Consider the following 122,601-nt stretch of genomic DNA (forward strand, 5'->3'; position numbering starts at 1 on the left):
GTATTGGTTTTCACAAATTTGCCATGCATGGTTAGGCATAATTAGCATTAGCAGGTCACAGGAGGCCCAGGTAACAGGTAAGCACAGCCCCAGAATGGGGTTTTTCTCCTGAGAGTCCCTGTGAAGGTCAGGTTGGAGCAGGCGGCAGTTCAGCTTCACAAATCCGCCCACCCATGCACCTCACTCCGCTGTGGTTACGGGGAAAGCAAGTGCAATTCCCCCACTGCTTCCCAGAGGCACAAACACCTCAGTGCAGTGAAAAATTAGGATCCCTAATGAGAAATTATTCCTGTGGCTCTTGCTAATTTTGCCTTCTTATTATTACTGCCCGTTATTTCTACCCTGTCTGCATGCAGGACCCCCCCATACAGTGACAGACACTCTGCAGACAATGGACAAGAGTGACAGTCCCTCCTTTAAGACTAGAATAATGCCTTGAGCCTGTTAAATCTGGGATGTTAATCTGTGAAGTTTTAGGCTACTACTTTTTGATTGTATCCAGCAGGACTGGTACAGTCCTTTTCAGAGTTAGGAAACCCCTCCCCTTCACTTGTACTACTGAAAAACAGAAGATTTAATTCATTTGAAAGAGTGTGTTTCTCAGCATTTAAAAATGCATTGGCTTGAATTTGTAATATTAACTTGAGCTCTCCCTGAAACAAAAAAAATAGTGTTCGTCTGTGAATTTGGCTGTAAGTTACAGAATACAACTTGCACGATAAAGAACTGTAAAGCAAGATGAAGCATCCCCAGCCCCTTTGCCTTTAAAATGCCATGGAAGCACAAAGGCTCTCGGCAGAACACCTTATCTGCTCTCGAAAGCTGTGACTCTTCATCCTTTCATTATGAAGACCCAGGGGATTGCTTACTTAGCATACACCAGAGGCAATGGATAGGGTGAGCAGCCACTGCAGCGAGAAACCCCCAGTACAGAGCACAGGCAATTCCCCTCCACATGCAGAGACTTTGGAGCTGAATTGTGCTGAATAGAGAGCCCTCCGGCTGAGCGAGCCATGTGTGCCCGGGAGGAGCAGCCACTTTCGCTCCGCTGAAAAGCAATGCAGTAAGTGACTGGGATATTGCAGTAGGCACCCGTTCCCTGGGCTAATCAGGAGCTGAAACCTTGCAGCTTCTGCTGGGAGAGAGACAACCTCCAGTCTGGGAGCAGTGTCAGAGCTGCATGATTTTTTGTTGTTGTTTTTAATGAAGTGAAGGGATCGAGTGGGTATGCAGTGACATGGACTGTATGGTTTGCTTTGTGTGGATGTGTGGGTGTTGCAGGGGAGTACTTGCTTGTGTGTCCTGTGCTGAACTAATACTTCTTGCTTTGTAGGTTTTTTCTTATAGTCATGTTTGACAATGTTTGAACAGAGATGCTTAATAACTTAATGTCAGCAGACATTTGTGTTCTCCTTCTGAATCATGCAGCATGCTTCCTGTGCTTGGGTGCAAACTATTTTCTGTACTGGTACTCTAATGCTGGATTTACAGGGGCTGTGCCTTTGGATAATGATAAATTGTACATTGAAACTATGTGTAGGACTGCCTTGATGATGGATAATACTTTTATTTCACTTCAGCAGATATGGCTAAATTTCTAGTTTGTGGTAAATTCTTCACTGTGGTCTGAAATTGCAGATGCTTTTTTGTAGAGAAATGTTTGTAAGCAGTACTTTATCATAGCATAGCTGTGGCATTCTTCAGATTCAATGTTCTGTTTCCGTGCTCTGCAGTAGCAGCTTTCTGTTTGTATTGAGTGGGAGAGGAAAAGCATGATTTAAAGTTCCGTTTATATGAAGAGGGATTTTTATATAGTTTGAAAGTGCTTGCAAAATTAGCATTTAAGCAGTAATTGCAGGCCTTTGGAAGAAACTATACAACATTTAAAGCAAATTTAACCATGCAGGTTTTGTTCTGTTATTTAGGGACTAATACCCAGCTTCATTCCTCTGATTTCTTGATACAGCTTCCTCAGTGACTTATGAGGCTCTGGCTTTAGGATAACTGCCTACCTTGAGCCTCACTGCCATTTTGGGCTTCAGACATATTTAACTCTTTAAAGCAATGTATACTGAATTTTTTAAGAGAGCAGCACATGGAGTTGCCAAAAGTTAGGGATTCTTTTCTTGCTGTTCAGTTAAATGCCGATATTAAATAGCCATCAGTCTCTTGTAGGAGCACCAATGAAAGCAGTCTTTGATTTTCCAACTCAATTTTTGTTTAAAAGTTGGGGTTGATTTAGTTATTGTAAACTATTGGGAAACATATAGAAAGTCAACATAATAAAGAAAAAGAAATTCCTCTGATTTATCTATCATTTTAATTTTGAGCAATATTTGTACTGTCACTATATTTGAAGAGGTAATTCTCAGCAATTAGACAAATGAAGTTCAGTTTCTACTGAAAGATTTTTTGCAGTGATGTTGCTGAAAACGTGTATAACATTTAGACCCAGGCACAGATAATAACACAGGAAACACCTGGAAGTTATGGCACCTTCTCACTCCCATGCAACATGCGTGTCTTGGAGACTTTTCTCCTTGAGACTGATGCTCAGGCACTGCTAAGAGCTGTTTCCTCTGACACTACAGTCAAAGAGAATTTTCTTCTTTTTGCCTTGTGACATATGGTGCTATCGAGTTGCAATTGTTAAGATAATGAGCAACTAATAAGCAATGATTATTCTTCATTAGCTGTACAACTTAGAAGATGGACAAATCTACAATGAGTGTGAATCACATCTGAATCTGATCTGCTCCCCTCTTCCTTTTCTCTCCCATCTCGACTTCTCCCTGTCTGTTTGTGGGCACTTAGTAGGTGTTATAGTTGCTCTCATTTAAGGACCTGAACCTAAGATTGGTGCACTTCTTCCAGTCACAGGCTCACAACCCGTGTGTGTCTCTCTGTCCCTGTTTTCTCCATCTAGATACCCAGCAAAGCCAGTAATGAATCTGGAACATACAAGGATTTATTATATCTCTGACTGAGCAGTACAAACATGTTGGTTTATCTGTCATAAGGAAAGAGCAGGGATTTTACCTATAACTGGTGTGCTCAGAACACGCAGTTTTGATGACAATATCATCAGATATTTTCAGGTAAACTAATTCTGGTAATTTGACAAGCTACTGTTTTCAAATTATTTTCTCTGAGGCACAAAACGGGGGAGGAAAAGAAATGGAAATCAGAGTTGGATGTTGGAAAGACATTGGATTTATAATGAGAATCACCAGACAAAAAGATTATGGCTGGTTTAATGCCTTCATGCAATTCTGAACCTCTAATCAAAATGTGTTTCCTGAACTGGAACCTCAGATTTATTTGCCAAATATTATTGTTCATGTCAAATGTAAAATGGAGCACATTAGGAATAAAAATCTAATTTCTCAGTCTAGAATAAGCATATTAGTAAACAAACGTTTTCACTTCTTCATCTTCTCTGTAAGTTACACTGGCAGGAGGCTTTCCTTGGAAGTCAAGTTTACTGCATTGCAACCTTTGAGAAATACACACAAAGGAAAGCTTACTAATTTTATCCTACATTGCCACTAATGAGTTGCAAGTCAGTTCAATTAATGAACAGCAGTTGCTTAACATTTTAGTCACTTAAACTACTTTAATTTGCATCATTGTATTTCTACCAGTTTTTGACGTGTAGAAGAACTGACAAAGTTCCCTGACAGTATGAAATACGACTGCACCTTCATGTCATTCAAGGACCAGAGACAAAACTTCCAGTGCAAAACTGTGTAAAAGAATATATAGTGAGTGGATAAACATGCTGCATAATTTCAAAGCACAGTGAAAATGTGTGTCGTAGTTGCACCAGGAGCCAACAGCACAGACCATGTTACATTAGAAGATACTACATTCAGCACATTCTCAAAGAGATAAGTTTAGCTGTATTTGTACAAGAGTGGGCAATTTTTGTACCATCCTTAGTAGAGCTGTCCTGTTTATAAAGAAATATATCTTACAGCTCGTGATGACCAGAATGTGCCACATACATAGTCAAGACTTTTTGACTACAAAAGGACATTTTCTTCCTTTCTTGTTATTCAAGGGTAGACTTTTTGATGGTGTTGACTACTTAGATATGCTGCATAATAATTATTTTATTCTCATGTGTCTCTTAAAACTTTCATTATACTTATCTGCTGTGAGCATCAAGATTGAATTTAATTGAGATTTTCAGATATATGGTTACACAGTCCATTTTCAACAAGAAAATGAATATGTTATTATTTTCTACTATCACTTCTTACCAAGGGCAATTGCTTAATACTCTGTAATAGCTACAGCTGAGGATATTTCTTTTGCCACAACGAATCAGTTCACTTTGCACACCCACACAAACCCAGAGCCTATTGTGAGTAAAACAGTAGTGCAGTAGTATTCAAGGAGGATTAAAGGACTAATATGGAGTACTTCCTAAAGCCTGCTACCTGAACCATTGTTTTTAAAAGGAATGAAAAATAATGCTCCTGCCTTTTTCAAGTGTTGTTCAAAACGTATAGATATGCACCCAAAACCCCATGCAGAATTAGAAAGATCACACCCTATGATTTGGAAGGTACGTTCAAAGTGCACCTGGTAAGGCAGGTGAACCTCCAGAAAATGCAGAACTGGTCCATGGTTCCACCACCTTCTATATTTGTTTCTTAAAGCTTTAGGCAAGAATTCTGATATCTGGCTTTATGAAGGATAATTCAATACAATAAACTTTAAAATAAGACAATGAAAGCATGTATGCTAACAAACTTGATCATCAATGACTAACAGCAAATCTGATATCTCATTTTCACTGAAACATCTGGAAGAAATTCCATGTGCCCAGCTCTGAATCTTCATGAGTTAGTTCATGGAATATTTAATAATCTTTTCATTCCTTTGGAACACAAATACAAAGGAAACAGCATGTGAACTAAGCAAGAGTGTGCTTGAACAATGGCTGCAGACACACACCTTTGCTCAGCATTATTTTGGCATTTGAGTTTCAAATCTGTTTTTTTCCAGCTCTGGGGAGACAAAACCTTGGGGGTCCTGTCCATGCATACTCTCAATTCACAGTAGTCAGCCAGTGAGACTCCTACACAGGAAGAGCATCCTATCCCCAGTGCCAGTCAGTACTTGGTTCAGAGGGAAAAATGAGGAAATGAGACAGAAGGTTGCTGAAAACACAGATGCTCACATTTTTTCTGCTAGAAACACAGAATTAGTTATTTCTTTTTATCATAAATCACAGGTTTTCCTTCAAAGCTTTACTTTAGACTTTCAATCAGCACTGATGGCTCTAAAGAACCACACGCTAAAGCAAATTCAAACTATCTAGTGGAAAAGTCTCTCATTTCTCTTCCTGCCCCGTCTGATTGATTTCATGATTGCTGGAGAAATTGCTGCATCATACATTTAGTTTGTATTATAAAGTAGTCCAAAGTAGCTGATGTCACCCACCCAATTTTTTTTCCATATTCAAATTCAAGCTCCCACTCCCTCTGTTAGCACCATGAATATATTTCTGACTTCTTACCATTTCACACCATATATTACAGAATTGTACTGAATTTTCACCAGTTTGGTTTAGAATTCAGCCCTCAGTCTGAACATCATTCAGTTATGAGATCAATCACTGAATCACAGAATGGTTTGGGATGGAAGGGGCCTTAATCCCCCTTCCTGCCACAGGCAGGGTCACCTCCCCTAGACCAAGTTGCTCAAAGCCCTATCCAACCTGGCCTTGAACACTTTCAGGGAAGGGATTTCTCAAAATCTGGGTGAGAACCAGGAGCCAGAAGCCACATCATAGACTACAAAAGGCAGTGGGACTGAAAAGAGGAGTAAATCTTAGCTCTCAGCACAGAAGGAGCCAATTTTTGTCAGCAAGATTTATCAGGAAAGCATCTCCCGTTACTGGAAGTCCAAATAATGACAAATCATAACTACTCAAAGTCATGAAACTCAAATAAACCAAATCAAAAAGAGTGAACTCTGGAAAACAAAAAACAAAAAACAAAAAAAATCCCCAAACAAACAAACAAAAAAACCTCCCAAAACATTGCATTCATCTTGTCTTCTACTTGGGGGAATTCTTTAGGATTTGTGCTTCAAAAGTTTCATCTAGAAGCATTTGAGAACATTTTGGAAAAAAGAATTTTACATCTCTGCACAGTAACCTCACCAGAGCTTCAAAAGCATCACTGCTTAGATAACACCCTATATTTAGAATCATAATTTTACAAAGTATTGCTTTCTTTTTTTGTTTGTTTACAATTTTACATGCCAATCTTTGTCTCTTACAGCCAGTGGAAATGTTTCCTAGGAAGAAAAATTGAGAGATTTTCTACCATTCGCATCAGAAAACCACCAGAAAATAGTATTTTCTGCATTTTATTCTGCCTCTGAGTTCACTGTATCACCACTGCAGTTTTGCAAGTTGCAAAAGCAAAAGGCAGCCAGGAAGGAAACACCCAAGTAAAGCTGATCCAGTCCTTGTTTAGCTGCAAAAGTATTCAGAAAGACCTCTGCCTGCTCTTTTCACGTGCTGTCTTTGGTCAGCACACAGAAGATGACTCGCATTTTATTCTCTCCCATTCAGTCTCTGTCACACCATTACAGCATTTACAGTTCTCATCTCCATGTTCACTATGGGTATTTTCTGGGAAGAAGCAGATTCTCATGTCTGAAAACACCTGCTTTTGCTTCATATCATTTTCCTTCTGCCAGATCTTAATAATGAGCTCTTTTAAGAATTGCCTGGAGAATGGGAACAGGTTGGTAATAGCAAATAAAAAGAAAAAGAACCCATAATTGCATCTGTAAAGGAGTTTTTCCCCAGCTGCCTTCTGCTTTCTGTCTTGATCCCAAATCCATGGAAGGCAATGAGAAGACTCCCACTGACTTTGCATCAGAACCTAAGAGACTTCTATGGAAGGTTTATTGAGAGTATTTTTTGTAATCTACAGCCACTTGCATTTGCAAATGTTCCACAGCTCATCCTGCAGGGAAAAAGAAGTGCAGGAGATCGCTGACCTTGCAAACCCTGGGCATGGTGAGCAGGCCCTCCTGTGCAAGCACCCAGATCTCCTCAGGGTCTTTGTTTGCCCAAGTCCTTGCACATACATTAAAGATTCATAATGGGACTGTTGTAGGCAATAAAGTTATGTACCATCTTGTTGTTTTCTAAGAGTGTTCTGCTTTAAATTATGTGTAGAATAAAATGAAATTATATTTTAGAAGAGGAATAAAAGCATAATACAGGCACAAATAAAATTTAGTTACAGATGGAATTGAAGTAGATGGAATAACTTTTCTTATGAACAAATACTGTGCCTAGGGAGGGTGTTCTGTATAGTACTCCATAGCTGGGGATTTAATTTAAAGAGCCCTTTAGACATTCTTAGATCTCAAAACGTGGAGAAAACCATCAAGGGAATGTGTCCTTTTTTTTTTTCTTAAAGCACTTCCTTCATATAATCCCTGTAAACCCAAGATTTTGGTGAGAAATAATACATGCATACAAATGAATCAGATTCTCTGAAAGAAGTAAAATGCAAAAGCCCCCCCAGGCCAAGATTTGAAAGGAAAAATGCAAGCAGCATATATTGCACATGAAAGTTCCTTAAACCGTATTTAGTGCTAAAGTATTTTTGGTCTTTTATCTAAGAGAAAAGCAGAGTGGCACCTGAATGAGTCCCAGATGAATACACCTGTCTGGCTTGTTGAAGCAGCTGAGCAATTCAACAAGCAGCCAAGGGAAGGGCAATGTTCATACACAGCTTCATTTCGAGCCTCCTGGACAGACTTGTGCAGCAACCAGTCAGGGAATGGCTGATATCAGTATCCATCTCCAAAACCACCCCATGACACCACAGCTGATTTAAAAGGACACTCTCTGGTTATTAGGAAGCACAATTCATACAGACACCTTCACTGAAGAGTAAGAGGCTGAATAACAGTAAAATACAGAGAGGGTATTGAATATATAGTTGTGTGCATGTAAATACAGAAGCAAACATTAGGGTTCATCCTTGGGGTTTCCACCACCTGCCCACTAAGCAGGCTACTAAGGACTTGAAAGCCGCTGCAGCCCACAGACTACACAATTTTTTTTGGTGGCATTTGTCCACATAATGAAAGGAATAGACTGTTCATCATGAAAGAACACTCAGAGCTTTTCTATTCCTTGTTTTTGGTTTTAACACTCTGAGCTTCCTTCCTTGCATTTGTAGACCTGAAGCAATAAGACCTTATGACCAGTGCTCCCTCCTCCTGCCCGCGGGCAAGGAAAGCACAAATTAAATGCAGCAGGGATTGCACTCAAACCTGCTATCTGACTCAACAGAACAGCTTTCTTCAGGTTCCCCTGCAGCTGGTATCTTGCTTTAAAAGTGGTGTAATATTTACAGGTGGTGTTTAAGTAGTCACCTTTCATAAGAAAACATCTCAACTGCCTGCTAGGCTTTTTTTTTCTTGTAGTTAATACTGAAGTGTCCATGTATAACCTGTCCTGTGATACTTCCCTGGGTTTCCAATGTCTGGACATGCTGTATGTGTGGTAGGTGAAACTCATCAGCCTCCACATCACTTGCAAGGATGAAGGATCAGGCTCACCATTTATCTGCACTAGAGGTACCATTGCTATCATAGCAACGTGGCCCCATGTATTTAAGTGTGTATGTAAACACGCCACCCTCAAACCCATTTCTATATGCTCCAGTGACTTCACTGGGCAGTTTGGCAACAGAGAACCACACTGAATTCTTCTTAGTTAAAATCACAGGAATTAGTTTAAAACTGAATGTGACAGACTGGCTGTGTAAGGGAACCACAGGTGCAACCAACCTTGGCTGAGCTTTTTTATGAACTCTGTGATTTAGTGATTTAAACTTATTTGGTTTTCTGAGATGGAATGAGAGCTCATAAGCAGTCTATTACTATGTCTCAGCTGACAAGAGGTAACTTCTAAAGATACACAACTTTGGTTGCTTACTGTCTTGAAAACATAACCCTAGCAAACTGGAAATAATACTAATAAAAAGTTCCCTATCCTATCTGCAGTTATGGCCATGTTATGTGTTATGCAGTAGTAATAACTGAAACACATCAACATGAACTTTGCTGGAAATGGCTCTAACACAGCTTTGAAAGCCACTTTTCCAGGTGAATGAAGTAAAGAGAAACTTTTTATCTCCAGGAAACATGATCCTTTCCAGTGCACTTCAAAGCTTGGCCAGCTGGAAGCAAGTGCTGTAGCAAACTGCTGTGGAGTCTGTTGGGAAGTCAAGTCCAGCACAGGAATTGAAATAAATGACTTTGGCATCTAAAAGGAGGTTTTGTGGAGTCAATGCTTTCTAAGCAGAGGACAGGGAGAGATTTGGCAAGGTCGGTGCATACATTATTGACATTTTAATGTCACAGGGGGGTAATCCCAGGTCTAACTGAGCCAGCTGAACTTGTAGTGGTCTTGAAGCCCACCCTTCTCAGGTGTAGGGCTTAAGTGGAACTTAAGTGGTGCTTAAATGACAGCCCATGTGGGTAAGGAAGTGTTAGAGGCTGTCAGAAAACACACACATGCAAAAAATTCACCCCACCATTTTTGTACTAACTTGTGTTTTTCTACATGCCATAATACTCACCCACCAAAGATAAAGGTTTTATGTGGGTAGTTGTCAGAGAATGAGCATGGGAATGTTGAGAAAGGGAATAATTTTTGCCTGGTTTTTGTTGTTCAAATTGAAACACTTTTTTTAAGGAATCATTCTGAAATGGAAATCAATGATGGTTGGCATCATTCTCAGAACATTGCCTTGGGACACTGAAGTGTAGAAATGCTTTGCTGATATTTTGGACACAGTGCATAAGAATTTTCCAAGTGATTTTCCATCTCCCAGGAAGAAAATATTGTATTTTCTTAATTACATGTGGACAACTATTTATATCCTAAGCATGCATTTGCAAAACATTCATTCCTGCAGCAGTTTTTAAAAATTACTATCAGAGAAGGAAGTAACTCTGGCACTTCAGCAGAATTTTATCTGTTGGATTTGGTAAAATTGGGATAGTCTGTGTAAAGAAAGTCTTGTTTCCCTATTTGTGTAAGGATCAGAACCGTTGTCTTTAGCTTTCTTTTCTCCTGACAATTTGTTCCTGTAATCTCTTTATGTTCCTACATTAAAACCTTTGGCTAAATTGAGAGGTAACTTAACTGACAATTTAAGCTACACAATAGTAAACACAACATGAGGCAATGGAGCGAGGCACCCTTCAAAGAGAGAAAAAACAATAAACAACGGGAATCTGTGCTGCCTCACCAACTACTTTTTATTCCTTTTTGAAAGATCCTGTTTCTTTCAACACCTTCTTTCTTCCTCCACTCGCAAGTTACCTCTGCTCATACTACATTCATGATACATAAAATACTTTACACCACTGTTAGGCCTGTTCTAAGTTGATCCTGGACATGAATCAGTGGCAAGCATGGGAACTGCATGTCTGGAGGATGCAGAGTCTGTGCATGTCCAGGGCAGTGAAGCCAAAAGATTTGAGATGGGCCAAGTGGCCCTGTCTGGGGGCACAGAGAGCTCCTCAAAATGGCTCAGCATCAGCTTAAAGCATCTTTTCAAGTGCAAGGGAGACTATGTTACAAAACCCTAACTGAAAAATCACACAACAGGTAATTCCATGTTAACTCCCTCTCAGAAATGGGGGGGGGGGGGGGGAGTGGGAAGAGGCAAAGAAGCTTCAGGAACCTCCCAAAGGACTTTGCCATCTCTCTTTCTTTGTGCAAAGATCATGGCCAGTAACCAAGTACAGTTGATATGGTATTTCAAATATGTTTTCTTCAAGAAAACCAGGATGGCCTCACCCTGGAGTTAGAGCAGCGCCACCAAAGTGTCCTGTTCCTCAGGGAGGAAGGGGCTTTCTTGGAAGGAATTCTTCTACAGCACAAAATTAGAGTCCTAGCTCCTTGGTTACAACATTTTCCTTGTTCTTTCCCTTCTTCATCATGTGGTTCAATCTCACTTATTGAATGTCTGGAAAATGTGAGAAGACTGATCGGGAAAAGAAAAATTTCTTCCCCAGCTCTATTAAATCCACTGGGTGTCCTGAGAGAAGAGCATCTTTGGACAGCAGCAGGATATACGATTGCAAGCAGACATTCATTTTATTACGCAACTGCCCAATAGCACTTTTCTGAAATATTTGGAAGTTCTATAGCATAGAGAAAGTCAGCATTTTTTAGAGCACGTTAAGCCATAAAACAGAGTACTAACCAACAGGGGGAAATAAGAATGGTTATTCCTTCAGAATTTTTGAGTGATTAATTTTCAACCTTTCCTGTGCATGATCTATTATTTAAACTCCCACCTTAATTCATAGCAGCAAACAACAGCTTTCTATTCTAAACTTTTGTTTTCCCTACATTATTAAAGTATTTCTGTCTAAAATAATAGATTTTTGCAAAATGCTGCTGTAAGAGAGATGAGAAAGAAGGAGCAGCTGCAAACAAGGCCTCAGATGGCTGTGCCATCCTCCAAAGTGCCTGTCAGTGCCATGTCACTGCTGCTGTTTTGAGCATGTTCCTCACCTTGAAAGCCAAATCAAAGAGAATTTTAAAATAAGGAATAAAATTAGAAGACCAAACATGTAGGGGTGAGGAAAGCAAGGTCTGACCCACTACTTGCTAACATAAGTGGAATCAGATCTGAGCTTTCCTAAACAGGAACTCCCATATTTGTATTATCATGAAATAAAAAAAAAAAATCAGTAAATGCTGTAACTTCAGCTTATGCCAGGGTAAAAAGGAGCAGGACGGTCAAGTTTCTACAATATTTTTACTTTCCTCATATAACCTGGGCTAACTATTGCTTCTTCTGTTTGTTCCCCCCCCCCCCCCCGCACCTGATCTCGTCGTAAGATTATCTTAGTGAGTTTGCCCTGATTTGAAGAACTAAATCCAAAGCATAAATTCTATTTCTAAACAGATTTTCTTGGCAAAAAATCCTGATTTGTATTCTTACAGTTTCTTCTGGTTGTATTAGCACTTCTTTTTTCCTTGTAAAAAACACATTAGGGAGGTGACAATGTGTTTGAATGAGTAACAACAACATCAAAATAGCAAAGATAATTCTCTCTATATATTTCTTAATATATTTTTAGATTTCAGTTACTTCCTGAGAAGCTATGTTTAAAACACTAGCATGGGCAGAAAACTTGGAGTCATTTACTTTCTATCCTTCTCAAAAATATGCTGCATTTGCTTGTACAGCAGAACTACAGGGACATTGAAAGGGTGCTGTGAAAATCACTGCTCCATAAAGTCCTTGCTGGCTGGTGTTTAGAAAAGGAATTTGTGAAGGAATAAAAGCACTTTTTCATGAGGTAACAAAAAAAGAGGATGAAGAAATTATTCAGTTGCTGGAACTAAAAAAGGCAAGGAAGTGCAAGTGCATGCAAAGAGGGAAAACCACAATTCTCCTTTGCAAAGGGGAAGGAATGATGAACAAAGGACAACCAAGAAAATACTTCTACACCAGCCACAGGAAAGATTTGTATACAATCAACTTCTGTTTGCTGCATAGCAGTTGCTGACATATTTCCATACAAGCTGATGTTGTTTTCCCTGCTTGAGTGGCATAGCAATAATAAATACATTTATTATTCATTACATGATATCAAAGTATTTTACTTTGTCTCAGCATTTCCAAAGCATTCAAATTGTAGCAGTACAACACTTTGCTCCCCTAATTTGCTGCATTAGCAGGTAAATATTATAGTCTGTAGTCAAGTTTCTGAGTGTGCATTTCCAGACAGACTGGAGAATCACTTAGGTACTAAGAGTCAAGATTTTCCTCTTAAACCACTCTCCCCCTCCCACCAGAAATAAAAAACACAAAAATGACATTATATACAGCTCAGTTCTCCCATATTTTGAAACAGGATTCATAAAATTCACCATCCTCAGAGGGTGTCAAATGAGGAAAAGGATGTTTTTAAGGTAAAGGCAGATCAATAGATAGATGCTGTACTATGTGTGTGTGTTGTTTTGTGTAATTTGGTTTGTTTGGGGTTCTTTTTCATATACACAGAAAAAAATTAAGAAAGGATGGAGGAATCATGGTTTATTCCTGTGGGTTTCTTTGCTTACTGTTTGGAAGCAAGTCTTCATACTGCTGGCTTAACTGGCCACAGGGTCCCAGCCTACATTTGCATGATGGAGAGCTCTGCATAGCATTTTCCTGAGTGCCACTCCATGCCAAAGCAGATGGAAGGTGATTTATGGACTTAGTTGTTTATGGGGATAAATGAGGACAGAATTATGCCTAGATCACCGTGTCCCAAATAATTCTTTGAGGTTATCAAGTTTGCCATAGCCCTGTCTTAAATTAAGTTTATGCCAGAAAAAAAAAATAAATCAAAATAATGGGAAGTGAACCACTGAAGCAGAACACCCAGGGAATGTACCAAGGCACACAGTGCTTATGTATCTACAGCTGAACCACATCAGCCAGGGAGAAGTTTTACTCCCAGTTACTGCTCAGTGCTTCCAGTGAAACACTCCCAGATTGTATTATTGTCACCAAGTCCAGCATTTGGTGAACTATAACTACAACTAGAGTCCTGTGACCATTTAGAGTACAAGCGAATGAATTTGAAAGCTAAATAGCTCTTAAGAGATTAGCACTCGAAACACCTAACAGCAGTTCTCAATGTTGTCTCCTGTTAAATACACAGAGAAATCATTCATTGACCTAAGAGCAGCCTGTGATAGAATGAGCAATAAAAGCAACCTGGAGGTGAGTGCTACCATTCTTAAAAAGGGTTCAGAGACACTAGACACGATCCTACATGATTGAAACTGGCAGTAACATCTCACCAAGATGCAAAATAAGGCTGAAAATGAAAATGCAAGTCCATTGGTATTGATGTTATTTACTGCATGTCTTCCAAAATAAGAATATGGAGCTCCAGGTACACAGAGGATGTTTCCCAGAGGCCTGGCCTGTGCTGTGTTCTTGTTCTGACAGTGACAGAACTGCTGTTCATGAACTTCAGCACATTCCAGGAGCTAAGGCTGGTTTTATCATTTACTAACATCACTGCAATTTGAAACTTAAAATGGAACTTGTTACAACTCTGACTAAAGGCTCGTCACAGGGAGTTCTCTTTTTGGTACATGAACTGTGGCTTTCATAATAATAAGCTCAGGCATTGACAGACAGGCTCTTGTTTAGGGCAAATACTACAGAAGGTGTTATATGAGGCTGTGGTTTCAGTCACTGTGGGATAGGATTTACCACTCAGTTCCAAAATGGAAAAGTTCAGTTAAATGCTCTTGAAAAGGTCCTGTGCTAGGAAGAAAAGCCTTTCAAAATAGATTTCTATCAACTTGGTCCATGTCCACAATTCTTTAATGTTTCTGTGAGCAACAATGGTTTTGTCCTGGAAGACAAATACCCATTGATTTGAGTCTCTAATGACTGCTAGGTCAGGTTTGCTATATATTTGCTTAATTAATTCCTCTGACCTTCCTTCCATTTAATAGTCAGGATGACAAACTTCCATTGTACCAGCTGTGTGGATGTTAGTCTGAAGCACCTATGATGTCAAAGGCTTTGTATTCATTTACTAAGCAAGTTATTTTAAGCCTTTTTTTTTTAATATGCCTGGTCAGCATAAATTTATGATTTTTTTTTCCAGCTCAATCCCATATCATTTATCACATGGATTTAGATTAATTCATACACATTGACCTACAGGAAAGACAGTTACTGTTTCTTGAGATATCAGGAAGCAATCTGAATTCCAAGGAGGATTTCAGGTAAATGCACTACTTTTTAGAGTTTAAAAGTTCCTTCCTACTTGTAATTAGCAATGCTTCAATTTTCTGCCTTTACACTCAATAATAGAGGTGGAGACTGGGAGGAGAAGTAGCATATCTAGTTCAGAGACTGCAGTGTCCAGGCTATTCTATCCAGTAAACCAAGCACATACTTAGAGCACAAATTGATATCTGACAGCATTAGCTGGACTTAGGTTAAAATTCAAAGGTATAGGAATGGATTGGTTCTTCAGCCCTTCCTAGGAACTCCTGTTCTTATTCAAGTCAATGAGAATTTAGGAACCTAAATGCAATTATATATTTTGTCCTTAGTGCGTTGTTCTCAGGGCTGCCCTAAGGACCTAAGTCAGGCATGTGCTTAAATCCTTATGTGAAAATTGCATTTAGATAAGCGATCTAAAATTAAAATATCAGCCTGGCTCTTGTATATTTGCAAATCAAATTTGTTTTGACAACAGGTTAACATAAGACACAGCTGAGACAGCCCAGAGCCAGATGGGTTGTGTGATTTAAGGCTCTGCAATTATCAGACAAAACCCAGAGATGCTCCCTTTTCAAATGTGAGTGTTCAAGTTCTGCCAGGACTCTACTGTCTGCATGAGTGCCAGTGAACTGGAGCAGTTGCCATGTTACTTCATGAAAAATTATTAAGTCAGTGACTTATTTAGTCTGTTTAAAGAAGGTGGGATAAAACTCTGAGCTGGTATTGCCATGGTGATTATGCTGTTATTAATTTTTTTTAATTCATATTGAGCAACCTGTACTGCAGCCAACTTCAAGACACTTCAAAAGTGCACTCCTCATTCTCTGGCTGGAGAACAAAAGCCTTCATTCTAGACAAGGGTAGGATAAGTAATGTTTTCATTCTGGGACTCTACAGAAAACTCCTTTTCCTAGTATCTTCCATGCACAGAGGGAGAAAAGAGACTCTTGATCTTCCTATCTCATCTTACAAGGAAAATACCTTTTTTTACCCCATCTCTGAGACATGAATTATAAACCCAGAACAGATGGAGTCCCAGGTCTGAAGATCCCACAGAGCAGAAACTCAATTCCCATCTTGCCACTCTTCTATAATTCAGTGTGCTATTTACCAGGACAGACAGACATGGTCACCCTCATCCCTGAGGATAAGTGATTATTTCCACCTGTCCATCCCAAACCATCCATCCCTTTCCTGCAGTTTGCTGGTGTGGCTGACCCTGTGCCCACTCCCAGACCTGCTCTGGGTTATCAAGGGGGAAGTCTCTTAACACTTTTTACCAAGATGAACCAACACAGATTTTCATACTAGAGATTTGGGATTGGGATAGAGGGAAAGAAATACAGAAAAGAGCAGCACAACATTCCCAGCTTGGCATATCTGACCTGTAACCTCTGCTTCTTTCTAGCAGCTGAACTTTAACCACTAGAAAAGGCTCCATCAGCTCACATGGGGGCCAGCAGTGTTTTGGTGCTGGTATATTGCAATGGCCCTGCTACTGAGGTCAGTGGGACAGAGGGAGGTGACTGTCAGTACCAAGTGATACTATCTGAATTGTGTAAAACCATGTTAATTCAAAGCTGCCTGACCGAGAGAAGAGACGCATAGTTAACTGCAAATCCATCCTGATGCAATGGTATAACACCATGTTGCATTAAATCCATAACAGAACAGCCTTCAAAAGCTATTTTAATCAATTGAACAGTTGGACCCTTTAGCACATAGTTACCATCGTCTAGTCATTATGTACTTAAAATGCAATTATAGACAGGAAAATAACGTTCGTTTTCTATTGACCTCGTTTTACACGAGTGAATTCCGTCTACTTCTCATCTGCATTTACAGTTCCAGCTGCTTCCTGACTGAAACAGATCCTGTAGGCTTTTTATATCCAGTAGCAATGCAGCAACACCATATGTAAGGCCAAGGTGTGTGGGGAAGCTTGGATGTCTCCTGGCTCCTGAATTATTAGGCTGTTCCAAGTTCCAGTGCGGAATCATTCCCAGGATGGTGATTCATGAGGTAGAAAAGAATGTCGATCCAGTTCCCAGGCTGTTTTTAGGGTTAGAAAAGCAATGTTGTTTGAAAAAAAAAATAATAGAGTCCCTGTCTGTAACAGAGCATATCTCTGGGACTATTGGTTATCCAACAGACTAGTGGTAAAGTAAAAATGGTGACTATATAATGAATGAGTTTTCCCAAACATATGTAAATAGCAAACCATCACACTTTCACTGGAAGCAGCAAAATTTGCAGGTAGGACAAATTAAGTTAATGCTTTGAAATTACGTATGAAGACATTCCAGTCACTGAAGTCAGGTGCATTTCAGCAACAGGAAAACTGCATCTGAAATTCAGGACAATGCACAAGAACTCCCAAACCCTTAAACGTTCGTGTTCCCTGAATGTCCTTGATGCAAGTCACTTGCTACCATAATTAGCTCTGTCAAAAGATCTGAAATAGAAGAGAATGGTGGGGAGTCCCTGCAGCATAAACTGGCAGGTCCATGTACCAGAGTGATAAGTAGTAAGGATGCCCCCAGTTTCCCTAAAGCAGATCTGCACTTATTCCTAACCATGGCACTTACAGTGTCATTTGATGGACAGATATGCATAGGCTGGCTACATTTCATGGTCAGATTGCTAATATAGTTTCAAGGTCATATTCACAAGAAACCTGGCAAATTCTTTATGTGGTATCCAGTGCAGTAGGTAAAGAAAAACACAAACCAACCCACCCCAGTACAGCATTCAGGAAACTACTTCATAAGCTTAAGAGAAGTTTTGAGTTAGGACAAGAAGTCTATCAGGATTTAAGACTACTGGAAGACTTACTTTAAATTATACCTACAGAAGATGCCAAAGGAATAATTTGCACACCATTCTTTGTGGTCAAGTGTAGGTTTTTATGCTGCTACTATAATTTTTAAACATTTCCTATTAAATATTGCATATCAAAGAAGTGGCCATATCAAACACCAGGTAATTTCTGGCACTTATTTTTCAAAGTCAAAACTATGCTTGGACTTCCCTTTGAGAAAATTAGGGGTTTATTAGCTGGCAGAGAAGGGGAGGTGATGCCAAGGGCAATTTGGCTTGGGAATGCAGTGTTCCCGTCAGAGCATCCTTTCTGGCAGTAAGGTTTTCCTCAGAGAGAAAGTTCAGCAGGATTTCCTGAGACTGTTTATCACTCAGACCTGATTTTATGGAGGTCTTGGAAGATGTTGGTGTGGTACCTTTAGATAATGGACCCACCCAGCAACGCACAAACTCCACTGTCTTTTTCTCTGCATAGTCAGTAGTGACTCAGTGTGTGGAATAAAAAAAGTTGAGGGGGAGGAGGGCCAAAGTTTGTGCTTCTCACATCACTGCACAATATGGGAAATGCCAAGTGTAGGCTGCCAGTCTATACAGCCCACTGATTTCATATAGATATCTTGAAGCACAAACCTTACTCACTCTGTGAGACATTTGGTCTCCCTCTCCTCAGCGCTCACCCACCAAATGTCCATGTGAATAATGCTGTCCTTGATTTTCCTGCTCATGGGGGATATTTACCACAGAGATGATGACGTTCTTGTTTTGGTTAGCCCCAAAACACTGGGTTAAGGCAAAGCAATCAGAAAATTCTTGCAGCCCGCAGTCTGCCTGCTTGCAGTCAATGCAATTTTTATGAGGCATTTTATTATTAAAATAATTTCTCTAGAAATCAACCCTCCCACTGCCAGTCCAATGTTTACAAAACTAATTTAGTTCAAGGGTGCTCGCAGTCAAGTAAATACAAGCCAGACATTATTCTCTGCTAGGGAAAAGTCATTCAAAGAGAGCTACTCAGCCATGGGCAGACTGTATTTTAGCATGCTCATGAAGTGCTATTTTTCACCTTAGTGCTGTACATCTCACTGCTTTCCAGTGGTTTGCAGTTGCAATGTTCATTCAGCCCAGGAAGGGTGCCTGAGGCAGCTCTCCCACACAAGCCCCATTATTTACTGCGGGTGTCACCACAGGGTTGCTGACCTTGGTAACATGGCATGCATCAGGCTGTTTGTGAGCAGGCTCTCCAGCCTCCTTCCCACACTCCATCTTCATTAGCCACCAGCTAATGCATGTCCTTCGGACTCTGAGGCTTGGCATATTTACAAGAACTAAATTTTCTAGCAGTCTCAGGCTACTTTCCATTGCTGCCCCCTGTCAGAGCTGCAGATGCAGTCACTGTACATGGATAGAGATCTTGAAGAAATCTCCGTTTGCAAAGTTTAGTTTGTAGAGCAGACAAAGAGAAGGCACAGCACTGTCGGTCACAGAGCTGACTTAGGACTGTGAGGCAGTGTGGAGGTTTCTGCTGGTGAAGGAGCTTTCCTTGTATCTTTTCTTTATGTATTACTCTTTGTTAATTAGTTTCAGCTTGTTCAGAATAATAGGTCATATGATTTTATTTGCCTTCCTATGAAAGTGTTAACTCTTAAACTCAGCTAAAATTGAGGTCTGTGCTTGGCTGTTATAGGTAACTTGAACAATCCTGCTCTAAATAGCCAACTTGAAGTAAAACATGACTCCTTGCCTTGTCCTGCCAGACATTCCCTGTGACCTGTGTTAGCTCCAACTGCACAAAACCTGAGCATCTCACACACCTGTGCAACCCAGGCTGTACCTACATAGACATCTCAACCCAAAAGAAAAACTTTGGGTTTTTTTCAGAGGGAATCATTTTCCCCTAGCCACTGAAACCAGTGGTGGAGAGATCAGAGATTTTGCTTTTTCTATGAATCAGGAACACTGCAGAACTAGTGAAAATCAGTTGTCCTTGTCTGCCTTCTAAAAGAAGGCATATGTTTAACCACAATGGAAATATAAATCTCCTTCTGCCACCTCACTATCCCTCTCCTCCATCAAAACCCTGTTTTAAGAAGTCTGACTGTTGTTGGCACAAGAGCAGGAACAGCTTCTGAGCACAGCAATGATGGAACAGCACTAGGCAGAACTGCAGCTGAGCAGCAGAAAGCAAGGTCTGATTTGAGCTGAGTGTCCTGTCCTTCCAGATGCTCCAGACTCAGCTCCAGCACATTGAACCTGTGGGAGATCTGGAGTCTTTCCGTACCATGAGGCTCAGCACTAGGCCCGTCAAGACCTTGCAGAGAAAACAGTTCAAGGGGAAAGAAAGAACACTTATTAAAAAAAAAAAAAAAGGCAAAAAACCCGAAACAGTTTCAGATCTGCATTTGGGCATATATAAAAATCTGCCTTAGACAGGCTAATTCTGTATTGAAGCATGACTGCAGACCTGTTAGTTCCTATCCTCATATAAAACTTAACACAGAAATACACCAAGTAAGGCAGGAAAATTTAGTTAGTCCTAATGGTATCATCATATCTTCCTCCCTGCATTATTGTCTGGATGATCTGTACCGAGTTACATGTCTGGAGAGATGGTGCTCAAAGGTAATTCTCTCTTGTTCAGCACACACAGATTTGGGGATGTAATTTCTATCTGTTTGATGTGTATTTGTTTCTGGTCCAAAGTCAAGTGTGCTGCAAGACAGCTCTCCATCACCTGCATTTGCAATTAACTAAACCTCCAAGAGCATGAACATAAAATGAGCCTGTGACAATAAAGGAATACCAGTCAGGGGGCAGGCAGAGACCCACTGGGACACTATTCCCCTTATTATTCATGGGACTGAGCTGTTTGAGTTTAGTTTCCTTTCATGCATGAAAAAGCTTTTGAGCAATCTCATTATTGTACTGAATATAAATATATTCAGTAAATATAAAGAGACAGTGTTAAACTAGAAGCAAAGATCAGTGCCTGGTTTTAAAAGTATTAGAGCTGTATTATTTACAGATACAAATAGAGATTGAAGCTGAAATTGGATCAGACCTTAAATATCTTTTCTTAAGGAGAGTTTCCAGGAGCTGGTTGGAAAGCCACAGCAATCCAAGAAATAAGAATTTATGAAACCTGTTGTTGGGTCAGATAAGTGGTCTGTCCATCCCAGCACTGCCAAGGGGGGATGCTTATTAGGGGCACTATGTAAGCCTGGCCACTTCTGGCAGCCCATCCTTCAACATTCACAACTGCTGTATCAGGGAAGTTATAGGGAAGACCTCTCTATAGTGCTTTCAGGGTCTATGTATGGACCTGTTGTCCATAACTCACCCAACTCAAAGAACCTGCTGGGACTGCCTCCGGTCCCCTGTGGCAGTAAGTTTTGGAAAGTCACTATCTGCTGAATAAAGAAGTACTTTCTTCTAGTACAAGTTGATCATCTAATAGTTCCATTGAATGCTCCCAGTTTACCTATTTTGGAAACTGGTGAATTTTTTTTTAAAACTGGGAGGAATGGATTTTGCCATTCACCTGATCTGTGATTCTGTGTAGCTCAAACATTATTCCTCAGCCACCTTTTTTCCAAACTGAAGAATCCTATCCTCTTCAGACACATATAAAGGGACTAAGAATTCCTTTGATCATTTTAGTTACTCCAAAGAGAATTCCCTATTCCTCAGCACGTTGACCTGCTTTCAACCACAGTGATCCCAGTCTGTCAGAAACCAAACTAATAAGGGTGGCTACAAGGGGGAAAACAGCATTGAGGATTAGAATCATAGAATCGATTGGGTTGGAAAAGACCTCCAAGATCATCGAGTCCAACCCTTGGTCCAACTCTAGTTCATTTACTAGATCATGGCACCCAGCGCCACGTCCAATCTGTGTTTAAAAATCTCTAGGGATGGGGACATCTGAGCACATTCAGAAGTCAGTGTGATCCCTGCAGGGTAGAAAAGACCTTCCAAACTGCTGAGTCAGTCCAGGCAAGCCCTCGTTGCTCCCTGTACTTTAGGTTCACTTAAAAATGTTCCTGGTGGCTAATGGTGCATTAATAAGGTATTGGCTGTCTGGGACTGTCGGGTGCTGTGCCAAAAACAGACTTTTATAAATTGAACATGTATAGAGGTTCTGGCAGTCTGATTCCCAATGACCCACTGACAAGCTACTGATCTAGCTGAAGATGTGGAGATGGAATGTAATTGCACACAATCTTTTTAATCAAGGACTACACTTCCAATAATCTGCTGCAGTGACAAAGAAAACAACACCACGCTGTAATACATGTCTGGAATCAAAGCTCTTCTCAGTACAGTCTTAATTAAAGAGTGTTTCTGACTACAAGTTTTATAGAAAAGTCAATGAGCTTCCAGCTGAGGAAAGGACCTTTCTTGATGTGATGAAAAGGCTCTACATGTACTTAGAGCATGATCAGAAAAAAACCAAAACCCTCATGTACAAACACAGGTAACACTCAGGCTGTAGGTTATACTTGTTAATACCATTAATACAGGCTGGGATTTGGGGAAGGAGGGAATGAAAAGTCATTAATCACTCCCAAAATCTCAAGCACAAGAAAAGCCATGGCCAAAGCCATCACTAGCACCGATCAGAGCTGCTGCAGGGATGCTGCATTACATACAGCCTGGCCTGCAGCAGCCCCCGAAGGCATGGGTGCCTGAGAACTTCACCTAAAGGAGATCCAGGGAGCATGACCCAGAAAGGAGAATGACAACCAGGGTAAGAATCATTGTGTGGCTCTTCACTTGGATAGTCCTCAATGTCAGGCTGTGCTGGTGGTCATTAAACCTGTGTTCTCCCCATCTCATTCCACCCATGCCCAGGAAGAAAGTGGCCCATTGCTTCACCATTCTCAGAGATCATATTAGAGCGTTCCCTGTCTTTGATTAAACACAAACTATATTTTACACCCATCCATCTGGCACTTCTCATAAATACACTCTGCAGCTAAAAGATACTCAAATTTACAAGTTTAATTTGTCATCCCTCTATATAAACCACATTATAATGTAACAACCAGTCACAGAGGTAAAGCTTAACAGCATTTTATAGACGAACAGAATGGTTTGAGTTGGAAGAGGTCTTGAAGATTATCTAGTTCCAACTCCTTGCAGTGAGTCAGGACATCTTTAACTAAATCAAGTTGCTCAGAGCCTCATCCAACCTGACATTGATTGTTTCCAGGGACAGGGCATCCACCACCTCTCTGGGTAACCTGTGCCAGTGTTTCACCACTCCCATTGAAAAAAAATTCTTCCTTATATCTAATCCAAATCACCCTTGTTTTAGTTTAAAACCATTATCCTTTGTCTTATCACAATGCACCCCGCTAAAAAAAGGTTTGTCCCCATTAGCATGGGCTGTTCTTTACCAGCCAGTCTTCATGCCAAAAAGCAGTCTTGGACACATTTGATTTACTACAATTGATATTGACCACATATCCTGGGAAAGAAAAGAGACAGAGACTGTGAACAGATGGGACTCAGACTCAAGATCCTGACTGATCCTCACTCGTCTGAGCAATAGGCTATTTATCCTTTCACCCAGCCTTGCTCAGTGACACACTGAATTTGGAGGCTGCTGTATTTGTTACCTACCTACAGAGCTATAGACTAGAGTTCAATTATCCTTAAATTCTTATCAGGATCCTTCACTCCAGCCAATGCTGTCATGGAAAATGTAATGCATGTCCTGACTCAAGGTTTTGGTTCATTTGTAATAAAAATAATCTGTCCTCTCTCTGAAGGAAGATACAATCCATCCCTGCTGGGAGACAGTGGAAAACCGTTTATGTGGGTGCCAAGTGGATCCTCATCAGAAAGAAGCTTTTGTGCTGTATTCACATGCAGAGCTGTGCAGAGCTGTACAGGGAGGGAGTTGGGGTGGTCTGAAAATGGGAAGATTTTCTGTGATGTTGAACTGTTTGGCTGCTTGCACTGGTTCCAGATGGTGCTGGAGGCACTCAGTGTCTCTGAAAACAGGCCAATTTTCTTTCTCCCACTTCTTTTAGTAGCAAGAGAAAAACTGTTCTCTTGAGAAAAGAAAACAGGGAAAAACTAGTAATGATATTTCTACTTCTCTTGTTGGCAAATTATAACCAAAATTAGCTAATATGCTGCAACAATTCTGGGTTTCCAGCTGGAGAGGGTGAGAAGCTGCGAGCTTCTCTGGGTGTCTCACACAGCACAAAGCAGCCCTAATCCAAACTCATTCAGATCACCTGGGGCTCCGACCTTTTAATTTCAGATCTTCAATTATCTTTCCTTCCAATTCCTCATACCAGTGAGGAGAGAAGTCTGTTTAAGTAGGGCTGGTTTTGCCAGTGTTTTCTAAGGGTTTCTCATTCTTACCCAACAGTATTTCTGGTGTCTGGGGCTGTTCCTTCTGCAGGTCCATTTTTGCCCCGTGACCTGGCAACTGATGCTGACAGCGTTTAGCATCACACCCTGCTTTGCAGTCAGGTCCATATTCCTACTACATCTCAGAGCTTATTCGTTTGGTCTTTAAGACTCCTCTAAGATTTTTTTCAGTGTAAGATAGGATGCAGTTCAGCTGCATCACACCTCTGATTAGATCACCACAGACAATCAGAGCAATAGCACAGTAAGTTACATGCATGAGCACAAGCTACAAACATCCATTCTCCCTTTTGCACTAAGCTGGTTTGGAAAAGGAAAAGACATAAGCAGTGCCTTTGATGGGAGCCCTGTGTAAAAACCTGGGTCAGATTGTTTTGAACAAAAACACACTTTGAGCTTTACTTTTGCTTATGTTTAATTGATCAAATACCTCTCCCCACGAATTTCTGAAATACCTGAGAAAAGTCTGTATTAAAAAAATGTATGAATTAGTTATCAGTATGGATTGATGAGTACCTGCATGCACAAAATCTACAACTACTGCAACAGTAAAGCCACCTGGCACCTTTTATTTTTTTCCGTTTTGCCGTAAAATTATTTATTTAATACCTTCTTGACTAGGACTTTTCATCATTAGTGTAAATATAAATTTTAATGTTAAATAAGTGATTTGGAAATGAAGCAGGGTTATGTGATTTCTTCATGCCAATGTTTTTGGCAGTTCTACAGGTGTAACCCCACTATTTTGGTAATATTTCATCCAGAAAAACTTTTTCTCAGAAGTCAGAACATTGATTCAGCCTTAATCTGATCCAGGCATTCATATTTTTTAAAGATGAAAGGGCAAAAAACACGTTTCTGAGAAGTATCCTGCAAGTGAGAGAATACTGGACATCACCACCAGCAGGTAGATATATTAACGCAAAAAAAAAGTTGCTGTTCTACCTCAAAGTGGACCTTTTGTTTTTGTAAAAAATAATAAAATTTTCAGAACTGCAGTGAAAAAAGTGTTTTTCTTTTTTCCTCTCAGTCAGCTTTGCTGCAGTAAAAGTTTCTTCATTGCTCTGCTAAAAGTTCTCCTGGCTAACAGCCCTGGTTTAATTTATAAAATAACTGATAGGAACAACAGGCATGTTTGTCTCCTTCCAGAGGATTTAAACAGCAGAGAGTTTAAAAAGCAGATACTCCATTGAAATGAGTTTATATCATATCCATTACGACCTGACAAGCCTTGGCTTAAAATACAAATCCATTTGTTTCTCTAAGACTCCTTTACATTTGCCACTCACTATGATGAAAGGGGATGCACACACTGTGCGTCACAGCAGCGATAAGGAAAGCAGCTTCAGCCCCCTTATCAAAATAAGCCTTCAATGAAGGATGCTCCTGCTGCAGACAGATGTTCCTTTTCAAGCTCATCTAAACTTTGCATATCACAGGTATTGCTTTGCCTTTTGCTGGCATTATCTATTAAAGGATAAAACAATGGTCCAAACAGCCCCTGAGTGAAAGCCAATATGACAAGGAGGACGGGTTGAAGCACATTTAAAAAAACCCTGCAGCTCTCACACCACAGCAGAAACATACAGGGAACTGAAAGACTGTTCCGGCAGCGTGCCCAAGAGACACGGAGCTTCTTTCCCAAGGGATGAACTGGGCTATTGGCCCATCCACTGCTCAGATCCTGGCCAGCCAAGGACAGTAGTGGGGAAGTGTATAAAACCCCTAAGCCAGGGGCTGAGGGAGCACTGGATGGCCTTTCTTCTCCTGCTCCCCTATGGATTGCAGGGCAACCAGTACGAAGACAAGGTCACAAGTCCTTCCTGGCTAACCTGCCCTTGTTTAGCTAATACATGTTACTTAATTCCTAGCACTTCCCACCATTGTGTCCAGCAACTCCGTAAGGTCCATCACTGATCCTTACCCCATTTTTTTATAATTTCCAATCTCTGAGAAAGATTCCTAGGATGCTCTCAGGCTCTCACTTCAGCAAAATTTAATCAAGGATTATCCACAAAAGGTGAATTTTGCGAGACTGGAGGCACTTTTCACTCCAGATTAGAACTGTCCATCAGTTTGCTCGATAGCTCTAAACAGCAACGTGCTCCCAAGCACAACCATCTATTTTTCTTATCTTTTGTTAACAAGTGATTTCACATACTCCTTAAGTGAATGAGAAATGATTATTTGATTTAGGATGCTCTCAAATTATAAGCAGCCCACAGTTATTTTAAGTGTATGTCACATCTTTTTGTCAAGGAAGATTAATGTTATTCTTGCCACGGGGCTATGTAAGAAGGAAACATTTGTGCAACAGTAATTTTTAAAACTTTCCCCAGACTGATTTATGTGTTTATTTGTTTTCAACTTTTTGAGCACTCGGAAATGATCTCTTTAGTCTTCTGAGGGAATACTGACATCCAGTGATTTACAACTCGCTAAAAGCAAGTTTGTGAAGGGAAGATTATTTGTCTCTTGACCATAACAGAGAGGCCTAGACTGAATAAAGGAGTTTGCATAAATTAAACTGAACATAAAGATTTAAACTCAATATGTAGAGCAAGGGAAAAAAGAAAAAAAAAACAACAATCAAAACAAAGAAGCAAACAGTGGGTTAAAAACAAAGATTAAACCTGCCTGTGTGATATTGTGAAACAGGTACACAGAAGTCATGCTCAGAGGAAGACAGGGTTACTGAAATGAAGTATTGATTTTCTGCTGAGAGAATTGTAAGTATGAAAGGACAATTAGTTTTTAGACTAAGATAACGGTCAAATTATTGCTCTCTGGATGTAGCAAGAAGCTCATCTGTCTATATCTATCTACAGCATTTGACTCTTTTGCTCAGAGGCAGTGAGTTTTTAATCGAAACTAGATTGTTAAGAATATTAGAGTATGATTAAGTGTCTGGGCTATTCCTTTATAGATTTGAACTTCAAATTGAAGGTGACTTCATCTGACAAATACATAGAATTCTGACCTGAAGCAGCACTTCACCTTCCTACTTGGCCATTCATGTTAACTCCCTCGCCTGAGCAACACTCTGTCCTGCTGAGTCCTCTCACAAGGGATTTGGGGTCATCATTTGGCTTGTTCTTCTCAGCCTTCTCATCCTGCATCTTAGAACTCCTTTTCACACCAATGTGGAAAAAAAAAAAGAGGTTTGTCATCCAGCAAGTTTCAAGAGTTTTTCTGATTTAAATTATTTTGTATGCATGTAAAAAAAGACTATTATCCCAAACTAGACTTAAAAAAATGTAAATAATTAAGTTTTGAAGTTCTGGTGTATCAGTTCATATAAAGCAAGTAGTTTTGTTTAAGCAACTAAAATATTTCACTTAAATTCTTGCCATGTTTAAAAAAAAAAGAAAACTAAAAGGAAAAAATATAAGAAATCCAAAATTTAACTAAATATGCAGACTCCTGAGTGGTATCAATTCAGACCTGGTCAATCTCTTACTATGAATTAAAAATGGGATTTTTGCTTGTTTGAGAAGAAATATTGATATGACTTTGGGCTTGTACATTGCTCTTTGTATCACAAGTGTTGTTCTGGGGAATGTCTGATAAACAAATCCATCCTGTGGATGACTGTATCCGATTGCCTCAGGCTGTCGCTGGAGCGATTCCCAGCCGCTTAACGAACCCGTTCCGCCCACATCCTGCGTGATGAGCAATTGTCAATTATTATTTTTTTTTCAGAGCACACCGGTGAGAACTGCTTCCAGGTCTGGGTGGGGGCGAACCTGAGTGGAGCCCGAGTGCTGTGAAAGCCCCAGTGACTAACAAAAACTTCTGAAATATGACTACAGTGAGGATTTTATCTCCACAATGCTGCTATGCTGGGATGTGACAGGCTTCCTACCCAGGTCTGGAAGGTAGGGATCTGCTTGCATACATGAAATCACATCATTTCCCTTCACTTCCCTCCCCTCCCTGTAAATCTCTTGTTTTGGGAAAAGAGTATAGAAGGAAAAAAGAAATGTTTATTCATATGTCCTATGGATTGAGATGAAATGTCATTAACCAGCATAGGACCCAGTTCTCTGCAATGTATGTGGCACATAATTACTTTATATTTAAAGTGACAGTGCCAACACTGTCAGGTCTGAAAAAAAATAAAACCATATCTTTTAAAGTATCTTGCACACGTAAGACTGATTGTAAAATTCAGGCACACTGATGAGCACAAGCTTTACAGAGAGTCTGTAACAGAGCAGGTCCACTAAAGAGGATGACAACATCTGCCTGCTTGTGTACATAAGGTCATAAAAATGGAATATATCCTCTCTTCTGTGACAATCCTTCATGAAAAGAGCACTGAGAAACAAGCAAACAGCAAAGGCCAAATGCTCAGGATGGATTCTTCATTGAGATACCAAAGTTCTTGATCCCCAGGCAACATCCCTGACCCAGACTGCAAAATCTCCTGACTTCAAAAATGTTCAAACAAAAATGAGCCAGGGGGACCAGAGCATCAAAACTAGATGATGCCAGCCTTTCTGAAGAGACACAACTGCTTCCTGGCCCTGGCCCTCTGCAACCCACAAGGATGAAGTGGTCAGAGTAATTTTTGGCACTGAATTCCATGACCACCACAAGCCAGCACAGCTCCATTCCTGGGTGAGCCTGCCTGTGTCACCCATCTGTTTTCAGACGAGTTAGAGGGTGGAGGAGGCTGCACTGAAACACCCCAGGGTTTACAGCAGAATACACATTCAGCACTGCTAAACTGCCTAACAGTTTGAACCAGGGATTGTCCTTCTTCATCTCTTGGCTTTGTTTAGACTAAATTATATTTTTAACAAACCTGAAGAAATTAAAGAAAATACAATTCTACAGCTCGGTGCTGTCAAGCTGGAAAAAAAGTAATTTTCTACAATTCAGCTATTCATAGAAGCTTGATCATTCAAGTGTGAAACGTTATAATTGTTTCTGCTGATTTCTTTTTTCTTTCCCCACATACACAATGTTGTCAACATCAACCATGCTAGTCAACAAGATCAAAACATGAAGCCAAACAGTCTGTAGTTGGAGTGAGAGTTAATTTCAACAGGACTGATGGATTTTACAAGTAAGATTGAGAAAAACTGACAGCAAAACCATTCTGCTCACCTCCACAGCACATCCCCTAAGGCTGAGACTGTGTGATGTCATTTTGAAGAGAAAAATCTCCAAGGGATGGATCTCTACTTGAAACCTCTGATCATTTTCCAAGTAAATTATTCACCCTTTCAAAGAAAGTACATTTGATTGAAAATACAGTTTCCCCTCAAAGATTGGTATTGATGGAAATTATCAGGTAGTTCTGATATTCTGCAGGAGGTAACTTAGAATGAAGTAACCCCACATGGTACAATATCCAGAATGTCAGAAGGGAAAAAAAATCAAATCCATCCTTGCTGGACCTTCACAAGAGCATTGCAGGAAAGGACTGGGCTGCATTGGTAGTTTTGGTAACAATTTTTCTTTTGTATTCATGAAATATTCAAGCCTTGCTGATGAACCCTTTTCTCATCAAATGAAGTTATAAACTGCAGTGTAAGATTTCCTGGCTGGTGAAATAAGTGATAACAGAGTATTCTGAGAATATTAGACCTCTGATCAGGCCCAGTGAGTATTACAAGCCTGACCCCACTCCTCAGTGATTTCTTTATGAACTCCTAAGGATGTGACTGGCAAATACAGAAGATCATGGGATGTCTGCTTGGTTTCATTCACTTTGTGTCATCAGCTTCTTTTATCTCCCTGCTGCAGGACTGGCTGTCACAGTAATTTCTATGCTTTCAAGAAATTCAAAAAATCTGACATTCTTGTCCTTAAAATAGACTCAAGAGCTCAGCTGATTAATACTTGCCTTGTGGGATCCAAGAGGTTGTGAGGCTGGAAACAACTTGAAAAGGAGTAAATTGTGAGAGAGGGAAAGAACTGTGAATTTTTATTCTGAAAGGTCTTCAGTTCACCCTGAGGAAGATTTGCAGGGCCCAGGAATTCAGGAGTCACTGGGACACCCCCTGGCAGCTGGCACTGGACAATGCTGCAGGAACACCATGCTCCAGGCAGATGTGAACCACTGCTGCAATAGCCCTGCCAGCAGCATCAGCTCATTGAAACATAACCAGGCAAACTTGACTGCGTAGATAAAACCTGTGCCTGGGATTTCCTCACAGCATTAATGTCATAATGGCAGAGAGCAACTGGGCCATTTGATACCCAAGTTTAATCCAATCCTTCATATGACTCAATATTTTCTCATTCCAATCTCTTGTCTCCAAATGAAGAAGGAACTGGTTCTCAGATAGATTATTGCATTTGATGTGAGCGACTTTGTTGTTTTGTTTGCTTTTAAGAGGCATTCCATATTCCTCATTTTCTTCATTGTAACCCTGGACACTTCTACCTCCCACTGTGGCCAAAGGTGAATGTCAGGGAAAGTCTCTCCCATTGCTGGCCACCAACTGAATTCCGTAAGTCACATCAATTCCCTTCGTTCAGCACCACCCTGCAAAGCAATATATGTTACCAGCTAATGAACTATCTGGAAGAAAACTTGCAGAGGCAGAAGGGTCTCAACCACAGCTGAAGCCATTTTAGTTACGGATTCAGGTGAGGAGGCAAGAAGAGCCTCAGCTATGCAGACATCTGCATGAATAAGATAATCCTTGTTCTAATCACCTGTCCCTCTCTGGGTGATAAAACATCCTCTTAAAAATTATATTGCTCCTAAAAAATTTTCTACTGCCTGAAGAACCTGTAAGTACTGGAAATTAAAAGATTATGGAAAATGAGTATGCATAATTTTCACTTTGCTTTGTGCCAGTAAGAGACAGAGAATGTTTGGACAGAGAGGAAAATTGGGATAGAAACAGTCTGCTGTGCCATTTGTCTGATCTTTCACACTAGCAGAGGAATGGAAATATTTTTATGATTAGAAAATGCTGAGACAAGAGCAGTGTCTGTGCCTCTTTTAAGAGATGATATTTCAAGTGGATAGTGTTTATTCACCACTGCTTCTCTTTCCTTTGTTAACATCTCATTTTAGTGTCTAATATTTTAGCAAGAAGCATTTGTGTGCTAAATTAACATGGAGATGAGGTTTCTTCTCCTCACAGCCTTCATACTTTAGCTATAACATTTCCAGTGGATTTATTTCACTGCGAATAATGTAATTTCCCTGGAAAAAATATAATATTATCTATTTTATAATCAATATTATCTACCTAAATTACATAATATATCAGAGAGGTTTTCTGTTTCCAGTTCTACCCACAGGTTTCCCCATATCCAGGGGCAGCAACCACTTGTGCCTGATACCATGTTTGTTTTGCAGGTGGTTGATGATGTTAGGAGTAAATATAAACCCAGATGAAGAGCGGCACAAGCAATGGAGGGACCAACCCCAGAGCCCGTGTATGTTGACGTGGACAAGGGACTGACATTAGCATGTTTTGTCTTCCTCTGTCTCTTCCTGATTGTGATGATTATTCGCTGTGCAAAAGTCATCATGGACCCTTACAGTGCCATCCCAACATCCACATGGGAGGAGCAGCATCTGGATGACTGAAAGGACTTCACCAGGCAGAGCCATAAAATGCTGTGGGTCCAGGAAGCTTTTTCCCATTGGGAAGGCTAACACACAAATAGCCATTTTAAGATATGCAGGACAGTGACAATATCTCTAAGAGCACATAGTGTAAATGATTTTTGCTCAACAGGTCAAGATATCAGCAAGCCATTCTGGCAGCACAGTTTACTACTATGCAGCAACCCTTATTTTACAGTTATCATTGTAAGTCAAGTAGCACAAGATTCTCCAGACTTTTACTAATATAACTCTTGGTCTAGCACAGTTTGTCCCACCCTCAGTATCACCCACAAATCCAGGGTAACCACCAATACCATGAAAAGAAACAAGAACATTTTGTCTTTTCTTTGAAATAGATTTCTTCAAATATTTTCCTCAGTCACTAGAGCTGTGTTTCAGAAAACGCTCAAATTTTACAATTTTGCGTGCCAGAGCATCACTTGGTAGAAGTGCTGAAGAACCCCTAGTCAAGCAGGGTTATAGGAATAGATTTATTCTTCACTTACTTGGTTCTGCACAGACTCCCTACCCCACTTCAGCCATATTTCCAGTAATCAGAATGCAGGAGCACTCAGAACAAGGGGGTACTGGACTAATGCAGACCCTGTAGCACTACCTTGCACTATCCTACTCATGCAAAAACTAGGCATATCCTCTGCCATGATCCATGGATTAGTCAGATCATTTACTATGAGCTTGGTAGCCACAAGAAGTCCATGGAGCAGAGCTTTGACACTGCTGGTACCAACTACATAGAACTCATGATTTTCAAAGAGTGATTCCACATGCAACTGCATCCATATTTTTTTCAGGTGTATTTCAGTGGGATGAAACAAGACTAGAATGACAAGGACATTAATTGATACATTGCTCGTGGCTTTGTTGTTCAGACTGCTCAGCATAACATTTACAATAACACACAATAATATGCATTCTACCTCGAAGAAATTGAGCACCGTCAACAGAAGATTTTTCCCACAAATTTGTAAGGCACATTTCCTTCTCTCACTTCTTTAAGAAAACCATTATGCAAGAAGTCATAAGTGAACACAGTCAGCTCTGGAAATTTATTATTTACCTTTGAAAAGTGGGGACTGCAAGAATCCCATGTCCTCTGTTCCTCAAATTCTAAGGTTTCCTCACAGCTGCGTTTTTTTAGTGATTACATGTTCAGCTGTTGGATTGAAAGGAAGTGATACATGGCAGGTACTGCAACCACAGCAAGCATCGTGAACAGACAAGACTGGAAAACACAAAATGGCAGGAAGGGCATTTCACTGTTTCTCTTCTTCCTTACCACCCTACCTGACCTCCAGGTTCTTCCCACGAGGCAACACGCAGTGGGTGAGAAAGGTGGAAGCAAAGGTTGTGGCAAGGAATTGGGACATGGACTTTGTAACTTACTGTTCTAGGCCTGAGAGATCTGTTTGATGATCACACAAGTTACTTTGTGTGTCTCAGTCTACAATATTATCTTGTCTCACATCATTTTGTCTCAGTACCAGAAAGCACTTGGAGAGCCTTAGAGATACATGAATTATAGTTCTTATTTGCAACTCTTCCTGGTGGAACTAACAGGAAAGATCTGGTTATTATTAAACAGCAAGGGAAGTTCTCCCCAAGCAGGTAATTTGTCCAGACTCCCATTTACTCTCTCACTTTGATTGCAGTATTCTGAGCCATACCAAATGGCACCTGGCTTTGCTGCATATGCCACTGATTTCTGAGGATGTAAGGTGCTCAGATCTATGATTACAGAGGTCCCAAAATAGCAGGCTATAAGGCATATGGAGATTTTTGCATGGATCTTTTGAACAGCACAATTTTTGCTGATCTCTGTTGTAGGAGATCCCATTCAGGAGGCAGAAGATTTGCAGATTGGCTTTAATTCTGACTTCCTCTAGCAAGAGTCCTCCACTGCTTCCATTACCCACTGCAGACTGCTCATCTGCCTGTTACTTATAGCCTCAGTTTCTGCTAGCCAGTTTGTCAGCAGTAAGGTATTCAAGGTATGAATTTTAATGGTCATCCTACTTGGAGCAAGCACACTGTTCTCCCTTTTTCATGAATGGGTCTATGTGTACCATAGGAATGGATGCCCTAGCTCAAAGAGCAGCACTTCTGTTCCCTGAGCTAAAGTTTAGAACCCCTTTTTTGCTGTTAAGTCTTGTATCCTACTTTGATACTATTGGGGCTACTTACAAAATAAGCAGAATAACAAAACAACTTCATTTCCAGGCGAGAAAAACTGGCACATTCAGTTTGCAGGTCACCTGCCTGCACTCACAGCTGATGCAGAGCAAGGGCAAAGCTCGTCCTCACACCTCCCTGTGCCAATGCTCCACTCAGTGCTTATCTGCATGCAGAACTCTTTGGCATTGTCACGTGTCACTGATAAGCTCCTGTTCAGCTAAGGACTTCTGCAGTTGCTTAAGTTCAAGCCTCTGAGCAGGTTGTCCAACTACACAGAGCAGGGCCAGTCATGTGCCGTGTCCTTGGCAGAGCAGGGACAGCAACACAGAGTCCCCAGCAAAGCCTGTGTGAGAATGAAGGATTACAAATGCTGGGGAAGCAAATTGACAAATTTAGTTTGCAAGAATGTTTGCCACTTTTTTCTCTCTTTGTCCAGCTGGACAAACTGTTTTATGGATTTTCCTGAAAATCCGAATGCAAAGACCACTCTGGGGAGCTTTATTTTCTAATAAAAATGCACTTGTCTTCCTGGCATAACCTGTCAAGCCAGTCATTCAGATGACAAAAAAGTTCTTCATGAATGTTTACATATCCATATATATATATCACTGTGTAAAAGTCAATGCAATTGTTTTTATAGAGATAAGTAAATGCATTATAATTTCTACCGTTCACCACTGGTTACAGTCACACAACCTCACTACTCTTTAACCAAAAGCAATACTAAACATCATGCCTAAAGCAGACATATTATCCTCCTTGCCCTGGGAATCAGGACCCTCCCACCCAAGGTGCATCACTGCAGCTCGCGTCCGGTGCCAACCCCACCGGCAAATCCGTACTCACGGCCAGTGGAAGGTCTGTTTCTGCAGGGGCTGCATCGCTGGGCTTGGCAGTAATTTCAGCTGCATGCAACAAGTGCCTCTGCTAGTTTAGTTCTTTTTTAATCATTGTGCCATACTACCAGCAACTTCACTCAGAGGAAATAACTCAAACTAGTTGCAAATGTATTTATCTAACATAATAAACAGCTTCAACACAGAAAACCTCCTTGCTGCCTATGTTGTGGTTCTCTTGTAGTTGTCCAGGACATCTTAAAACACACCCACAATATAACTTTTAAGGATGGACATTCCTGATAGCCCTCCTTGGAGTGTGAGAGCAGAGAACTGTTCTCTGTGTAGCTACACTACTATAGATTCTCAGGGACTCAGGACAAAGCTCATGGAGCTCCAGGTGTTCCTGTGGCTCTGCAGAAGCCCCTCCAAAGTGGCTATTTCAGGTTCCTCCCTCAGTCAAGAAGAGCACTGAGCTGAGCTCCATCTCAGTGGGGGACTGCAGCATCTCTATTTCAGCAATTCATTATCAGTAACAAATTGCATACCAAAAGAAACAGGGCCACTGAGACCCAAATCCCTCCTGCTAGCAACTGAAAAAGAAGAGCATGGAGCATCTGTGGGGTCTCTTTGAAGAAGACCCAGAGGACAGGATATGCATGGTAAAAAGTACCCAGGGAACTCATCCTCTTGAAAAAAAGATGAAGAGAGAAATCGCTATTTCTTTCATCTTGCAAAAGGACTCTGTTCCCTGAAAGCTGGGTGCTTTATAGATCTGCTTGTCCCTGCAGCGAGTCCTCTGGCAGAAGGATCTTTGTGCCTGGAACCCAGTTTGCCACAAAGACTAAACCCCACTGACAAATCATTACCTGTTCCCTAGTCAGAAGCAGAGGCTGGAGCCTTCACGCTGTTTTCAGAGCAGCTGCTATGGCGAATAGACCAGACCTGAACTGAAACCAGCAGCAGTTGACTTCGGGCAGACACCCTAAAGAACTATGAGCATAGATCTTTTCCTGAAATAAACAGGGACTGATGAACCACATGAGCAATGCTGCTGCAGCCTATGCTGTCCAAAGGTGTCCCCAGCTTGCTGGGTCATTACAGGTCTCAGCAGGCAGCTTCAACTCATATTGCCACAGCTCAGAACTCAGCACAGGACTTAGATGGGGAAAACACTGTGCTCAAGACTCTAGCAACACACAGGGAGGGTGGTGAGAACAGCAGATCTGAGGTATTTAGCTGTTTCACTTTAGAATCCAGTGCTCCAGAAAACAGCAAATGTATGAGAGATGAAGGTAGTAACTTTTCAAGACAGCTCCAAATTAAACTTTCATGCAGCAAGACTGATTCTGGTCACCTGGTCTACCTGCAGCTCCCAGGCAGTCCCCCACTAATGCCCAGTGGTAATTGAGACTACAAAGCCTTGAGATGCCCCACCAGCACAGACACAAGGACAGCAGTGACACCAGGTGGGCTGGGCATTACTGCTGGAGTGCAGAGTCATCCCAAAGGGGCAGCCAGCCCTGCACCTTTGCATCTCTGAGGTAAACATGGCAAGACATGAAGTGACACCAAAACACAACTCCCCAGTTCACACCCAGCTCAGCCCTGATCTGTGCTGATCTGCTCCAGCACCATTGCAATGGCTTTGACTGAGCTGCCCATGGTGTCAAAATTCTGCTAAAGCAGGCTGGAAAGTTTAAATTCATCTTCTCCACCTCCTTACCCTCCCTGTCTGACCTTGTCAACACAGATTCATCAGCCTTCAGCTGTCTCATGGTTATACATCTCAGGTGATCCAATTTAAATAACAGAAATTAAATTCCCAATTTAACCATGTCTTAATGCTGCAGTGGGAATTCTTGATTACAGTCTACATTTTTGCATTTCCATTTTTTTAGAACAGTTTTCATTAAAAATGGTAAATAGCCTTTGGCCACTTCTCCTCCTTGCTAACCGGGAGGAACACTCTGCTTACACACTTTTTTTTTAAAGCAATACACAGTTTAAAATTCCTAGTTATTTATTCTCAGAGTTCAATTCAATCCATAACATGGTTAAGAAATGTCAAATGATACACTTCTTAGTTACAAAGCATTATGTTTTATACTGGAACTTGGCCAGGCAGCCCCCATAGAGAAGTCAGAAATCAATCAAAAATGTATAAAAATGCATTAAGTGTTCCGAAGCCATAAGGAAAGCAAAGTTATTCAAAACTTATTTTATATTTAAGATTAATTGGATTTCTCAAGCAGCAGCCGTTTCGCCTCTGCAGATCAAAGGAAGTGCCTGGTAGGGGGGAAAAGGCAGCAGAGCTGGGCACCCTGCCAGTCCCCAGAGTGCCCCTTGAACAGGGTCCCAGCACACAACCACTCCGGTGCTCTTTTAGGGCAGGTCCTCAGCCCTGAAGTACTTTTGCCCTGGATGCAGTGCACAGTGAGGAGGGCAACAAGAGACCCTCCCAGTCCTTGCAGCTCCCAACCAGCCCCCCAGTATTCATTGATAAAGGTGGTGTGTCAATCCTGTAAGGCTGAGCTACCAGATGCTCAGCTGCCACCAGGGACTTCAGCTCCTGTAGCATTTCCCTTGACATTCATTAACTGTGTTAACCCCAGCTCTGTTTCAGTTGCCTATGGAGCAAACAGAGTGAAAATTAGAAAGCACAGGTCTGTAATTAAAACTTCATGGAAAACCAAACATGTGCAGCAGAAAAAGAGTTGAGGTGAAGAAGTTCTTGGGAACAAGAGAAGATAAGAATCAGGAACAGCTTACAGCAGATTTGTATGGAGCAGTGTGGTGTCAGTACTTCAGCATGTCCCTCACGTATTTCCAAAGCCTTCAATCAATTTTAAAATCTCAGAAATGATCTCTTTCTTTCTCACTAAGCAGCAACTGTGAGGGCATTTTGAACAGAAGCGGCAATCAAGCCTGAGAAATGGCCTCCTGCCTTACTGCTCAAAGCCAAAAGCCATGTGAATATCACCTACCAGCTCTGTCCCTCTTCACAAAGTCACCACCTTGACCCTGAACAGCTACTGAAAAAGTGTTTTACATTGAGTTATTACTGCCTAGTTAATGAAAGAATTATGAATATTGCTGACCCAAACATTTTCATCAAAACTAATTTTTTCCACAATATTGCCTCCACTTCTAATTAGAATCTCTGCAGAAAACTACTTCAGGTCATACCCACATTTCAACACTAAGAAGCTACTGGTCCCCTTAAATTCTGAAATACATTTTAGGTTTTTATTCCATGCTTTTGACACCTAATTATACCAACAGCACTATTATAAATTATACCCAGCTTTTCCATTATGCACCAACCAAATGATGCTTTCATCTGTGAGAAAATGCATCTCAAAGTATCAAACAGTGGCTGCCCTTAGTTTTTTTACCAGCAAAATAATGAAAGCAGATGAAATATTATCAGGATGCATGATTGCATCTACAACCACTCCATGATAAGGCAGTAGAATCCAGAAACATCTCCTGCATCCCTCCAAGACCTTTCACCCAACATCCCAGATTACTCACGCTCAGGACGGCTGCGCTCCAGCACAAGTTGCTGATGAGAACTGCTGACCTCTGTTGAGCACGAAACACCAGACAGCAAGAAGGATGCTCCAGGCCAGCATAAGAGCTGTAGTTTCCATTCAGGCACACATTTCCATTTTCTCCAGTCAGGAACACAGGGTCTGTCTTCCCTCACAACATTGCATGATCCAGAACGAGGCATCTCAGATGGCTGACACAACAGAAAGGTTTTATTTTCCCTCCAGGCTTCTGAAGATCCAAGGAGGATTTTCTTTTCTTATGCCCAGGCCATAAAACCACAAACCTGGTGCTATGACAGGACAGAGGAAAAGGAGCACTGCATTTGTTTGTTATGGTTTGTTTTTTTTTTTTACTTTTGCTGGAAGCCAAATTATAAGCAAACTAAGAAAAACAGTCTAAATCAAATGAAAATTAATAACCTCTAGAAGCAGAGAGAGAAGCCCCTAGAAGTGGAGAGGAAGCCCTTTGTAGAGAGGACCAACCCAAGTAAAACTGGCACTTCAAAAACAAGCTTTTCTAAGCAACCAGTCAACATGCTGAACTGACATCACCCAGACTGAAGCCCCCTCTTGCTCCAAGAGCCTTATTTTTTTCACCCCTACCCTATAAAGACTCTCCTCCAAAACCAGAAGAGAGCTGATGATAGTGGATTTAAAGCATAAGGGTGCAAAATGGTCTCACCTGCCCCAGGGGAGGTGGAGCAAGTGGAAGGTGCTTAGAACACCTGTGTGTTTCCCAGAGGCTGATTCCACCCCAGGCAGTGGGTGCTGCTGGTCCTAGGCTAAAGCAATGCTGTTTTAAGGGCAGCACTGCACACTCTAGCACAGGTATACTCTTCATTCACCCCTTGACACAGGGTATCCCAGCAGGGGCAAGAATCAGCAGTACTGGTGGGTCTGGGCTTGCTGGATTGGGTGAGGACAGTGTAGCTATGGGACCTCCTTCCCCCCAGTGCCCACCCAAAGGAAGCCCACTACCTTCTCCTGGGGATGACAAGAAAATGGTCCTGCCCACACAAAAAGGATTCTCTCCTTTTTTAGCATCTCCTGGCATTTTGGCCCCCATCCATGCAGAAGGCAGCAGATGGCTCTGAGCTTTGTCCTGAGCAAGTTTTTGGATGTTGTCCAGCTCACCTCTGAAACCTGCTCTGCCTGAGCTCCTTTCCAGATATTCTGCACTTTCTGGGAACCTGGAACTCCTCCAGATGTTCCCAGGTAGAGAAGCTCAGATCAGTCACCTTGGGGCCATAGGGGGACCTTGTCATCTCCCACCCATCCCCAGCACGATCCAGGACTGCTTGGCCAGATACTGTGGGTGGGGGCCCTGGGAGGCACAGAGTGGCCACAGCAGATGAAAAGCCACCCTCCTCCCTCAGGGCTGAGGCTGTGGGTGGCAGCCTGGCTCTGGGGCAGGAGCCAGCCTGAGGGGATCTGTGGCTGGGTGTCCCCATCCTGCTGGGGTTTGGGTTGCAGGTGGGCTCTCAGCACCACCGACCTCTTCCTGGCAAAGCAATGAGCCCAACTTCCACCTGCTGGCAGCAACTGCTGCATCCAGTTGGCTCTTTGGGAGAGGAACTCATTGCCCATGCACGTGACTGACCTTTACCTTACCCAAAGCTTGAGAAGAGCGCTATGGATTTACAGTCCCCCTAAGAACTCCTGTTACCAGAAAGCCTTGACACCACAGTCCTTCTTGGCTGCAAAATGGCTTGCATCAAGGTCAAAACTGATGATTAATGACATATTGCCCCAACATCAGCTCCTGTTCCTCTGTAAATGTGCACCCCTCTCCTCAGATAGTGTTTCAAGAACATCAAATATGGCAAGGTGCACCTTGGATGTTGCTTCTGCTGAGAAATTTGTCCCCCAGATAAATGCTTTCTGTGTCCTCCTGCTGCTGCCAGGAGCAAAGCCAGGTTGTGCTCAGAGGAACAGCATGGGTTATTTCTAAATCCAAGAGGAAAGATGTCAACTCAAAATTGTCCTTTGAGGTCAAAAGACAGCACAAAGCATCTATAAATTGATGACCAAGTCAGAGTACATTGAATAAATATCTGCCTATTAGTTCAGCTCTGAGTTTCTACAAGTGCCTGAAGGGAAAATAGCTTTTCCTTGATAAACAACAATGAGCCACTGTTTTCCTGGCCAGGTCATCCTTGATTTGGGGATGATCTTCCAAGTATCATTCTTTAAGGGACTATTATTGTTGCACACTGGAAGAGTGTTTCTGTTCACACGCCCCATTACCAGTGATTTATCTGCATTGCCACATTTTTTCATTACTTTTAATTTCAAATTCATTTTCCTCTTCTGCATGGCCATGAGGTTTGCATTCCCAATCAGAACCAGGTGCTCCCCAGGATGGCATCAAACACCCACTTGGCCCACAGCAGCAAAACTATCCAGCAGACCTAGGGAGCAGCAATGGGACAGCCTGGAAAAGCACCAGCCTGTGCTCACCCTGCTGTCGCTGCACAAAGCCAGAAGGCTCATCGGGTTCTTCACTTTGAGGACCAAGCAAATATTTAACAAGTTCCCCTTGCACTGTACCAGAGTTCATTATCTGGTCTCCTGAGCTCCTTCAGTCAGTAATATCCTCTAATTGATGTGATTTGGCACTTGGCCATGGAGTTAAATTGATTTGTAGGCCAGCAGGAGACAGCAGATGCCCTTTACACTTGAGAAAAGAGGCATGTGGCTTTGTTTACTGGCTGCTGCAAAGGGATGCCACAGCAAGAGATGCCTTTAAGGGGTGCAGGAAGGGAGTTGGCCTCTTTGGTGTCCTCTTACCCCAGCCCCTGTTAGGTGACAAGGTGTGACTGCCACCAGTGAGTGCCTGAGGATCACTCCATTGAAATTCGCCCTCCCTCCTTGACCCTGGGGAAGCTGGTGTGCAGGGCCAAAGAAATGGGGAATTCCCTTCTGTAAACCCAGGCAGGATTCATGAGGTATCTCCATGCTCCTTTGAGGGGTGCCCCAACACAGACTGCCATCTGTGGGCTGGGATAAATCTTTGCTCTGAAGCAGGAGAGTTGCCTCTGGTTGTGTAAGAGGAGGAGGAGCAGGGACATCCCACCTGCTGCTTTCAGTTGTATTGATTATCACATTTCCAAATTGCTTTGTTGCAAACTATTTAAGGGAATAATCATGTAACTCTTATTCAGGATGGTCTACAAGTTTTAACATCCATATGCAACTTGTCTTCAGGATTTTACCTCCAGCATATTAACACCGGAAAAAGGAAGTCATCAGGGAATCTCAGCTGTTATCACCAACCTAGTACTCTGAATATTTAAGTTTACTTGAAAGTCTCTTTTTATAATTACAAAAACCCCATTAATACAGTAGAAGAGTTAAGAATCTCATTTTCCATTTCAATCATCTTATTCTTATTCTGAGACTTTTAAGGTAGCATTGAAATATTTTTCTTACCACAGCAGAGAGCCACATTCATCATTAAGATATTTATTGATAATTAAAAATAAGAAGATTTCAATCACTCATATAAAAATAATAAATCTGAGTAAAGCAGCATGACTGGTAGAGGTGGGGGGACAGTTTCTCCTCCTCAGATGTCACCTTACTCCAGCCATCAGGGAATCGACAGGGCTGGAAGGATTTTTCCTGAGCACTGGCCAAATCCCACGCGGAAGCCGTTGCCCTGGCAGTAACCTAGGGACAGAAAACAACAGACAGCTTGTTCTGTAAGGACAGCAGGATTTTACCAGGAATAAAAGTGAATAAAGGCATAAAGAGACCAAAACCAAGTGAAACATTTCAGAAATCCAATGAGGGGTAAAAAAAAAGAACACCTGGAAGAGTCCAAGTAGCTCTGGAATATAAGAAAAGGAAGAAGCACAAAATGTTACACACAGCAAAATGCAAGTTCAGTGAATTGATCAAAGAGCAAACAAGATATGCAATATTTCTGTTTTCAAACCTAAACTAAAGCACCATCAATCTAACTGGCAAAGTGATTTGCTGCCTGGCCTAGCCCTGCGATTAATCAAATAAATCTGGATTCTCTTCCTGGAGCATTAGGACTGCTCTTGGGACATCGGGATGCTTCCAGCCAGAAAGATGGTCATTAAACCCCCTCAAACAACAGGACCTGCCCTTGCAGAAGTTGTTTTGCTTGCTAAAATCAAGTGGTTTAGTTCCACAAGAAACTCAGCATCTGGCTCAGAGTACTCATTTATCCCCTGTTACATAAACAGCCGTGGAAGCTCTGCTGGCTGCTGCTGAACTTGTGGAGCTGTGACAGCATCTCTGACTCTGGGATGACTCAATCTCTCCCTACTCCTGTGTGATGGAGGAGATGACATTAGGATGGAGATGCCGCAGCGCCTCTTGCTGCCACAGGCCAGCTGAGCTGCTCCAGAAACAGCATCCACCAGCAAAGCTGAAGGCAAGGCAGGGGAGGGGGCATAGACAAGGCCTCCTGGCCCATCTGGGAAGTCTGTTCTGGGAAGAACAGTTGAGAAGACCTACTGTAGCTTTCTGCTACAACAGCTGATCAAAGGAAGGACACAAGTGCCATAAGCTACCTTTTAAGGACTGATTTCATAGTTAGAGATGGATTTTCCTGATGGAATACATCACCTTCCCTGCATATCATAAAAAACAGCTGCCTTCAAGAAGCCAAGACAGCTAAACAGAACACAAATTAACTCTGATCCCCATCCTTAGCACAGTTTAGTGGAAACCTCCTCTGAGGAAGAGGATGGGTCGGCTCAGGTTACCAGGCAGCCAGTTACTACAGCATAAGGACAGACCCTGCCAGCTCTACCCCACAGTGCAGCTCCCACAGCCAGGCTGAAATGCAGCTTTCCCAAGGACAGCAGTGTCTGTAAGAGCTTGTGTAAAGCCACAGACACCATCCCAGTATCTGCCAGGTAATCCTCATCTATAAGCAATATTGGAGTAAGGTGCTGTAAGGCTCAGCTTCACTTCCATTTGTCTCATTAGGCTTCACTGCCAGCTTTCCTTTGAGCTCCAGCTTATTATTTCAGCCCAGTTTAGTTATCCCTGCTGTCAGCCACGATTTAGAGCAGTACCAAAGATCAGCACATTAAACAAAGCGAGCTCTGTGTGTGCCAAGGAGCTACTGAGGGGTTTTTGCAGCTGGCTGCCACACACCATCAACAGCCCTTCCCTTGCAATGCTTCCTCCCTGAGATGCACTTCTTGGGAAAAATATATTTCTCTCATCTTATGTGTTAGGTCTCTTAAATAGCTCCCACATGGGGAACAAGAACATGAAGTTGAAACAGGAAACTAAAAATGATGGGTTGGGCACTTGGCAGTGCCTTGGGAGAGGATGGAATAGCATTAGCCCTGCCTCAAGGGTGCCATAAGGCACTGGACCTGCCATACATCACTAAATAGGAGCAGATCCCAAACTGTCCCAGCAGACAGCCTCAGCAGCACCTGGCTCTTTGCAATGCCCTGATTACCACAAAGTGCTGCCAGTGCAAAACAGCCCAGCAGATCGATTACCATAAGGCTGTGCCACCGGGGCCACAGTGCCTTCATCCAGCTCAACATCAATGCCATTGTGCCATCTTTAAAGATTAAAGACACTCAGGGTTCAAAGTATTTATTTAAGTAATGCAGCTTGTTCTGGGCATGAAGAACAACATGGGTCATTGATCAGTCCCATCTGTCCCTGAGCTGGCTCCCCATGGCAGCAGTTCCTAAACCACAAGGTGCTTCTCACCAATAAGGATTATCAGCATGATGCTCATCATACCTAATTGTATCCTAATTTAGGGCTCCTGGCCTGTAGTCCCTGGAGGGAGACTGGCAACTCTGGAGGGCAGTGTGGCACTTGGAATTGCTGAAGGAGTGTCTCTACTCTGGATATATAGGGAGCCTGTAGGGAGCAGTGTCAGATTCCTACATGTGTCAGCATGAGTAATTGCAGGGTTGTTGGGAGGCTGAAGGATGTCAGAGGTATTGGGGACTCCTTAGTTTCATCATCTATGGCTCTCTTCAGTACATTTCAATCTCCAGTTTTCTCAGCATCTTCCCCTGTAAAATTGCCAGCGCTTCACAGACATGATTTCAAGACTATTGCACAGGCTGCCAGGCAGGACACACTGGGGCTCTGACTGCAGCACCACTAAAACCACTTACAGAGCCATCACTGGGAGACTGAAATACATACATTACTTTCTTTTTTCAACACAGAAAAGTTCCTGGGTTTTGTTAAAAATCTTTCAGAAAAAAAATATTATTTTAGATTGTTTTGTCAAAAATCCTAGTCCTGCTTGGATTACGCAGGCACAGGTATGCAGGCACATAGTAGCATCACACCTTCAGGTTGCTGCACTGGAGTTAGTCACTTACATTTCCTCTGCCCTCAGTCACACCTGTCAGTGTTTTACCATTGCTTGAGCCATTTGTTCCTGTGCAGGAATATCTCTGATAACATCACCAGGATGGAGCAGCTCAGAGCCAGGTGTGGCACTGGCTGGATCTCATCTGATGACACACAACATCCCACAAGACATTCCCTAAAAATTCAGTAGGCAACATAGCAACAACAGGGAGGCTTGAACCAAAAGTTTCTCATGACTGTTCTTGCCAACAATTTTGTCCCTAAAAGCCATAAAGGGGTTGAAAAGATTAGAGGGAAGTTAAAAATAGATTTGTTTTGCAGTAGGTTTGGGTTAAAAAGAAGTAGGAATGGGATTTAGATCACAAACCACCACGGTAGATTTTAATTCATAAAATCCATAGTTTATAGAGATGAAAATTAAAACCAAGTCCCAACATGAAACAGCTCTGAAACAGAGCCCTTTTCAAAGGAGAGCTGGTCAGCTGTTCTAGGAGGCTTCATGCTCTTTTCCATGCATTTGATTTGCAACACATTTCATTGAAGATGACCAGGTCACAAATGAAATTTTATTTGCAAAATAACTTTTTCCAGAATTTACTGAGCTCTCCTCTACCTGTAAACCTGAACTGTGGTGGCAACAATACATCAATAGCTTCTAGTCCCAGAGTATTTTCACTCGTATAGGCAAACCTACCTCTATCGTCCCCTTAGCACTCACACAACAGCATAGCAAGAGCATTAAGTACTTAGTAAAGCAAATAATCTAATCTGGAAAGCATTTATGGTAGGGAAATTTTTATTCACCTGCTTTTGCCTCCTGACAGAGAGGATGGAAACAACTGTGCTTGCATGGCAGGTCTAGATAGAATAGCCCATTTCCACACCAGGTGCTTGCCCTGCTGGGATCAATCTATGGAAACGTGTCCTTGATGCAGTGTAAGAGCAGTTATGCAGCCATTACCTGTCAAAATGATTTCATCTCCATCCTGCAGGAATTTACGAGACTGTCCACTGCCAAGAGGGATTTCTTTTGTTCCATTCCAGGACAGTTCCAGCATGGAACCGAAGCTCTCTGGCTCCTGTAGCAAGAGTTTGTAAACAAACAAGAAATTTTTTAGTATCTCTCCTGCTGTTCAACTACTTGCTGCTGGGACCAGACTCACAAGTATGTTACCTCTAAAGAACAGAGTTTTGCTGTCGATTTAATTCATTGACACATTGGCCTCTTTCCCTGCCTTTGCTCTTTAATTGCTTGCTGTCTATCAGCACTTACATGGTGTGTTTAACACAGTGTTCAACCCTGTAAAAGCAGTTTGGGTCTGCCACAGCAAGAATGGGAACAAATGGAGGAGATTTCTACAAATACATTGCGTTTATGCAGTCATGTTTCAGATTTTTAATTATATTTTGTTTTTCAGAAGAGCAAATCTGGTGAATGTTTGTGAATCTTTGATGTCATTCTGCCAGTAAAATAGTTGGAAGACTCAAAAAGCACATGAGAAATGCCCAGAGTGGAAGTACAGGCATCCCAACTTGGAAAGAACTTACCTGAGGCTGTCTTGGAGACAGCATATACAGGACTTGTATTTGGTGTTTCAGAAGGTGTGAGTTACCCATACATTGCAACAACTGTCCATATGGCAGTTCAAGGGGAATAACAGCCTGTGAAGTTGGCTCCAGCTTTATTGGAGAAACTAAAAATTATGCCCATGCACCTTTTACATTCTTAGCAGAAATAACAAACTTGCATTTCATAGAGAGTAAATGGGCTGTGTGGATGCTTGTGCACAGAAATTCATTTGCATCTATTGTAAAACAGTTCTTAGGAAAAGCAGTACAGGAGAGACTAAAAACCAACAAAGAATGAAAAAAAAACCAAACCAAACCAAAACCAAAACCAAAGCAAACACTCCACAGCATGCTTTTGGGGCTACCAAAGCAGTAGCTGCAGCTCAAAGTGCCTGGGAAACAACTGCAGATAGCTCCTTGGCTGCTCAGATCAGTCAGGGTTCAGACCCAAGCCCTGCTTAGCTGGTTCTGGATCACTGACCAGCTCTCACTGACTGTCATTATTTAAACACTTACGGGTCCACTGATGGTGCCGGAGGCCAGGAGATCTCCAGGTCTGAGGTTGCACCCGTTGATGGAATGATGAGCCAGCTGCTGTTTCATGGTCCAGTACATGTGCTGGAGGAAGGAGAAAGAGAAGACTAAAGCAATGAAGAACAAACCTCTCTGGTGTGACATTGACTACGCAGAAGGTATTGCATTCTCAGGATGATGCTGGTAAGGCTGTCCCTAAAGAAAAGTTTCCCTCTTTAAGTAAGAACCTTCAACAACCTGAAAGCAACATCCACAGTTACTTAGTGCTACATTCTCAGTAGTTAGGTGGCCTGGCTGATGGCATTTATAAAACACATCATTTATTATGCAATTAACCCCCCTAAAATTTCTCCTTTTTTCAGCTGGTGTGATTTTTCCTTTTCTTCTTCCTCTCTAAGGCCAGCACTATTGACCCAGGCTCCATAATTAAGTCCAGTATTTTAATGGCTTCATAGAAAATCTCCTTATTACTGATTTGCTGACTACTGATTTACTGATTAAGGTAATTACTATGCAAAGAGCCAAATGTGAATATGAAATTGATTGAGAAATGCTGCAGCTGGCACATAAATCTCCAGTGGGTAAAGGCAGAGCTGCCACACTGCCCACTGAGGGACTGGTGCAGACCCAGGCTGGCAGCAATGAGTTGCATCTAAATTAGAGCTGTGACTGCAGAGCTGTATTGCAACTTGACATGGCAAGAAGCAATTCCCTCTTCCTGTGAGCCTTCTGCTGTCCCTGCTTCCTGCCAAATGGGCACATAACCTAGGATGCTTTGAGCACCCCAAACTGACCAGCAGAAAGAGCTGCTCCTTTCTTCAGTGCTTGAACATTCAGGTGTTTCCATCTCACAGGGGTGAACTATCACAACCCTCCAATCTTTTTCCTTTGTCTCTCACACAGACACACACCAGGTCAGATCTTCAGCTCTATTGAAATAGGCTGCCCGGGGAAGTGGTGGAATCATAACCATTCCTGGAAGTGTTCAAAAGGTGTATGGATGTGAGGGACATGGTTTAGTGGTGGACTTGGCAGTCGTGGATTAACATCTGGACTCAACGATCTTGGAAACCTTCTGCAATTCTACTGATTCTATGACTTTACACTGTGATTCTAATGCAAAAACTGCCTAAGGCTAGAGCTGATGGCATCAGCAAGACTGCAAACAAACAAAAGATGCTGGAGTCTTACCATGAAATTGGATCTGCATATAGTAGTTGGCGTGCTCATTCCTTCTCCTGCAGAAAATAAAGAATGAGAGAAGCAATTCGTTTGAGTTGGATGAACGATGCTGGAGTTTTATTTTACAGATGGATGGAGACTTCTTTTATCATTGTAATCCCTAGTGAGAAACCAGTAATAACATTTTCTATTGCTACAGAGACCAGTATTTCATAGAAAACAAGTGTGTGGGTAGCACTGGAGTAGCAACAAGCTGCCCATTTCCTACTCTCCTACAGGAGCAACATGTGGACCGAGCAGTCAGCAGGGCCATGAGCTGGGGCCTGATGCGGGTGAGCCTCTGGATCTTACATACATGTGTTCTTTCCATGTCCCACTCACCCTTGCCCAAGCAAGGACACCCCATAGGGACCCTTCTCATCAAAAGCTAACCATGTGGGAGGCATTTCCCCCATGGCACATTGCTGTAAGGCCAGTGGGGAGCAAGAAGAGCTTTGCCTCTTTCTCTGACAGAGGCAGTCTGGGAAAATATGGACAAGAAGGACTGTGGAACCAAGAGCAAAATGACTGAAAGATGTCGTGGTTCTGCAATCCTGAAACTGGCAATTTTAGCTTTGTAACCCACTCAGCCTTGCCATACCTTTAATAGCAACAAAGAGCTTGATGTCAAAAGTGTAGGGTTCTTTATCCTGAAGGTAGGGCAGTGGCTTGGGATCCTAAAAGCATATAAAAGCCATCACAGTCCAAACGAACAGAAAGGAAAAATTCCATAAGCCATCCCAGTGACATTTTGTTTGCCCAGCCTGTGCTGCCCACCCCATTTACTCCACCATACCTTACTCAGATATCTCTTTGATTGGTCTTATGAACACACTTTTAAAGATCTTTCAGGATAGATATGATATTCATATAATCTGATTCCTTTTCCTGCAAAGGGGCTCCAAAAACCATCTCCATCATGTCAGCGTGGATGTTAACCCAAAACAGAGTGCTAGCACACCTTTGCTCTGAGCCTGCACAGAGAAGATGGTGAGGTCTCTGCAAGACTCTCTTACCTTTTCCAGTTTTAACTTAACATTTACATAATGCAGACAACTGGATATGCTTGAACAAAGTGTTTTGGCTTGAGTCCACCCTCTCTCTACTGCTTGCTGAATGCTAAGTGCTACCAAAAGAAGCTCTCTGATCAGTTTATTTTCCAGGTGTTTCAAAGAAGAGGATTTTTCTGCCCTGCTCAAACAGGATGACGCAGGGAACCATGTGCCAGGGCCAGAGACACCAACAACCACTTGAACTGAGGGGGCCCTGGGTACCTCTATATGTTCAGAAGCAGAATCACATTTGGTAAACTCTGTGAAGACAGTGTTTGGCATTGATACAGCTCAGTGATTTCCACTGATGGGACTATCCAGCTCTGCTGACATTTTTGTAGCACTGCTAGGGTTATTTCAACCCTTTCTTTTGCTAACCTGGACAGGGTTTGGCAACACAAATGGCATGAGAGCTTCCATGGTAACAACCCATGGAGAGATGGTTGTGCCAAGACTCTTGCTCAGGAAAGGACCCAGAGGAACGTATTCCCATTTCTGGATGTCACGGGCTAGGAAGAGAAAATTCAAAACAATGCAGTTAAACGTATCCTAGGAGTTGCACAGCCATCAGACCTGTGAAAGAAGAACAAAAATTAGAAATGTTACCCCCACTCTTTTCTAGCCATTATGCCCAAATCCTAATTTAAATCCCTCCCTTTTAGACCTTCAACTGAATTTCCTTTGACCAGCTAGATTAGGCAGAAAAGTCAGCAATAAGTAAAACAAGTCAGGTCATGCCCACATAACCAGTATTTTTATCCCCAGTTTAATAAATGCTTGTACACCCAGATAATTATCTTTGCCAGTCATAGGGCCAATTTCAACTAGTTAAACCTTTGTAGAGACTGAGGGATTTGTGCTTGCCAAATCCTTTTCCTTCTCCTGACACTGAAATCAATCATCATCCTTGGAATCACCATCCTTAGGGCTACTCCATCCCTGCCCAGAAGAAACTAGACTGATATTAGCTCTTTTATAAATAAATAAATCTTCATTAGGCAGCAGTTTCTGGTTCTACTGATTGATTGAAGATGGACTACAGACAGCACTTCATTTTGATCCCTTTCAACCATACCCAGTGGTTTGAATGATCACTATTCTACTGTTAAAATATGTAATTTATCCCTCTCTAAGGTTTCTCATGACACTGTAACCCCCTCTCCAGGCAGACTCCTGCAGCACTGGTTACCACTCCAGTCGTTCATAAGGACCATCCCAAAGATGTGCTCCTGGGCTCTGCTGATAGGAATTGGCTCCCCATACTTGTTTCCAGGACCTACAAAAAATGCCTGGAATTGGAAAGCAACATGTTGATTGAGTTTTCTAAGCTAAAAATCTTTACTACACAGAGGGTTACAGGCACCAGCACCAGAGGCTGGACAGGATGTGTTTTGCATCATTTCCCATACACATTTAGAGAAAACCCATGGCCTACTCCCTCTTTCTTCCCCTCCACGAAGCTGACAGGCTGGATTTACTTAAGAACACTGTGTTGCTAAGAGACAGGCATTAAACAAAGGCATGATGTTGTCAAAATGCAGGAGTGAAAAATAGTCCCTCCTAATTGCAATCCGGATGCAGAACAGGTTTGCCCACTGAAAGGATTCTGTTTGCTGCAGACAGTGAACAGGAAATAGTTTAAGGTCATCTGAGGGGATGCTGAACGTGGCTCTGTTGTGACAGAGGAGAAGAGGAGCCAGATGGAGAAATGTGCCCACTAAATAAAACAGGTCATGAACTGGATGCCTGCACTCACTCCCTTAGGAAATGTACAGTCTGAGCACATGGCAGAGAATTCTATGGGGAGTCAGTTGTCTCTTTCTGCCATCAATATAGAAGTTTTTCCTTCTGCTCTTGCAGCAGCCACCAATAAAACTCAGGCTGCAAAGCAGAGGTATAGCTGCACCACAGGTACCCCAGTTTATGGGACTGCTTCCCCCTTTGTAGCATTGATTTACAAAGCATGCAGCATTAAAAGCTTTCACTTAATTTTTAGTACCATTTCCCTCAATATCACACTTCTTTCACTTTTTTTTTAAGTGAAAATAAGGGGAATAAATCATATAAAAATTACAGAAACTATTAAAATTTTATAAGTCTTAATGAACAGTCTATAACATTCTTCCTTCTGGACCACACTAAGCCACAAAATTATGTGCCTTCCAAACGTGTTTTGTTACATCACCTACAGCAGAGGTTTCATCTTTCCAGTCAGGAGGATGAGGATTTTGAATCACATTCCCAAGAACTCAGGCTTCCTCTGCTCTGGACTCAAGCCTCTACTTCCAAAACTCACAGCATCTGTTGACAGACCCTGGCTGTGGTGCAGAGGTAGCTGTTAACCAGGTAACAGGCTCTGGTGTCCGATAAAACAAATTCTGCCCTGGTGCCCAGGTTGGTGCAGTTAAGCTGTTTCCAGCCTGAAAGCTGTACAAGGAAACTGCCCAGTGAGGTAACACACCCTCATCCTCGTCAGAAGGGAAGGTTTGCTCCACAGAGATCCTTACTGCTGCTGCACAGACTGCTCAGAGGGAACACAGGAATGGACCTTTTGGGACATTCTGTTTAGAAGAAGCTAAACTCACCCTTTCTTCCCTGTTTCTATTTTAATGTTTTGCAAATGGTAAGGAAAAAACCAAACCCATCTCACCATTTCTAACTCGATATCCAGACGTTTACAAGCACCAAATACTGGAGGTTTATCTGTGGGTAGAGAAATAGAAATAAGAGCCAGAAGAAACAAAGCAGCTGGTGCCTGCCTGGCATGGAAACACCAGAGGGACTTAAACCAGGACTTTCGCTTGCCCTGACCCAAAGCTGGGCTTTAGACAAGGCATCCCAGGCCCTTCCTCTCCACTATTCCATGATGTAGAGGGAAAGGAAAAGAGCAAATACGTAAGAATCCACATAAAAATCCTGCCATGGACTCACCATTGTCAGGTTTCATTTGTCCCACAGGTCTCCGAATGGGCGTCCCAGACACCACAACAGACGATGCCCGGCCGTGATAACCAACAGGTAAGTGCAGCCTTGTGAAAGAGCATCACAGAGCATGGGTTAGCTGTGTACCAGAGCAGCTTTTTGGGGTGGAAGCACCACGGGGGTGCGAGGTAAAAGGAGAGAGCTCTGCACAGATGGGCACAGTCATCGGCACTTAACACACTCTGACATGAGCAAACTGTAATCCAAAGCCATGTAGCAGTCAATGCACTTCTGTGCCACTGCTCCAATTAATTCCTTAGAGCTTAAAATCTGCTATTTGTCACTCAGCAAAAACCAATTTCTTAGGTAAATCTGTCTTTGAACTGGGGTGCTGTTAAGTAACTGGTGTGGCTGCTGTAGCAAAATGCAATACACTCAGGTGAGGTTGGGGATATGTGAGTTTCAGTTCTGGTATCAAATTCTTGACTCATTCATTTCATCTGCTATGAACTGAAATCAGAATGTTCCTGAGAAACTACTCAGATATTAAAAAAATTATATATATGTACCGATAAGCCTGTAAAATAATCCTGCACTAGAGAAAAACCAAAGCTACCCACCAGTTCGGCATCAGAGCATTCTCCTTCCCCCTGAACATGATCCCAACGTTTGTGGCATGTTGGCGTGAAGAATAGAAGTCAGTGTAATCTCCTGCATGAGAAGAAAGCCACAAAATAGGGATCAATGGCAGGAAAGTCCCTCATCTGCTGGGGGGCTAAAGCACAGCATATGCTGCTGGCAATGAAAAGAGTAGAAAAGGAGAGAGTGAGAGTGCTGGCCGCAGAGATGTAATTAATTAATAGCATGAACGGGTGATTAACAGTTCACTTATAAATTTTATGCACACAAAAATGGCCTTTTTCCCCCCTTTTAAGTCTCCAGTAGAGAAGAGAGGGGAAAGCGCAGAACACACAGCAGCAGCCTCCTTCCCAGAGGCAAGGCAATTCCTCTTGCCGGCGGGACCCGATGGAGGGACTGATATTCAGGACATCTGCTGCCCTCTGCTGCCGTGCTTGCAAACAGCTCCCACCCCTCGGATCCACGGGAAACTGGAGGAAATGGGGCGAAAACCTCACACTGGGAAGATGCATTTTCATTATATTGTTTTGTGAGCCCAGTAAGTTATCCTGCAGATCCAGGAGGATCCAGAAGTAAGTTATACCCTGTAGTTTCAGCCTCCCAGCAGAAGATCCAGCCACTCAGGACAAGCAAGAAACATGCAGAGGTGCAAAGTGTTGTAGAATCTGAAATGCCTTTTATTTCTGTGATACAGCCCTGTCACACTGCCAGGGCAGTGCTCCATTTCCAGTGCTCATGAGAGCCAGAAGCCAGCAATTTTTTGACAAGACATATTGAACTTGAAACTATTTTCAAGAAGGTATCACACCCATGGGAAGTCCACATGGTTCCTTTGGGACAGGCCAAGTTTTCTCCTAAACAGTGGCTGTGCTGCAAGGAAGTCAAAAGCCCAGTGGGAACAGAGCTTGGATGGGAAATGGGCAAGTTCACATCCCTGCTCCTATGAAAGTCACACCCGCAAGTGACTTTGACCAAGTTGGTTTGGGTTCAAATATAAATTTCTGTTAAAAACAGGAAAATGTTTATATCTCTATATGAATATACTAATTTCAAAGCATTCCATGGCATCATGGGATTGGTGGTAAGATCTGGGATACAGAGTAATGGTCTGGGAATGGAAGCTCATACCTGTTTTATGATGCCATGCTGGAGTATCTGCCTTGAATAATTTTGCAAGACCTGAGTTATTTTTTGATGGCAAAGGGGGAAATTGTTGGAAACTGAACAAGTGTTTCTTGCCCGGCTCCAGTCACAAAGGCCTTTGCTAATGCCAGTCTGATGACAGGAGTTATGCACTACCAGACAACCCTGATTTAGTGGAAATAACATCCAGGAATTTTCTGGCAGCTATTGAGCTTCCCCAGGCTTTTCTTCTTGTGCCACAGACAGCACCTACCTTTCATTATGTGCAATAATCTACCTCTGGCTGCTGCAAAACCCATTCCCTGTCACAGCTATGATCTGTCTGTCTGAGCAAGCTGGAAATAAAGCAGCTTCTCTGGGCAGGAGCAAAGGGCAGTGCTGAGAAGCCCTTGGCTGCGGGGGACTCACCAATGTGGGCGGGCAGGTGCATCGTTGCAGAAGCTTGAGGTACAAATGCTCTGAAATGAAAAATGATGCCTTCAGCTCTCAGAAAACTTGCCTCTCATCTGTAAGAAGCATGTAAGAGACTGACTCGCTCTCCCAGCTCCTTCCTTAATTTAGTTTGCAAAGCCTTGCAGCAAAAAAGCCCTGCAGAAAAATCTGACGACTGCACGAGCTGCTGTTACTGGGATGTTTTCAGCTGAAAGGAGCATCCATCAGAGTGTGAGTGGGAAGGGGGGCATGCCTGAGGCCAGCTGGATGCCCAAAGAGCAGAGAGAAACACCCCGTGCCCATTCCTAGCAGCTGCCTCTGCTCTGTGGGAAGGATGATTTCATGGGATGTGGCTCTTGATGTGGCCGATTTGAACTTCTGGCCTTGCTGAGGGAAGGTCAAGCATTGGCTTAACCCCACTCCTGCATGTGTGTGCCTAAATCCCCCAGGGAGGAACAGCTCCTGCTGGCTGTCAGGACAGGCATTTGCAGCATTTAAAGCATCGCTCCAGACACACAAAAAGGTGTGGGGTTAACGGACACACATTTTCCATCAGCACAGCACAGCAAAGAGCACAGTCCCCGTTTCTTGCCCCTGCACCACTGCACTGCCCCAAGTCTGAAGCCAATTTGTGATCACAGATTCACTTTTAGCAAAGTCAGGTGGTTGCTAAAGACAAACTGCCCCAGGTGAGACAGGCAGAGAGGGAGATGCTGGTGAATGTGGGAGAGGTGGAGACTCTTGCAGCCACATCTTCATGGAAGGCCACAGTGAACGGTCAGAGAACCAGCTCACCCCACCCCATGCCTGCCTGGGCAGCCCAGCTCAGCCTCCACAGAGAGGAAACAGGTCCAGGCACACCCCAGGGCAGAGCTTGGTGTTTCCAGGTGGAGGGTGACACCCCAGATCTGCAGGCAGTTACAGGATTAATCAGAGATTGATCTTGATGTAATTAAGAGAAGGAAGCACTCAATGTCCTCAAACTCCAGTTAATTCCCATGTAGGAGGCAGGTGGCCATATTCAGACTTGTGATTTTGGTGCCTCAAATTACAGATTGAGCTTGGTGACCCAGGGCATAGCTGAAAGTTTGCCATTCCTGCAGCCTCACTCCATGCCCTCACCTTCTCCGCAGCTCCGTGTTGTCCCTCAGGGTGGGCTCTCCAGCTGACAGCAGCCTCTGCAGTAAAGCCCTCGCCTCCATCCACGCCGGGCGGCCCAGCCCCATGAAGGCATTCAGGGTGGGCTAACAGAGGCACAGAGGTGGGGGGGGCAAAGAAAAGATGACCTTTGGCTTATCCCTCACATCCATGAAATGTCCCACAGTTCCATCCTCGAGTTGGATTCCTGTGGCCATGGTGGCTGCCCAGATCACCCATCCTGCCTGGTCATGACTGCCTGCACCCTTGGGCACCCACCACAAGTCCTCTGCAGCAGGACCTGCTGCATGTTTGCATCATCCCATCCTAACACACCTCTTTCTGGCCTTGGTGTCTTTGGTATCTCAACCAGGTATAACCAGAGGTTGTATTTACCTTTACCCTTAACACAATCTCCCTGTCATTAACACCCCAACCAATTCCTGCCATAAAGTATCAAAGGCACAAGGAGGACTGAATTAACATTCAGGCTTTGTGTCAGACCCCTGCATTGCCAAAGGTCGATGACACTTGAACCGAAAATGCTCTTTGAACCCCCAATGCATCAGCTCTCCTTGCTACACACCTGTGATGGTTTTCCCTGTAGCAGAACCTGTCTGACAACACATTTCCAGTTCCTGTTCATTATCTCACCACATGTTGCTAAAGTCCCTAATGGAATATTTCTAAAATGTGTGTGGAAATTAGAAGAACAGACTGATAAGTACCTGGTCAAAGACATGCTGATGTTTGGCAAGAGCTGGTCCATTGAAAAGATGTTTAATGACGCTGAGATCCAAAATCTGGTCTCCAATCGCTACCCCAAGCCGGTGCCGAGGCTGCAAAGCAGCAGCAGAAGTGGAGAAGAGAACAAGAGTTTATGCTTGTACCCAAAAATCCTCCAACGAGGGCATGGGGGAAGACAGTGACCAGAGAGAACTTAATCCATCTGGGACAAGGGTCTGATACCACAGCAAGAGATCCTTAAGAGCCAGTCTGAGTCTGGTGACTGAAAAATGTCTATGGGGAAAGCATCATGCAGACTCCTTGAGAGGTGGAAGAAAGCCTCAATCCCATCTTTTGGGGAAAGGACAGCATAACAGAGGTTTCTCTTCCTTTTCCCCCAGAAGTATTTGCCCACTCCTCATTAATGACAAGTGTTGCAGAGCAACACCATACATACAAAATATGCAGTGAAGTAGGAAAATGCTATTGCTCCTTCTACAAGTGGGGAATTGAAGCACAGACAGACTATGGCCAGGGTGGATCCCATCCCTATAACAATGTACCAAGGGAGAAACAGGCATTTCTGCATCCCAGTTCATTCCCAGAGGACTGAGGGTGCTCTGGATTGCACTGACAATACCAGGAACGCTGAACATCTTAGCCCAGGCATGTTACTGCTGTATCACATCGATTGAGGCTGTCCAACACCACCCATCCTCACACCACAGCTTGCATGCAAATCCCAGCCTAGGTCCTCGGTGCAGGAACAGTGTCCCCCACACACGGTGCACTGTGGCTGCACTGGCTGGAGAGATGCAGTCCAAGAGACAAAGTCCCTATTCATCCCCCAGCATGTGTGGAGCTGGCAGTGCCAGCAGGGCAGCAGCACAGACAGACCCAGGGCAGCTCTGCCACAGCTGTGTGGGACTGAAAAATGCAGATAAATTTCAATTATTTGTGTCTATAGGTAAATAAAGACAAAATAGTTGCAGTTGTTCTGAAAACAAGCTCACCGAAATAACCATCTGTGCTATTAAACCTATTTCTTTTAACCTTTAATTTCTAAACAAGATTCCAAGTGTGGTAATAGGTATTTATTCAACAAACATTCCTGCAGAAAAAAACTAAAGGTCATGTCAGGTTAATTTGTAACTGGGATACTCCGGAATGAAGTTTAGATTGTTTTAGATTGAAATCATTAAAACATTGGGCTACTTTTAAAATGTTATTTTCCTAAATAATTTCCCTTAAGTCCTTGCCTGTCTTTTCACAGGGTTTGAGTGAAGGTGTCTTCTTCAGAGAGCAGATACTGCAGGCAGTAGAAAAATAATACAAACTTGCTAGATAACAGCACACACATCTAGGAGATTAAATGACCCATCACAGTTTTATCTTTTGAAAATACAACATCAGAAAAACACAATCTTCTGGTTCAAAAATCTTTTTTTTTTTTAAACCTGCAGATAAGCACCAGAAACCAGGAGGTAATCATGAAGTTTCCATGAGCAATGATAAATATATTCTCCACTTTCTCCTTCCAAAATGTGGCTCTTGGCTTGTTTCCCTTTCTCCAGGAGGACTCATCTCTGAGATTCCAGCCTGTCAGGCTGGCTCTTGGAGGTGTGAGGTTCAGCTCAGCTGGGCTCAGTACTCAAGAAAAAACCTGGGAACTACTTCTTTGGCAGAAAGGTGAAATATGTTTTCTTCTGTGATCATAAAATACAAGATCTGAAACTGGCTCAACCTATAGCCTTTGGGCATAGCTTTAAATGTAACACACTTGCACATGTTTAATGCAGCATTGCATAGACATGTTCAGTAAAATGCAATGGGTTAGCTGCAAAAACAGATAAAACATACATTTGCTGTGCTGGTTTAATGCTTTGGCAGCCACTAACCAAACTCAGCAAGAGTAGTATTTAATGTGGCTTCTTAAGGGTGATGGTGTGATTACAATCAAAGAAAATGAGTTTAAAAAATGTGTGAACTTTGCTGTGCCTCTATGTAGAGTAAAAAGACCCAACACAGATTTAATGATTTCGCAAAAATGGTCAAAATCACAACTACTACTGTACATATTAGCCAAAGTACTTATCACTATTAACACTTCTTCTTTTGTGTAGTTTTAAAGCAGTTGTCATCAAAATAATCACATTAAGGAAACAGACAAGGCAGCAACTGTATCTTTGCTGTCGTCAAGGCCATGTGAGTAGCTCAGGCTGGAAAGTTTTCCTTTGTCCCAGGTTGCTGGGAAATTCTGCTCTCTCATAACCATGGCATAATTACAACACCCCAAGGACAAAGTTTGCTGTTACTCACCTCCTCCTTTGTGGAGAAAACTCCATAGGGGAGATTTTGAAGAGGAAAATCCGAGTCCTTATCTACCTGGATAAAAGACATGCTGAACCCTGAGCAGTCCCTGCTCACAGATGACAGCCTCCACCTCCCAGGTGCTACACGCCTTCCGAGGAGGAAGATCCTCTCCAGGTGTTGCAACCCAAGGCAGAAAAGCATCAATTCCCACCCTCTGTCCTCAGACACAAACCAATCGCTGCTCCCTTGCCATCCCACCCCTCCGCCTGGTCCGTTGGCCGTGGTTAATCAGTGCCAGAGGTTTGCCTGAGTCAGCAGCTGTTAATTGCTCCCAGCAAGGCAGTGACCCTCGAGAAATGGGGTCTTCCTGCCCAGTGACCTTTCCTGCATGCATAGAGAAGATGTGTAGAAGTGGCACCTTATTTAAGGGTGGGCTTGGCAGTGCTGGGTTAACAGTTGGACTCGACCTTGGAGGTCTTTTGCCACCTTAATGTTTGTATGATTCCATAAACCCTCTATGAAACTGAGTGTTTCTGTCTCTTCTAACACTGTGGGTGAAGGATGGGAGCAGATGGCCCTGAGTCCAGAGGAAAACCCACTCATTTACCTTCTGAGGGGTAACTTATGTGGCAGGTGAAATGATTATGCCCACACTGAGTTCTCCCATCAGGAGCTCAGCAGCCCATGAAGTCACACAATTCACACCTGGAACTGCACTTTGTGTGTTTAAGTTTTGCAATGCTGCACCTCTCTAAGTCCTTCCATTTTCTCCAGATAGTTCCACCAGCTTGACATCAGAGATGCAAGTGCAGTCAACCATAAAGAGCAGAGAGGTCAGTCCTTCTGGTCCCAGTCCTAACTTTCTCCCACCTGCAGGACAAAATTCACTGTTTTCCAGAAATAGAAACCACTGAGGGAACATCCTTGAAATTAGAACAACATAATAAGGATCACCTCTTTCCAATAAAAAGTTAAATACTTGTGACCACCAAGCCAAAGAATTGGTTTCCTGCTAAACTTTTCTTTGGCAGTCATCCAAAGAAATGTAGCAAGTTTTACAGCCAGAGATTCGTGCAAGATGACACAACAGCATCAATGACAGCCCACCTGGGATAGCCACTCACTAGTGGGGACACAAGCTCACAAGGTGCTCCTTGAAAGTGGGGTCTGATTTAAATAAACCATGCACAGCATAAACTTGCAGAAAATTTCCTGTAAAATTTTGTACCTAAGGTACAACTCCATTCCACTGACTTTTGGAATTGTTTTAAACACAGTGAAGATGTTTCATGGCAAGGTTATAGGATTTGGGTTATAGAACTTGCTTATTCCAAAAATGAAACAAAACCACATTGAAAGTACATTCCAAGACACACTGTACAATGGGAGCAGACAGACTTACTGAAGCATTTAGTAGTGCTGTGAAGGTGATGATCTTAATTAAAATGTTAATCTGCTAACCTCAAGCTGATGACACAAAATACAGATTGAAATGTAAATCAACCACTATGACAATGCAAAGACAATGCCAAAGCAAACAAACATGACATGCAGTTCTCAGGTGTCAGGGAAAGGTAGATCTCCAGCACAAGCTCATTTGTCAGGCCCATGTACTCCCTTCAATATTCTGAACTCAGAGACCTGCAGAAGCCAAACCAAAGGAGGTTTATTAGATTGCTTGGAGGAGGGCAGGTGTGAAAGTACAACAGCCTGATGCAGATCTGCCTCACTGAGGGCACAGTTACATTTCCTACTGTAATCAGGAGAGTTGTTGCTTTGCAACAGGCGGTGGCTAAAGGGAGTATGTGAATTCCAAAGGCAGTTGCTTTTCTTGTATTGTTTCTTCTTTAGGTCTCTCAGACACCAGAACATACAAACATAACTGGTTCTTCCCCCATTGGGAAATCTATGGTGTCTCCTCTCTGCCAGGCCCAGAAGGATCAGCACATTAAAGGCAGATTGGTGAGGAGGCCAGTAGTGGAGAGACAAGGACATGCTTAGGAAAAGGAAGAGACCACAAATAGGGAACAGGGAGGAATCAAAATGAGAAAGATTAGAGAATAGGGAAGTAGCAGCAAAGACAAAAGCAAACACCTACCAAAAGTGACACTGCTGCTCTTCCATGGTCTGTGCTGCGTAAGAGGAAGTTAAGCAAATGCTCTGAGGAAACACAGGATCTTTGACCCCTGGTAAGTCAGGGCACTACTGAAACTTGCCAGTAAGTTATTTATTCCTTCCTTTACTATAAAAACCCATGTCCTCATAGATTATGGTTACAACATTTTTGCAAGCACCAGTTACTTCATTTATTATTGGGTCTTGCAGATTACTTTCTATAGCTACCAGAGAAAGCTCCTGCTGCACAGTTTATATCCTAAATGTAATGCTTTATCTACTAATTGCCAGCCATAGCTTTTAGAGAGCATTCCAAATTTTAAAGGATGGAGCCAGCTTTGATTAAAAACTTAATGTTTTAAATAAAGCCATGCAATTACATTTATTTCACAAATGCTTCAAAGCAGCAGCAAGTCACCCACTGAAATTTCAACTGCAGATCAGTACCATCTGGAGAAGAGTTGGTGCTACTTCAGTGTGCTGTTAGGTTTGGCCATAAGCAGCACTGGCTGAAGTTTCTATGGCACTACATCCTTAAGTTATGGAGATGATCAGAGTGGGTTGAAGGGTTGAGGCACAGACTTTAATTTCAAGACACTTGAAGAAAGACATTTACTGAGCAACCTCACAACACAATAAAGAACAATTCCTCCTGCAGTGCTGTCTGTCAAACAGCAGATCCCAAACTCCACAGCTTCATTTCCTAGAACCAGAATCACACACACATGGCTTGCTGCACAGCTTAGTCACTGATCACATCAGTTTTACTTGTAGGTCTGCCCCAACTTAAGTACCTTTTCACAAATGACCCAAACTCCTGCATACAAGTGACACACTGCATGGTGAGCATGGAGAACTCCCTGGGCAGAACCAACACACAAGGTAAAAAGCTTCTGGAAACTGTGGTGTCTGATAGTTATGGGTGAAGAAGTCAAAAAAAAAGAAAAATCATGAGAAGTTAGTGGCATTGGGATACACATGGTGGCTGTGAATAAATACACTAAGTAAAGAATTCACCAATGGAAGGTCCCCATTACAACAAAGCAAGAAAAATCCAAATTACATATACCAGTGACAGCCACAGGGGCTCAGATTTTTTTAAATTTTATTTAATCAAAGTTAAGACGTGGATAAACATAAATACAGCACAGGTACTTCAGATCATTCTTCATATTTGTTTACAGACAAACTGATGGATGAAATCCCAATGAAAACTGCAGTCAATGAAGTGCATACAGCCTTCCCCCCACACACACAAAAACAAACCCCAATTAAAAAAAAAGAAAACAACAAAAATCCCACACACAATCTCAGCACACACTCTCATTACAAATGATTCATACATAAATAGGTAGAGGGTGCAAACAAGCTAATATGCGAACATGTATAACCTCTCGTTAATGGGAAAAAAACAGAAGCAGCCATAATGATTAAAATACATTCAGTTACTGATAACTAGTTGTGCCATACAAGGCATTATCAAAAAAAAAAAAAGAGAGGAAATTGTGCTGCAGAGAAAAGCTATATACAACAAGAAAGTAAATTGCAAAGTTAACGCATGCATGTTTTATCCTGGAAAAGCACAGCCCTCCAATATTTTCTCCACATTTGTTATAAAAGCCCTCTGCACTCAACTAAAATTAAAATGATCTTAAAGGATAATACTTGTAAAGTTTACTTAAGTCTTCAGCCACAGAAAACTGCAATGAAAATAATGTTCAGGGTCATTTTCAAAACAAAAAAAACGAAAACAAAAAAATCTATTCATCTGATGACATGCATGATTAAAAGGTCTAGGCAAGATACACTGCTCTACGTTCCTGATGACTAAGGAAAAAAGCTCAAGTCAATTTAATCTGCAGATGGTCAGAGGATTTTTGTATTCCGGCAGAAGCAGCAGTTCAGATCTTCTGAATCTTTTCCCCAACAACTACAGGATTCTCTTTTCTGATCTTCTCAGCAGCATCAGCTTTGTAATTGTAAGAGCAACTGTGTACATCTGAGTAACGGTGCATACCACAGTAAACGTTTCCACACCGACATTCAAACCCTGTGGACAGAAAAAGTAGCTTAGACATTTCAACATTCTTAATTACACTAGTTTGTTTTAAATCCTGAATGTATTCACTCACTAGCAATAAATCTCTGTCACCAGTGTCAATCAGCCAAAGAGCCTCTGCTGCAGAAAGCATAAGAATCACAAACAATACATTTTTAAGCAATTACAGGAAGATTTGATTGGATCATTCTTTCCTATCACATGATACACTAGAGAACAGAACATATTTACAGAGACCTCCTGCTCTTTTTTCTTTGTTTATGAACCTTCACCCTGCAGAACTCAAGTTCTCAGGGCCTTTCACTGGTTAGTGAATGGCAGCAAACTACCATCCAATTCCTCAGCTAAGCAGACTTCCAAAGGGAAGTATTTGGAATTAAGAACTCCACTTAAAGACAGGAGGCTGAAAAACAACACAATACATGAATAACTAAACTACTGAGAGTTAGCAAAAAGCATCTTTGTTACTTCAAATGAACATCAAGATGACCATGACCCATCTTCCCTTTAAGAGAACATTTCAAAGGTCCAAAGCCTAAACAAATCTCAGAAAAATGAAATCAGTATTTCTTACCAGTAAGTCCAACCTTCTTCCTGCACATGAAACAACGATTCTTTTTCTGTTTTGGTTTGTCAAGTGACTTGTCCTGTTCTTCAGGTGTAGGCTCTGCATTCTCTGACACCGAAGCTGACAAAGAAGTTAATAAGAACGGTGGGAAAAAAAAAAGTCTCTCCCCTTCCTTTAAGTCCTACAATAATCTAAAGCCCACGTTGCAAAAGTAGCCATTTTGCTGCAGCTTCCATGCCTGAAGTGCAATGGTCTCTCAGCAGTGACTGGAACACCCTCCTTCTAGACTTTCAATATAATTTAAGGGGAGGGCTCACTGGATGTTCACACGAAGTTCACAATACAACAATACCATAAAAACCCCAGAGTAATTAAACATAAGTTTTCAGAGTAAGATTCAGCGTTGTCAGACATGGGAAGAAAATCCAACACCCAAGTGTTTTCCCACAGTGTTACTAGCCCATTTCCCAAAATCTGCTTGTAAGAAGCACTGTATGTAATAGGATCAGTTGAGCCAAACACCCTGTTTCAAACTCTGAATTGACACTACTTTTGCTGAAGAGGCTGCAACACTGAAACCACATGAAATGCAGCATTTCAGAACAAACTCTACCACTGTGATGCTGCTGCTCTTGCACATCTGGAAGAAGCCTACACAGGAGCTTGTCACTATCAGGGGTGAGAAACATCAGCTTTAGATACACAGAGAGAAACTACACTGTCCTGAAACCCAGAAGGAAGCAGGTAAAAACCTCATTTTAAAGATGCTTTTGCTAAGGCCACTTTCAACCTACTTTAACGTTCACTCACATCTAAAAGAAACAGGTTACAGGTTGTGTGGGAGAATACAAACAAGTAATGGTAGTAACTGCCTGACCCAGGTAAAAATAGAAGTTCTGGTTTTCCTCAAGTATTTGCACATTCCTTACATTACAAAACAGAAATAGAAACCCAAAACCCCCAGCTTCATTTCAAGAAGGACTAAGAGCCAACCTCTGCCTACCAGATATTGGTAGACCACAGCAGGACAAGTCTCTGGTGAATAAGGTACACAGAAGTTAAAGGTATTTGCAGCAAAGAACAAAAGCAAGCTCCAGCTGAGAGGAATGTCAATGGAAGCAGAGTTAGAATCAGTGCTGTGAGGAAGGTAATCCAACAGTAAGCTCAGACATTTGTCAGGGAAAAGGCTGCAGGCATCTCTGTACAGCTGGACCTTTGTTCAGCAGAGACTGTCAGATGCAGTTCTGTGCTAGTTCTACACCAGTAGACAGCTCTTCTGCATGACAATTCCAGTGGGGTTTTTCCTGTGCTGCTATTCTGATGATTTTTTATTTTTGAAGACAAGGGCACTCATCACTTTTTCTATGTATCAAAACATTGTACTAAGCAACATCAATTGGTACCAGGATACCTGATCACCAGCAAAAACTTTGCCTGAGGGAAAATCTAGCAAAGATACCATTATACATGGTTTATTAAATCCTTCTAAATCACTATATATATTACAAGCAGAGCTTTTACTCGTCCTTAAATTTATTAACAATTGATAGTTTGCAAAAAAGGTTCAGTGGCTTTAAGTGGCTGTTAAAGGGCACATTTCTGAGTGGACAGTGATATCCAAAGCTTTTCAAGTTAAGAATGAATAGCAGCAAGGATTAAAAGAGGTGAGATAAGTACCAGCAGCAGTAAAACTTACTCAAATGAACTTTGGCAGCTTTACATGAAACAGACATTGCAGTGTTTATGAATTCACTAAGACAGCTTCATGACATGAATTAGCCTCTAACATTCTCAAGCTTGCATTTCCTGTTGTAGCAAAATCCAGTTACCTCAATAGAAGTTTCACTAAAAGCCTCTGTAACTATTAGCTATATTTAGGAAAAAAATTGCACTCTTCCCTGCATAACAAGGCCCTCATACATACTTACATTTTCTTTGTGCGTATGGCTCTCACATTAAAAAGGTTTAAAAATATTTAAGAGCTGCTGCTCAGTAGAACTGAGTAGAACTGAGTGGGAAGATTCTTCTACTGTGCCACGAGTCACTTCACATCTACTGTAGTAACCACAAATTTTAAGTCTCAATCTGCTATGGCACAGAAGCCAGAGATTTGACTCAAAATCCTTGATCATAATCATGAATATCCCAACCACTAAGACACCTTTAGATGCCCAAGTGCCAGTGCTCATTGCTCAGTCTATCAGCTAGCTGTGATAAGCACAACAGAACAAAGCAGGTAAAATGCAATACTGCCCAGCTTGGTGCTTGAAGGAAACATGTTGAAGCCACTCCCAGCTGCTCGACTGTCTGGATTCCAGGATGCTGCTGTCTGCTTTCCATGAACCAAAGTCCTCCCTTCCCCCAGCCCCACCTCTGCCTTTAGCCAGAGAACAGAAGCACTGGCAGCACCAGTACAAGCTGCCAAACCAAAAATGAGTAAGGCATGAACACACACTGATTTTTCTGGAGCTGACAAGCTGGGTTGGCTGCTAAAAGTTCCCTGATTTACAGAACATGTTCTTAGCTGATCAAAACAAGCAGTCTGGATTTTCACCTAAAGGCAGAAGCTTTTCCTACTGCTTCGTTTGTGACAACCCTGCCTGAAATTCAGTGTGCTCTTACTGACCACAAAAACAGCACCCACAAAATAAAACTCACTCCAGCCCTTGCAAATCTCTGATGGCACAACAGCTCCCTGTGTGTGCAGCAAACTCCTGACACCTCATCTGTTCTCTCCTCTCTCTGGATGTTTTACATTTATCACCCCTGCAGAGTGATATCACCAGGCAGAACCTCTTAAAGAAAAACGTTCCTCATTCCCACAGGAAAAGTAAGAGCATCTGACTAGGTCTAGGAAGAAGAAACCCACTGCTCCAGGAGTGAAATGTGAAGTTAATCCTAAAGATCACTACACTTTCTAACATGTTAACACTAAACTGAAATAATCAGCCTAAAATGCACTGCTTCAATGTTAGGAAGAGGTACATTAAAAAAGAGCACACTCACTGACAATTTATTTTTAAATCTTTCTTCTCTCCCTGGAGTATTGATCGGTATATCAGGATATCCTATATAATTTTCTACAATTCTATCAGTCATACTCTACCTCCAAGTCCCTGGTACTATCACAAAAATCTCAAATATCCATCACTTTCTTTCCAGTACTGTTGACTGAGCCAGCCCTGATGAGGTCCACTGAAAGTGAAGTCTTTAGTCCAACTGCATTCACGTTAGGCCCAAGTTACCTCCACATAAAATTCTGCAGCAGCTTAATTGGTTTAGTATCAATTTTTTAAATTTAGTCATCACTAACTGAAATAAACTGATTTACCTCACTAAAACCTAGATGAGCAGTTATTTAAATCTTAGTTTGTACTCTGATTTTTCAAAACAGTAATCACACCATATTACATCAGTGATAGCATTTTGCAATCCTAATAATAATACATGCTACTCTCCAGTTCACAGTGAGTTTGGGTACTAGAGGAGCTGTTTTGGCTCTCAGAAGTTTTCAGCCCCAACAAGGCTGACAGCCCATGCATTAGTTCAATTTATACTTTTAGCACTAAGTTCTTCAATTTTCAGAGCTCCATAAAGTATGTTGTGGAGTGCTCCTGCCTTCCATGGCAAATTGCTTTTACCTTTAAAAACCTCCCTGAAACACGAAGCATGAATTCTAACCTGGATGCTTTTAAACTCATTAATCCTAGGGAAGTGAAATGCCTCTTCACCTACTTGCAGCCTTGCCGGGAGGCAGCCCTGTTAATCCTCTGGCTAACAAATCAGGAATCCTGACTGGCTAATCCTAACAGGGCTGTAATGTTGAGCAAAAGGTACAACAGCCAATCTAGAGTGAGTTGGAAAGATGCTCATAATAGAAGAAAGCTGCTAGAGAAGCTGGATTGTACTTAATGAGTTTCATTTTAGGTCACCTTTAATGGCATGTTCATGGTATTTAAGAACATTAAAGTTAAAAAAAATTCTAGTAGTCCCTACCTAAGAGCATCTGGGCTTTTTGCAGTGCTCCACACCTACAAGTATCATCACACAAACACTAACTGTGAAGTCTAGACTTATTAATATATTCTGCAGTTTTTCCTCTATTCTTTTGCATTGCATAAATCCAACAAAGACAAGTCTCAACTGCTCTTTATGATTTTTATCCCTTCGTAGTTTTAGCTTGTCTGCAAACAGCAAGGACTGTGTACACACAGCCCAAATCCCATTTATCTGTCTGCTTTAGAAAAGTAATAATAGTAATCTAAGAAAGCTTAATTATTCACCCAATCTTTCATTCAATGTTATTGTAGCCTGGTAATTTTTGTTAAATTACAAGGAGAAGTCAACTAAATACAATACACAAACTTACATGAGTAGCATAGAACAATTTGCCTCAAAACAGACATTCCCACAAGGCAAAATTTTACCAGAATAAATACTGAACAAGTCATTAGAGCAGACATAATTTCTCCTTTTCCTCCCCTGAATCAACAGGAATAGCATTAGATGCTCTTCGGTCTGGGATGAACTATCACATTGCTGTAAATATTTTTCTTTTTAATGCTAGAACGTCAAGCAATACTAAAAGACCTTTGATTCACACATTGTTATTACATTTTTGACAGCAGCCTAAAATTCAAATTCCAAATGATGTGAGGAAAATAAAAGAAACTTTAGGATGCACAACTCTGACAGCAATTCAATGAAATCCTCTTAGCATCCATTCTAAGCCGCTTTTTTTCTAAACTTACATTTTTCAAATGAAAATACTTAAAACTGGAAACACTACATTTCATATAATTTTCAGTTAGGGATAGCACAGAAGAAACTTAAGGAAATAAGGCTGACCCTGCCACAGTGAGTTAAAAATAGGGATTGTAATTTAGAACTGCAACTACATGGTGGTGTTCTCAGTTTAGAAACTGGGGTACAGAGAAAAACACAGGACACAGCTGAGTAATCTAAACACCTGACAGGTTGCTCCTTGAAATACATAATGTAAAACATTAAGTAAGATATGTCCCCCAATTAAAAGCTTCAAGTTGAGAAACATATTCTATGTTCTCATAAGGACAACGAGCTTTAGAGGTGAAGAATTAAAGGGCAAATTTATCCGAACAGGTAAGACGTGAGCCGTGCCTCAGAAAACTTGCTGGAAAATGTCTTTTCACAGGCTCAGGTCACCTCACAGTGCAAGCAACAAAGATTAATTTACAATAAAATACTTCCTCTGCCTCCCAGTGAAAAGACAGTTGATGATGCACTGTCTAAACTGAAGACGAGACCTCAGTTCCAGAAAGCAAACTTCCCAGCCAACACCAGAACCTCTCTCTAAATGTATCTTCTGAGGAGTAAAGATGGTTCTAATAATTGATATCTCAAAGGTTACTAAAAATAGTATCACCATTAAAAACCTTTATCCCAAGTTTACAGTCACTGTTTGTGTGACCAAGGCCATGCCTCACTCAGCACAGTAGGTGACTGACGACTCATATTCCAGTCTACAGAAAAGGGGTAGGTCAGGTTTAGAAATGTGAGAAGTAAACCCTCGTACCAGAGGTACAATGAAAGTACTAATATTTAGCATCTTTAAGTGGAATTACAAGATTTATCTGTGTAAAACCCAAACTCCTATGTTTAGACAGATGCATAACTTTACCCACACTAAAGCCTTAAGTGTGTCAACAGAAGTAAAGGCAGAAGACTTACTGATTTACTTTTAAATACCTGTTATACCATCTACAGGTTACGAGTCTGAGCATATATACTTTGTATATTAACTGGCATTTTTGCATTTCCTAAGGAATACTATTAAAAAATTTTAGTCTTAAGCTCTGAAAGCTTGCACACAGAAAAAAATTTAAAAAAGCAAAGAAAAAAACCTCTACATTGTACCAGTAATAAGGATTTTAGGCCAGTATAGTTAAAACAACCCACTCAGCCATTTTCCTTCAAGCAAGTATAGTCTGTGGTAAGGTAATTTTGTATTTGATAAAATGAATTTCCATAGGTCAAAATATTACAGCACTATAGTTCATACGTGAATGGTTCTATTGTGGGTGTTTCATGTTTATAAAAGACACTAACACTGTTCTTGCAATGGTCACATCATAACACTCTGTATCACAAACATGATCATAAACCTCTGGTATCTGCTGCAAATGGTTACTCTGAGGAGTAACAGATACTCAAAACTCTACTTACATGCAACAGCTGTGGCACAAAGACTGTTAGAACAGAACGCTGATTTATAATGTGCACTTCCAACACCAATTAACACACTTGTTATGGCAGATACATCACCAGCTAAACATAAAAGTTTTCAGCTTGACTTGCCTTTTAAGAAAACAAGTTTATCCTTATTTTGCCTTCTGATTTCACAGAATACTTGGGTTTGAGAACCAGTTCTTTCAAAGAGGAGTATATTAAGAACAGTTAAAGTTTAAAAACATAAGTTCTCTGTGAAAATTAGGCACCAACCTTGCAACTCTTCTGTCTCAGGTACTGTTTTGTCCACAGGCGTACTATCCGGTTGGGATGATGCTACAGATTCTGTTAAAAGTGACTGACTTGACACAGGGCTGGGGGGCAAAAGAAGAAAGTTAAAATTTTCATGATGCACTTCCATGTTCTTTTCCTGAAAGGGATACGTTAAAGCACCTTGATGAAAAAGCTCTGAAAGTTGTTTCTGTAATGACTTAAAGATGTCACAATCTGAACTGACAAAGGTTTTTGCGCTCATACTGAATGCAATATACCAGTTCAACTATAAAAAGGGAAATATTTTGGGTAGTTTAACATACCACCTCTCTAACACAGAAGCAACAATGCAATATTGAATATGCAAGGATTTTTATAACTTAAGTCAGCAAGATAACTGTAGAATAGCTACCTTGGGTGTTCTAGTGACACGAATGAGAAAATTGCAGCATGTCAATGTTTTCAGCAATAAAGCAGCTGCACACAGAACCCCTTAGATTTTCACCGTGTAAAGTAGTGCTGGCCAAATGTCCCCAACTTGTCAGCCACACTGCAAAATCAGAGCACAGCTGCAAAACTCACAGATAATCACTGAACAGATAAGGAAAACCAACTCCATAGTAGCAATTGCTCCACCCAAGCAGCTCATCCAGCAGCTCTCCTATGGAACAAGGCAGAGCTGAAGTCTCAAGCAAGACGTAGCACTACCTCATTTTCATTATTTGTTACTTTCTTTCCACTTAGGGATTCACTCTGAAGTCAGAATTTTGGATTATTCAGCAGTCCACAACACCTCCCTACCAGAGGTCCATGGCATGACCAGAGCACTGGAGTTGCAATTTTAATTACCAAGAACTGCATGTAGGTCTTCAACTGCAGCTCTGGTCACCTACAAAAGGGCACTGGCAATTTACTGTATGTGTCCTTGGGAGTATCGTAAGTCTGAAGTACTTCCAGAGACTGAAGTTTAACTCCTGCTTTTCATTTTGGAAAATATCCCAAACAAGGGACACTGATTTATTTTGAAGCACAACTCCAAGAGCAACTATCCACTTGCTTCTCCTGCAACCAGTAACCAAGCCAGCGATCAGTGAAGTGCTTTTCCTCTCTTTCATGGTCTACAGAAGTTGTGTGAGAACAGAGCCAAGGCACTGTAACTGGTTCAGTTCTGTGCACTGACCTGGATGAGGTTTTGGAGGTTTTTTTATTACACATACCAGAAGAGTAGTTTCAGGGTAAGGTATGTATTTTCTATCCCCACTAGAAGTCTCAGAATGGAAAGACTAAATATAGCCTCAGGCATGGCACCTAGCTCTTGGTTCATATGCAGGATCAGAGCATGAGATAACACTTCCTATAAAAAGCTAAGGAGCAGAAAACACAGTTTGAGCACAATCAGCCAGCAAAAACTGACAAAGTCACCCTCAGACCGTGTTTTACTACATTCTGATTTTTAAAGAAAAGTTGGAATGAGTATTTCTGCAAGTTAGCTGCCATAGTATAACACACTAACACTTTTCACTCAAGAAATTTCCAAAGCACTTGAGTTGCTGTTAGTTGTCATTCTCAACTGAAATGCAGCCACTAAATATAAACAAATATTTAGCTTTTACAAATGGAGAACACTTAGTAAGTCTGAGCATTTTACAAGAGGACATTATGTATCCTTGAATAATCCAGATGGAAATGACTTGTTTAATCAGGGATCAGTTCAGTAGCACTACATGTACTAAGATTCAGAGAGCAGTTCAGTAGCACAACTTGTACCAAGATTCAGATATCCTTCCCCCGTTCCAGCACCCTCCAATCTTTGCGAAACAACTGGCTTGTTGACACATTATCATACATTTATTTATGAGAGCTCTAGTAAGCAGCTCTCTGCAATTTTACAAGATCCTCAAATTTCTAAGATGAAAGGAGATCTCCTCTGGTAAACATACAAGTGTAAGTTGTGGAATCAGAAGACCAGCCAGACAAATCTCAGTTGAACAGCACTAAGCTGGCAATTACTCCTATTCGAGGCTAAACGCTAAAGACAAATTTCCATTTGAATGCAAGATGAAGCTGAGAGATCTGCTGGAATTCACCATAAGATCCCATGCTCTAAAATCAGCTGTTAAATCTTACATCTTCTCCTAATCCAGCTCCCAGCAATTAATTATGCAGGATGAGTACACTTCATTTCATTGCCTTGATACAGATTTTCGCACGAAGACACAGAGCAGACCAAAACATCTTACCTTGGCTGCATAGATGGAGTCGATGTAGAATCTAAAGTGGACTGAGTTTCCTGGGCACTGCCTTCTGTGCACTGGACCGGTAGGGACTCAGTTATACTACTGACAGAAGCTGCTGGAAGATACCCCAATGCAGAATGTGTTACACGACTTCCTGGGACTACAGAAGTTATACACTGCAATTGCTCTTAAACCCCTCCAACACCAGTCAGAAAAGTAATTGAATCTCTCCCTATATCATAATGAAATGTAATTTTATAAAAAAGTAACTATGTTTGGCCATACTTTGGTCTCATTCCAGCCCCAGAACTTACACTGCAGAAAATTTTGAAGTTGGAGATTTAAAATAGTTACTACTTTTTTGCTAATTAAAGCATCTACGAACAGCTTTCTCAGCATAAACTGCAGTATTCTAACACAAGAAGCTTGGGGTTTGTTTTAAAAAACCAAGATGGATCTGTGAGAAACTACTGTAGCATCCTAATGCCAACTTCAGATCCATTTTGAAGTTGTAGGACCTAAATCCCCAGATTTCAGTGGAAGATATTTCTTCAATCTAAAAAGTCAAGTTGTAGGAAGGGATAGTACACACGGCACTGGGCCAAAAAGAACAAGAAGTATCTGAAGTTAAGAAGAAATTATCAAGTCTCCACAGGTTAATCCTTCCATATGAGGCTGCAGAGATTAAATATCTGTACTTTCAATGCTTTTCACAAACATTTCCCAAGCTAAATCTTATCTCTACTATCAGTAATTTAAGGAAAAATATCTCAGTATAGTAATTTTTTCTGCATTTTTACATTTTCAACTTGGAAACACTCAAATGAGTACAAAAGGTACTAGAATCTACTTCTGAGCAGATTAATGGCAGCACAATTTTATTCTGAGCATTTCATCCAAGCTCATTCCCTAAGGTAGTGCAAACCATTTTATTCAAGCATCTTAATGCTCCTACATTTAGTATTTAGACATGACCACTCTGTCAGTTTGAGCAGCCCAAACACATGTCAGTGTTACTTACCAGGAGGGCTAATTCTACCATTACTGTTCTGCCTTTGAAGATGTTCTTTGTAGCACACTGAACACATGCCATTTGTACGAGGATTCCCGTAAAATCCACAGCCAGTGGAACAAAGCATAGGCACTTGGCTACGGTTCGTTTCTTGAGCCATTTTCCCTTCTTCTATAAACCTGAAATTGATACACACAACCCAGTATTTAGAGGCCTGAGAAAACCTTTCTTTTACAGTTGACATTTGAAAATCTGAAGTTTCCCATAGCTCAGCAAAAAGATCTTCCAGAAAAAATGCCTTGCGGGTAACTCAGTGCCCTTTCCCAAAAAGCATATAAAGTCTGCCCAGTAACACAAACACAGTCACGTGTAGGCTCTGTGTGACCCTCCCAGCCCCACCAATTTATGTTCAATATACACCACACAAAGAAATTGCATATTAGCAAATACTGGGAGTATCACTGCTCTGGCAGTTGGGTAAGGGGAGGCAGGTGAGGGGGACACTCCAGCTGAACTCTCCTTGAAAACCGAACACCTGATACTGCGCATGAGAACTGTAAAATGAGAGACCCGCACGGTACCACAGGCTTACTTACCGCACAATAATTATAATTACCAACAGTCACATGAACTCACATGTCACTGTTTCATCACTGCATCATTAGTGAAAGACAACACCACTTCTTACCACAAACACTGTACAAGGATTTTTCACATGCAAAGAAAAATCATCCCTTCAGTCAATAATATTAAACACATACACGTACCTCCTACTTAAGAATTTTGTGTGAAAATATACTAAAAATGAGAAACTAGAGATATACCAGTTGCCTGGATATTTAACATCCTTAGATTTAGTTTTCAACTGTATAACTTACATGTTTTTGTCCCTGGCTTGCATTAAGAAGGTTTACAGATATTTACAAGAAAACTACAGCAAATGACCATTTTCATCAGAATTCTGAGCCTACTAATTATCATCAGCTGGTCTAAGTTGCAAATCACTTTTGACATCTGTCACTTGGTGAGATAAAATTAATTTTCTGGGTTTTTTCCTCACTCCATAAATATACAATTGCTCTTTTTTTAAAATCACTTTTGAAAATCACTTTTCAGCTTGTTATTAAGAAATAATGTATATAAAGGTATCAACTATTGCATTCAAGATCAACTTACGTCTACCACTTTATATTTCATGATAAAAAAATTAGGCTGAAGTATGGGCAATACTGATTCTTGCAAGTCAAACCAAAGATAAGCAGTTATTACTGGAAAAAAAATTTAAAAAGAAATCAATGTTTCAAGTGACATCAGCATATGTTTCAACAGAAGAGAAAAACAAAACAGAGGGAAAGCAGTTTCAAGATACTCAAATAGTTCACCAATTGGCACGTTATAAAACTAGATTAAACCATAGTAAGAAGTACCAGGGTAAAAAAGATTTCCTTTTATGTAAGATGTATTTGAAGCCAAATACAAACAATTTTCCCATTACTTTGTTTCCAGACAGATCTCCTCATCTCCTCTAACAACCACAAAATTTTATTTCCCCAAAACTTATGAAATTGATACCAAAAGCAAACTTATGAGTTGCAAAGGCAACAGCAACACAGAAACAAGTCAAGTTTCTGCTTACAGCAATAAGATACTCTAAGGATAAGAGAGTAGTCAAGATATAAGACACAAAAGATGTACAGGCAGCAAACAACAAAAATCTGACAGTACCTTTTTCAGCTTCCACCTGCAATTAAGCTCATTTCAGCTGTTGCCTGCACTCCCCCACTCCAATATAGAAGCACTTGCTTGCGACATCCAAAGCTGCCGCTGACCTCACACGACGCCTAAATTTGATTTTGCTGAAGTACCGTACGTGTGGCTGAAAGAGCACTTTCATTCCTGCCTTTCTCCAGACAGCCCTTCAGAATGAAACTGCAAGTAGTGCATGTGCGAATTTAATTTTTATGCTGGGCCCAACATTCAGCAAAGCCATTTCAGGAGAGCATAAATGAGCACAATTTTTCTGTGCCTTGGTAACTAAAACCAATTTAAAGATGAAACTTTACACAAGTCACTCTTGGCATAGAAAGCTTAAGATTGAAAGACTAATTAAAAACACTTTCAACTGAGAATTTCAAATGCTAATAGACGTTCAATGTCACAATACAAGTATTAATTATTTTAATTTTAGGCAGCAGCATATTAAAAAACCCTACCATACTAACTTGCAAGATGTACCATGACTGCCTGTCTGTCCAGCTTCGACCAGCACACAGGAACTCTGTAACAGCACCAGCTCCTGATAACACTCCCCAACACAACACTGCTGGAGAGACCAGGTGCTAACACAAACACAGCATAACAATCTCTAAAACAGATGTAAAAAAAAATAATTCTGCTCCAATTCAATAAGCAAATTGTGAAAGGTGCACAAAGATGCTCAGACAAAAACAAAACAAAACAAGAAAAGCTGGCCTGAGTTCCAGCTAAGCCAGTTCCCAAGTTCATTAACTAGTGGATCCTGTCAGCAGCCAAAGCACAAGCCACTGGCATGAGCCTCCAGAACACTTAAATCTCCAAGGGGAAGTGCCAGGGATTCTTCTGAAGGGTTTTAATAAGGGCCCACAGGAAGCAGAAGATCCTTCACTGGTTGGTAATATTTGACGAATAAGATGAAGAGATAGGATCAAACTGATGCAACGTTGTAAAGTCAAATGAGAAAGAAGCTGCACCAACAAAGCAGCCTGTTGTGTCTGAAAGGGGCAATTGTGCACAATCTCCCACACCAGTTTCAAGGCTCAGCTGGAATCTCACCCACCCAATTAGCACCATGAACTACTAAAAAAAACCACCAGGAAAAAAAGGGCTATCACCACCACAAAGTTTTCTGACAGTTCAGTGAGCTCAACCAGTTCACTCACAAAAAAACCACAAAAGTAGGAAGCACAACACACAGGAAAACCTCTGGAATTAATGTGAGGGATGATATGTGACCAGGAGGGACAACACATGTTTTAGCAGCCTGTAAGCTGCTGAGATGGTTGAACTCATCTATTTGAACCCTAAAGCCACAGAATGCCAAGCCAGTATAATAAGCTCTCACTCCCTCTTCCATGCTGGTGCCCTCCCTTTCAATGCTCACACGCACAAAAAGGAAACAAGGAAGTGATCAAACTTAAAGTCAACCACTCCATCTTCTGACAATGAGCTTCAACACAAACTGGTTTCTCAGCTCTTTGTCACATGTGCTGTTTGGGCAGGAGAGAGATCTAGCTGCAGACACGTGTGGAACCACTTGTTTCAGCAACAGAGCAGGCTTAAAGAATTAAGAGAACCAGTAGCCAAAAACAGGCATTGAAAATAGAACGGGAGAGATCCAAGTGCTGGAAGTTCCTGGCACTGCACCTCAGACATGCCTCTCCCATTCACGTGCACTCCCGCAGGAGGGCAAAGGCCGGGGTGACACAGCACTTGTGCCTCGGGGACTCCTCCTCCCCACCGCTTGGGCACAAGTCAAACAGCCAGAAGCAGAGCAGCCGTCTCTGTCCTCATCTCAGCAAACATGAATAGCAAGAGATCATTAAACAGTTGTTTTTGGGGGCAGGAAGGACCTCCCATCACCCCAGCTCTTGGCTCAGCTTCAGATTTTTGTTTAAAAACTGTCCATATTTCCTCAGCGCAGGAGGATCCGCAATATCCCCAAGCCCAAACATGCCATGAGCCAGTAACAGTGGGCAGTCCCTGCTGGAGCAGCGCTGTGAAAGGGGGGAGTCTGCTCCCACAGCTCTGCCCACTGCTGCACACTCTGTCCCTGCCTCCAGTCAGATCAGTTCACCCATCTGATGGAAAAGATAGGAATATTTATTCTGGTGGACTGGAGAACTTGCTGATCTGACATAAGATCTGCTCCAGAGAACTGACATACACTGCACAGGAAGTGACGTGGTTAAAAACAGGACGAACCTTCTGAGGGGCGGCATCAAGCCCACTGTAAAATAAATCCCAAGTGCAAGTACATACCCTATTCTGTAGCCTCAAAACTGGTCTCCTAGCATGGCCTCAGTGTGAAACTGGAAGCAACTTTATAGGTGAAGTGACAGCAAGGTCTTGGGATCAGCATGACCACATGTATGTCTTACTTGGTTTGAGATATCACAAAACAAGTGTGGAGCTTGTAAAGCTCCTCGAAATGCCTCTGGGCTCTTTTTGTTCCCACTGAGCTGTGCTTGCACTACATTCACTTCAGCTCTATATATTTTATAATCAGGAATGTCCTTTATATATTTTGGCTTGGTACAGAGAGGATTTTACTCTGAGGCTGTGCTATGGTGAGGAGGGAAAGACAGTACCTGTAGCAGCAGCAGTAAGAAGAAAGGCCTTACAAGTGCATCAAGTTGTTTATGTATGTCAGGAGTAATAGGAATGGGTAGACTTTAAGCACCAAATTTTTAAGAAAACAAGGACTTAGTCTGCAGAGCTGTGTCCTTCCATGAGTATACTGAAAATAAATACTTTTGTGAAGAAAATAGAGGTAATTTTATCTTAAGCTTATCAGCTAGATACAAAAAGAGGCAGTTTATTCCATAATCTTCAACAAAGGGGATGTTCTGGGGTTGCACTGAGCTGAGTTGTTTAAGGTTCTTGCACTTCTCTCTGTTATGCTTCCTTGTCTCATTAGTGCTCATATAACTGGTTATACAACTATACTGTAAAGCAAAGCAGATAAAGTGCTTAAAATACTATAAAGAGTTCTGATTTTGGTTTTGTGGGGTTTTTTTCTTTAAGATCAATTCTACATTCTGAATAACATTCAGAATTCATAGGTAAGTCTTATGGCCATCAAGTTCTCTGAGGAAAGATCCCCTTCTTCCAATGCACTGAAAAACAAGTAACAAAACACTTGTGTACATCCTTTCCCCACGGATCAGGCACTTTGACACTGGTCTTTTTTTTCCTCTTTTTTCTTTTCCTTTCAATTAAAATGTTTATACGCTACTAGTTTCAAATAACTGATACCATAGCTTTATAGGCTTCAAATGTTAATCAGCAAGATCAGAGAAAGCAGCATTTAGCAGGATTAAACACACAAGATTTAGGAATAATCTCTTCCCCCCACCCACCCCAACCTTTGCAACAAGGAAAAAACCCCCTGCACACAAGCCAGCCTTCTCTTCAGCTGTCTTCTCCAAAGAAAAGGGTCTCCTGAATTCCTGTTATCCTCATACTTCCAAGTTGTGGTAGGAAAACAAGTAGATCCACCACCCCAGCTCAAGTACCATCTTGAGTTCTGCAAATGTTCCTAAATCTGTGACTGGTATGGGAAGGATCGTTCCCAAATGCAAACACTGAGGCTGGGAAGAGCACCCAAACAACATTCTGCCTCAGCACCACACCAGTCACAGTTTGAACCCTACTCATTCCAGCTTTGAAACTGCTTCTCAGAGAAAGCACAGCACTTGGTGTGAGCTCCTCTTCCCTGTGATAGATCAATGCACTGACAGTTTTACCTGACACCCCATATAATGAAACCAACTTTTAACAAGTGATGAAAATATTCCCGCCTCTGTCATAATCACCTTTATAACGAAGCAGTTCAGCACTGATTAAGTAGCACCAGTACTAATGGTCATTTTCTTCATGCTAATGAAGCAAGGAAGAAATTGCAGAAGTGGTGATTTGCACTGCTTAAATACACAGCTTCATCCTGGGCACAAATAACAGCAAGACACAAAGTTGTGTAGACAAAAATACACTTCACTTTAGAACATGTACTGGCACAGATACCCGATACCACCTGTACCACCATATGAAAAGGCACGCTGGTACAAAAAGCAATACATAGGAAATGGATTCCTCTACTGGCTTATCAAAACAAACGGCAAATAAAGGCCTAAGCGCAGCATTCTGTTGAATCTTGCTGCAAAAGTTACCAGAGCACTGGCTGTGATTGAGGATACTGCTCCATAATCGAATTTTCCACTCAGGTGTCATGCTGGAAGCAGGACATTACTCAGGGTATAAAGCACTAGATTCACAATTGAATAGCAAGTTACAGAACAACCCTGGTTTCTTTTTACTCAGTTGCTGTTTCCCAAAAGGCTCCAATTTACATTCACTGAGCAGTCATTTGTAGCTGCTTTAAGGCATTTCCATGTCCCAGCAACTGCTGTGGAGCCAAGAACGGGCAGATTTGAATGGGGGCCTCAGTCACCACAGCTCAGCCCAGCTTGCTGGTTGCAGACCTGTCATTCCATCTACAGCTCACCCTGGCTAAAACTCTGCAGCTGGTTCACATTCGCCAGCATAGCTACATGTGTATTACACTCTGACCCAGTTTCATCAGAATGCTTTGAGTTAAAAAAAGTGAATATGGTTAAGGACCAACTATGCAAGCAGATTTGTAAGGGCAGTGACCTCTTTGTTCTTGTAGCAGCAGAACACACAGCTGTTGCATTTTTCAAAACACAGGAGTTATCCAGCTTCCTCAGCACCAAGAGAATTCATGCATTTTGAAGCTTTCTATTTATCCTAGTGGGCCTCCAGTATTCTTCCTGCTCACAATTAAGTTGTAATTTGAACTACTGAAATAGAATTTATATAATGACTTAATATCAAAACCAAAATACTCACACTAGTGACCAAAGACTTACATAAGATGTTCTCTCAACTCACTTGACAAGTCATTCAATATCTACTTATGTTCCTGTCTATTCCTGTTGAACAGCTTTTTGGTTTTGTCTCATGCATGGACTTTTTTTTAAATCAAGCACTTTGGTATGTCAGACACTCCTGGCAGAAACTTTACAAAAAGATGCAAAGAGTTACAGAAGTCTTTCTTCACTTCCAATTTTAACTAGTCAGTAAGTTTAAACCTTTCAGTTCACTAATTAAAATATAGATAAAATTTGGACTCTTAAAAAAGCTGTATCCCAGGTTAAAGATGGCAGGCAGACTGTGCAAGAGTCACACCAGTGGGGAAAAAAGCCACACACGAGAGAATGTGCACGCTCAGAAGTGGAAGACGGGCAGAAAAGAGAGATTCAGGTCTCAGGAAGGGAAGGAACATGAGCAACATTCGTAACTGAGCCAGAATATCATACAAGCAGGAACACTTGGTATAGACAAAGCCCCCAGTGTTGCAGTGTGTATATTGCCAAGAACAGCTGTCTGCTCTTGTACTCAAGGTTACACCAAGAACAAGAGAACATTTCACTACAACCTCTTCAACTCTTACTAGGCAAGAACAAAGACACGCAGATTCTATCCTGGTATCAAGGAGATCACTGATAATAAGGATTCAGCTTCCCATGCTTGCCTGCATACACTATTAATAGATGCTACTTTGAAACTGTAATTACTACTTGTAGCCACGCTTAACCTTTGCAAAGTAAGGATTACTAGACCCAAAGATTAACTGCTGCAAAAGAGGGTACCTCAGATTTTCATTCACCTCATGCAAATGCATCAAATTACTTGCAGTGACCACTTAAAAGTCTACAAACAAAAAACTGAAGTATAAGCAACTGTTACTTGATTTCCAAACTTTCTAATATAGTCACCAAACAAAATAAAGGGGCAATTCCATGAAATTCCCTACTCTACTGAAGATTATGCCTAAAAGAAAACAAACAAACCACAATGTAACCAGCTATGTAACAGGTCCATTTTACTACCTAGTAGGAGGATCATATTTTGTTTATGCCAGATTTCAGAGGCAGAGTAGAGACAGGAGGATTTTCATGAAAAAGTGTTGCAATTCCAGAAAGCTACCACATCCCAGTGTGTGATGATGGGGTTTTTTTGCACAGATGACCACTACTTTATGCTGCAGCACCTAAAAGATTAAATGTAGCACTTTCTATAGAGCCTTCGACACTCTTATTTACCATGTACTTCAATTTGAGCCTAAAGCAACAAATCAAAGTCAAGACACCAAGGATTAACACTGTTAGTGCATTTAAGGCAGGTCCATTTGGCCTTTGTTGTTCAAGACTAACACTACAGCACTGCTAGAATTAAGCCCTCACACACAACAGTATCTAAACTTTTGTGAGATTCAAAGAAACATCAATTTTTCCTCCAACTTAGAAAACTTAAAAGCCTCTTATTTCCTTCTTATTCCCCAGCAGCACAATACACTTATAGGCAACCCCAGTTAATCCAGCAAACTCCAGGCCAGCACAGAGATGCTTTCAGAGAAGCACTACCAGCATGTTCCAAATTTCCATCTCTCCAATGAAAACTATCAGAAAATCTATGCAGACAAAGCTGCCTTTTGGACAGGTCAACCTGAATCCAAGTGAAAATGGCAAAGCAAAACTCACACCACAAAAATCACTTCTTGGGTTCAATAGGAAAAACAGCAAATAACCCTTGGGCTGGACACATTTGTTTACAACAGCAAGACATGACAGGGTCCTTCAGTAAAGATAACTAATTATACATTAAAAGCACTGAGACTAAGACGGTAACTGTAATTGTTCTGTACAAAGCAAAGACAATTTCTGAGTGAATTACAGACAAAGGAAAGTGAACATGAGAAAACTGCATGTCACATGTTTCAGGAAGCTGCCTTTAATCTGTATCTTTGGGGGAGTCACGGTGAGGGAAGCCCAAGAGGCATATTTGAGGAACACAGAGGACACTGGTCAGCCACCCCCACTGGTCACACTGTCCTACCCAAAGCACTGTATGCCCATACACAACCCAAAATATGAGGTTGTACTCACATTTAACCTACCCAGACCACCCAAAATTTAAGACTAGAAGCAGACAGGCTCAGCAGGGCATTTTTGGAAGATGGCTGCCTGAAACAAGACTGCCACAGAAACTTTATATGAAGTTAGACTTGAGATGGAACATGGAGCTACCATTAAAGCAGCACACTTTTAGGGAGTGCTTGCTCTGGCATCCCTACTCAAAAGGAATAAAACTCAGGAGTTACACCCATGAGAAAAATCAAACCACTTCAGTAATTGCTTGTCAGCAGTGTGCTATGTCAGCTCACCCAAACCACAGTTTCCATTGTGTGTAGCTGAACCAACATCCAGCTGCACAAGTTGCAGAACTGCTCGAAGAGCCCCTTTCTTTCTGCTGGAGTTTGCGCCATCTCATACCTATACTTTGGCATTCAGGTGCTGCAGGAATCCTCGAGCTGCACTTCATATTTCTACACAGCCCTATAATTTTAGGGTTTACTTGAAATCTGTCAGTAAAGAAACGCCTTATCTTTTATAGAGCATTTTTAAAAAAAGCTACTCTGGAACAGACCAGACAGGGCTACATTCTGCTTTCTTTGGCATCGTATTTTGAAGCTGGTCATTTCAGGAAACAGAGGTTGTATAAAATTAGAATCAGGAGATTCTAGAATTCTCTACATTCCTTTGAAATACTAGGCCAAAGTTTAAGGGATGCAGGAAAGCAACTCCATAAACTATCTTTGATGCTGTATTTTAAAACAGGTTTTACTTTACATGCTGATGAAAAATAATCTGTAAGAAGGATTTGAACACTTACAAGATTACCCTCATAATTACTGAAAGAATAGATATAGATTCAGTAATAGCTTCTTTTGAGCTTCAGTGAATAAGTAATCTTCTCTCAATAGAGCATGAGTTTCACTTATTTTAAGCATATCAAACCCAGAAGAGATAAAAGCCGCTTTAACACGAGTTCCCAAAATAGACAGCTTCTTGTTAACAAAGCACCTGTTGCTTAGAACTGACAGTAAGCACAAAACACATTATAATTTGTTTTTATAAACAGCAATATGTAGAATTTTAATTAGCTCATAATGCTATAGTTCTATGTGGGCTTAATGCTAAGGGAGCTCCTGCTCTAATATCAGGGTTCCTATGTGTTAATAGATAAAACCATCATCATCATAATTTCTGGCTAGAGCATCTTGAATTCAGCTTAACTCCCAAGAACACTGTGTGATTATCATGCATGATGTGTAGCTCTATTTAGAATTATGCACTATGTCTAATTTAAGTGTTCAAAATTATACAATACCCTTACTGTGGTTTGATGGGGAACTCAACCTAAAGCTAAATCCTGACCAAACAAAGAGGGTATTTAAGGGCAAGTTTTCAGTGTAAGAAGTATAAGTATGATGTTCCCTGTGGCAAAGCTGCATTCATCTTCTGCAACGCACTTAAATTTAGTTAAGGGCCTCAAAGTTCCTACTTTGTTTTAGCCCTAATGCTCTTCTAGGGGATTTTGCTGTTGTTTTTTTATCCCTTAATTATTATTTCAATCACTGGGGAATCCAGCTTACATGATCCCAAGTAAATTATTGGATGTCTATACACTAAAACTTATCACCCTGCACAAAGCATAGAAAAACATTACACAGGTGAACAGCAGTGCCACACTGGGCATCTGATATTTATCCAACACTTTACTGCAGTGACAAGTTTCCCCAAATACATGATTACACCAACTGGTCACACTATGAAGTGTTGCGTCTTCCCTTAGTTTCCCTTCAGCTGTTACTTTATCCTGCCTGAAACAATGGCACATGTAAATGTTCAAGTGTAATGTATACATATGCATTCAATATATATTTACGTGCAACCAATGCAATGGGTTCATGACACAGGTAATTCATGGCTTTAAATATCTCTGCCACAGCATTGCTGGGACAGGAACTGATCTACCTTAGAGACTTCATTTCTCAAAGGCTTGGATTCACTCTTGTAGGTGGTTTATGGTACAGCTCTGTGCCAGAGGAGTCAAAGTTAACAGAGGACTGAAGTGAGAAGGTCAATCTACTGAGTTAGTAACAGACTGAACTACAAGGCATAGCCTCACTTACAGCTTAAGCCAAGTGAAAATGGACACATCAACAAGAGGTCCGAGTGAAAATTTTTAAGAGTTGCTTTGTGTCAGCTTTAACAACCCAAGACAGTGTCAGATAAATGGATAAGGGACTAAGGAACAATCAGAAATTTGCAGTGAGACACTCCTTTCTGAAGGTATCCAAAACCACACCACTTCCTTAGATGGCGAGGTCATTACGCTGTTTAAGAAAAGCTTAAATATTGGAAGTACCTTGATTAAGGAGAACTGGTATTTTTTTCCCCCACTGCCACCATGGAACAGAAAATAGTTCTTTACACTTCTTCCCTAAGCCTATACAGAACAGACTGCACATATTTCAGTTTCTTAAGTGAGGAGAAAGCCAGAGCTGACAGCTTTCAAGTAAAAGTCTGCATTGCAAACACTGTGCTTTAATCACCAGGGCATCTGTTTTACCTGCTAATACTCCAGTTACAACTCCGTAAACTGTCCTTCTGAAAAGTTTGCTATTCATTCTGTTTCCAGACAAGATTCAGCTATGTGAGCACACATTTCCAATACAATGTCTCCCCCACTTACTGTCCAGAACACTTAGATCAGCAAGTTAAGAGCACAATTGCCTAAAAATAGTTTGGCTGGATGCCACTCTCCCCTATTAGGATGCTACCTTTGCACAGAGTGGTTTTTTATACAATTCTACATAGAAAAATAAAGGCATAAATGGCTTCAAAGGAGGGACTTGTATTCCAAAAGGCCAAGCTGTTAAGTAGTGGCATGGGATTTCCCCTTTTTCCTCCATCCACATAAACAGAAATTTACATTTTTAGAAGCATTTTGAACAATAACTCCAAGTAGATAAGTAGATCTGGCTTCTCTTTTTATCCTCTTGCCATTGTCATTGTATTCTGCCAGATAACAGATTGACACATGACAAAGTAACTGCACTTTCTAGAGAAAGGAAAATTCATGATACAAAGGAGAAGTAGACAAACATAGAAAAACACAGGGCAGAACTCCAACTATGGCATATTAAAGGCAGCATCACACTACAGAATGGATAAATGGAACAAAAAATCTGCTCACAGGATATTGAACCTCAACTGTCAGCAAGGTGTGGCTTTCTATCAGAATGCTCATTCCCTTCCATTCACCAACACTGGCCAACAGAGCTTCCATCAGGAAACAATGGAAAAACAGAGCACAAAATATTCCCTTTTATTATGGCACAAGGCCATAAACAAGAGGGACATCAGCAAGAACAATGCTCTTTAGCTTAGCCTAAAGATGTTCTCACAGGCACTACAGCTGCAGCTCGGCCAATTCCACAAGTACCAGGTCCTCACTATTGAAAAAAGCCCAACGTCCTTACATTGTCTCACATCCCTTCTGTGACAGCAAAAATCCCCCCACGACCACTGAAGGGTATTTGTAACCCTTACACTTAAACAAACAAACAAAACCCACACTAACTGTAACCCATAACCCTGGGTTTTAAGAGAAGACTTTCCCATTTTAACAACTAACTTGCTGCTGCTCAAGGAAACCCAGCAACCCACACTTTACACTGTATGGGCCACCCTGTGTAAGTTCACCAGACAGAGCTCTCAGACCATACAAAGAAGTTTCAATAAACTCTTCATCTCATGCCTTGACAGTCTGAGAAATTAAGGGGTCAGAGCTGCAGCGAGGACACGGGTATTCTTCAGAGCAGACTGGTATTTCTGATTGTGCAATGGCGGATCTGAGGGTGAAGACAGAAGGATAAGCAGGTAGCAACTAATCACGTATTTATTTATATAGAGAATGACTAGGTATAAACTTAAGACCATGGGTCACAGTCACATTATGACTTTGCAGAATAACAACCTAATTCTTGTAGAAAGAGAGACTAGAGACAACAGCCAAAAGTTTGACAGACATCAAGTAAGAGAAAAGCAAATGCAGGAAGGCAACACAATCAACTAGAGTGATTAGAGTGTGAAATTAGATTTTTTTGTTGTTATATTAAAAGAAGAAAAAATTTAAAGCCAATTACTCCACTGCTATGCACAGGAGTTTTAAATCACAATCAAAGCATGAAGTTTCACTGGACTTACTAAGAAAGCAAAAAATTCATGCCCAGCTGCCAGGCCACTCTACAACAAACGAAACACTCCTTGAGCTCAGCATCAGTCTCAGCCCCTGCATGGTTTGTCACACTCAGCTGACAATTTGTTTGTTATGTAACTCATAATACACTTACCTTGGCCTATTGTTACTAATGCTACTTTCCTCCTCTCCCAGGATACTTTAAACAAACCCCATGAAAATATGCTGATAATCAAAACAATCCTATTGAGCAATTCTAAAGCCTCTTCCCTAAAGAGCATTCCAGGTAAGTCCTCCCATGTTGCCACATTTTTTTTTTTCGAGTTAGTAATCAAGTATTTTTGTTATCATAAAACAATTACTTTTCTTGTCACTTTTCACCTGGATATTATCAAACAATATTTGTTTAATAATTAATTCCAGTTAATGCTGACAAAATCACTTTATTCAAGGACTTAACAAAAATATCCAACAGTATGTCATACTAGCATGATGTTTGGATAGTATAATCCCAACATCACAAGTCTGGTGAAATCACTTAGAAAAGTCTCCTGTATCAGCAACAAAAGCTGCCTCCTAAGTGTCTTACCCAATTCTGGAGGAGCTGGGCAGGAAGAACAATCCACAAACCTTTCATTTTAGCACTCTAAACACTTCTTTTGGCCTACCTTGATTAAGGATACAGATCCCAAATGCCAAGTCATTTTGTTGCACAGAAAACATTCTGGTACATGACAACAGTGCATTGCATGAAGGCCTTGATTCCATGTGATTTTAGAAATACATACTAAATTCATACAGGGGGTTGTAGAAAACCAATTTTTATCCTTTTTTGCAGTCTCACATCTCCTCTGCTACCCCAGCCTCGAAACTAAGCACAACCAACAACTCCTTAAATTTTTTCTTTTGGCAATCTAAATTAGAGATAGTTTTCTGAATAAAAATTAATTAATTATGTCCAATTTAGGTACAGAATTCTAAAAGTTTTGCCTGCAGAATCAGTGGTTCTCTCTTGCCCAAAACATAATTTAAAACCTTAAGTGGAAAATACCTGCCTTCCCCATGCAATATTCTGCTTCCATCAGGCCAGTTACATTCCATGGCACACACAAATACCACCCAATCCCCTGCCTTGTTCAAGCTAATGGTGAAAAGTTCAGTTCTTGTTGAAAAACCACATCCAATGCAAAATGCTTAAATGAGCTGAAGGTGCCTCATTTTTGTCCTCAGAAACATTACTACTAAGCTCCCACTTTAATTTTATTATTAAGTTTGCATTTGTTTCCCTAATCCTACACACATAAAGGTGCATTAGCATCGTGAATCACAGGACACACCAGCACAGTGTTGTCTGAAATCCTGGGCTAGTTAAGCTGTTCAGGTGGTTGGGGTGCCAAGCCAGCCATGCTGTTTACAGTTCAGTTCTCCAGATACAGCACTATTATGTTTCAGACTGACAAATACCATATCCTGAAGGTTAGTCCTGTGATACAAACACATCCTGGCAGGGCAGAACAGCTGAGCAGGGGTGGTCTTTAGCATGGAGACAGTCTGAGCTTCTGGAAGGCTGCTGAGGCACAAGTGAAAGGAAGAACTGTGCATTTAATAAAACTGCTGCTTAAAAAGGAGCTATTTTTAGGAAACAAGTGAATGTGTTCATTTGTCTAAGTAATACTCAAAAGACTGTCTTAAGTTGCTCTAAATGGAGCAGAAGATGGATCAGGTCAGGATTTAAGTCAGTTTATCTCTTAATGTATAATTAATAGCCAAAAAGTTACTATTCAATTGAAAAAACCTCAGTTTCTATCAAAAACTGCAGAATGAGCAAAAAACCACAACCTGATTGAGGAAAATAATTTTTGCATTGTCAAAGCTTTGGTTTTGCTAATCTCTGTTTAGCTCAAAAGGCCTATAAACACACTTGGAAGGAGGGATCTGTTAAAAATATATCACCCCACCCCTTCAATTAAGGGCTGAGAAGCTTATGACACATCTGAGAGATCCCACAAGAACAAGGAAGAAGGACTTAATGTTCCTGATATTTCTAAAGGTAAAAAAAACACCAAAAACCCCAAACAAACAAAACCAAGAAAAACAAGCAGGTTTAGAAATCCCAAACATTTCATGCCTCTGTTAAATAGATTTTTAAAGCAAGAACAGGTCCAAGCTATTTTTATTCCTTTGTAGGTCATGTGTAATTAACTGCTTATTTTCACAAAACCTTATTACAGTGTAAACATCAGTGGCCAGATGATCCGCCCCACCCAGAGTGAGCCGCACACCACAGGAGGACAACTATCTGCCAGGGCACCCCTGTATCTGTGGGGAGGGCTGGCCCTCCAGCACCAATCTGCCCTGCACCAGCACAGCTGGCAGATCACACCTCCTCAGCTCACCCTTTCCTAGAAACAGCAACAAAACTAGTCAGAGGCCAAACTCCAAGTCCAAAACCATGAGCAGGTGACTCTTCTTAGGCTATCAGTGACACTCCAGTATGACGTTATTCTTCTCACCCCTCCCTTGCTCCTTGGGCACAGGGCAATTAGCAGAAATTATCACTAAACCTCTTGGGAACAGGGGTATGAAAAGGAGGGGAAAGGATCCAGTTGGGTTGGCCTGAGCCACTAATTTAGAACAATGTGAGCCAGCCCAGCAGACTTTGCCTGCAGTGCTCACAGAACCCACCGTGCTGGGGGAGCGGCAGGAGCACCCAACACTCAGGGAGGGATCCAAAGCCCACATCCCTGTTCCCATCTGCCCTCCCTGAGCTCAGGAATATCCTACAGATATCAGACCATGGCAGACACGCATCCTGCTCCTGGTCTGAACAGACCCAGAGAGCAGGGTCACTATCCCAGCTCATGCTGGGCCACCCAGCTCACCCAGCCAGTGCCACCAGCAGCTGGTGACCTGTAGGGCACAGACTCCTTTGCCTCATAAACAAGGGAGTTAAAATTTGGTCCTGCATTTTATCCACAGAACTACAGTCACTTTTAAGAACCTCCTATTCACATCAGAGATGTATATTCCATCCTGGCACAAGAAGCAGACACATAAATCCCACAGCACACAACACATTCACAGTGTTTAAGATCTGCAGATGGAGCATGTGCAGGAAAAGGTTTTTATGAACAAGAAATGCTGGAACAACCAATCGTCGTGCAGGGACAACACGGGTCCTGCCAGCAACGGCTTTGAATGCAGGCAAGAAACATTTGCTGTAGCCTGAATACAGAAGTTGTACAGCTGTGCCAGCAAAGTGGTATGTTTATCCTTTAGGGCAGATTTGCTTCCTACAAACAGCCTGCATTAGAACTGTATATATGTGGCAAGAGAATAGAACATTTCACTCCTGTGTTGAATAAATCAGGAAAACTGGCCCCAGATAATACAGCTTTCCTAAGTTGGGGGGCAGCGTGGACCCAAGAATGGCTGCTCAGTGATCAAGCAGTAGGCACCAAGTTGCCTCATGCATTCAGCTGTTTTTCTTGTTCTAAGGAAAAAACCAGCTTTTGGCTAAACTTAGTATTTAATAGCACACAAACACTTTAGTTGGTTTATTTTGTTTCAGCAATTCTAATACACATACCATAAGTCTATAAAAAAATCGAGTAAACTCTATCATTCTTCTTGCTCTAACATCACACACCTGATCCAGCCACTTAGTCCAGGCCTACCATCACCCTAGAGTAAGAAAGTAATCAAAATCCATGTATTTAAATGCTTATACACCCTGGTCTTAAACATCTCCCCTGATACAGATCTGTCCCACCTCTGAGTTAAAAGACCATATGTGGTCACTGTTCATTCTCAAATAGTATTTTCAGGGTTTAAATACAATCCAGAATATTTAAAAATGTTATAAACAGATAAAGACAGGTAGCAAGAGTGAATTAGTAATTCAGACCTATAAGCTACAGGACCATGGCAAGATACCAGTGTGGCAATACACTGACACAGATATAAAAGCAATCCACATCCAGCATTTTGGGAGAAAACAGAATGGCTCAATGTATAACTGAAAGAATGAGGTATACTTCAAAAATAACACTTGTTTACATTCAATATGTGTCTAATCAATTGCTTTCCACAGTCATTTGGAAGACTGTTGCTCAATTTTCACATCCATTCTTCTATCACCGTGACTAATCATACAAAACCCATCCAACTCCTTAGATTCAACAAGTATTAAGGACATGGGTATTTCTTTCCAATTCTCAGGAGCAGCTGAGACCTTAGTGATTTTATAAAAACCAGGTACCACTTAGGGAAGTAAGAAAATATCTTTCCCAATTTGAAAGCCTTGTTGTGGACATAGGCTCATTTAATATACTTGCCAAAGATACAGAAAGGATGGTAATTAAAAGAAAGTCTTGATTCTCAAATGCCTTTGCTTCCTGCCTTGCCACTTCCTGCTCTCCTCCCTCTCACCCTATCCCATGCCACTCATGGCAAATCGTACTTTTCCAGTTCCTGAAACCCTTTCAGATGCACAAAGTGTCACTAAAAACACTGTATCTTATAAACCTGCTACAGAAACTGAAAAAAATCTTCCCTCAAATAAAACACCTGTTATCATTAGGCAATACAAGTTTCCAAAGCAATTCTGACATATTCCAAAGGAAAAAAATACTCCCCCTAGTTTTTTTTTAATCTTGTCTGGAAGGGTAAAAGCTGCACCACAGAACAGTAACAATTTTTCCTGCCTGTGTTTGTAATCAGAGCTCTGACAGACCCAGACACCCTACAAAACGGATTAAAAAAGAGAAAAATTGCCACGTTTTACATAGCTTTTACATATCTTTGTTCTAAATGCTAAAGACCTGTGAGGCATTCATCTCATCAAGAACAAACACACAGACAACAGCACAGCAGCCTTCAGTGATACAACAAAGGGCAATTTAAGACAAACGACTTGGAGCAAATGCTATCACTGAATAATCCCACGGCAGCTGTCATAATTAGTTACCTCCAATCTCATCAGAATCAGGGAAGTTAGAGTTAAAATTGAGATCTCTTCCTGTAACATTGTGTAACTCCAAAACAGCAGCATTATCCTCGCTATTTCAGAATTAACATTGCTCCTTAAGATAATGTGGAACCACTCGATTCTTCCACGCCAGAACGCCCGGTGCAAGCTGACAGATGACAAAAGAAACTCGGTCAAGTTTGAGCCTCTCAGCACCTTATTTCCTGTCTAAAGAGCCCTTTTGTTCTGCTTCCCTGCATAAATGTTAATATCCTGCCATCATTAGAGAGCGAAACGACGAAGGAAAGCCCCACGCACATGAACTCCACTGCCCCGGCGGGCGGAACGACGCCACACGACGCGATTAGAACCGCAAAATTCCTACCAACAAGATCTCCACAATTCTCTGTTCGCTTCACCCCAGATTAACTTCACTTGGAGCTGCACTTCGGCGCAACCTACCCCGGCCGCAGGGCCCGCCCCCGCGCTCCTATTGGCCGAGGCGGCGAGAGCCCGCCCCGCCTGCCGGGCTGCGCTCACCGATTGGTGGAGCGGCGCGTCCGTCACGTAAAGAACTTTTCCTTGCTAGCAGGTTAGGCTGGGCGGGCTCGGGCACCTCGGGCGCGCGCTCTTAAAGGGGCCGTGCCCCGCTCCCTCTGTGCAAACCCAGCGGGCTCCGGCGGGCGGGCGGACCCCGGGACGGACCCCCCGGCACCGACAGACCCCTCCGGGGCCCGCCCCGCAGCCCCTCGGCCGGGGTGCAGGGGAGGAGAGCGGGGCTGGGAACGCTTCTCCCGCGGCAATTACACAACTGCCGCCTGCTCCACTTAGGGGATAAAATTAGATGTGGGTTTGGAGCCCATCCGCGCTTTAAGGGTGACTGGCGCTGCCCTGGGAGGCCGAGCACACTATATAAATTAGTAACCCCGGCTAAAAATATATCGGGTCGCCGGTTCCAAAGACTTCCACCCATTTAAAGCATGAGTCAGCAGGAGCTCCGCAGGAAGTGACTGTCTCCATCCCACAAGGTACCACGGCTCCTGCCAGAAACTTTTTGTGCTTATTCAGGCTTCACTTGACTGAACAAATTTGCAAGATCCTGGCCACGTTGTGACAACAGCGCTTCTCACGGCACAGCTTTCTCTCAGCACTGGACAAAACCCTGTCCTTTAGATTAAAAGTGTTTTTTTCCTCAGTGCAAGCATCCATGTGGCTCCCTATCCACCTACCCAGTGAAAAGAAGTGTACACACAAAACAAGGCTTAATAAATGTTTCATAAGTGCAGATATGACACCTGGTTTGAGACAAACCTTGCCCCATTTCAAACAGGCAACACAAGAAGAACCACGACAGTGTTCTCTCCTGCACCCATAAAGTATCATCATAGTTACACAAGACTTATCTATCTGGGTAGCAAGGCTGCCTTACATAAAACATTTTTACATGTTTAGTGTAAAATAACTAACAATAGTAAGCTAGAGGAAGATAGAGCACTTGTCAGCATAAGCACATTTGGGTTGTTTTTGTCCCATGCTGAGCCTGAGAGAAAAAAACTCCTCCTTGTTTATGGTTCTTGCCTCTTTTCCTCTCCCAGTGCTGGAGCTGCCTGCCTTGCCTTACTTCACCCACTGCCAATGCCACAAAATGGGGATGTTTTAACTTCCCCAATACAGATTAAAAAGGTCCAAGGCAGTTTAGCATTCTGTTTTACTGCAAATACCATGAAACAATGGGAAAATATTTACAGCTAAGTACTCCCTTAAGCTCCAAAACACCAAAAAAGAGCATAAAGAACACTCTCAGGAAGGACATTTAATTCCTATAAAATGGTGTTACCTTCTATTTTAGAGCCATCTACCATGCCACAACTTCAAACAGGCCTGAAAAGCAGCAACTGGTACAGCTGTGAGTTGGTATCTATGAAACAAGAGAATTAACAGTATCCACATAATTTCCCCCACAGTCTGAAAATATAAGCTGAAAGGACCAGACCTTAACCCTTGCATCTGAATTCAGTGCCCTGTCAGAGCCACCACTGCTGGAGGTTGATCTCGGGTCCCCTGAGGATAACCCTGAGGTCACACTTAGATGACACGTTTTTGACCAACTCTTATCTAAGCAATCAAAACCAAGAACACAGTTCACGCAAACAAAACAGACCAGTAAAGCACCCCTGAAGTATCTCAGTAACCAATCTCGGAAAGATTCAGTTTAGAACACATTAACTTTAGGCCCACAAAAACAGCAGCACAAGTCACAAATCATATCAACCAAACCGCCTAGTGTTAAAAGACACAACAACCCTAAAGTCAGTGGTGTTCTTGTTTGGGTACTCTCAAAAGGAGAGGGAAAAAGAAAACCTAAGCCAAACACTCTACCCCAAAAGTTTCCAGCTCTATATGCTACCACAGCAGTCTCACCACCTCACAACAGCAACAGAAAGTAATTTTTATCACCAAACATCCCACACTTCAGCTCATGCTCCTGCTACACAGGCAACCAGCAGCTCTTATCACTACGAGCGAGACATTTCATCCCTTTTCCTCCCCGCCTCTACCCCCCTCACACAGTCCGGACAACTCCCACAGCCCATCTCTGGTGCTGATCAGCCCCTTCCACCTGCCCCCGAGTCTCTGAGCCAGCAGAAGCTCGGCCAGCCTCTGATAAGCAAGAGCCTGGCTCAGCCAGAGCACAGGGGGCATGGTAAAGCAGATCCTCCTCCACTCAGCACTGGCTCCCCAGATTTGCTTACCTCATCTCATCAAACCAAAACAAACCCACCTACACAGCACAACTGTCATACTAAGAATGCCCCGAGAGTAATTTGCCATCCTCATAAAAGTGAAGATACCCACATCATCTCTGAAGTGGGATATGCAAACTGGGCTCCCAGTTGACACTAGTTCACTGGATTACAAGTCAGTACCCAGATGCTGGGAATCCAGGCATAAAAAAATTTGCTATTCAAGATATTATCCCATGCTGAAGGAGACCTAGGGAAACTAGACACTGAAAAGCCTAATTTTTAGCCTCAGTTTCTGCAGAAAAGCCACTTATTTTCCCTGTAAACACACATGTTCTGGAGCAAATGCAGTGGCACCATTTTAAGGTCCAGGCTCAAGTTAAGTTTTTATTACTCTTACAGTATCTGTGGCAATGCAGAAAAAATGAAAATACTAGATTGCAGCTGTGAGAACATTAGGCAGGGAAGCTTTAACAGCACTGTTAAAAAAATAAAAATCAGTTTGCTGCCACACAACTGAGAACAGTAAGAGAAAGCACCTGACTCTCATTTGACTGTTACAATCACAGAGCAGCTAAAGGGCCATTTGTTCCATAATCTTACACATACAGAAGACGGCAAGTTTGGAGGACTTGACAGCTCAAGAGATCAAGAACAGAGCCTTTCATCTTTAAGTCACCAGTTCAAACAGAGACAAGAATAGTAGTGATCAAAAGCTACATGTGATAGCTGTTCAGGGATTAGATGAGAGATGGTTACACACTGTCCAGTTCCCAACAGATCAGTGTGAACCACAAGAGCTTTTTTCACTGTTTTGCACCTGTTTTTCAGTGTTGAATACATTACACCTCCTGGGTTCTGTACATGTTAATAAGTAGCAAATAAACTGATCTGCTGCTTACACACAATGAACTGGCATTGGAGAAAAGGACTTTACCCTCACGTTGTCAATTATGTCAGCACTGCAGCATGTGCTGAACGTTTTATTTCTTATTATTATAGTTCTGACAGTTTTCCTCATTAGAGACAGATTTAAAAGTAATATCTAGCTTCCCATTTCTTTCACATCCTCAGATGCTGCAATCCTGTTTATAAAGAATAGTTCTCAAATTGCTGGCTATTTGTGGAAATACATCAATTTTAAAAGCACATTAGCATAGAAATTTCAGAACTTTGACATTTGAGAGATGATTCTGAGAGATTATTACTGATTTTTTTTACCAAACCTAAACAACACTATGGGCAATGTATACATAAAGACAGTGGAAAAAATTCCCTATGTGAAGAAACCAACATTCTTTTTCATATTCTTATGCATTCTACAATACATCAGTGTGTAACTTCTACAAAGTTTGGTAGCAACAGCTCCTTTCCAACCTGACTTCAGTTTTAAAAGTCTGCATAAGTACCTGGAATTTCCAAACTGGATAGGCAAGATGAAAACAAGTTCAGAGTGTATGTTGACTAAAGGTTCCAGCAGGGGTTCACTGTCCTGCTACAAACACCACTACCAAAACCAATTTTCTATGCAACCACAGCAATACACAGTTCTTAGTAGTTTCACTTCCTGGGAAAGAAGTTGCTGATGAAAAGCCAAGATCCTAGAAACCGAGCAGGAAACTTATGCTTAGCTGTAACTAAGGAGGCCCTCACATACAAAGAATTCAACTTGCTATTCCAGGAGTTTCAAGAGAACATACCAGACTGATGAGATTTCAGTAATCTTGAACTTTGAGATTCCTCTTGCTGTTTTCAATCCCACATGTACTACTGCTCTGCAGTACTCAAATCTGGAAACAACAAAGAGGTGCACGTGGTCAGTACTGGATCTTCAGAGATGTCTGGTGACTTGTCTGCATAGCAGTACAGATAAACCAGACAAACACACTGCTCTGGAACTTTCAGCAGCTACCTCAAACCACCCAAAGCTTAGCTAACCTGTGAAATTCTTACTCATTCATGTTAAATTCCAACTGCCTTCCTCTCTGTAGAGGGTAAACCCTGAACAGAATCATTTGTCCCTGCCCTGTAAAGTTGGACATCCACAACAGGTTTTAATCTCTCAGCAGCTGTCATATTGGTTTGGTTTGAGGGGGTCTGTTGATTGGATTTTGGTTTTTTTCCTTTGGGGGGGGCGGCAGAGGGGGAGTGATTTGATTGGGTGGGTGGTTTGGGGGGGGGTTGGTGTTTTTGTTTTGCTTGGTTTGTTTGGTTTTGTTTTGTTTGGGTTTTTTTTAAGTCAGGACATAGAATTGTAACTTGCACAGCAGCACCATCAAGGCCTCTGGTGATAGATGGCCACAACACTTGCCTCAGCCAAAGTCCGTGAAAAACGATCTAGGCATTTTAAAAGACATTTCCTTGACATCAGGTATCTTTTGGGCGGAGCAAAAATAAGCATAGTACAGTTTCCATTGAATTCAGCATGATCCAAGTAGATTTATATGGAATCTATAATACTCTTTGTAGCTCAAATAAAGTATCTTGAATGCAAGTCACAGCCCATTCAGTATCAAAAAAGGTGCTTAGCTATGAGCTGCCAAGAAAATGGAGACAGAAGTTTGTATACTTCCAATTCTCCCAGAAATCAGACTGATTAAAATAGCTGTTACAAAATGACACACTTACACAGAAACAGGGATTACCTTTATCTGTAACCATAGCAACTTTTCAGTAGTTTGTGTTAATGCCACTCTCCCTCTGATAACTTGCCACTATCTCTTTCAAGCTATTTGTGCAAGGTTTTCAATGTGCCATCTGAGACCATGAAGTAACAAGAAGTTGAAATGTAAACTTACATTCTTAGATCACACTCTTAAAAGTACACTATGTCACATACACTGTTGTTCATTTTTGCCATAATTCATGATTAGTCAAGAAGTAAAATAGTAACAGATTAAAATAAATATAACATGATTCACACGTTTTTAAGACAAACACTTTAAGAGGCATTTTATTAAATATATACAGGAGACAGTTTCTCCAGTAGGGAAGAACATCATCTCCTCTAACTGCAAAGTAGTAAACCCAAGGAATTATGCCACTGATACATCACAGACTTTGATAGTCTGTCTCATAAGGAACAAAAATCCTCCCAGAACACATTTATTTTGGCCTGAACAAATATACCACAGATCATAAAAGAAGCAAGTCCCCTTGGTCTGTAGTAGGTGATAATAAATGTAAAGAAGAGGTGGAGGTACCTCAGCTAAACAAATCAGGCAAAATTCAAAGAGCAAAGCTACAGAAGTTAGACGAGAGACGGGAAAGAGGCAAAGGAAGGAGTTCATGTATTTACTTCCTCAACTGAGTTACCATCATCCACAGTTCAGAAGAGGATTATCACTCTGTGACGAATTATTTAAGATGACATCAGACAAACAAAGTCATTTGCTGGGAAGTAGGAGGAGGAAGGGAATAACTTCATCTTTATTTTTTTCCCCGTGAAGTTCACAGGGCAGTTTACCAAGCTGTGCCCTTCCGTCTTCAGGGTACAGAGTTTGGCACAGTTTAAGAGGCAAGCACAGAACCTTAGAAGAGTGAAAGAAATTCGGCACGCTCTTTGCTCCTCGTACCTCTTATGCAATGACACCTATTATAGGACAAGTCTGGACAAACACCCGGGGAATGGACTTCAGAACACAACGGTTCACTTGAAGTCAGTCCATGCAGGGGGTGAAGCAACTACCATGATTTTGCTGAATGCCTCCACATTACATCAGCACATGCGGTGGAAGCTTTTGTATTTCGCTGCTGTTGCTACTAGCAGTAAGCCAGTTGCCCTTTTAAAGATTCCTCAATCCTAACATCCCGTGGAAACAGGAGTGGATGTTTGCACCCCTTATCTATCACTCCAGGCTTTATGCACAGCCTAGGAGTTAAGTTTGGGTTAAACCTCTCAGGGTGCCTGGATGAACACCAGAAAAACAACTTTTCACACGATAACGCGCAAAATGACGACGGACTGTGTGAGCTTTAACCCTTGGTTGAACCAGGAGGGTGCCACACCACCAGCTGCACGTTGATTCCCGAATATCCCTGTTCCCACACCGGCCAGAACCGCTGCTCTGGGCTTACCCAAGGGGCAGCGGGGCCCTGCCCGGACGGGGAGAGCCCGAGGGCTGAGCGGGCACCGCCGCCGTGTCCAGCCCAGACCCCAAACCCCCCGCGGTCCGTGGGGCGGCGGCGGGGCCGGGCCCAGCCGCCAGCGCTGGCCACAGGCCGGCTCTGCCTCTCCCTTCCACCCAAGGACACGAGTACAAACACCTCTGCCCCGGGATGGCTCCTGCGCACGCAGCCCGCCCGCCGGGGGTGGGGAGAGCAGGACGGAACCACCAAAAAAGGCAGAAAAAGACCCGCAGAGGGCCCCGCGCCCGCCACCACCACCACCACCTCGCAGCCCCGCGCCCGCCGGGTGCGGGGGCCGGGGGTGCGCAAGGGGGACCCTCCCCACAGCCCCTCCGCCTCTGCCCGGGGGCGGCGGGCCGGCGGCCGCTGCAGCCACCCCCCTGCCCGCCGCGTTGCGGGGCCGCCGCCGCCGCCCTCCGCCCCCGCCCGGCCCCGTCGCGCTCCCCCCTCACCTGCGCCGGGCCCGCCGTGCCCACCCGGCCCCGCTCGCTCCTCACCAAACTTTTTTTTCCCCTTTCTCCGTGTTTCGTTGCCCTCGGAGTGACGCGGGCGGGCGCTGATTGGCGGAGCCCAGGAAGGGAGGCCGCGGGGAGGAGGGGGCGGCGTCACGGCCCGCGAGTAATTATGGCAAAGCGACGGCGGCGACGTCAACCATGGGATGGTATTTAAAGGGACAGCGGCCCGTCCTTGGCTCCCCCCCGCCTTCAGCGGTGACCTGAGGCGAACGCGGCGGCGGGAGGGTGGAGCGGGCGGCGCTGCCTCGGCACGGCGTCACCCGCCCTCCTCCCACCACAAATAAACTCATTTATCTGCAAAAAACCCTTCTGCCGTTCCCTCTGCCCCTCGGATCCGTGAAGGGAAAGGTTTCCTGCCGGAGCGCGGTCGCCCGGGCGGCTCAGGGGGCTCTGCGGGGTCGGTCCCTCACCCGCAGCCCCCGGGAAGGCAGCTGTGGGCTCGGAGTTCCTTCTTATTGATCATGTCACATGCTTGTCTCTGTTTTCTTCGCTCATTGTGGGGCTCTGAGACAATCCACCACAGCTTATTTTCATACAGCCCATTTCCACCTCAAGCCCTCTCTCTCTCCAGAAAAAAAAATGCATATATATTTTACAGTCTCCTCTCCTGTCACAGGTAGTTGTAGTCCCCACCGTGCAGGAAGGTTTAAAGGTGAGATTTAAGGATGATGAGTGACTTGGCGGCTTGAAGCAGATAGGAAGGGAGGACAGGATTCCAGGGAGATGAAACAAGCCAAATAAAAGAGGAATTTTATCTGTGAATAGCAGAGCGGAGCAGGTCAAAGCTGGAGGAGCTGCCAGAGGGTGAGCAGAGTTTGCAGAGAGTTTTGGATGAGGAAGAAAAATGAGCAGTTGTGAAGCCAGAGAAGCTGAGGATGGATAAAACATGTTTCCATTTTACAGAATCAGAATATACTGAGTTGGAAGGGACCCATCAGGTTCATCGATTTCCTAGGGGACTGTGAGCAGATCTTAAAATCTTGGGGGTTTTTTGAGTAGAGGAGCTCCAGACTTTGCTAAAGAAGGCATTGCAAAAGGATACAGAAAGATTTCAGCAAGGATAAAGTCCAAGCAGAGATCTCCCATTGCCAGGAGCTCACTGTCACCCATGTTGTGAACTGAATTGGTAGATCCACAAACCTGGTAAAGGCATATAATGGGGAAAAGGCATCCAATTTTTTTCATTTTGAATATCTGAGCTTTGATCAGCACCAGAAAATGCTGGTTGCAACCAGCATGGAAGTGCTAACATAGCCCTTACAGCTATTTTGGTAGAGACTATTCACTCTTGGCTTTCTTTGCTGATGCAATAGGTTTTCAAAATGCCAGGTTGCATGAACAGAAGATGACCTGCATTGCATGTGGGTATCACAGCATTCCCCACAACATTATTTGGAGCGCTTTCATGGTCTTGGCAGTAATCATAAGGAGCTGCGGGGAGTGATGATCACATTCCTCCAAGCCTCTCCATGACAATCTTTTTTTTACATGATTTTTTTAAGCCTTAAATTCCCTTTGGTTGTTCTCAGGCTGATTCTTTGTGTCAAATTTCATCTCACCATTAGAAATATTAATGCAGAATACTAGGGTGGAACATTCACAGTGTCTGTTTAGGAAAAGGCCTGTTGATTCCTTTGCAGTTGTGAGTGACCAGCGCAACAGCTGGCACTGCAGCAGTGGGAATATAAAGGGAATTGCAAACAGTGAACAAGGCGGACACCTCCTGCCAGGAGTTACTGACCAGCAACACATGGTGGGACAAATGTTAAATTATGGCATCAGATGTCAAGGGGGCAACAGCAGAATGTTCAGATGTGATCTTGCTGAAGTTGTATATGAAGCTCGTCAGTTTTCTGAGGCACCAAAATGAGAAAACTCAGTTACAGTAATGCTGGAGGAGGTGGGTTTCTTGGAGCATTCAGAATCAGTATGTTTGGTGCAGTCAGAACCTGCCACAGCTCAGAAGAAATAGGGACAACTGGGAAATAGGGAACACAAAGTTTTACACCATTTGAACAACAACAACAAAAAAGCCAGTAGTCAAACTGGCTCTGAGGAAGAAAATTCATAAACAAGATGGCCCAGCTTATTCCTCAGGTAGAATAAAGGATGCAATTAAAAATAATTGTATGTGTTGTTCTGAATGGAAGACATAATATTGAAGAAAGTGTTCAATTTTCTGATTTATAGATTTCAGGATTGGTAGGCTAAAAAATCTGGCTGAAGTTAAGTAGGATAAGGACAAAGACGGACATGTATAATCAGAGAAAGGAACTAAGGTGTTAATCACCCAGAGAAGGACATCCTTGGCTCTGAGAAAGGGTCAGAAGACAACTGAAGAGTCAAGTGACCCTGAGCCAGCAGCTGAAAACATAAACCTGTTTTCTGGGGACCACTGCAGAGAAGGAATTATAAGCTATTGGTCCACCTTAAGTTGATCAGAATAGTTTCAATTTTTAAGAGTGCACAAATGTTCAGCAGGACACAGGATTGCCTGAACTACATGGAGCCTGATATTCAGTGGGAGGTTCATCTTCATGGAACAACTTCATTCGCAGGCATGATTTTGCTTTGACAGAGAAGTTCAAGAGAAGCTACAAGCAATTAAACAGGGGATCCCAGTACAAGCTGAAACACGCAGGAGAGAGGTGAAAGGTTTCTCAGCTATGCCAGCGATTTTTTGATATATGGCAAAATGGAAAAATCAGTGAACATTAGTTCCTCATTTATAATGACCCAGCTGACACAGTGTTTATTCTGCTTGGCATGCATTACTTCGATCTGCTTTCATATATTATGCTTCCTTCACCTTGATATCCCAGAACAACTTATTTTCATGGTTTTAAGGACCACCTATCCATACACCTCTTTAGAAAATATTGGCACACTTTTTCTGAAAGGAGTTTCTTCTGATTTTTACTCCCTTCTCCCAAATCCATTTAATTCATCTGCTAACACAGAGGACCTTTTCCTTTGGTTCCCTTTGTGTTTGCTTCTGCTAGAGTAGCTTGTCATTTCTTTTGCTAAAGCTTTAGAAATCACTAGAGGAATCTTAGTAATGTATTCATTTTGAGGTAGATTTATCTTCAGAGCTGGTAAATGGGAAGTTCTTCTTCACTTCAGTGGGCTTTGGATCCAGTGTTTAGAGCTAACATCATTTCAGTTCTTCTAATCTTATTGTTTGGAGCCCAGTGTGTGACCTGTGAGACTGCTGAGTTTTCACCATAGGCTTTAATGAGAGCAGAATCAGCCCCTGCTTCCTGAGAGACAGCCTATAAAAATCTGAAAAAAATAAACACAAGGTTTTATTGAACAACTGAGTCTTAAATTTTACTTTATTTGATTCTGAGTCTCATCAGATTTTTTTTATCCATAGCCCCTTTGACCTCTGTTCTGTGCCTTGTCATAACAGGATGAGCTGGAGCTTCAGCTACCCAGGCCTACTGAAAATTTGGCCCAGCAATGATTTGGCAGTGGCCTTCATAAGCAGCAATGCCAGCTCTCCATTGCAATGCCCACATTCAGAGATCTGTAGAGTTAGAGTCCAAATTCTGCTTATATTTGCAAGCCCAGAATGTCACTGATTTCAAGGGGGTTGTAGGATTTTAGCCAAGAGCAGAAATTGGCCCAGGATGTTTTCAGACTCCCTCATGCTTCTGTTTATATGATGTTACCATCAAGCTCTAACAGCATGCTCCATGATGCATTTTACTTTTAAATTACATAAAAGATATTTACTGTGCTGATGCTATATAGTTTGCAAGAAAAATGCACATATGGAAATGAAAAAACACCAATTACCATCAGGATTTCCAGCTTTCAGCATTCATTTTCCAAAACAACCCAGGGACTATCATCAAAAAAGTGCAGAAATGAAAATCCCATTTCTTGGCATTTATGTATGGCATTCTGGAGTCTTACTCATGAAGTCTGTTGTGAAAATGGCTGGAATAAAAAAAGCCTCCTATTGTACACAGGTTTAATACTCTGCTTTTATTTTCTCTATAATGTTTTCCCAGTCAGAGACATGAATCCATCCCTCAAAATAATTAAATGTTTTTCTCCCTCTCAGAGAGAGGGAGGAGATCATCTGGGGAAAACTGAGTGGTCACCAAGGACAACAGGTAAAAACACAGGTAAAGGTTTAGAATAAGTGGATCAAACCTGTAAAAACAGGCAAGTAGGATGCCAGGCAGAGCATGATGGACAGTGCCCACCACTGCAGGAAAGCACCTGAGGAGCCAGGTCAGTGCTGCCCTGCCCAGAGGGATGGCAGCTGCTTCAGAGCCAGCAGCTCAGTGACACTCTTGGAGCTGCACAAGGGACCTGAGAGCAAACCAGCTGCTCAGTGACTTTCTTGAGCAGGAGTAGCACAGGATGAAGCGCCTCCACAGCACAGTGCTCCAGGCTGGTCCTGGTCGGGGCTATTGGGCTGCTCAGAATCTTTCAAAAACGGGCGGATTGTGTTGCCACATGGTTACAAATCTGGGAACTTCCTTCTAGATAGCCTTGTTTAGAAAGGGCTGGGGCCTTTTAAAGCCCTAACGACTCCTTTCTTAAGCTTTTAATATGCATATTAAATAGTTCATTGAGCGTGGCCTGGTATTCAGGAGAACAGTGTGCCATTGTCGGCTGATGAGTAACTTTCAGCAAAAAAATTATTTTGTACCTCTACATTTTTTCTTCTCCCGCATCTACTTTGTCTGTGCAGATAGTAGTCTTTCAGGGCAGGAGTGGCTCACGCTGTGCGTGTCTAGTCAGCAACACAGCAACTCCAGTCCTCACTGAGAGCCTCTCTGTGCTCCCTGGTCCTGCCCATAACCATCTTCACACCTTGGCCTCTGTATATGCTTTCATATGCTGTTAACCTGTATATGTGTTTCACCCCATGGTAGAAACAAGGGTTTAATATTAATTACTATCTAAAGCTAAAATCTGGACTGCTAAATTCTGTAACATTGAAATAGCCATATACCATATGCATAAACCCTTACACAAATAGGTCACGGCACAGAAAGCCCAGATGATACCAACTGCTCTGGCAACCAGGTGCTAAATGGTGAGTACAAAGGGACATTGAAAAGTCTCCATGCACTCAAGAAAGCTGGCCCTATCTGACTAGTCATTGAAATTTAAGGGAAGCCAAGATCCCGTGGTCAGGAGAGCACTGCTTGGTGATCCCTTAATAGCAGCACTGCTTCCAACACCTCTAAATCCAGCAGAATTTAGTGCAACCCTCAGGGTGCTCTGAGCCAATTTTTGCCTTTGCAACTTTCTGTTGTCTCCACTGCATGTAGCAGAGCTCTTAGCTAGTACTGTGTCACTGGATTCTTGGATTTAGAGGGTTGTTCTGTGTAAATAAACTCAGTGCCTGGACACATCCTGGATTCTAGAAAGCAAACTATATGCCTGAAGCATCTGTCAAGGATCGAGATACAAATGTTCCAAATGACAAAAATGTTCATCCATCTTGCCACCTGCTTAGGAAAGCCAGGAGCACCAGACTTATACGAGTTTGTTGCTCTTGTTCTGTTCCTGTCCATCTGATCTTGCTAGCTCAGAGGGGCTATTTGTCAATGCCAGAGAAATCTGCTGCAACAACAGAGGGAGTATCTGGTGTCAGTATTCTCCAGCTCCTTGAGGGAACTACCTCATTAGAGAAGCTAAAATGTTGCTTAGATTGCTTAGAAGCAAACCATTTTGCAAAAATCTCCAAGCAGTTACTCACATCTTGTAAAATTATAATGCCTGAAGTCTTTTTCTCATGCAGTATTGGATACTGGAATAGCTGGAAATTTGCAGCTGATAAAAAGTTTTACAGGAAAGCAGATCTGATCAGTGTTTCCTTAAGTGAGTCAATTAATCTGAGTCAAAACGTCATCAGATTTTGATGGATTTAAAAACAATAAAATATTTTACTGGAGAAAGTAATAAAACAAGACATTTCTATGGCTTCACAGATGTTCATAATGCATTTGAGATTTTGTATGCTTTCTTTAGGAAATTTGAAGCTGAGACTTTTAATATACCTACAGCACATATTTTTGTCCCATAATAGCCAAGTATTGTGTCACGATCAGCTTTGAACTCTCTCGTAAACTCTGGCAAGGAATATCAAGCTAAAATGGAATGCTTGGTATCCAGGTATTCTCCCTCAGGAAAGAAGCCTATTGGAAGATTGATAGCTGGGGCTGCTTTTGGGTAGTACCTTTCATGCAAGGATCCTGAAGCAATCAAGAAATCCCCAAGTCTTCCTGGCCAGAAATTAGACACAACCTTCCTGCTTTTCTGCAGTGCACTTTATTCATTGTATCACATCAGGAGGGACAGAGTCTATCCATCCTCACCTGCCTGCTGGCAGTTTCCCAGGGAATTGGTAGTGAACACAGGTTACAGACCATGCTCCCTGCACTCTCTGCATAGGGAGAAGGAAGGGCCAGAGAGAGAGAGAGGTATCCTGTTCCTGTTCTCCTACAACCGATGGGAATCCCTTGGGTATCATCACATGTGAGCAGCTCCTACACAGCCGTAGCCTATGAGCACCTCAATGACAGAGGCCTTTCCATCCTCATTCTTATCCTATTTCTATACCATTTTACAAAACCAGATCTGGTCCAGCTCACATACTATTTAATTTAATTTAACCCAAGAAAGCCTGATGCATGATTCCTTGTACTATCTTTTGATATCTCATGCACTGTCCAGGACATATTAAAAACTTACCTGAGTTACACACAAAAAGTTCCCAGTGGGCTTCCTGAGCAAAAGTACACATGGAACAAGGTTGAGGATTTGGATCATTGACAGGTCTAGGGTTGAAGAGCAATAAATCCCTCCCATCTTGCTCTCCTCTGCTTCTTCCTTCTTTTTCTACTTCACTCCTAAATGAAAGAGGACATCTTACAGGTTTGCAAAATTTTCCCTCCTGTGGGAAATTGCTAATTTTCAGAGCTGCAACACAAAAGAACAAGTTCTGCAGAAAGAGAGCAGCACAGCACAGTAGAGCACTCCAGACTGCAGTTGATTTTTTTTTTATTTTGCTTAGCAAAGCCCTGTTATTTCTGAAAGTCACACCTCCTAAAATATAGTGTCCCACATATGAAGCTATGATGGGCTCCTGTGCACTTCAGTCAAGAGAAAGTTGGGTGTGTAATATAAGTTATTCATAAATATTGCCTTATAAAAATCTACATTACACTGTGCTTTGTTCTTTTATGTAGCATTATCTAGAGTGTGCTTGAGAATATTCATTTTCCCTAATTTCTTGTCCTTACTGGGACAAAATATTTACACACCCCATACAAAGCTCAGTAACTCTCACAAGGAATAGTGCTTAATACACTGCTGCTGTTAATTTGCTGGCATACCTAATTATATAGTTGAATATGTCAACATTGTTATGTCTCCATGACAGGCATTGATGCAGCTCTTATATAACACAGGTGTACCCAGCCCACCTTGGACTGAGGCTCAGGCACCAGCAGCCATAGAGGAGCCACATGGGCTGCAAAACCAATCAGGATAATATTTATTTAGTCAGAGTCACAGAAGGATATGGTTTCATCATCTCCCTCTTTCTGCATCTTTCTTCTCCATGAGATGTTTCAATCTTTCTGGTAGGGATTGGAGAAAGGGTTGGTGACCTAGTTTATAATTCTGCTGCCCCAGCTCACAATCTAAAGCAGTAGTAGAGATGTGCTGGTGCTAAAATGCTAGATTATGAACTGTGATACAGACATACAACCTTTTGTGCTACTTTTATGTGAGTGTTGAAAACAACCACAAAAAGTACTGGGAGAAGCACTGATCATATATAAAACTACTGCTAACTGTGCTGGAGTTGGCCTGCTAGAGCCCATGCTACTGGGAGGACTTGGGAGAAATAGAAACCATAAACCAGAAAGCTATCTGCTAACAAAACATCCCAGTGTAGTTCAAAATCAATATTAAGTCTTGAGTATATCAGAGAAAATAATAAACATAAAAGACCTATGTATCAGTCCATACCTAACAGAAAGTTACTTCTCCAAGAATTTTTTTTTCTCAGTGCTACAAGAGATTTTCTGCATGATCTTGGCCAGATGCATACTTTTCTCTGCTGTGATGTTAGATAATACTTCCCTACCTTATAATAGCTCATGAGCTGTGAGTTGCTGAGTGTCAAATAATGTTCATTATATAGGATTATATCAGGTACCAAAGAAGGGGGAGGATCTGCAAAAGGCAGATAAAAATGGGATGAATTCAGTTGGTCTTGGGGTCTGCAGGACCTCTTAGGCTCAGTCTCTTCCTAAGGAAGCATTTCCCTAACCAACATCCAGGGAGCAGGTTTAGCATAGGGGCAAGTATTTACTTGGAGTCATAATACTCCATGAACAAATTGATTAGTTGCAAAAAAAATGTTGTTTGATTTCTCATTGGCACCACTTGTAGAAAATATTTCAGCAGAGTCAGGACTGATACTCATCCTGATGACTGAGTTTCTGGTAAGGCCTTGGGAAATGTCTAAGTAAATGTCTGAAAGAAAACAGGGGTGAGCATTAGTAGGTGACTGGGCATGTTACTCCTTATGGTGTTACATGTATTCAATTGAGTAAGACACAATGGGAAGTACTAGAGAGAGCCAGCATTTGAAAAGACACAAGTACTCTGAATTTATCTGATGGCTAAATCAAGTGATACATTTTTATGACTGGTTTTTATACCCTTTAAAATTATTTCTAGCTGTTAGCAGTGTAATAACTATGGGCAGATCAGAACAAACAGTACTGACCATTTCTGTGCACAGACTAGAATCTTCTACCTGCACCTGAGTTCCCTTCCCTGGCTGTTACCTTTATTGCCTCATGTATAGCAGAGAATCAACACTTCAGCTTTGCAGCACTCTTTGTCATGTCCAGGTAATTAAAAGAATGCCACTGCACCTGGTAGAACTATAAAAATGTCCTTATAAAAGTCTCAGCAGCATTTAATATTTTATTCATTGCTACGTTGTTGTGTTTTGCCTGCAGTAAAACAGCCTCATGGAAGGGAGACACTGCCACTGAAGGCTAACAAACACTCTCCCTCCAACATGTTATATTAGCTCTGTGCCTTTTTTGTCCTTCAAGTTTTGAATCCTTGTTTTTACAATCTTTCTCATTTCAAGAAAGAAAAAAAAACACCCAACATTTCTTTTGCTAGAAGCAGGGAACATGAACAGGCAGTGTTGAAGCTTTCATTCCTTTTCCATATGTGGAAAAGACTATCTGAAAACTTCATTTCCCAGGGAAATATATTCCATGTTTTCATCTTGTAATGCTTGAATAATTACCTTGCATATAACATTATCTCTCCTGTTAGTGACTGAGGAACTAGAAGGAAAAATAAAACAAAGTTTAATATATACAAAATAACACTGATAGTTTCATTACAGAAGGTGTAGGAAGCAAAACCACAGAAGCGCAAACAGAGCTATTAAAGGAAAATTAGAAAGTTGTAGATACAAGCTGCTCAGAAATAAATTTTCAGGTCCCCCAGAGCCATGTGATTTTGCTTACAGACTTTCAGTTTTCAAAATACAGGTTCAATGTGTTCTTATTTGTCTTCACTTTTTGATATGCTTGGGAATTACATAAAATCACCTTATTTTACAAATGCAGAGTTTTTTGTTTAATAGAGATTCTTGAGTGCTACAGTGACTCCAGAATCTAGAGACTTCAGAAAATCATCACCAAGGCCACATGACCAGCAGTAACATGCAACATTAGTCTATTTTTCTAGCAGAAAACTTGATGTTCCACACATGCAGTTCCCTGTGGGCATGCTATGTTTTTCCATCCAACAACCTTGTCTCAGAGAAAAAGAGCTCTGTCTAGGATTTGCAGGCATCTTGTTGCACAAAGGGAAGCAAAAGCAAGTTGGGACATCATGAAATTCCCATTATGTTCTGTGTATGCCCAATTGCCCATAAGTACATATGCAGTATGTCTGACTCATCCCTAAATCCTGGATGTGAGTATAGGAGCCCCAGGTGGAGATTGTGCCACCAGTGCAATAAGCAACATGACTAACATCTATCATATGTATTTTGTTTTCTTATCCTTTTTTTTCAAGGGAAGGACCACATGCCTTGGCAGGTACCATTAGTACTCTCTTTGCATCTAAGAACACAAGCTCTAGGAATTGCATCTCACACAGGAAGCAGGAGGTGGTGATATTTGTGATGGCCATGAGCCCCTGAGGGAGTCCATTATTTGCTTTGGGATGCAGCCTGTCCCCTGCCCAGACAAGCTGAACTGTCATTTTGCAGAATCCTGTTTACCTGAGGGACATGGCTGCCAATGAGGTGTTTAGTCTTAAGGTCTGGATGATGGGGTGTGCCCAGTCCAGCCATCTGAGCAGCTGTAACGCCCAGAATTTACAAGAAAAAGAAAAAATAACAAAACCAAAAAGGCTCAAAGCAAAAAAATTCGGAATGGTATTCAGTCCAACTCTACTGAGCTGTGTGAAGGTGAAGAGATGAAATGAATATGCCAAACTCAAGCCAAATCAGTGGCATAGTCAACCATACATTGAAAGTGCAGAATCAGGGAACAGTCCACCCAACTGTGACTTTCATCCAACACCAACCCATTGATACAGGTTTAAAAAGCCTCAGCAAACACAATCTATACTTTTTCATATCCAAACACTAAGTCATTGTGCTGATGTGAAAAGCAAAACCCTCAATCTAGATGGAAGGGGAAAAATCACACATTTAGTTTCACTAAGTACATTGAGTTACAGCACCAGCACTGCCAATTCTGGCCATTAGGTCTTATAATATTTCCTGTTTTTCTGAAAACAAGAAATTATGTGCAGCTCATGACAAATTAATGCCCTGAATTTCTAGTCTTAATGGTTGGAAAGCAGGGTTTGAAGAACTGAAACGAGTGTGCCTCACAACCTTAGAAAACCCAAAGGCAAATTGAAAATATGCATTTTATTGTTTTTGATCATCCTTGTGATTTTAAGTCATGCATGACTTTTCTGGAGGCTTGACTCACAGCTTTTAAATGTTCATGTGGGACTGCAGTGCCCCACAAAGAATGAAGGGCACCTCTAAGGGATGTACACAGATGACAGGTAGGGGCAACTAAGCAAACATGAAGCATTTTGGGTTTCTCAGCAATTTGTGTTTCATGTAGGCAAACATGAGGAGTCTGACACTCTTGGTGTTTTATGGGAACAGAGAAGGGTGAGGAAGAGCAAGGTGAGGGGAGGAAGGATTCCTGCGTAACTCAAAAAAATAGGTGAAAGTTGAACCTGAGGAAAAAAATAAACTGAATCTAACTGCTACCGCTGTGTTAATGAAGGGTTACGAAGTCAGAGAGAAGGCATGTGTTTATATTGCAGAGCTGGTAATAAGGGATTGTTTTTCTCACCCTGGTTCTGCCACTGACTCATCCAGCGGGGTTAGGCCTATATCAGTTCTCACTTCAGAGCAGATTGGTCTTAACTATAGGCCCAGCTGCTGTCACATTTACTCATGTTGAGTAACACTTTCTTCCCTGGTGACACTATTTGTGACAGAAGAAAATCCATAGTTCACAGAAGGTGAATGACTGAGCCCCACTGTACTTACAGAAAAGAAGCATCTGCAGCACAGAGGAGCTCTAAGGCTTTGCTGATTAGGTCTATGCCTACAGCATCTCTTAATTAGTTGAGCCATATGTAGAAACCAGGATCTGCTTCTCTTCAGGCTTTGGAATTGAGGAAGATTTGCAAGCTGAGATTTGCTCAGTTCGCAAGCCCACCTACTCATCCGAGTACCTGGCAAGGTGATGACAGACCACCTCAACCCTCTGCCATGCTTACCTCTGGATCAGCACCAGCAAGACTGAAGATCATGGTATCTTTGTGGAGATGCTTCTAAAATCCTTATACTTAAGCCCAAGATGCTCTGTTCAGGACTGAGCTGAGTTTGGAGCCCAGTATAGACCTCATTTGTGGAACTTCTGCCAGCCTTGAGCACACACAGCACATCAAGGCCCAAACTCTTTAGCAATCACTGACAGCATGAGAGTGCAACTCAGTAAACCCTACCAGGGAGTTTTTTTCATGTTAAACAAATGTTGGTTGGGAAATAAAAGTTTTAACAATCTGCCAGTTGCATAGATCCCCAGGCAATATTTGTTCAGAAATTATGTGGTTCACATACTGATGAGTATTATCAACATTAATATATATATTATTTAGAGGTGCCAATTAATATGATATATCTGCCTCTGTCAATGCTGGCACTGTGCCATGCCTCATTCCCCTTTGGAGGCATCCTTTGTAGAATGGCTGCAGATCTGTTAATTAGAACTAAATTAGAAACTTAATCTTACAGAAACTACATCTATTATAATTGTATTATTGTGGCTATGTTGTTTAAATATCAGAATTTAACTTTTCTCTTGATTTGTCCTCAGATTTCAAATAAACTAGGTGTGGAGTGAACTCAGGCCAATGTCTCGTTTGTGCTCTTATGGACGCCTGTATATTTTCACTTTTGATTTGAATTGCTTAATGTCTTCATTTGCTCAGTGATCTCAAAGAAAACATTACCTTGCTACACTTTCCAACTCTTAGATTATCTACTTCACCTTTTTTAGTCCAGTACACAAAAATCAGGCTGGACAGCTAAAGATCACCTGGTATTAAATGCACACTTCAGGACTTACAGCTGCTGTAAACCCCTCACCTTTATGCTTACTGGCTCGAGAACTTCATGTTCCCCTTTTACTACACACCCATAACTTAGAGCAGTACAAAAATACATCATTGTTTTTCCTGATAATTTTGCCACCCTGCTATTTTATGAGCCAGTTGGTTGGTCTGCGAGTACACGCACCAGGTACTGTATCTTGATGAAGGAACTGGATTATTGCCAAATAAAACAGTCAGACTATTATTATGGCTAATATGCCAGAAGTGTTTGCAATGGGTTTTTAAATAATCCTCTACATTTATATTGCACTATTCATTCTGAAGAGATCCAAGGTGCTGGGGAGGCTGATAATGGGTCTTTTTGCTCATTGCTAAAACATGACTGCTGCTAAGCTGGAGAAATAGTGACCATCCTGCACAAACAGCATTAGCGAGCGCAGCAGGTAATGAAGCAAACAATAATATTGCCATTTGAAATTGCAAGGTAATTGCTTGATTTGGAATTTGATGAGGACATAAGAGCTGATATGCTGCTGCTTGTAAAAATATGCTCCAAAGTATTTTGTGGTCGTTTCATCACTTTTGAGCGAGGATGGCGCTTTCCACCAGCATTAGGTTCCCTGTCACCACAATCAGCACAGTATTTCCAACTGAGCTCAGGGATGAGGCTGTGACTTGGGCAGTGAAAGGTTCTTTTCTAGCAGTGTATGAGTTTCTCTGAAGTATTTCCTAAGCAGTCCAGTGCCTTGTGAAGCCCAGCTCCCTTTGGCTCAGGACCTGAGCACACACAGACAGTTTTACTCACTACAGCCCAAACATGTGATACATGTGGGAAGGTGGATGACAGGCAGCCTTCAGCCAGGGATGCGTAGGTGCTTTACTGTCTGAGTTGTAACACAGATAATACTATTCTATTTAACAGACAGCTAATCTTTCCTAAGTGTAGTAGGAGGATATATAGCATTCTTCTGGACTTAGAGAGATGATGCATCATCAGTATGTTCCCACAGTCTGCTCTAACTTCTGCTTTAGGGCAGATACTTGAAGAATAAGAAGATCAGATTTGAATATAGGGAAGGTGAGAAATTCTTCTATTAGGTCACTTTTTAAAATTCACTGTGTTGCTACATGTAGTTATGAAGGGACTTGGTTATTACCTGAAATAGCAGACAATTTCGGACAGACCGTCCATATAATGATTCCTGTATGACCTATCATTGCATAAATGGAACTGTATCACAATACAAGACAAGTGATCAGACCTTCCCTTGAAGAACTATTGCAAAAGGTAGATGGGAAGTATCAAACCAGCATACACCAAAGCTTAAATCTTGCTTACAGGGAAGATATGCGGGAAAAACACTATAGAAGTAGTGTTTTGTCTCCAAATTGGATCCAACACCAATTTTTTTGCCAATTAAAGATTATCTGGACCCTACAGTTGAGTGTCATTTTTGAAGCCAGGAACCCAACTCAGACAAGAGTTGCCCAGCTGGACTCTTGAGACCTAGGGCAAGAAAGGTGCATCCTTACCAGTGGGATAAAAGCTGGATCCAAAGCCTGTGCCATGAATCCATCACTGATGTCCCAGGATATCTTTATCCTAACACTAGTGTCCTCTACCCTCACTTCTAGTACTGGGACCTGAGATACTCACATTGCTGTTTTCTCTCTGGCATCAAGCACAGTCAGTCAAACAGCTTCAAATGGTGCTTATTTTCTGTGCTTAACAGAAATCATTAGGTAAATTATTTATCAGGGCGCACAGGAATTTAGCAGTAGGATTCCCATTAATATGGTCAGACATACATGGCTAAATTCTTGGCAGTAAAATTTCCCTGCACAGTACTGCCTTAATAATCTTTTTAACTTCAATAATTTCTTCTGTCTATACAGAGATGCCATAGACAAACTGAAGGTAAAGCTTCAAAGATTTTAATCTCTCAAAAGTCAATATTCCCTTTCTTTAGGCTCCTTAAGCCAGAAGAAAGCCTGTGATGTTCCTTGACAAAAGGACAACATGCCAAATTAAAAGCACTGTAATAGCCGAAACCAATTGCTATCGATCAGTCCTCTGGAGGCTGATAACTCAACTGCTCTCTGGAAATAAATTTCTTCAAATTCCTTAGGAGTCAACACTGAAGAAATCACTTACAGTAACAAGGGATAGCCGGTGCTGACTCAGCATTATTCTTAAATATGCCAGAAGGTACCAAAACACCAAACTTTAATAAGGGGGGGGTGCGGACTAGAGACATCAATATTAGTTCATGTAGTGTTAATTATGACAGACTATTTTGTCACCATAACCAGATTCAAATACATACAGGGATGTATATAAACACAGTCATAAAGACACCACTAAGAAGGTATTTAGCTTTAATGGTGAAGTTCTTATCTATCTATTCAGTGGTTGTTTAACCACTGAACCCCCTGCAAAACATACCAGTGGGACTGAACAAACTTTGGCTGAATATCATACAGGTACCTCAGGGCAGAAAGATGGTTTACAGCATGACTGCACCAACACTCAGACAGCTTCAGGGCCAATGCAAGAACCAGGAGGGAATGCTTCTGGGAAAAGGAATCACAACAGTTGTTCCAAGTCATGTGGGAATCAGAGTACCCAGTCTGGATTGTTACATCTCTGCAACACCATTAAAAAGAACAACAGGATAAAACTGTGGGGGACTTGTACCTGGCAGAGCCTGCCTTAGATCAGAGTTACGAGCTGCACACAGGACGTACTAACTGAAATTCTATGGTTTATGTTACCAAAGAGGGCAGACTGGATGACCCAATTCAAGCAGCTGGACATTTATCAGAAGGAAGGAACCTATTTTGACCTTATTCATGTCCAGTTGCAACCTCCCTATTGCAAACACAAAGCAGAGGCAAAGCATTACCAAGTCATGACTGCAACACCTACCTGGAAAAATGACTATATGGGCTACAGGGCAACTGACCTAGAGCATAATCCCTTTTTATGGTCGGCAGCTAAGAAATAAATAGTGTATTTTTGCTTGTAAACTGAGAACATTTGGTCCAGGCTCAGTGAAAGCCAATAATCCTGCAGCTTGGAAGTGATATTTTTACCAAGTCATTTTTCACAGCAGAACACGAGTTTCAGTGTATTATTGAGGGAGTAAATGTTTGTCTCAGCATCCTTATCTCGTTAATATCACCAAGAATTAAGGAATATGTTTGCTAAAATTAACCCTACTCAGGAGCATGAGCTTCTGGATCATACTTTGTCGTCTACCCCTGCTTTCCTCAGGAGTGTCCATAACTCTTCAGAAACAAGACAGTAGCTGTACAGGTTGGATCCTCCATGCAGGAGGATGTACCATCAGTAAACTTTACACACATGCATGTGAAGGCTGCAGGACTGGGCTGGAAATCTGCAGAAAGGAAAAAAGAGGACAGGATTGCATGGATGTTTTAGGATGAAAACAATGTCTCAAAGAGAAACAATAGCTAAAGATCCCAAATGCATCTAAAATGCCTCCTGATTTCACAAGAGGCCATGGCTAATGCAGAGAATGTTGTTTGGCAAGGAATTGATACAATAAACACCCAGTCATTTTCTTTGTTGGGTATCCAGCTGGACACCATGAACAGAAAACCTGACTACATCATGTAAGTGTGTTGTATTTTTACCTTCCAAGGGAGATTACTTTCCATTAGATTTTAAGTTAATTAACAAAGAAAATAAGTTTATTGTTACTACAATTGTTTCCAATTTGCAAAACATTACACACCAACAAAACAATTTATTTATTTTAAGATGATATTTTTACTCTTTTATGAAATCTATAATTTTAAACTCTTTTGGAGAGCTACACAACAAATTGATTTAGTAAACTAAACATTGAAGAATCTGACCATAACTAAATAGAAATCCAACCACAAACTGACTATTCAGAAAAAGTGATTAGCAAATAACAAAGGACAGAACAAAAAAGAAATGGTGTTCTACACCAATTTCCAATTTGTAGAAAATTAAGTTCTATTTAAGTGGTTAAAAAAGGAAGAATGTTTTCAGGAGCAACTACCTTGAATCAAAGATCAATGCACAAGAAAACAAATTGCCTCAGAGTGTGGTAACAGTTTAAAAGAATAATTTTACAGCTAGCAAGCCATATTGTGAAAGAAAAGTGATTTAAAAAGATGAACTTGATAAAACTGCCTTTCAGATTGCCTCACAAGCAGTCAGTCTTTGGTGACTTAACCAAGACACATGTTCAAAGAATTATGAGTTCTACATCTCTGGCATCTCTAAGGCAGATCTAGCTGCTATCTACAATGTCATGTGGGAGAAAGATGGGATTCGAGAGGTATGCACACACTTACATATAAAAGCCAAAACCAGCCTCTCACTCTACAACATGCTACATTAGACTATGTATTAAAACTATCACCTAGGCCTGGCCAAGATTAAGGTCCCAGAGTGCTAACTGCTGCATAAATAAACAGGTCCGCTGACTTCCAACTAAGGATGGAAAACAAGTATTAGGGCTCTGACTCACACACAGATGGCAAATGACTGGAGTAATGCACCTTTGAGTCAGCTCTTACCTGCTTCAGCTCCATTTAGCTTGTGGCTACAGAATTGTCATCACCAATAGCCTGGGCTGAAACACCTCAGCATGATCCAGCACAGCCGAGGCACCACATACATAACTCCCTTTTCATAACGCACCTCCTTGGGAAGGCTGCTAAATACAGGCAACAGACACAGACCTGAATGTAATTCTCAAATTTCCTCTGGGTTAGAAGTGGGGAACTGGGTCACAGAGAGACAATAGTTTTCTCAAGGACATGTAGGTACAACTAGAAAGCTGAAGTTGTATTTGCAGAATCAGCAAATCTTTTGGAGAGAGGCCCATCCAATGGATGGGGAAACCAAAAGTCAGTGACTTTAAGGTGTCTGCAGGGCTATATGAACACCAAGTTTTACATTGGATATAATCACTTCAGGTTTTGTGGTTTGCCACATTTTGCAAATACTGGTCCCTGCTGATACATCAAGATAATGATTGACTTGTGCTCAAGTGAGACAACTCTCAATCCCCTGTAGGCAGCCAGAAAAATGAACTCCCTCTGGAACTGCAGTGGCCATTTATAAGCACAGGAATATAAAGGAGAGACATAAAACAAACTAATTACGTTTGATGGGGGTTTTTTGGATCTGGATTCTGAGTGACAAAATAGATTGGGAATGTCTGTTTATTGTCAAGCCTCCAAAAGGAGATTGAGGGCAAAGGAGAAACAAGGATGTTGCTATTATTTACATTGCTTGAGCACTGGCCATTGGAAATGCATTTCTCATTCAGTGATTAACAGTCATCCAGCACAAAGAGAAAATAAAAACCTTATCTAATTCAGTCAATCCCTTTCTCTCTGCCCTTACTGCATTAAATCATGTGAAACTGGCTGTTTTATTTACTGTCACTTCTTAATATCATTACTCTGCTATGATGTCATGTTTCAAAAATAGGAATAATTAAAAAACACAAGAGATTTTTAACTAAAGTTCTTTGCTCTTGAAAATCAATAACTTTAGGCTTCATTTAGCTCCCTGTAGGTAGATTCACATCCCTGCACAGATAAAGTTGCCAAAATCAATAGAGCTTTGCAGAGGCACAGGGGGTCAGTCTGTGCAGAGCTCCTCTGACTTCATGAGCAAAGCACTCACTGCTGGGTCCAAGCTTCCATCTGCATTTGGGTTTAAAAAGATTTCTCAGCTCTAGAATACACTGTGAAAGCCCTTGATTAAGTCATTATGATGCATAATTCCCTGGCATGCCAAGAATCTAGTCTCAAATTGATACAAAGGCAAGTCTGCTAAGGATGAATGGGTATTCTGTGGTTTTATTGTGAAAACTCAGAATTACATACACTGAACTGCTGGTATGGAGTTTGCTCGCTGTTAGACAGCCATTAGAATGCCTCACGGATTAGATGCAATCACCCTCACTGTTGACTAATGAAAGACTATCATGGTCCCACTCCTGCTGTTTTGTGTGGCCAGTGAGGTTTGTGTCAGTTCAGTGCTTCTCCCCACACTCAGTGAGCTGGGGCAGGACACTCCTCCTGGCTTGGATGGGTGAATTCCCAGCATGGAACAACCGCTACTCTCAGCTGGAGCATTTCAGTGTTGCTTTATTGCCTCTTAACAGCTGGCACAAATAAGTAAATGCCTTGCACTGAGGTTATTTGAAAGGGTCTGAAAGAATTTAGCTTTCTGAAAGACAGAGCATTTTAGGGCCTGACCAGGCATTGGTGTCAGCATCATTACTAAGATGCTTACAGGCTTAATTCCCTCAGTGAACTTGGGCTTCCTACACAGCCATGGCAATGAAGATGGACAAATGCAACTCAGAGCAGAGAGCACTGTAAAGGACCATCACTAAAAAATGAGCTCTAAAGCAAATTTCTTTCTGCTTTGGATAAAGAATGGAAGCAGGTTTGGATAACTAGTCATGGTAGCATCAGCTTCCTTCACACTTATTTAACAGGACATCATTTCACTTAAAAAGATTGAGGAGACAGTATTACATGCTCAGACAGTACAGCCATGAATGCGGTATAAATACCTGGGGAGACAGATTAGTTTGCTATTTCTGCTCACAGCCTTTTCCTAGGAGCAAAGAAATGCCATCTCAGCATGCTTTTTCTGAGGATCAGAAAATCATAATAAACACAAGGACATACCATGGGAGTTACAGCTAATTTCTTGCTATAATTTGCAGCAATTTGCACATAATCATTTGAAAATACTGCACAGTGCTAACAGCTGAGTGTCTGCTGAGATGGTGCAAATCAAGAGAATGAGAAATGCAGTTAAGGCTGAAGAACGCTCCAGAAGGGTCATTTGGGATCTTAGGTTGACAAGTTTTTCCTTGCAGGTGAATAATACTAATGCAGGAGATTTTATTTCTTCTTTATATGGAGGCCAATTTCTTAGCCTGTAGGTGGATGGAATGAGCTTCACATCAACTTCTTTTAGATGTCAGAAAAGTCCTACCAAACAGCAATGTAGTCTTTCTCTTTCTTTTACATAAAGGGCTTTATTTTTTTAAAAAAAAAGAAGCTGCAAACAGTAGGCACTAGCATCACAACATTTTCATGCAAATACACATTTGAGATGGTAATAAAACAGTAGTAAAACTACTGAATTAGGGTTCAAAAATGTGGTTTAATATCAATATTTATTTTGCACATATGAAAATTACTGAAGTAACATTACACATTCATTTTCTTAATCATAATTTCTATTCAAAGATCTGCATTGATTACAGAATAGGAAAATATCTATACACTGTACATTTGTATTTTTGTCAATTTTATAACTTAAAATAATTCAAAATAATTTGAACGGGGAATAAAAATTAATGTGCCCCCAGATTGGAACCCTGCATGTAAAACAAAGATGAGTTATGAACCTCCATGAAGAGGGATCTATAGTAAAAATACTAGTGCTGCTACAACCTTCTTTTACAGGATCATCAACAGAGGGGATATGGAAAAAGGGGAGTGAAATGATTTATTAAAAGAATACATTATCTTTGAAAGGAAAGATGTTTAATCTATGAAACACTAACACTTGACCCAGGGCAAAGGTTACTCCTAGTACCAGAAGCAGATGGAGCTTTGACTTCAATAAGGGAGAAGTACAGGAGCAGATGCCAGGTTGATTTAAAATTGAGAAGTACAGAAGCAGGCACGCTCTTGGGATGGCTGATGTAGAGGATTGCAAAGCTCCAAGGCATGCAGGTAACTTGTAACTGGTAAAGTGAGATTGAATTTTAGAGTGATTTATTTTAAAAACATGAGATACATAATCTTCTATTGGAAAATCAAATAGCAAAGAACTCAAAAGCATGCCTAACTTTAAACTGTTAGTAGTTTTAATGATCTTATCCAAGCTCAGTGGAAACTCTACCTAAATCTGGTTCATATTTTGGAACTGTCATCCAGTGGAACTCTCTGTATGCTAAATAAGGATCAGGTATGTCACTGAAATGCTGTCTAACCTCATTTTGAGTATCATCACCATTTAAAGTAGGTTTAGGTGTTGAATGCCTGTCTCTCCTGGCAGCATTATGGCTTTGAAAGACATAGAACTGAATCAAAGCTGCAGATCAATCACAAATGACTATGCACATGTTCATGTTGTACCTGCCATGGGAGAATGAACCAACACGCAAGACCACCCCTGACTTGTGGGTGCAAGGGACACATAAAGTTCTGGAGTCTAGATTTTTTTGAGGCACAAACTCTTGACTTATTTTATGAATACTCACAAGCAGACTTTTTTTTCCTCCTTCAGGGAGCAAGTATTTTCAGCCGTGAAGCTGACTTCAGTGTTTCTGCTGGCATCTGCAAGATCTTGCTAAGCTTCTATTAAGACTTTACTTGTTCATGTTCCATTGTCTGGGAAGCTTAGGGACTCTTATGTTTCTGTGGCTCACTGCTGACCACTATGACTATTCATTCAAATTCTCCTAATCCCAGGCAAACATTTGGAAAGGCTTATGAAAATGTAGAACATGTGTCTGCACACATGCACATGGTGACATGTGACATACATAGTGGAGAGGAGTGTTTGTTTGCCTCCTTGACTCATGATGATGACAGAACCTGGGATCCAGAAGAAAACAGGTTCTGACTTGGAATGACTTACCAGGGGAAGTGATGAGGCAGCAGCTGAACTCTGAGTAACACAGCCAAACGTGGCCATTCCTACAGTTCCCTCATGTCTCTAGGGTGCTACAGAGAAGTCACAAGGGGAACTGAATGGCCACCTTCTCATGCATGAGCCATCGAGAACCATGGTGTGCATCTCCATTTGATCCATCCTCCCAGCAAAATACCAGTGTGGTATTTTGGGAGCAGGACAGAGTTTATGCTGTATTGCTCAGCCCTCAGTCATTCTAGATGGCACCACAGCTCAACAGTAAGCTGGAGTAGCTACTTGCTTCAGTTTATGTTGGGGACCACTTTAGCTTTCCAGTTAGCCCAGAATATCTCAATTGGCCCAGAAGATGCAAAACCAGCTGCATCCTCCCGTCCTCCCTGGCGCTTGTCTTCAGTGTATCTCTGACACAAAGAATGTAAGCTGGGTCAAAGTCTGTTTCAATTGCCACCTGAATATCAGGATCCTGATATTTTATCTCTATCCCAGAAATATTAGGAGATGGCCTGAAATATTTAAAAATTAAACTGCTCCCAAAACTATGGAGATGACTTTTCCAAGCTTTGGACAGGAGACTTTGGCGCTTCCCAGCAGACAGAATTCATAGACTCATAGAATCAGAATGACCTGGGTTGGAAGGGACCTTAAAGATCATCCAGTTCCAGTCTCCCTGCCATTGGCAGGGACAGATTCTATTAGACCAGGTTGCTCAGAGCACCATTCAGCCTGGCCTTGAACACATCCAGGGATGGAGCATCCACAGCTTCTCTGGGCAACCTTTTCACTGCCTCACCACCCTCACAGGGAAGAATTTTTTCCCTGATATCTAATCTAAACCCACCTTCATTCAGTCTGAAGCCATTCCCTTTGTCCTGTCAGTCCAGGCCCTTGTAAATAGGCTCTCTCCATCTTTCTCGTTGGCTGCCATCAGGCACTGAAAGGCTTACAAAGCCTTCTCTTCTCCAGGGTAAACCAACAAAATGTCTCAGCCTTTCGTCACATGAGAGGTTCTCCGTCTATCTAATAAACCTGGTGGCTTCCTCTGTACTTGCTCTAACATGTCGATGCCTTTCCTGAGCTGGGGACTCCAGAGCTGGATGCAGCACTGCAGGTGGGATCTCACCAGAGCAGAGCAGAGTGGGAGAACCCCCTCCTTCGACTTGCTTTGGATGCACGGCTGGCTTTCTTGGGAAATCACAATATCATTTATTAATTTACATCATTAGTGGGGCTGAGTCCCAATCCTATCGTTCTAGAGCTCTTTGCTGCACAGAGAACCCCAAAGCACAGGGCTGGAGGTGTTCGGGAGCTCCAGGGGATGCGCCGCTCCCTCCCCGCTGCAGCGCGGCCGGCTGCGACTAGATGTCAGCACTCCACTGGGCAACGGCGCCTCTGCGAGCACCGGCGGCGAGCCCGGGGCGCAGAGCTGCCAGCTGAGCACCGTTTACAGCGAAATACAGGGTAATAAAAGTCTCCAAAGCCTCACGAAGGTTCATATCAGGGCTGTGCAGGACAGCTGGAAAGCTACAAGTGAACTGAGCCGTTCTTCTGCAATGAAATACAATACTACAAAAAAAAAATCATTCCCGTCTGGACATCAAAAAGGGAGGAAAAGCAGAAAAAAAATCTGCAATAATTTTCTCAAGGCCTCAGACTGTTCGTCCAGACAAAGATCACAGTTCCCACAATCACCTGGAACTGGAACAACTGTTGCAAGGCAGATGCAGCATGAACAGCTCAACAAAGCTTTTGTCATTTGGCTTGGTTTTGTCTCAAATGTGATAACATCGTCTCTCACAAGTCAATTTTATGAGGATCTGTCAACTCAGTCCCCATCTGTTCTGGAAAAATAAGCCTTTTTCAAGTTAGGATAGGATGTATAGTCAAATCCACAAGGCACAGATTTAATTGAAGTATTTGAAGCTCCTTCCTGTTGCCAAATAGTGAGGAGAGGGTTTGCACTTGAGCCTCCCTGTCAACCTGGTTTCTGTTTCAAGCATTTTATTAACACTTGAAATATATTCAACAAAGAGGAGCAGTGCAGTGTATAAGAACATAGTCTATGCAGCACAGGGGAGACAGAGCAGGTAGGAAGAAAAGTAGAGTTTCATTAAGTTAAAGGTATTCATTTACAACTACAAAATGGGAATAAAGTCTGGTAGAAGAAAGGAAGGCACTTCCTAATCTAGAAAATGAGAATGGCATTAGAGTGGCACGATACAGGCGAGAGATCCCAAAGCTGATTTCTTAAGAGTGTTCAGAATTGACCATTATCACCTGGGGATATGGGGGCAGTGCACTGTGGTCTGACTCATTTTGTGTGTATAAATATATAAACTGTCACTGCTACTGAACATGCAGCACTTGGAACTGCACCCTCCACTGTATGCTATTGAAAAGGAAATGTGTCTAACAGTGAAGGAGAGAGACCTGGGGCATTTTCAACAGCTACATCCTGAGCTCTGGTCACCAGTGTCACAGCTGGCTATTAGAGATGTCTGCTTAGAGCTGCCACCCCCTTGAGGGAACTGAGCCCTGAGCTTCACCTCACAAGCCTTTAAGAGATCAAGAGACTCTTAGTAGCAGCATTTGCACCAAAATTGCCAAGGTATTAACACTGATTTCTTTCAATAATGGTGACATATTCATAGTCTTATTGCATCACTCGCCTCATAATTCTAAATGCTCCACTAATGAAGAAATACCTGCTTCTTCTTGTGCTCTGCTAGTGTTGACAGAGAGGAAAATAAAACTGGTCTCCTTAGGTATTGTTCACTGCTGTCATATTCAGCCATTACTTATATTCTCAAAGAATACAGAAAGCTTTTCATTAATCAATTACTAAGAAACTTGGGAGGCATCTATAACTTCCCAAACTGTGCTACATAGAAAGAGGACTCTTGTCATGTCTGCTCAAGTACCTCTCTCATTCCTATTTACAGCATCTATTTGACAGGAGAGGAACTGGGTGGGCAAAGCAATGCCCCAGAAATTCCTGCCCAGTTGGGAAGAGTTAAGGACTGTCATATCTTGGTTATTTTGCTTGTTTGTTTGTATTCCTCATAAAACATTGGCAGTTTGCTGAAATTACTGAACGTAATAAAGGCAAAGTCAGCCTAACAGCTCTGCCCAAGCACCAGCTGCAGGTATTGGACAGAGGACACCTCTGAACTTTCAAAATGAGCTTTTTAAAGAATGTGCGTGCATGAAAGAGGGGAGATCCAGTTTCTCATCCCCAGTCCTGGCATCACATCCTTCCCTGCACGTAACATCTAAT

General features: G+C 41.8%; 3 protein-coding genes across 11 annotated transcripts; 1 reads left to right on the forward strand and 2 right to left on the reverse strand.

Moving 5' to 3' along the window:
* Positions 1 to 938: 938 nt before the first annotated feature.
* On the forward strand, positions 939 to 32,196 carry CTXND1 (cortexin domain containing 1). Its single transcript, XM_071568552.1, has 3 exons — positions 939 to 1,063; positions 27,735 to 27,910; positions 31,363 to 32,196. The coding sequence occupies exon 3, from the start codon at positions 31,417 to 31,419 to the stop codon at positions 31,594 to 31,596; it is 180 nt and encodes a 59-aa protein (XP_071424653.1). The 5' UTR covers positions 939 to 1,063; positions 27,735 to 27,910; positions 31,363 to 31,416; the 3' UTR covers positions 31,597 to 32,196.
* A 9,456-nt stretch (positions 32,197 to 41,652) lies between these two features.
* FAH (fumarylacetoacetate hydrolase) lies at positions 41,653 to 58,441 on the reverse strand. The gene is made up of 14 exons (XM_071568615.1): positions 58,240 to 58,441; positions 55,923 to 56,033; positions 55,180 to 55,301; positions 54,034 to 54,083; positions 52,464 to 52,554; positions 51,853 to 51,950; positions 51,572 to 51,624; positions 50,111 to 50,210; positions 49,300 to 49,430; positions 48,471 to 48,546; positions 47,840 to 47,886; positions 46,631 to 46,732; positions 45,507 to 45,624; positions 41,653 to 41,875 (listed from the first exon to the last, which is right to left on the reverse strand). Exons 1-14 carry the CDS (start codon positions 58,432 to 58,434, stop codon positions 41,796 to 41,798), a joined length of 1,374 nt encoding a protein of 457 aa, XP_071424716.1. The 5' UTR covers positions 58,435 to 58,441; the 3' UTR covers positions 41,653 to 41,795.
* A 2,995-nt stretch (positions 58,442 to 61,436) lies between these two features.
* ZFAND6 (zinc finger AN1-type containing 6) lies at positions 61,437 to 98,016 on the reverse strand. Of its 9 annotated transcripts, none has more exons than XM_071568313.1 (7): positions 97,931 to 98,016; positions 95,006 to 95,095; positions 72,714 to 72,883; positions 71,696 to 71,807; positions 69,456 to 69,556; positions 62,982 to 63,095; positions 61,437 to 62,398 (listed from the first exon to the last, which is right to left on the reverse strand). In XM_071568313.1, the coding sequence occupies exons 3-7, from the start codon at positions 72,862 to 72,864 to the stop codon at positions 62,250 to 62,252; spliced, it is 627 nt and encodes a 208-aa protein (XP_071424414.1). In that variant the 5' UTR covers positions 72,865 to 72,883; positions 95,006 to 95,095; positions 97,931 to 98,016; the 3' UTR covers positions 61,437 to 62,249. The 9 variants fall into 9 exon arrangements, with proteins under 9 accessions (XP_071424414.1, XP_071424413.1, XP_071424419.1 ...); XM_071568312.1 differs by having other exon boundaries at positions 97,886 to 97,991; XM_071568318.1 differs by lacking the exon at positions 95,006 to 95,095.
* Between the last annotated feature and the right edge of the window lie 24,585 nt (positions 98,017 to 122,601).

The sequence above is a fragment of the Pithys albifrons genome, chromosome 13, assembly GCF_047495875.1.
Source record: "Pithys albifrons albifrons isolate INPA30051 chromosome 13, PitAlb_v1, whole genome shotgun sequence".
Lineage (NCBI taxonomy): Eukaryota > Metazoa > Chordata > Aves > Passeriformes > Thamnophilidae > Pithys > Pithys albifrons.

Coding starts and splice junctions, on each gene's coding strand:
- CTXND1 (XM_071568552.1), top strand. CDS start 31,417: ATGGAGGGACCAACCCCAGAGCCCGTGTATGTTGACGTGGACAAGGGA.
- FAH (XM_071568615.1), bottom strand. CDS start 58,434: ATGCTTTTCTGCCTTGGGTTGCAACACCTGGAGAGGATCTTCCTCCTC. Junction 56,034..58,239: donor TTTTCTCCACAAAGGAGGAG/GTGAGTAACAGC, acceptor GCTGCTTTGCAG/CCTCGGCACCGGCTTGGGGT. Junction 51,625..51,852: donor ACAAATGAAACCTGACAATG/GTGAGTCCATGG, acceptor CTCTACCCACAG/ATAAACCTCCAGTATTTGGT.
- ZFAND6 (XM_071568310.1), bottom strand. Junction 71,808..72,713: donor TGGTAGAATTAGCCCTCCTG/GTAAGTAACACT, acceptor GGTATCTTCCAG/CAGCTTCTGTCAGTAGTATA. Junction 63,096..69,455: donor TGAGACAGAAGAGTTGCAAG/GTTGGTGCCTAA, acceptor CTTCTTTGTCAG/CTTCGGTGTCAGAGAATGCA.